The 139,821-nt window shown below is 34.3% G+C and overlaps 22 protein-coding genes and 1 long non-coding RNA gene across 27 annotated transcripts in view; 13 read left to right on the top strand and 10 right to left on the bottom strand.

The window, feature by feature from the left end:
* The window catches only part of LOC149387990 (uncharacterized), a 2,613-nt gene extending 596 nt beyond the window's left edge, over positions 1-2,017 (top strand). Inside the window, exons 2-3 of the long non-coding RNA XR_016300964.1 lie at positions 589-782; positions 1,722-2,017. This is a non-coding gene — a long non-coding RNA (uncharacterized LOC149387990). The remainder of the gene's footprint in view (positions 1-588; positions 783-1,721) is intronic.
* Positions 2,018-3,641: 1,624 nt separating this feature from the next.
* LOC149387989 (cytochrome c biogenesis protein CCS1, chloroplastic-like) lies at positions 3,642-7,602 on the top strand. 3 transcript variants are annotated; one of them, XM_089623716.1, is made up of 10 exons: positions 3,645-4,162; positions 4,681-4,900; positions 5,009-5,120; positions 5,211-5,483; positions 5,816-6,081; positions 6,174-6,330; positions 6,468-6,551; positions 6,645-6,781; positions 6,919-7,020; positions 7,369-7,602. In XM_089623716.1, exons 1-9 carry the CDS (start codon positions 3,745-3,747, stop codon positions 6,935-6,937), a joined length of 1,686 nt encoding a protein of 561 aa, XP_089479842.1. In that variant the 5' UTR covers positions 3,645-3,744; the 3' UTR covers positions 6,938-7,020; positions 7,369-7,602. The 3 variants fall into 3 exon arrangements, with proteins under 3 accessions (XP_089479844.1, XP_089479842.1, XP_089479843.1); XM_089623717.1 differs by having other exon boundaries at positions 6,645-6,787; XM_089623718.1 differs by lacking the exons at positions 6,919-7,020; positions 7,369-7,602 and having other exon boundaries at positions 3,642-4,162; positions 6,174-6,280; positions 6,645-6,785.
* A 2,105-nt stretch (positions 7,603-9,707) lies between these two features.
* Positions 9,708-11,593, top strand: LOC149387988 (limonoid 21-O-acetyltransferse-like). The gene is made up of 2 exons (XM_089622304.1): positions 9,708-11,009; positions 11,474-11,593. Exons 1-2 carry the CDS (start codon positions 9,708-9,710, stop codon positions 11,591-11,593), a joined length of 1,422 nt encoding a protein of 473 aa, XP_089478430.1.
* Positions 11,594-13,713: 2,120 nt separating this feature from the next.
* LOC149387987 (transcription factor ABORTED MICROSPORES-like) lies at positions 13,714-17,268 on the bottom strand. The gene is made up of 8 exons (XM_089622303.1): positions 17,168-17,268; positions 16,881-17,081; positions 16,692-16,770; positions 16,540-16,608; positions 15,928-16,455; positions 14,886-15,161; positions 14,611-14,787; positions 13,714-13,881 (listed from the first exon to the last, which is right to left on the bottom strand). Exons 1-8 carry the CDS (start codon positions 17,266-17,268, stop codon positions 13,714-13,716), a joined length of 1,599 nt encoding a protein of 532 aa, XP_089478429.1.
* Positions 17,269-22,594: 5,326 nt separating this feature from the next.
* On the top strand, positions 22,595-24,875 carry LOC149387986 (blue copper protein 1a-like). Its single transcript, XM_089622302.1, has 3 exons — positions 22,595-22,612; positions 24,061-24,112; positions 24,496-24,875. The coding sequence occupies exons 1-3, from the start codon at positions 22,595-22,597 to the stop codon at positions 24,873-24,875; spliced, it is 450 nt and encodes a 149-aa protein (XP_089478428.1).
* A 1,475-nt stretch (positions 24,876-26,350) lies between these two features.
* On the bottom strand, positions 26,351-29,911 carry LOC149387985 (transcription factor ABORTED MICROSPORES-like). The gene is made up of 8 exons (XM_089622301.1): positions 29,811-29,911; positions 29,524-29,724; positions 29,335-29,413; positions 29,183-29,251; positions 28,571-29,098; positions 27,528-27,803; positions 27,253-27,429; positions 26,351-26,518 (listed from the first exon to the last, which is right to left on the bottom strand). Exons 1-8 carry the CDS (start codon positions 29,909-29,911, stop codon positions 26,351-26,353), a joined length of 1,599 nt encoding a protein of 532 aa, XP_089478427.1.
* Positions 29,912-35,237: 5,326 nt separating this feature from the next.
* LOC149387984 (blue copper protein 1a-like) lies at positions 35,238-37,517 on the top strand. Its single transcript, XM_089622300.1, has 3 exons — positions 35,238-35,255; positions 36,703-36,754; positions 37,138-37,517. Exons 1-3 carry the CDS (start codon positions 35,238-35,240, stop codon positions 37,515-37,517), a joined length of 450 nt encoding a protein of 149 aa, XP_089478426.1.
* Positions 37,518-38,977: 1,460 nt separating this feature from the next.
* Positions 38,978-42,535, bottom strand: LOC149387983 (transcription factor ABORTED MICROSPORES-like). Its single transcript, XM_089622299.1, has 8 exons — positions 42,435-42,535; positions 42,148-42,348; positions 41,959-42,037; positions 41,807-41,875; positions 41,195-41,722; positions 40,152-40,427; positions 39,877-40,053; positions 38,978-39,145 (listed from the first exon to the last, which is right to left on the bottom strand). The coding sequence occupies exons 1-8, from the start codon at positions 42,533-42,535 to the stop codon at positions 38,978-38,980; spliced, it is 1,599 nt and encodes a 532-aa protein (XP_089478425.1).
* Positions 42,536-47,864: 5,329 nt separating this feature from the next.
* On the top strand, positions 47,865-50,146 carry LOC149387982 (blue copper protein 1a-like). Its single transcript, XM_089622298.1, has 3 exons — positions 47,865-47,882; positions 49,332-49,383; positions 49,767-50,146. The coding sequence occupies exons 1-3, from the start codon at positions 47,865-47,867 to the stop codon at positions 50,144-50,146; spliced, it is 450 nt and encodes a 149-aa protein (XP_089478424.1).
* Positions 50,147-51,618: 1,472 nt separating this feature from the next.
* LOC149387981 (transcription factor ABORTED MICROSPORES-like) lies at positions 51,619-55,175 on the bottom strand. Its single transcript, XM_089622297.1, has 8 exons — positions 55,075-55,175; positions 54,788-54,988; positions 54,599-54,677; positions 54,447-54,515; positions 53,835-54,362; positions 52,792-53,067; positions 52,517-52,693; positions 51,619-51,786 (listed from the first exon to the last, which is right to left on the bottom strand). Exons 1-8 carry the CDS (start codon positions 55,173-55,175, stop codon positions 51,619-51,621), a joined length of 1,599 nt encoding a protein of 532 aa, XP_089478423.1.
* A 5,329-nt stretch (positions 55,176-60,504) lies between these two features.
* LOC149387980 (blue copper protein 1a-like) lies at positions 60,505-62,784 on the top strand. Its single transcript, XM_089622296.1, has 3 exons — positions 60,505-60,522; positions 61,970-62,021; positions 62,405-62,784. Exons 1-3 carry the CDS (start codon positions 60,505-60,507, stop codon positions 62,782-62,784), a joined length of 450 nt encoding a protein of 149 aa, XP_089478422.1.
* Positions 62,785-64,238: 1,454 nt separating this feature from the next.
* On the bottom strand, positions 64,239-67,796 carry LOC149387979 (transcription factor ABORTED MICROSPORES-like). The gene is made up of 8 exons (XM_089622295.1): positions 67,696-67,796; positions 67,409-67,609; positions 67,220-67,298; positions 67,068-67,136; positions 66,456-66,983; positions 65,413-65,688; positions 65,138-65,314; positions 64,239-64,406 (listed from the first exon to the last, which is right to left on the bottom strand). Exons 1-8 carry the CDS (start codon positions 67,794-67,796, stop codon positions 64,239-64,241), a joined length of 1,599 nt encoding a protein of 532 aa, XP_089478421.1.
* Positions 67,797-74,152: 6,356 nt separating this feature from the next.
* On the top strand, positions 74,153-78,110 carry LOC149387978 (cytochrome c biogenesis protein CCS1, chloroplastic-like). Of its 3 annotated transcripts, none has more exons than XM_089623740.1 (10): positions 74,156-74,673; positions 75,192-75,411; positions 75,522-75,633; positions 75,724-75,996; positions 76,329-76,594; positions 76,687-76,843; positions 76,976-77,059; positions 77,153-77,289; positions 77,427-77,528; positions 77,877-78,110. In XM_089623740.1, exons 1-9 carry the CDS (start codon positions 74,256-74,258, stop codon positions 77,443-77,445), a joined length of 1,686 nt encoding a protein of 561 aa, XP_089479866.1. In that variant the 5' UTR covers positions 74,156-74,255; the 3' UTR covers positions 77,446-77,528; positions 77,877-78,110. The 3 variants fall into 3 exon arrangements, with proteins under 3 accessions (XP_089479868.1, XP_089479866.1, XP_089479867.1); XM_089623741.1 differs by having other exon boundaries at positions 77,153-77,295; XM_089623742.1 differs by lacking the exons at positions 77,427-77,528; positions 77,877-78,110 and having other exon boundaries at positions 74,153-74,673; positions 76,687-76,793; positions 77,153-77,293.
* A 2,105-nt stretch (positions 78,111-80,215) lies between these two features.
* LOC149387977 (limonoid 21-O-acetyltransferse-like) lies at positions 80,216-82,099 on the top strand. Its single transcript, XM_089622294.1, has 2 exons — positions 80,216-81,517; positions 81,980-82,099. The coding sequence occupies exons 1-2, from the start codon at positions 80,216-80,218 to the stop codon at positions 82,097-82,099; spliced, it is 1,422 nt and encodes a 473-aa protein (XP_089478420.1).
* Positions 82,100-84,207: 2,108 nt separating this feature from the next.
* Positions 84,208-87,763, bottom strand: LOC149387976 (transcription factor ABORTED MICROSPORES-like). Its single transcript, XM_089622293.1, has 8 exons — positions 87,663-87,763; positions 87,376-87,576; positions 87,187-87,265; positions 87,035-87,103; positions 86,423-86,950; positions 85,380-85,655; positions 85,105-85,281; positions 84,208-84,375 (listed from the first exon to the last, which is right to left on the bottom strand). The coding sequence occupies exons 1-8, from the start codon at positions 87,761-87,763 to the stop codon at positions 84,208-84,210; spliced, it is 1,599 nt and encodes a 532-aa protein (XP_089478419.1).
* A 5,319-nt stretch (positions 87,764-93,082) lies between these two features.
* On the top strand, positions 93,083-95,363 carry LOC149387975 (blue copper protein 1a-like). Its single transcript, XM_089622292.1, has 3 exons — positions 93,083-93,100; positions 94,549-94,600; positions 94,984-95,363. Exons 1-3 carry the CDS (start codon positions 93,083-93,085, stop codon positions 95,361-95,363), a joined length of 450 nt encoding a protein of 149 aa, XP_089478418.1.
* A 1,468-nt stretch (positions 95,364-96,831) lies between these two features.
* LOC149387974 (transcription factor ABORTED MICROSPORES-like) lies at positions 96,832-100,387 on the bottom strand. The gene is made up of 8 exons (XM_089622291.1): positions 100,287-100,387; positions 100,000-100,200; positions 99,811-99,889; positions 99,659-99,727; positions 99,047-99,574; positions 98,004-98,279; positions 97,729-97,905; positions 96,832-96,999 (listed from the first exon to the last, which is right to left on the bottom strand). Exons 1-8 carry the CDS (start codon positions 100,385-100,387, stop codon positions 96,832-96,834), a joined length of 1,599 nt encoding a protein of 532 aa, XP_089478417.1.
* A 5,308-nt stretch (positions 100,388-105,695) lies between these two features.
* Positions 105,696-107,972, top strand: LOC149387973 (blue copper protein 1a-like). The gene is made up of 3 exons (XM_089622290.1): positions 105,696-105,713; positions 107,158-107,209; positions 107,593-107,972. Exons 1-3 carry the CDS (start codon positions 105,696-105,698, stop codon positions 107,970-107,972), a joined length of 450 nt encoding a protein of 149 aa, XP_089478416.1.
* Positions 107,973-109,439: 1,467 nt separating this feature from the next.
* On the bottom strand, positions 109,440-112,994 carry LOC149387972 (transcription factor ABORTED MICROSPORES-like). The gene is made up of 8 exons (XM_089622289.1): positions 112,894-112,994; positions 112,607-112,807; positions 112,418-112,496; positions 112,266-112,334; positions 111,654-112,181; positions 110,612-110,887; positions 110,337-110,513; positions 109,440-109,607 (listed from the first exon to the last, which is right to left on the bottom strand). The coding sequence occupies exons 1-8, from the start codon at positions 112,992-112,994 to the stop codon at positions 109,440-109,442; spliced, it is 1,599 nt and encodes a 532-aa protein (XP_089478415.1).
* A 5,332-nt stretch (positions 112,995-118,326) lies between these two features.
* On the top strand, positions 118,327-120,605 carry LOC149387971 (blue copper protein 1a-like). The gene is made up of 3 exons (XM_089622288.1): positions 118,327-118,344; positions 119,791-119,842; positions 120,226-120,605. Exons 1-3 carry the CDS (start codon positions 118,327-118,329, stop codon positions 120,603-120,605), a joined length of 450 nt encoding a protein of 149 aa, XP_089478414.1.
* Positions 120,606-122,065: 1,460 nt separating this feature from the next.
* On the bottom strand, positions 122,066-125,617 carry LOC149387970 (transcription factor ABORTED MICROSPORES-like). The gene is made up of 8 exons (XM_089622287.1): positions 125,517-125,617; positions 125,230-125,430; positions 125,041-125,119; positions 124,889-124,957; positions 124,277-124,804; positions 123,234-123,509; positions 122,959-123,135; positions 122,066-122,233 (listed from the first exon to the last, which is right to left on the bottom strand). The coding sequence occupies exons 1-8, from the start codon at positions 125,615-125,617 to the stop codon at positions 122,066-122,068; spliced, it is 1,599 nt and encodes a 532-aa protein (XP_089478413.1).
* Positions 125,618-130,936: 5,319 nt separating this feature from the next.
* Positions 130,937-133,217, top strand: LOC149387969 (blue copper protein 1a-like). The gene is made up of 3 exons (XM_089622286.1): positions 130,937-130,954; positions 132,403-132,454; positions 132,838-133,217. Exons 1-3 carry the CDS (start codon positions 130,937-130,939, stop codon positions 133,215-133,217), a joined length of 450 nt encoding a protein of 149 aa, XP_089478412.1.
* A 1,455-nt stretch (positions 133,218-134,672) lies between these two features.
* On the bottom strand, positions 134,673-138,223 carry LOC149387968 (transcription factor ABORTED MICROSPORES-like). The gene is made up of 8 exons (XM_089622285.1): positions 138,123-138,223; positions 137,836-138,036; positions 137,647-137,725; positions 137,495-137,563; positions 136,883-137,410; positions 135,841-136,116; positions 135,566-135,742; positions 134,673-134,840 (listed from the first exon to the last, which is right to left on the bottom strand). Exons 1-8 carry the CDS (start codon positions 138,221-138,223, stop codon positions 134,673-134,675), a joined length of 1,599 nt encoding a protein of 532 aa, XP_089478411.1.
* Between the last annotated feature and the right edge of the window lie 1,598 nt (positions 138,224-139,821).

Raw genomic sequence — 139,821 nt, 5'->3', positions numbered from 1 at the left:
AATGACCAAGAACGTAATAATCCGTGGAGTATTGAAAGAGTTATGAATTTTTGAAATCTGGTATTCAAAGCTGTGAACTGCTGAATTCCAGAACAGCGACCCAATATTGCGGGCTGTTTTTGAGATAGCTTTTCTGGTCATATGTAGGCTTATAATATATCGTTAGAAAGGTACGGAAGTTAGTTACGTTCTTAAACTGGAATCGTTGGATTTCGAGTTGTATAGCTCGAGTTATGATGCATTTTCCAGTCGCTGTTCAAACCAGTCCGATCATGTGCAAATTTTGTTTATGTGTTTGAATCGGGGACTTGAGTCGAGTTTGTGAAATTGTTGTGTATGTTTGGTATCGATGAGAATATGATGTGCCTTGTGTTTGAATATGGATACGAGTGTTTGTGCTCGTTTGGTTGTAGGATTGCTCGTTGTGTCTCCGGAGTTGTTTGGTTGTGTGACTTGCTTAGGTCCGGGAATAGGGTATGTTTCGGGCTCGTTGAGTTGTCTCGAGAAATTTAGTTTTGATTTCGGAATTTATGTGAGCTTGGAATCATGAATGTGACTAGTTATCGAATTCCGCGAAAGGGATTACAGAATTAGACGGGCGAGCGGGAACCGACAGAGTCAAAGGCAACGAAGCAGGAATTTGAAGTTTCAAGGAAAGTGTTATCGATGTTAAAACTCGATTTACTCTTCCTTTGACGTTTCGACAAGCGTCAAGTATTCCGGAGAACGTGAAAAGCAAGACATCGCTGGAAGTTGTCGAACTTTCTGTCGAGCTGTTCCAGGTAAGTGTGGAGACATAAGTCAACTACTTACCAAGGGAATAATCCTGTTTACGTGCATTTATGTGTTATAATAATAAAGAGTAGGAAAAAACCTTAAAAGACACAAACACTGAATATTAAGGCTTCGGCCACTCTTTATGGAAAATTTTAGTTGGGTTTTTACCCATAGGTTCAAACGCTAACTTGAACCAGCCACGTTGTTGTTTTGTTGTAGTTAGATCCCTCTGCTAACCATAGAGTTTGGCTAGATCTGAGGTGACAGGAGAGCAAGTTGGACTCTCGGATTCGAGCCGAGGGTAGAAGTACCAGGAGTCACGTCCTGAGTCTTCAATCTAAAACACTTAACGAGCATGAAAGGGAAACCATAATTCTTTCGGGATTAATCCCGATACGCTCTCCTGTTTGTAATTAGTTGTATACTCTATAAGTTAGAGTATCCAAACAATAAATAATGTTGTCGGTGGTACCCACGAGTCACGACTCGTGTTTAGGACTAAGACGGTCCTAGTGGCGCTGAGTACTCCCCGGGAGCTGCCAAGAGCACCCCGTTCTTGCAATGGGAAAGGTCGCCACGGCGAGCCCATTTGCTTTGTCATGACGGCACGTAGCGCCGGCGCCCAGACGAAGATGGTACCACTAGTGGATCCCAGACAGTCTTAAAACTCTAAGCCACTGATGACTACTGCTCGAAGTCTGAGGTTGGCTTCTTGTCATTCCAAGGGTTATAGCAGTGGATGTTGTATAACCTTGTGGAATGGCAAGTGATAGCGTAGAGCGAGGCCCCGCGTTAGGCATGCTCTTGAATCATATGCATTTGCATTCTGCATTTTTATGTGTTTATTTGCACGTCACATGGCATTAGTTGTTTTTCTTTTCCTAAGTTAGACTCCCACTTACTGAGTCAATCGACTCATAGTTTTATGACCCTTGGTAATGTAGATAAGGGAAAAGCTTGTAAGCGGGAAACGAGATCGAAGACCGAGACCGAGCACGTATTGCCTTGACCTATGGGCTATGGGGTTTCTTAACCGGGGGTTAGTCTCTTTTGTTAAAACGTTCCGGAACGTATTGTATAGGAGTCGCTATAAGACTCTAAGTTATAAAAGCGAAAAATTTCCCCGGATTTTCGCAAACTATTTGAATATATAAAAGTATTATGATCTATTGTTTAATATGAAAAATATGAGAGTTGATCGGTCGCGGCTCGTGGGCGAGCTGTCGCTCGCGGGTCGTGACACTATGGTTCTTGGGGATGAGGTTCGGGTTTGAGTCCGAGCTTTAAAAAATTTATTCAATAAAAACTCAGGCATGGGGATGAGCATATGGCCCGTACTCTTTCTCAAGCCAAGTGGAGGCCCAGATTGAAGCATGGCCCATGCTCTTTTATGGGGGGTTGAGATCGAGGAGTAACATAAGGCCCAACTTGGGACTAAGACTATGGTTCTTGGTGATGATGTTCGGGCTTGAGTCCGAGCTTTAAAAATTTGTATAAAAAGCTCAAGCCTATGGATGAGCATGGCCCGTGCTCTTTCTTAAGCCAAGTGGAGGCTTAGACTCAAGCATGGCCCGTGCTCTTTTATAGGCGGTTGAGCCCGATGAGTGACATAAGACCTAACTTGGGACTAAGACTATGGTTCTTGGGGATGATGTTCGGGCTTGAGTCCGATCTTGAAAAAATTTATATAAAAAAAAAGCTCAAGCATGAGGATGAACATGGCTCGTGCTCTTTCTCAAGGCAAGTGGAGGCCCAGACTCAAGCATGGCCCATACTCTTTTATGGGCGGTTGATCCCGAAGAGTGATATAAAACCTAACTTTGGACTACGACTATGGCCTTTGGGGATGAGGTACGGGCTTGAGCCCGAACTTTAAAAAATCTAAAAAAAAAGCTCAAAGCGTAATATTCACTTTCAATCCTTACAATATATTTTGTTTAATCTTAAAAATTATATCATCAATAATAAACTTAAATCAAAGTCTAAAAACATGTTTTATAAATAAAAATTATTCTTACAAAAAAAATAAAAGAAGAAGAAGTGTTTTTATGTATAAGTATATATTTTATTTTAAAAAAGAATATTTTATTTTAAAAAAGAATATTTTATAGTCTATTCTAAAATGGTTGAGATAGGCTTGACTTTTTTTCAGGGTGTGAGGGCTCAAGCCCATGTAATTCCCTTAAACAAGCTTAATTCGGCCTTATTGTTTTTCAAGCCGGGCCATACCAGCTTAAAATCATTGAGAGTAATTTAGTTTTTAAACTCATAAAATCTTTCAAACTATATTCTAAATTTATATATGAAAATTACATATTAAAATTATATTACAAACTATATATGAAGAAGAACAAAAAAAAAGTGGATAAAACGACAATCTTTACTAAATTTATATATTAACACTATATACTATAATTATATATGAAAATTAAATTAGAAAGTTTATAATAAAACAAGTATATATTAATATTGTATTAGAGTTAGAGTAGTTGAAGAGAGTATTTGAAGAAATTATATGAGAAAGTTGTGAGGAAATAATGTGAATAAGGGTGATATTTATAGGAGAAAAAAAAATCAGGGGTTAAAAAATAAAAGAATAGAACAGATGTTGAAATCAGCGGAAACCACTGGAAGGAACATTTCCGTACCATTTCCACTGATTTCCGCTGGTCAACGGAAGGAATAATTCCTTCCACGCTTTATCATTCCAAATGACCAGGTTTACTAAGGTGTAACTAGCTAAATTGAAATCTTGAAACATTGACGTCCGTATAAATTTTTTTTTTTAATAAAGATCAAAACCTTAAAATAAAAAAAAATAAAACAAATAAAAACCCGGAATTTAGGATAAACTAAAAGGACACGTATATGGTCGTTAAGTCGTTACATCATCTTTCTTTACACACCCCATGAAGTCTGAAATAATCATCAGTTCATAGCTTCGGGGGGGAAAAGAATCTACCATCAATGGAGTCACTAATCCACTCAGCGACTCTCAAACCATCGCTCCACAAATTCATGTCCCCCAAAACCGCCTTCTCTCTATGCAGCCCCGCAGGAGCCACGCCGTTCAATATTCATCGCATCAGAAAGACGACGACCACCACCACCACCATCTGCGGGCTTAAGAGCTCTCGAAGAAGCAGCCAAATTACGAGCGCGACGAACAGGAACAAGATCTTGCTGTCCGAGGAATCTCCGCCGCCATTGTCGGAGGAGGGATTGGACGGAGACGGGGAAGCTCCGGGCGAGGGAAAGAAGAGCGCGAACAAAAACGGAGTTTTGAGAGCTGCGAAGAGACTTCCAAGGAAGATTTTATCTCTTCTTTCTAATCTTCCTCTGGCAATTGGAGAGATGTTCTTCGGCGCTGCTCTCATGGCTCTCGGTTTGTCGTTTATCCTCTCACTCAACATTTCAATTTGGGTTTTGGAAGTTCTTAGCTAAGATTAGGTTAAGAAAGAGCACGTACGTATTTCTTGCTTGGTAGTGATTTTTCGAGCTTTTTCTTTTATTTCTTAATCTGTTCAAATTAGATAAAACATTATTGGGAAATTTTATAATGCTCTTCTTTTGGAGCTCGTTTGAACGCTTCAATTTCGGAATTTTAAGGATTTGGTCTGCTGAGAAAATGTACCAATTCTCTTCTTCAATATGGGAAATTCAAGAATTTGAGCTGAGAAATTGTACTGATTCTCTTCTTCAGATGGGGAAATTCAAGAATTTGAGACGAGAGAATGTACTAATTCTCTTCTTCAATTTGGGAATTTGAAGGACTTGAGCTGAGAAAAATTATCAATTTACTTCTTTTATTGCTTATTTAAAAGCTTAACCTTTCGGGTTTTTTTTTTTCATTAAATCTTATCAGAGAATGTGGGCTCAAATCAAAACTTTATCTTGAAACAGGAACTGGTGTTGAACAAGGAGAGGCGCCGAATTTCTACTTCGAAAAGTACTCGGAAGACAATCCGGCTTTCGGATTCTTCACGTGGAGATGGATTCTTCCGTTTGGGTTCGACCACATGTTCTCGTCCCCCATTTTCCTCACCACTCTCGTCCTCCTCGGTGCTTCTCTCATGGCCTGCACTTACACCACCCAAATACCCCTCGTCAAAGTCGCTCGAAGGTCTCTCTCTCTCTCTCTCTCTCTCTCTCTCTCTCTCTCTCTCCTTTGAAATACTCTAGCAATCCATAACGGTAGATATATAATCGACGGTCCTTCATATATAATCAGATGGAACTTTCAGCATTCTTCCGAGGTTATCCGTAAGCAGGAATTTTCCGAAACTTTGCAGAGAGCCTCCATACGAGATTTAGGCGTCATTCTCATGGGATCCGGATACGAGGTTTTATTCAAATAGATTCTCGCCTTTTTTATTTACCAATCCCATTAATCGACCTGGATGATAAAATAGAAAGTCTATAAAACTATACAGGTATTTGTGAAGGGGCCGTGTTTGTACGCGTTCAAAGGACTTTCGGGTCGGCTTGCTCCGATCGGAGTGCACTTAGCGATGTTGCTCATAATGGCGGGCGGTACTCTGAGCGCCTCTGGGAGCTTCAAAGGCTCGGTGAATGTGCCACAGGGACTCAATTTCGTCATGGGAGACGTGTTGGGCCCGACTGGATTTCTCTCCAGTCCTAGCGACGCTTTCAACACCGAAGTCCACGTCAACAGATTCTACATGGATTACTTCCCCACTGGAGAGGTTGGTAATAGATTTATGTTGTATGGGAAAATTGCTTCAATAGGGTTAAGAAAAGAAAACAGAGATTTCTTGAAACCCAAGCAAAGAAATACGGATCACACTTAGTTCAACGAGAGTTTGAAAGAAGAAGATAAACAATGGAATGCGAGACTTATGCTTGCGTACGCTATTTATAACATCAGTACACATGAGATAACTTGACTCATAAGCTAATTACTGCTATCATCCAACAGCTTAATCATAGATTCTCTTTGTCAATAAATATATATATAAACAAATAAATAATTGACTTTGATCTGTGTACCCTTTTTTCTTTTTCATTCATGTACCAGGTTTCGCAGTTTCACACCGACCTTTCTCTGTTTGATCTCAACGGTAAGGAGGTGCTAAGGAAAACGATCAGCGTGAACGACCCTCTAAGGTACGCTGGGATCACCATATACCAGACCGATTGGAGTATTTCGGCGCTACAAATAGTTAAGGATGATCAAGGACCGTTCAACTTGGCCGTAGCACCGCTAAAGATAAACGGAGACAAGAAGCTCTATGGGACCATTTTACCCATCGGTGATCTCAACGCTCCTGATGTTAAGGGAATGTAAGTTTACATGTTTCTCTCGCTGCTAAAAAAAAAGTTAAGAAAAATACCAAGTTTTTTTTAAGTAATCGTACTTGTTTTGTGCCACTCAGATCAATGCTTTTACGCGATCTACAATCCGTGGTGTTGTACGACCAGGACGGAAATTTCGCCGGGATTCGTAGACCAAATTCCAATCTTCCCATCGAGATTAATGGAAGTAAGATTGTTATAGAAGATGCTATAGGGAGTACCGGCCTCGACTTAAAGGTAAAAAAAAAAAAAAAAAAAAAAAAAAAAAAAAAAAAAAAAAAAAAAAAACTCGTTATAATTAATGTGATGTTACATGACTTATTGTGTTCACTTTAAACTTAAACATGGTTTTCTTTCTTTCTTCTGTTTTTTAGACTGACCCGGGTGTCCCGGTTGTATATGCTGGCTTTGGTGCTCTGATGCTTACCACTTGCATCAGCTATTTGTCTCACTCACAGGTGAATTTTCTGTCTCTGTATGAGCTCTTGGGGGGAAATAGTGGTTTCACTGACTTTTTTTTTCTTTCTTTTTGGGTGAACAAAAAAAAAAAGATATGGGCTTTACAAGACGGAACATCGGTGGTTATAGGAGGAAAGACTAATCGAGCGAAAGCCGAATTGCCAAATGAGATGGATCGCTTGCTTGATATGTTGCCTGAGTTGGTTGATACGCCTCCCCAAGTGACTCGGTAGAGGTTCGATTCTGATCAGCGGATATCATAGCTTTTTATTTTATTTTATAATTTATTAAGAGATAATATTGCTAACGACAATGGACAGTTTGAGTTTGGTATATAATCCAGATTTACCATATGCTTCTTCTCAGGATGTATAGAAAGGAATAAAGAATATTTGAAGCGCCAAGGCTAAGGCTTAAGTCATAGGAAATAGATCATGGAGGCGAAAATGATGTAAACAGCAACATCAGGTATCATAAATTATTTATTTTTCCGATTTTCCAGAGCCTTGTTTTATTTTATTTTTCTAAGATACTGATCCTTTTTTGAACTATCGTATGGGTTGGTACACGAAATTTGTTGCTAACTTGAAATTTTTTATATTGTGCAAGTTAGTACTTACATAGTAATAACTTGAAAATAATCTGATGAGCTGAACTTGAACTTATTGAAATTAAGTTGTTTATGTAGTAGTAAGTGATAAATAATCTTATGTGTGGATGTTCAAACGTAAACAAAATTCAGCACAGAAAATAGAATAAAAAAGGTGTGGTCATAACCGTCATATAATTACATGTTGGTCCTAATTTTGATCGCAGTTTGGAGACGAAGAGCAGAAGGTAAGGTGGGGCTGATTTCTTTGGTGGTGCATATAATATATATATAGTCTGGAGTCTAGACTCGAAAGAGAAAAAACTTTCCTAAAATATCTGATGTTTTCAGCGGACATTTAGAGAATTCCAGACAGCAAATGGCTTTAAATGTAATTTTATTAATGTTTACGGTTCTTTTGTAATTTATTAAGCTTTCAGGGTTATTTTCGTATTCATTTAGAGTGGCATACATGTAATTACAAAACTTTGAAAGGGTTTATTCGTTCGGTTGCTGTAGAATGAACATTAAAATTGTCTACATTGTATAGAAGTAATATGAACATAAAAAATCATTCATTCATTTTTAAATCATTTTTTTAAATCATTCATTTTTAAAATCATTATTTTAAATCATTCATTTTTCACATTATCAACTAGTTTTGAGTTAAAATTTTAAATTTTAAACAGCCCAAAGGGATGCGAAGTGCATGTCCCCTGGTGGCTCTATCTCTCTAAACTTAACCTAGAGCTCCAGATCTAGTTTCCTCCGCCGCCCCTCTGGATTCGGACGCGTCTCTGGGCAACCCAACGACTCTATTTTTTCATTTTCTTATTTATTTTATATCGTTCTTTTATTATTGTTTTCAGCGGTGTCGTCGAAAATGTCTTAGGCGTTTTGCTGGACCCCGATCAAAACCTCAACGAAATCCCCGCCATGTTCACGCTCTCCGGCGGTGAAGGTTTTCTCTACGGCATTTCGTCGAACACCTCTCAAGCATTCTGCTGGACCCCGTACCGAAGCCTCCGACGATCTCCTTGTCCCTCGGGAGTTCAGAGCCACTGCGAACTCCGCCATCGCTGCCGGGAAGTCCCACTTGTGCGCGATCAAAGGGCCGTACTAGTCCGAGAATCCCGACCGAAATCTCATCACTCTTCGCTCGCCGCTTCCAAATCCTCTCTTTGCGCCATTTCGGAGCTCACCGGAGAGTTGACTTGCTTCGGCAAAATAGTCAACGGAAACAACAACCCGCCGATCAAAACCCGATTCGTTTCCCTCTCCGTCAGTTCTCGACACTTCTGTAAGATCAGAGAAGACGATCACAGCGTCGAGTGCTGGGGACTCTGCACCGCATGCTCTCTCTGCCAAAACAACTCTTGCTGGAAGTATTTCTCTCGAAGACTCTAGTTGCAGACGAGTTCCAAGAAGAAGATTGAAGAAGAAGATGAACTAAAGTTTTTTTTAACTTCTCTTTAACGATAGGGGCATTTTTTATACTTTACTTTGTCACGTGCTAAAAACGTGACCACACACTCAACGTCCGTCAAGAATATGTGACGGAAGGACTATGTTTGTTACGATGCAAGATTTTAGGGTTGGCTGTGTACGGTTTTCAAATTGATGGGCCATAGTGTTACACGTGCAGGAGTTCAAGGGGCATTGCTGTAAATAATCCTTAAAGTATAGCTTGTAGTGTACCGAATAAGTGCACACCCTTTAGAAAGTGGGCAAGCTTTTGCTTTAGTTTCCTTGCAGGTGGGTCCGGCCTGGACTCGAGGAAACATATCTATTTTTTTGGCATTATAGACTTATACACTAATGTTTAGCATTTCTAAGTAAATACCTTAACTTAAATATTTTATTTTTATAGCTTTTAAATATTCCGTCAAGTGGAAAATGTAGATATATGGATGAGCAAATCTACGTTTTTTTATTTATAGATTGAAATACCAATTTTGTTATACATAATCACATTACCCATTTTCTTGAGAAAATCATGTATCAGTCAATAATTACTATTAACAATCAGCTAAAAGACCAAATTAAACCCAAAATCCAATATTAATTAAATGAACCGACGAAGAGGAGTGTTAAAGATGGCATTGGCAATCGATACCTTATCTCAAATTGATAGCTTGCTTACAGTCATATGAGCACACTCACAGAGTATTAATCAATCCTATCCACATACCTACAATTCTTTCCAAAACCCACCCCGCCCACACATATATTTAGTAATTAATAGACAGTTTCTACACCAAGAAATAAATACCACGTGAAAGTTAGATATCTTAATCAGATAAACGACGACAAATACTTATTTCAAACTTTAAGACGAAAAAAACAAAAAAACAAAAAATTACAAAAAAGGAAAAGAGTTGCTCTACAAAGTTGCTAAATAATTCCTTTTACAAAACTTCAAAGATTCATTTATTATAATATCCGTCTTCAATCAAATCTATATGTGGGCATGGTAGCGTAATATTTATAGAAAAACCAAAGTAATTCAGAAGATATACATACCACCTCGAAGTTACGGAATACAAATATTAGAGTTTCGATAGAAATGAAGATTGAAGTGGAAGTAACCTCGGAAGAGATCATCAAACCGTCGTCGGAAACACCTGACCATCTTCGCCGCTACACACTCTCTTATCTCGACCAAATATCTCCCAAAATGTACAGTCCTCTAATCTATTTCTACGAGTTGAAAAACGACCGAGCCGACGAGCCTGGGATCAGCGAGATATCGAACCGAATAAAGAAGGCTCTCTCTGACGCCCTAGCCTTGTATTACCCGCTCGCCGGCCGCGTCAGAAAAGACCGGTTCGTCGACTGCAATGACGAGGGAATCTTCTTCTCCGAGGCCCGAGTCGTGAGCCCTCACGAGCTCTCCGAGGTAATAAAAAACCCTAACCCTAGCGAGCTCTCGAAGTTCCTTCCGTTCGAAGTCAACAAGATGAACGAGTTCGCCGCCGGAATCCGACTCAACATGTTCTCCGGCGGAGGCGTGGCCGTCGGAATCTGCGTCTCCCATCAGCTCGGCGATGGTCTCTCTCTCATCAGCTTCATCAAGTCCTTGGCCGCCTTATCCCGGGGCGGCTCAACCGCCATCGAGAAGCCAGTTTTCGCGTCGGCGGAGCTCTTCCCTCCTCGGGACGAGCTGGTTCTGGACCCCACCTTATCGATCACGACCCAGGTCAAGTTGCAGATGTTCTCATTCGACGCTCCGGCGATCGAGGCGATTAGGGCAAAGTACGGTAGCTGGGTCTCCCGGGTCGAGGCATTGTCGGTTTTCATACTCTCTCGCCTTCTCTCGGCGAGTGAGGACGGGGCCGAGGAAGAGAGAGAGCGGGTAGTCATGTTGGCCCACCCGGTGAATATCCGACAGAAGCTCGACCCGCCGCTCCCGATGAGCTCCTTCGGAAACATCCACCGCGATGCGTTCACGATCATCCGCGGCAGCGTCGTCGCCGATGGCGGAGAAGTCGCGAAGAGGATAAGAGAGGAGATAAGGAAAGTTGACAAGGAGTTTCTCGAAAAGATGAGGGAATCCGGGGAGGACCCGAATCTGAAGCGTGTGGTGGAAGAAATGAGGAGGGTAGAGATGGAAGGCGGCGAGTTTCTCGAGTATAGCTTCAACAGTCTCTGCAGATTTCCTCTTTACAACGCCGACTTTGGGTGGGGCGAGCCTGCGTGGGTCAGCGCGGCGGCGTTGAATTACGACAACGAAATTAGCTTTTTTGACTCCAAACGCGGCGGTGGAATTGAGGCCTACGTGAGCTTGAAACCCGAGATTATGGCAAGGCTCGAAGCTGACGTGAAGTTTCTTAAATATGCAAATTTTTATCACGAGACCAAGGATTTGGTTTGAAAATTTGAAAAACATGCATGACTTACGCTTGGTTTTTTTTTTTTTTTCCTTCTATCACGTATTTCATGATTAATGCCGTTTTATTATTGAGTTTGTTGTGTGAGTTCTTCTTTATTTCGTTGATGATTTGCCGTTATTTTGATCTCTTTGGCTTTTTCTTCTTATAACTTCTTAGTTCGTTATCAGATTATTTCAAACGTGTAATGATTTGTTAATGTTTTTGTATTATTAAATACGAGTTATTTTATCCAAGACTATGATAACAAATGTTATTGAAAATATTTTTTAATGATATTTTGTGATTAATTAGTTAAGAGATTAGGTACATGAATCCCCTGAACTCTAGCTCTTGTCACAAACCATCTCAAACTTTACTTTTCCACAAAATTAACTATAAACTCTCGTTTTACTACACTGTTGCCCCTTTCGTCCAAAACAATTCTCATTTCTTTCGGCAGGAAGCGTCGCATTCAACACTCGGGCCCGAGCCCGCCAAGTCCAAGAGAACGACGCCATCCGAGAGGAAGCTCTCCCCGCACCCGTACAAGGCGATCAAGACGCACAAATGGAGCGAATGAGACGAGTTTCTTCCATCTCGCCGGCGTTGTCGCGAGACTCGCAGGACAAGGCATTCTCATCGAGATGTCTCGACGAGCAAGTTGCACCGGAGTACATTCCGTTAGGACCAGAGATTGAAGACTCGGAGCAAAATACCGATGACAACCCCGAAGGCGAAGCACCCGAGCCCCTTCATGAGCCCCTTCACACTTGAAAATCCATTTAGACATAGCAAAATCATGTGTTACAAAGTTTTTTATTTTATTTTTTGGGGTGTGTGTATAGTTTTCAAGTATGTTGAAGGGCAACACAACGTGTTCGAGGTAGGCGAAAGCACGTACAGATCGTGCGACTCGAGCGGGGTAGTTTTGTCGATGCACACGACCGGGAACGACAGAATCGAGTTGACTGAGGCGAGGAAATATTGGTTCATATGCGGCATCGTTAGTCATTGCCTCGGAGGAATGAGGTTCGGGATCGAAGTGGGGCGATCTCGTAATTCCACGGAAGATATTGTACCGAACGGTTCGCCATCTGGCGCACCACCACAGGTTACGGTGGCCCGGAACTCCAGTGATTGCTTGTTGAGCAAAGGCTTGGGAAATTGGGTTTTGTTTGTAACCTTTTTCGCTTTTCTGTTTGCTCAAATTTCACTACCGCTGTAAAGAAAATATAATGGTTTAAAGTGAATTTTTTTTAACTGTCGGTCTATTTTTAACTATTGGTAGCTATATCCGTTGGTGGATAGGGAAAAAAAGAGCAGTACATTGGTTTGTGTTAAATGGCTATCAAGAAGATGTAAAATACTTTTATGACCATAAGAATTTTTTGTAACACACTAGATTGGCTGTAGAATGCTATGGTGATATTTTTATTATTATTTTTTTTTTAAATCAGATGGCGAAATTGAATTATATATGACACGGTAATGTGTGTGATCATGACATATATATATATATATATATATATAAATATATGCTATGGTGATATTAAATTTATTATTTTTTTTAAATCAGATGGCGAAATTGAATTATATATGACACGGTAACGCGTGTGATCATGACACACACACATATATATATATATATATATATATATATATATATACACATCAAATTGTAGTTTAATGAAACTGTTAATCGCCTACATAATTTTTTCATATATAATTTTAAAGATAATAAAATGATAAATTGATTATACTTAAATTAACCTTATGCCCCCACCGATGCCGCTCTCTCTAGATCCGTAACCTTAACTGTCTCATTTGTCATCTGAAAGAGAGTGCAAATTACATAAGCTAACAATAGATCACTTCTCATTCTTATTTGGAAAGTGGAAGGATTGATTAATATGAAGGGATTTTACTATGAAAATAAATTTATTGTGTTGTTTGGTAGAGAGGAGGGAAAACAAAATGAAAGGATTGAAGCTTTCCGTGGCACCCACAAAAAAACTATCTCTCTCAATTTAGAAAGATCGAGAAAGACGGAAACAAAAAAATGAAAGTAAATAATACAAAATAATGGCAATTACATATATATAATTTAATACTATAATTATTATTGCAAAAATAATAGCAATTTAGTAATTTAAGTACACAAAATATCAACCATTCCTCTCTATTTTAGTTTATACCAAACAAACAAATGAATGGATTCTAATATTTCATCACATTATACCAATCAACTTTTTAAAAATTTATAATTCACAATTTTCTTTTTCTTTCTCTTCCCTCCTTGTTACTCCATCCATTCAATTTTCTATCATCCCTACCAATCAAAAGCCTAGTTTTATATGACTTTTTCTTTTCTCAATGTTATAGTTTCATTTAATTTTCCGTTTACAGTTTCATTTAAAATAAGGCAATATCATCTTAAATTTAAAAATAAGATATTTATCGAATATTTGAAAGTTAGAGGTATATGTGTAATTTCTTCTCAGAAAGAAGGCTAGTAAGTCATTTCGCACCAGTAAAGCCTAAAATGACGTCTTACCAGCATATACATATCAATAACTAATTAAAGAAAATTAAGACCGAAAACAAACTAATAGAATAATGATTGTCAACAGATATTAGTTAAGGTGTACTGAATAATTAGAGAGAAACATCAATGATGTGAAATTATAAATAAATAAATAATCAGTAGGTTTGTTGGTGATGAAGGTGTTGTTGATAGTCAAGGAGACTTCCATTTCCATTTTCAGGGGGTTTAGACATGTCACACAATCCTCTTGATGGATTCCTTGTGAACTCCAACAAGATATCCCTCAAGTTATCAGCTTGGACTACCATTTTACTATCCTTCTTCTGCCACCCAAGAAACAAGAATAAAAACAAATGAAATTGATTTCATATCCCATTATAATAAGTAAGATATTGATAACTAGTTGTTACATTTTACAAAAAAAAAAAAAAAAAGCAAATAACCACGTTTTATGATTTCACTGATGATAGGTAAAAATAAGACTATTTTAAAGATTTTGAAGGTTATTTGATTACTTTGCTATCAATAGCAAACTAAGTTACATATCAATCTGGTCACTCGCTTTTTTCTAATAAGTATTATTACTTATTTAATGAAACCATAGTACAGAAGAAGGAGAAAGGAATAAAAAAGAAAAGAAATGATTAAATATTTTTTAGTTGTGTTTGATATAGATGAGAGAAAAATGATAGATCTATGAATTATTTAGAAGTATATTTGCACAAAACAATATTTTTTCTTTTAAAATTGGAAGAATTAAAAATGCTGAGTCCGATAATTTCACAATACCTCCAAAACCTTCACCCTTTTTCTTTTTACCCTCTACCAAATAACTACAAATGTCATATTAATAATAAAAGAGAATCATCTCTCTCTCTCTCTCTCTCTCTCTCTCTCTCACACAAAAACTCAAACACAGCTTAAAACAAGATATCTAATTATAAACTACCATGTCTACGTCAAAACTCATAACTTGACAAATTAAAAACCAAAGCAATAATAATAATAATAACTTGTTTCACAAGAAATAAGAGTTAACCAAAGGAACATACCTCGACTTTGAGAACGTTAGACACAAGGTTTCTGAAGGTGGTGACATTGGCATTAGTGACTTCTAGTCCCAAAGAGTTCAGAGCCTCCAATAGCCTCACGAATCTCCCGGGCTTGTGCTCACAAAACACCTTCACATAGAACTCATTCCCATCTATTTGAGCCACTTCAACTTGGGGCTATATATAAATCATATTAAATAAACAAAAAAGTATTTAGTAAACATAATTGAGTATTGCCTTTAGAATTTATATATTTATTTACTACCAAACTCTACCTCCATTTGTGGCGCCTTGTCATTCGCAGTGGTATCAGAGTCGAGGTTTTGTTTCGATGCGGTTATCTCATTGTTACCCGATGCTTCAAAGGAATAAATGTTAGGGGACTCGGAATCGGCCCCAAAATTCAAAATCTCAGACTTGGGATTGTTTCTTTTTCCGTTTGCTCCGTCGATCACGGAAAGTTCCTCGAGCTCATCTTGAAGCTCTTTTTCTTGTCTTTTCAAGTCCTTCACGTACTCTATTGCGTCACGAAGAATCGAAGCCCTATCCAACTATTCGTCAACAAAAAAAAAATATAAACAATGTGTACGGATGATCCAAGTTTAAATAACAATTAAGATTCTTTAAGTTACGAAATATGAGCACATCTATGTGGTATCAAATGGGACGACCGGATCGTTTTAAATGGTTTGGATAAATTGAGACCACCCCAATAAGAAAACAAAATTATGGAGCAATAAATCCATTTTGACCGTTTGTTCTAGCTTTAACCGTTTAAGACACGATAATTTTTATTTTAATAGTTTAACTAAAAAACATCTAAATTAAATAAATTATCATTAGTTGTGATGAAAAAAAAAAACATGCTGAAAATTAATATATTTAACTCAAACTCGATATATTCAGCACCAAATATTAAGTTCAAATGCACTAAAGTTAAACAAAAAATTATTGACAAAATGAAGTCTCGGAACAAGTCCGCAATCCGACCTATACATCAGTTTCAATATAGCAATATGAACTGGACTGTTTATTAAGAACGAATTTAAGATTAAAAAAAAAAGGGGGGACTAGATTAGTAACAATCATTTTGGTCTGATTTATGATTTTCAGATTATTTTTTCAAAGCCCTCAACAACGAATAAATAAAAATCGAGCTATTTTTTTTAACATTTAGTGAAAATAGTCATAAAACAAGTAAATTTCTAAATCCGAGTTTTATAAAATATTTAGGAGTAATTATTTTCTATGTTAATGGCAAGTACATATATAGTGAAAATAGTGATAAAAACAATGAGATGAAGTTGGTTTAATTACCTTGGAAATATTCGGAACTAAAGACCTAAGAGTGTAGAGCCTCTCGTTGAGCTTCTTTCTGCGCTTCCTTTCAGCGACAAGGTTTTTGCTCTGCGGCCCTTTCCCCGACGACGACTTTCTGCTTCCGTGCTGCTTATTCCCTTCGTTGTCTTCCTCGTCGCTGCAATCCGACATCGAGTTCGACCGTTCTTGCCCTCTCTTCGCTCCCTTGTCCTCCGCCTCCAAAAACGACGCCTCGTTTCTCGCCCCGAACTGCACTGGGATGTCGTACGGCGACAGGTTCAGCCCCTCGAACGCCGTCGCCGGCGACACCGGTGGCTTCTCTGCTGTCGCTGTCTCTGTTGTGGGGTCCACTATTTTGTCCGACTCGTCGTTCATGACGAACGCTCTCGACGATTGGATTATTTGATCGTTCATGTCGATGATGAAGCTTGCCGTCGTTGCGTCGTTTTGATGATGATCGAGTAGTGGCGGTGATATGTTGCATTGCGACGTTACGAAATCAATCACGTTTGGGTCTTCTGGTATCTGTGAAATAAAATAAATATGTATTAATTAGTTTGAAACATGTAATTCATATTCACGAATGTGTGTGACTGACTGTGAACATACTTGCTTGTTAACGAAAAGCTCAACCAACCCTCCTGCCATTGGAATCAAAACCCTGGTCCCACTACATTCCTGCAATATTACTATTAAGTTAGTAAATTCCTTTATCTACAATAAATATCGTTATAATTAATTATTTACTAGATAGAAGTAACCTCAAGAAAATGGGAGCCTGTGACACTAGAAGAGTTTAGCCAACTGGGCTGGTTTGATATCAACGTCTGTGCATAAATTCTGTTCATTTGGAGAGGAAAAAAGAAAAAGTCAAGTTATGATACAAAATCATTATCTGCATGCTAATAATGGTACTTAATAAGTGAAATGAATTTATAGTAAATACATACCCAGAGTCCAAAGGCATGGAAGTTGGCAATTGGAAAAGAAGGTCACAAGAGTTGGTTCTTGGGTGTTGAAACATGGTGTCTCTGCATGGAATGAGTGGCGAAACTGGGAAAAGAAGTTCTTCATCTCCACAATTATTGTTATTATTCGCTTCTTGTGAGGTTTCAGCCCCACCACAACAACAATTCATCCACTCAACAAATCTGTAACAATAAGACGCCATCAATAATGTCACAAATATAACATTTTAATCATATATATTTCTCTACTTGATTGATTTATATATAACCTTTGGTCTTCACTTAATTTCCATAGGACACAAAAGTCCCACCCTTTTGATCCCACGAGAGGTCTAAGACTTTCCATCATGTTTTGCATAAGCATGTACATATCACCTGCAATAAATAAATCAATGAGAATATTATCTACCACTAGCTAACCCTAATTATATACGCATTTTTTTTTTTTTTTGGTAATGAAAAACTTTGCTACCTCTTTTGGTTGAAGGAAGCAAGTAATAAAAGCATAGGCAGGTTGGAATAACAAGCAGAATATATAGGCAGCAGAAAATACAAAGGAAGACCTCCATATATATATATGTAAATGAGTATATATATGCGTATGTATATACATATATATATATGTGTATGTATGTATATATAATATATATATATGTGCCTACGGTGTGTGTTTGTGTGTACATACAAGAATGATAAATCTTCGAATCACTCTATGTATTGTAGACCCCACTTTCAAAACCAAAAGTACATAGCGAAAATCAGAAAATAGAGAAACAAACAAATTAAAAAGAAATCATAATATACATTAACCTCTTAAATTGCCATATGATATTGGTAGGTGAACTATAAGCATGGCATGAAAGACTGATTTTATTAACGAATTAAATATAAATAACACCCTCTATCCTTTGTCAATTAAGTATTCAAGGGTATACAAATTATCATTTAAAAAATAATTAAAATCAGAAAGTGATAGCAGGACTATATTGCATGACCTAAAAGTGTGGCGTTATACTTTAACTACCTTTAAGTTTTTCACTCGCTTGGGGATTAATTTTATATATTTCATGTCTCAACTACTCTCGAACTCTTGAACCCGAAACGGAAAAAAAAAAAAAAAAAAAAACCGCGTAAGAAAAGTTCACAGAAGGAAACATATATATTATATTGAAGGCTTGAAATTTATAACTTTAACCCCGACTATATATAGACGAATTGGTATTAAGTTTTTCCAACTACTTTATATATGTCGCATGTCACGTTTTTCCTAAATCTAACTCTTTGATTTTATGCTTATGAACAAGTCTGAAATGGTGCTACGTTATTCATCCTAAATTGAAAAAATTTCCCCCTTTTGAGAATAAATTTCCTTTTATGTAACAAAACTTTATTCTCCTCCTTTTACTTTTTCTGTTAGAGAGTATACTTGAGAGACGAGAAGATAAGAGAGAGAAATAAATATATACATAAGAAAATAAAAAAAAAATATTTTTAGTTGGTAATGATGAGAGGGTGATATCTGCATGACCCAACTTATTGCCTACAAAACCCTAACTACCTTTGCTTTCGCTGAAGTTTTTTAATGTACATTTTGGCTTAATATTTTGTTTCATTTTCCAACTACTCTCTCAAGCTTTGTTTCGCATTTGGGAAACAATATACACATTAAAGTCTCTTCTTTTAGTTAGGTATAGTATAGTCTGTTATTAGTCTAGTTAATTAATTGACGATACACTTTCTTTGGAAAAAAAAAAAAAAAAAAAACTATATCTGTTCCAAAGCACTATTTTTAGTATAATCAAATATTAAACAACAATCTTGCAACATATGTGTACATTCCTTATACATCTATATGTTATACATGGATCCGTATTGTTAGTGATTTTTCTGCACGTGAAAAGGCAAACGCTGATTTAATAATTATCATACGTGCAAATAACCTTGCTAGCTAACCAACATATAACAAAATTAATTTTTTTAGAACAATAAGTCATAAACGATGATATTGTCTAATGGTACTACTACATATATATAATACCGTTATTTATTTTTTCTGTAGTCAAAATTATAAATTGACCTCTTTTTAAACGTGATGATTGTTCTTTTTTTATTTTTATTTTTTATGTGAAAAATCTCCTATTACTTTTTTTTTTTTTTTGAAACAGACCACCCCCAGGAACTCTTAGCTCATTCGTAAGAAGAGCTGGGGGGGGGGGGGGGGGGAATTCATTCAACAAGATCAAACGTCAAAGCGTTCCGCACAGGGGGCGGAACCTCCCCTGACTCACAAAACCCAAAAACTTCAGAATTCACAACCCATTTACAAAGGCTATGCAACTCCATTTAATGTCCTACTACACCACAAGAACTTAACATCAACAAACTCTTTTGCTAATTCTAAAGTTGAATTAAACAAAGGAATAACAGACTAAAAAGGGCTGTCTTTCGATCCCGCCAAGCTGTCCATGACGATTTTGTTATCACCCTCTATCTCCAAACGCCTGATGTTTCGGAATCTAGCCAAGAGCAAGGCCATCTGGACAGCCTTGAGTTCAGCTTCTGCAATAGAGTCCGCTTCGATACGGACTCTTTTAAGTGTGGGCCTTAAACTCTTTTTCCATTAAGAAAAACACTTTTAAGCTTAAAAAAGTTTGATGACATAAAAATTCTTGAAATACCCACTTTCCATAAATACCGATTTTTCAATATTAATTTCTCTAAAAAGAAATCCGGAAATAAACAAAATAAAACCTTAAATATGGCTATAACCTAAGAAAGAGTATTTAGTTATGACAATGAATATAGACTTTGAATCTTTTATAAACCTTTAAAAATTCAAATATTTTATTTCAGAACACAAAATCTTTTATTTAAAAAAACAAGAGTTCTTTAAAAAGAGGATTCACAACAAATCAGAACAAATTTATTTGATATCCTTATAAAGTAGGATTTTCAATCATAAAACAAATCCAATAAATTTTTTTAATTTATAACTGATCAAAGTAAATAAAATATTCCCATATAGAATATTATGAACATAGTCCATATTTCATCGAACCAATGAATCTAACTTTATTTTGATAATTACGAACATGTTCTTGAATAATTTTAGCTTTGAATGATCAAACATATCTCTTATATTTTGATAAAGGTTGTAAATCGAAAATCATGATTCTTGAGTCAAATGGTAAATTGGGAGAATCTAACTCTAGCTCTAATACCAATTGATGGAAAAACACGTTGATATTAAATACAAACAATCGCTCTAATACCAACTGTTGGTGAAGTACAAGTTATGGTATTAGATACAAACAATCGCTCCAATACCGATTGTTGGGTAAATTACTTCCACTAGGAGTTAATTACGGTTCTCATACGATCGTTTCAATACTTCTTATTGGGTACCAATATCTTAACCCTACAATATGTTTAGAAATGCGGAATAGAAGAAAATGCGAACGATCGCTAATCTTTAGTGTAAACAATAATTATCAGGATACTTAAAATCATTCAACAACAACAGATCTAATATAAGGCAACCAGAATAAAAACAATACCATAAGAGGAGTTCAGTTACATATATTTATGCTTATACATTTCTCGATATATATGAGCCCTAAGTATCGTTACTTCTCCAACAAAAGATTTTTTTTTATATGTACTTACTACGAAAATGCGCGTAGTCAATTGGTTATGGAATCAACTCTTAGATGAGTGAACATTGACCTTCTTTCAAGAATGCTGGATTCGTATTTGTGAATCATTTTCCGCTCGGATCATATTTGAATTCCCGAGACATACGTATTTAGGCATCTACAAGTAGGCATTACCGAATGAGTCAAAGAACTCAGTAATACAACCTAGAAGTCCGTGATCACTTCAGAATTTAGACCAGATCTCACTATGATCATTATAGCGACCTTGATTAGTGTGTCGTAACGGTGCTTAAATGATACACATATCAAATGTGTACAATGCTTCCCCCAAGTGATCAACATTTCACTTGTGTTCCACATATGTGATTTTAGATCCAGTTACGTGATTAATATATTCTAAAGTGATTTTATTTATTAAACTATCTATAGTATATTTTATTTGTTCTATTTATAAAATAATCATCTCACACTAATTTGAATAAGATAAAAGTAAATCAGGAAATTGCATATTCTATGGTAAGCTGGAAAGCTATAAATAAGGGGTTGGGTAGTGCAAAAATCGCCCAACTAAGCCTTATTCCACACTACAAATTCAGCAACCCCTCTCCCTTTGGTCTGGATGTTTTTTTTCTCTCTCCCAAAGTTGGAAAATTCGTACATACCACTTCCCAAAGAAAGAAATAATTATTCTGACACCTCGCTGGAATAATAAGTGAGAAAAGAGTTGACCCACACCTTGGTCTCTGTTCTTCCGGAGATTACATATCTTAAAAGACTCTAGTTTCGATCAATAAACGAGCAATTGATGAACCGAAATATCCAAAGAGAAATGAGTCGCCGAGGAGTCCGAAATCTTGGAGATTCAAAGACCCAAAGAGCAAGGAGCCGCAGAAGAATTCCAAAAGCAAGGAGATCCAAAGCTAGGAGCGTGGAAGATCTATAACTGAGCCGAAATGTATGTATAATTAAATGGTCTTATGGTTTATCTTGATTACGCTTGTCTAAATATTTGATATGTTGTTGAATAATTTTGAGTATCCTAGTAATTATTGTTTACGTTGAATATTAGCGATTGTCCGCATCTTCTTCTATTCAACACTAGTAACCATATTCCAAAGGTTAAGAGATTGATTACCCTATAAGAAATACTGAAACGATTGTTCGTGTTCAATACATGGGAATGGTAATTAACGTCAGGGAAGTAATTTACCCATCAAATGGCATCAGAGCGATCGTTCGTGTCCGATACCAAACCTATATTCCCATCAATCGGTATCAGAACAATTTTTCGTGTTTAATACCAATTTGTAACTTCCCAACAATTGGTATCAGAGTTATTGTTCATGTTTGATACCAACTTGTGACTTCTCAACAATCGGTATTGGACCGATTGTTTGTGTTTGATACCAACATGTGACTTCCCAATAATAAGGCCCAACTTGGGACTAAGACTATGGTTCTTGGGCATGAGGTTCGGGTTTGAGTCCGAGCTTTAAAAAATTTATTCAATAAAAACTCAGGCATGGGGATGAGCATGGCCCGTACTCTTTCTCAAGCCAAGTGGAGGCCCAGATTGAAGCATGGCCCATGCTCTTTTATGGGGGGTTGGGATCGAGGAGTAACATAAGGCCCAACTTGGGACTAAGACTATGGTTCTTGGTGATGATGTTCGGGCTTGAGTCCGAGCTTTAAAAATTTGTATAAAAAGCTCAAGCCTATGGATGAGCATGGCCCGTGCTCTTTCTTAAGCCAAGTGGAGGCTTAGACTCAAGCATGGCCCGTGCTCTTTTATAGGCGGTTGAGCCCGATGAGTGACATAAGACCTAACTTGGGACTAAGACTATGGTTCTTGGGGATGATGTTCGGGCTTGAGTCCGATCTTGAAAAAATTTATATAAAAAAAAAGCTCAAGCATGAGGATGAACATGGCTCGTGCTCTTTCTCAAGGCAAGTGGAGGCCAAGACTCAAGCATGGCCCATACTCTTTTATGGGCGGTTGATCCCGAAGAGTGATATAAAACCTAACTTTGGACTACGACTATGGCCTTTGGGGATGAGGTACGGGCTTGAGCCCGAACTTTAAAAAATCTAAAAAAAAAGCTCAAAGCGTAATATTCACTTTCAATCCTTACAATATATTTTGTTTAATCTTAAAAATTATATCATCAATAATAAACTTAAATCAAAGTCTAAAAACATGTTTTATAAATAAAAATTATTCTTACAAAAAAAATAAAAGAAGAAGAATTGTTTTTATGTATAAGTATATATTTTATTTTAAAAAAAGAATATTTTATTTTAAAAATGAATATTTTATAGTCTATTCTAAAATGGTTGAGATAGGCTTGACTTTTTTTCAGGGTGTGAGGGCTCAAGCCCATGTAATTCCCTTAAACAAGCTTAATTCGGCCTTATTGTTTTTCAAGCCGGGCCATACCAGCTTAAAATCATTAATAAGAAGGTCGGGCTAGGCAGTCAACGGATGCCCCGACCCAATTGAGGTTATTATAATGGGAAACGATTTTTGGCATAACTCACGAGTGGGAACGATCCACCCCTGAGTTGACACGTGGCCACTAACTGCCACGTGTCAACTCACGAGCGGATCGTTCCCACTCGTGAGTTGTGCCAAATAGCATAACTCTATTATAATTGTTTTCTGCTTCATGCCATTAAGAGCCACATGTATAATGTTAGGAAGTCCCATCATTTTTTTTTTTGAAATGCTGCAGTGGGGATTGAGCCACATGTATAATGTTAGGAAGTCCCATCATTATCATTTAATTTTGTATCGTTTTTTTCTTTTCATTTTCTTATGTATTGTGACGGGTCAATTTCAAGTGGGTAATTTCTTATATAAAAAGTGCGTTTTGGAAATGACTAATTCTTTTCCACACACGTTATGTATAGTAGAATTTATAACCGAGTCGTAATTTGTAAACAATAAAGATATATAATTTTTACACTTCATCAGAAGAAAAAAAAAATCTTTCAATTAAATGAATAACGAAGAATAAAATAGTGAATGTGCCAAATGTACTATATGAATTTGAAAACAAATTCAAAAGAATTTAAACGAATCTTTACGATAAACTTGCGCAGTTTTATTGAACATTTCAAGAAAGAAACGCTATATTCATATTGCCTTTGAAATTGTCAAAAAAAAAAAAAACAATGGTAACTTACACTTCATTCACAATATATATATATTTTTTTTAAACAAACAAAAACAAAACAGAAAGTAAAACTAAAATTAAAAAAAAAAAAAAAAAAAAAAAAAAAACAAGAACAAAAGTGTGTAACTGGACCAGAATGATCCAACGAATATTAAAATAATATAGGTAGTATCAAATTGTTTTTCACTAGATCTCAATTTCTTTCTTTTTTGGGCGAGACCCAGTTCTTCTTTCTTTCTTTCTTCAATTTTGGTACAAGTACAACACGCAATTTTCTGATCTAAATTATTTGTATATTAATCTTATCATTATTACTAAACAATTTTGCAGGCTTTCATCAAGTTGCAGGAACAAGTCATAGGAAACAATCAACCACAATCAAGTAGTGTACCTTTTATATATAAGCCATCGCTTTTTTCACAATCACTTCAAAATCAAATTAAGGTCTCGCCACAAAACCTCCAAGATATATCAAAAGAAAGTCATGAGAGAAAGAAATCCCCTCAACACCTTAAGTTTCTTATCATTAACCATAGTAATCTACACAACTTTGCTTGTGAAGTGTGTAAGATCTGAAGAGTTTGTTGTTGGCGATGAAGATGAATGGGACAGCCAGGGATATTATCTATCTTGGTCACAAAGCTAGAATTTCACTGTTGGTGATGTTCTAGGTATAATCCTTTTTCACACTTGAAAATCCATTTAGACATAGCAAAATCATGTGTTACAAAGTTTTTTATTTTATTTTTTGGGGTGTGTGTATAGTTTTCAAGTATGTTGAAGGGCAACACAACGTGTTCGAGGTAGGCGAAAGCACGTACAGATCGTGCGACTCGAGCGGGGTAGTTTTGTCGATGCACACGACCGGGAACGACAGAATCGAGTTGACTGAGGCGAGGAAATATTGGTTCATATGCGGCATCGTTAGTCATTGCCTCGGAGGAATGAGGTTCGGGATCGAAGTGGGGCGATCTCGTAATTCCACGGAAGATATTGTACCGAACGGTTCGCCATCTGGCGCACCACCACAGGTTACGGTGGCCCGGAACTCCAGTGATTGCTTGTTGAGCAAAGGCTTGGGAAATTGGGTTTTGTTTGTAACCTTTTTCGCTTTTCTGTTTGCTCAAATTTCACTACCGCTGTAAAGAAAATATAATGGTTTAAAGTGAATTTTTTTTAACTGTCGGTCTATTTTTAACTATTGGTAGCTATATCCGTTGGTGGATAGGGAAAAAAAGAGCAGTACATTGGTTTGTGTTAAATGGCTATCAAGAAGATGTAAAATACTTTTATGACCATAAGAATTTTTTGTAACACACTAGATTGGCTGTAGAATGCTATGGTGATATTTTTATTATTATTTTTTTTTAAATCAGATGGCGAAATTGAATTATATATGACACGGTAATGCGTGTGATCATGACATATATATATATATATAAATATATGCTATGGTGATATTAAATTTATTATTTTTTTAAATCAGATGGCGAAATTGAATTATATATGACACGGTAACGCGTGTGATCATGACACACACACACATATATATATATATATATATATATATATATATATATATATATACACATCAAATTGTAGTTTAATGAAACTGTTAATCGCCTACATAATTTTTTCATATATAATTTTAAAGATAATAAAATGATAAATTGATTATACTTAAATTAACCTTATGCCCCCACCGATGCCGCTCTCTCTAGATCCGTAACCTTAACTGTCTCATTTGTCATCTGAAAGAGAGTGCAAATTACATAAGCTAACAATAGATCACTTCTCATTCTTATTTGGAAAGTGGAAGGATTGATTAATATGAAGGGATTTTACTATGAAAATAAATTTATTGTGTTGTTTGGTAGAGAGGAGGGAAAACAAAATGAAAGGATTGAAGCTTTCCGTGGCACCCACAAAAAAACTATCTCTCTCAATTTAGAAAGATCGAGAAAGACGGAAACAAAAAAATGAAAGTAAATAATACAAAATAATGGCAATTACATATATATAATTTAATACTATAATTATTATTGCAAAAATAATAGCAATTTAGTAATTTAAGTACACAAAATATCAACCATTCCTCTCTATTTTAGTTTATACCAAACAAACAAATGAATGGATTCTAATCTTTCATCACATTATACCAATCAACTTTTTAAAAATTTATAATTCACAATTTTCTTTTTCTTTCTCTTCCCTCCTTGTTACTCCATCCATTCAATTTTCTATCATCCCTACCAATCAAAAGCCTAGTTTTATATGACTTTTTCTTTTCTCAATGTTATAGTTTCATTTAATTTTCCGTTTACAGTTTCATTTAAAATAAGGCAATATCATCTTAAATTTAAAAATAAGATATTTATCGAATATTTGAAAGTTAGAGGTATATGTGTAATTTCTTCTCAGAAAGAAGGCTAGTAAGTCATTTCGCACCAGTAAAGCCTAAAATGACGTCTTACCAGCATATACATATCAATAACTAATTAAAGAAAATTAAGACCGAAAACAAACTAATAGAATAATGATTGTCAACAGATATTAGTTAAGGTGTACTGAATAATTAGAGAGAAACATCAATGATGTGAAATTATAAATAAATAAATAATCAGTAGGTTTGTTGGTGATGAAGGTGTTGTTGATAGTCAAGGAGACTTCCATTTCCATTTTCAGGGGGTTTAGACATGTCACACAATCCTCTTGATGGATTCCTTGTGAACTCCAACAAGATATCCCTCAAGTTATCAGCTTGGACTACCATTTTACTATCCTTCTTCTGCCACCCAAGAAACAAGAATAAAAACAAATGAAATTGATTTCATATCCCATTATAATAAGTAAGATATTGATAACTAGTTGTTACATTTTACAAAAAAAAAAAAAAAAAAGCAAATAACCACGTTTTATGATTTCACTGATGATAGGTAAAAATAAGACTATTTTAAAGATTTTGAAGGTTATTTGATTACTTTGCTATCAATAGCAAACTAAGTTACATATCAATCTGGTCACTCGCTTTTTTCTAATAAGTATTATTACTTATTTAATGAAACCATAGTACAGAAGAAGGAGAAAGGAATAAAAAAGAAAAGAAATGATTAAATATTTTTTAGTTGTGTTTGATATAGATGAGAGAAAAATGATAGATCTATGAATTATTTAGAAGTATATTTGCACAAAACAATATTTTTTCTTTTAAAATTGGAAGAATTAAAAATGCTGAGTCCGATAATTTCACAATACCTCCAAAACCTTCACCCTTTTTCTTTTTACCCTCTACCAAATAACTACAAATGTCATATTAATAATAAAAGAGAATCATCTCTCTCTCTCTCTCTCTCTCTCTCTCTCTCTCTCACACAAAAACTCAAACACAGCTTAAAACAAGATATCTAATTATAAACTACCATGTCTACGTCAAAACTCATAACTTGACAAATTAAAAACCAAAGCAATAATAATAATAATAACTTGTTTCACAAGAAATAAGAGTTAACCAAAGGAACATACCTCGACTTTGAGAACGTTAGACACAAGGTTTCTGAAGGTGGTGACATTGGCATTAGTGACTTCTAGTCCCAAAGAGTTCAGAGCCTCCAATAGCCTCACGAATCTCCCGGGCTTGTGCTCACAAAACACCTTCACATAGAACTCATTCCCATCTATTTGAGCCACTTCAACTTGGGGCTATATATAAATCATATTAAATAAACAAAAAAGTATTTAGTAAACATAATTGAGTATTGCCTTTAGAATTTATATATTTATTTACTACCAAACTCTACCTCCATTTGTGGCGCCTTGTCATTCGCAGTGGTATCAGAGTCGAGGTTTTGTTTCGATGCGGTTATCTCATTGTTACCCGATGCTTCAAAGGAATAAATGTTAGGGGACTCGGAATCGGCCCCAAAATTCAAAATCTCAGACTTGGGATTGTTTCTTTTTCCGTTTGCTCCGTCGATCACGGAAAGTTCCTCGAGCTCATCTTGAAGCTCTTTTTCTTGTCTTTTCAAGTCCTTCACGTACTCTATTGCGTCACGAAGAATCGAAGCCCTATCCAACTATTCGTCAACAAAAAAAAAAATATAAACAATGTGTACGGATGATCCAAGTTTAAATAACAATTAAGATTCTTTAAGTTACGAAATATGAGCACATCTATGTGGTATCAAATGGGACGACCGGATCGTTTTAAATGGTTTGGATAAATTGAGACCACCCCAATAAGAAAACAAAATTATGGAGCAATAAATCCATTTTGACCGTTTGTTCTAGCTTTAACCGTTTAAGACACGATAATTTTTATTTTAATAGTTTAACTAAAAAACATCTAAATTAAATAAATTATCATTAGTTGTGATGAAAAAAAAAAACATGCTGAAAATTAATATATTTAACTCAAACTCGATATATTCAGCACCAAATATTAAGTTCAAATGCACTAAAGTTAAACAAAAAATTATTGACAAAATGAAGTCTCGGAACAAGTCCGCAATCCGACCTATACATCAGTTTCAATATAGCAATATGAACTGGACTGTTTATTAAGAACGAATTTAAGATTAAAAAAAAAAGGGGGGACTAGATTAGTAACAATCATTTTGGTCTGATTTATGATTTTCAGATTATTTTTTCAAAGCCCTCAACAACGAATAAATAAAAATCGAGCTATTTTTTTTAACATTTAGTGAAAATAGTCATAAAACAAGTAAATTTCTAAATCCGAGTTTTATAAAATATTTAGGAGTAATTATTTTCTATGTTAATGGCAAGTACATATATAGTGAAAATAGTGATAAAAACAATGAGATGAAGTTGGTTTAATTACCTTGGAAATATTCGGAACTAAAGACCTAAGAGTGTAGAGCCTCTCGTTGAGCTTCTTTCTGCGCTTCCTTTCAGCGACAAGGTTTTTGCTCTGCGGCCCTTTCCCCGACGACGACTTTCTGCTTCCGTGCTGCTTATTCCCTTCGTTGTCTTCCTCGTCGCTGCAATCCGACATCGAGTTCGACCGTTCTTGCCCTCTCTTCGCTCCCTTGTCCTCCGCCTCCAAAAACGACGCCTCGTTTCTCGCCCCGAACTGCACTGGGATGTCGTACGGCGACAGGTTCAGCCCCTCGAACGCCGTCGCCGGCGACACCGGTGGCTTCTCTGCTGTCGCTGTCTCTGTTGTGGGGTCCACTATTTTGTCCGACTCGTCGTTCATGACGAACGCTCTCGACGATTGGATTATTTGATCGTTCATGTCGATGATGAAGCTTGCCGTCGTTGCGTCGTTTTGATGATGATCGAGTAGTGGCGGTGATATGTTGCATTGCGACGTTACGAAATCAATCACGTTTGGGTCTTCTGGTATCTGTGAAATAAAATAAATATGTATTAATTAGTTTGAAACATGTAATTCATATTCACGAATGTGTGTGACTGACTGTGAACATACTTGCTTGTTAACGAAAAGCTCAACCAACCCTCCTGCCATTGGAATCAAAACCCTGGTCCCACTACATTCCTGCAATATTACTATTAAGTTAGTAAATTCCTTTATCTACAATAAATATCGTTATAATTAATTATTTACTAGATAGAAGTAACCTCAAGAAAATGGGAGCCTGTGACACTAGAAGAGTTTAGCCAACTGGGCTGGTTTGATATCAACGTCTGTGCATAAATTCTGTTCATTTGGAGAGGAAAAAAGAAAAAGTCAAGTTATGATACAAAATCATTATCTGCATGCTAATAATGGTACTTAATAAGTGAAATGAATTTATAGTAAATACATACCCAGAGTCCAAAGGCATGGAAGTTGGCAATTGGAAAAGAAGGTCACAAGAGTTGGTTCTTGGGTGTTGAAACATGGTGTCTCTGCATGGAATGAGTGGCGAAACTGGGAAAAGAAGTTCTTCATCTCCACAATTATTGTTATTATTCGCTTCTTGTGAGGTTTCAGCCCCACCACAACAACAATTCATCCACTCAACAAATCTGTAACAATAAGACGCCATCAATAATGTCACAAATATAACATTTTAATCATATATATTTCTCTACTTGATTGATTTATATATAACCTTTGGTCTTCACTTAATTTCCATAGGACACAAAAGTCCCACCCTTTTGATCCCACGAGAGGTCTAAGACTTTCCATCATGTTTTGCATAAGCATGTACATATCACCTGCAATAAATAAATCAATGAGAATATTATCTACCACTAGCTAACCCTAATTATATACGCATTTTTTTTTTTTTTTGGTAATGAAAAACTTTGCTACCTCTTTTGGTTGAAGGAAGCAAGTAATAAAAGCATAGGCAGGTTGGAATAACAAGCAGAATATATAGGCAGCAGAAAATACAAAGGAAGACCTCCATATATATATATGTAAATGAGTATATATATGCGTATGTATATACATATATATATATATATGTGTATGTATGTATATATAATATATATATATGTGCCTACGGTGTGTGTTTGTGTGTACATACAAGAATGATAAATCTTCGAATCACTCTATGTATTGTAGACCCCACTTTCAAAACCAAAAGTACATAGCGAAAATCAGAAAATAGAGAAACAAACAAATTAAAAAGAAATCATAATATACATTAACCTCTTAAATTGCCATATGATATTGGTAGGTGAACTATAAGCATGGCATGAAAGACTGATTTTATTAACGAATTAAATATAAATAACACCCTCTATCCTTTGTCAATTAAGTATTCAAGGGTATACAAATTATCATTTAAAAAATAATTAAAATCAGAAAGTGATAGCAGGACCATATTGCATGACCTAAAAGTGTGGCGTTATACTTTAACAACCTTTAAGTTTTTCACTCGCTTGGGGATTAATTTTATATATTTCATGTCTCAACTACTCTCGAACTCTTGAACCCGAAACGGAAAAAAAAAAAAAAAAAAAAAAAAAACCGCGTAAGAAAAGTTCACAGAAGGAAACATATATATTATATTGAAGGCTTGAAATTTATAACTTTAACCCCGACTATATATAGACGAATTGGTATTAAGTTTTTCCAACTACTTTATATATGTCGCATGTCACGTTTTTCCTAAATCTAACTCTTTGATTTTATGCTTATGAACAAGTCTGAAATGGTGCTACGTTATTCATCCTAAATTGAAAAAATTTCCCCCTTTTGAGAATAAATTTCCTTTTATGTAACAAAACTTTATTCTCCTCCTTTTACTTTTTCTGTTAGAGAGTATACTTGAGAGACGAGAAGATAAGAGAGAGAAATAAATATATACATAAGAAAATAAAAAAAAAATATTTTTAGTTGGTAATGATGAGAGGGTGATATCTGCATGACCCAACTTATTGCCTACAAAACCCTAACTACCTTTGCTTTCGCTGAAGTTTTTTAATGTACATTTTGGCTTAATATTTTGTTTCATTTTCCAACTACTCTCTCAAGCTTTGTTTCGCATTTGGGAAACAATATACACATTAAAGTCTCTTCTTTTAGTTAGGTATAGTATAGTCTGTTATTAGTCTAGTTAATTAATTGACGATACACTTTCTTTGGGAAAAAAAAAAAAAAAAAAAAAACTATATCTGTTCCAAAGCACTATTTTTAGTATAATCAAATATTAAACAACAATCTTGCAACATATGTGTACATTCCTTATACATCTATATGTTATACATGGATCCGTATTGTTAGTGATTTTTCTGCACGTGAAAAGGCAAACGCTGATTTAATAATTATCATACGTGCAAATAACCTTGCTAGCTAACCAACATATAACAAAATTAATTTTTTTAGAACAATAAGTCATAAACGATGATATTGTCTAATGGTACTACTACATATATATAATACCGTTATTTATTTTTTCTGTAGTCAAAATTATAAATTGACCTCTTTTTAAACGTGATGATTGTTCTTTTTTTATTTTTATTTTTTATGTGAAAAATCCCCTATTACTTTTTTTTTTTGAAACAGACCACCCGCAGGAACTCTTAGCTCATTCGTAAGAAGAGCTGGGGGGGGAATTCATTCAACAAGATCAAACGTCAAAGCGTTCCGCACAGGGGGCGGAACCTCCCCTGACTCACAAAACCCAAAAACTTCAGAATTCACAACCCATTTACAAAGGCTATGCAACTCCATTTAATGTCCTACTACACCACAAGAACTTAACATCAACAAACTCTTTTGCTAATTCTAAAGTTGAATTAAACAAAGGAATAACAGACTAAAAAGGGCTGTCTTTCGATCCCGCCAAGCTGTCCATGACGATTTTGTTATCACCCTCTATCTCCAAACGCCTGATGTTTCGGAATCTAGCCAAGAGCAAGGCCATCTGGACAGCCTTGAGTTCAGCTTCTGCAACAGAGTCCGCTTCGATACGGACTCTTTTAAGTGTGGGCCTTAAACTCTTTTTCCATTAAGAAAAACACTTTTAAGCTTAAAAAAGTTTGATGACATAAAAATTCTTGAAATACCCACTTTCCATAAATACCGATTTTTCAATATTAATTTCTCTAAAAAGAAATCCGGAAATAAACAAAATAAAACCTTAAATATGGCTATAACCTAAGAAAGAGTATTTAGTTATGACAATGAATATAGACTTTGAATCTTTTATAAACCTTTAAAAATTCAAATATTTTATTTCAGAACACAAAATCTTTTATTTAAAAAAACAAGAGTTCTTTAAAAAGAGGATTCACAACAAATCAGAACAAATTTATTTGATATCCTTATAAAGTAGGATTTTCAATCATAAAACAAATCCAATAAATTTTTTTAATTTATAACTGATCAAAGTAAATAAAATATTCCCATATAGAATATTATGAACATAGTCCATATTTCATCGAACCAATGAATCTAACTTTATTTTGATAATTACGAACATGTTCTTGAATAATTTTAGCTTTGAATGATCAAACATATCTCTTATATTTTGATAAAGGTTGTAAATCGAAAATCATGATTCTTGAGTCAAATGGTAAATTGGGAGAATCTAACTCTAGCTCTAATACCAATTGATGGAAAAACACGTTGATATTAAATACAAACAATCGCTCTAATACCAACTGTTGGTGAAGTACAAGTTATGGTATTAGATACAAACAATCGCTCCAATACCGATTGTTGGGTAAATTACTTCCACTAGGAGTTAATTACGGTTCTCATACGATCGTTTCAATACTTCTTATTGGGTACCAATATCTTAACCCTACAATATGTTTAGAAATGCGGAATAGAAGAAAATGCGAACGATCGCTAATCTTTAGTGTAAACAATAATTATCAGGATACTTAAAATCATTCAACAACAACAGATCTAATATAAGGCAACCAGAATAAAAACAATACCATAAGAGGAGTTCAGTTACATATATTTATGCTTATACATTTCTCGATATATATGAGCCCTAAGTATCGTTACTTCTCCAACAAAAGATTTTTTTTTATATGTACTTACTACGAAAATGCGCGTAGTCAATTGGTTATGGAATCAACTCTTAGATGAGTGAACATTGACCTTCTTTCAAGAATGCTGGATTCGTATTTGTGAATCATTTTCCGCTCGGATCATATTTGAATTCCCGAGACATACGTATTTAGGCATCTACAAGTAGGCATTACCGAATGAGTCAAAGAACTCAGTAATACAACCTAGAAGTCCGTGATCACTTCAGAATTTAGACCAGATCTCACTATGATCATTATAGCGACCTTGATTAGTGTGTCGTAACGGTGCTTAAATGATACACATATCAAATGTGTACAATGCTTCCCCCAAGTGATCAACATTTCACTTGTGTTCCACATATGTGATTTTAGATCCAGTTACGTGATTAATATATTCTAAAGTGATTTTATTTATTAAACTATCTATAGTATATTTTATTTGTTCTATTTATAAAATAATCATATCACACTAATTTGAATAAGATAAAAGTAAATCAGGAAATTGCATATTCTATGGTAAGCTGGAAAGCTATAAATAAGGGGTTGGGTAGTGCAAAAATCGCCCAACTAAGCCTTATTCCACACTACAAATTCAGCAACCCCTCTCCCTTTGGTCTGGATGTTTTTTTTCTCTCTCCCAAAGTTGGAAAATTCGTACATACCACTTCCCAAAGAAAGAAATAATTATTCTGACACCTCGCTGGAATAATAAGTGAGAAAAGAGTTGACCCACACCTTGGTCTCTGTTCTTCCGGAGATTACATATCTTAAAAGACTCTAGTTTCGATCAATAAACGAGCAATTGATGAACCGAAATATCCAAAGAGAAATGAGTCGCCGAGGAGTCCGAAATCTTGGAGATTCAAAGACCCAAAGAGCAAGGAGCCGCAGAAGAATTCCAAAAGCAAGGAGATCCAAAGCTAGGAGCGTGGAAGATCTATAACTGAGCCGAAATGTATGTATAATTAAATGGTCTTATGGTTTATCTTGATTACGCTTGTCTAAATATTTGATATGTTGTTGAATAATTTTGAGTATCCTAGTAATTATTGTTTACGTTGAATATTAGCGATTGTCCGCATCTTCTTCTATTCAACACTAGTAACCATATTCCAAAGGTTAAGAGATTGATTACCCTATAAGAAATACTGAAACGATTGTTCGTGTTCAATACATGGGAATGGTAATTAACGTCAGGGAAGTAATTTACCCATCAAATGGCATCAGAGCGATCGTTCGTGTCCGATACCAAACCTATATTCCCATCAATCGGTATCAGAACAATTTTTCGTGTTTAATACCAATTTGTAACTTCCCAACAATTGGTATCAAAGTTATTGTTCATGTTTGATACCAACTTGTGACTTCTCAACAATCGGTATTGGACCGATTGTTTGTGTTTGATACCAACATGTGACTTCCCAATAATAAGGCCCAACTTGGGACTAAGACTATGGTTCTTGGGCATGAGGTTCGGGTTTGAGTCCGAGCTTTAAAAAATTTATTCAATAAAAACTCAGGCATGGGGATGAGCATGGCCCGTACTCTTTCTCAAGCCAAGTGGAGGCCCAGATTGAAGCATGGCCCATGCTCTTTTATGGGGGGTTGGGATCGAGGAGTAACATAAGGCCCAACTTGGGACTAAGACTATGGTTCTTGGTGATGATGTTCGGGCTTGAGTCCGAGCTTTAAAAATTTGTATAAAAAGCTCAAGCCTATGGATGAGCATGGCCCGTGCTCTTTCTTAAGCCAAGTGGAGGCTTAGACTCAAGCATGGCCCGTGCTCTTTTATAGGCGGTTGAGCCCGATGAGTGACATAAGACCTAACTTGGGACTAAGACTATGGTTCTTGGGGATGATGTTCGGGCTTGAGTCCGATCTTGAAAAAATTTATATAAAAAAAAAAAGCTCAAGCATGAGGATGAACATGGCTCGTGCTCTTTCTCAAGGCAAGTGGAGGCCAAGACTCAAGCATGGCCCATACTCTTTTATGGGCGGTTGATCCCGAAGAGTGATATAAAACCTAACTTTGGACTACGACTATGGCCTTTGGGGATGAGGTACGGGCTTGAGCCCGAACTTTAAAAAATCTAAAAAAAAAGCTCAAAGCGTAATATTCACTTTCAATCCTTACAATATATTTTGTTTAATCTTAAAAATTATATCATCAATAATAAACTTAAATCAAAGTCTAAAAACATGTTTTATAAATAAAAATTATTCTTACAAAAAAAATAAAAGAAGAAGAATTGTTTTTATGTATAAGTATATATTTTATTTTAAAAAAGAATATTTTATTTTAAAAATGAATATTTTATAGTCTATTCTAAAATGGTTGAGATAGGCTTGACTTTTTTTCAGGGTGTGAGGGCTCAAGCCCATGTAATTCCCTTAAACAAGCTTAATTCGGCCTTATTGTTTTTCAAGCCGGGCCATACCAGCTTAAAATCATTAATAAGAAGGTCGGGCTAGGCAGTCAACGGATGCCCCGACCCAATTGAGGTTATTATAATGGGAAACGATTTTTGGCATAACTCACGAGTGAGAACGATCCACCCCTGAGTTGACACGTGGCCACTAACTGCCACGTGTCAACTCACGAGCGGATCGTTCCCACTCGTGAGTTGTGCCAAATAGCATAACTCTATTATAATTGCTTTCTGCTTCATGCCATTAAGAGCCACATGTATAATGTTAGGAAGTCCCATCATTTTTTTTTTGAAATGCTGCAGTGGGGATTGAGCCACATGTATAATGTTAGGAAGTCCCATCATTATCATTTAATTTTGTATCGTTTTTTTCTTTTCATTTTCTTATGTATTGTGACGGGTCAATTTCAAGTGGGTAATTTCTTATATAAAAAGTGCGTTTTGGAAATGACTAATTCTTTTCCACACACGTTATGTATAGTAGAATTTATAACCGAGTCGTAATTTGTAAACAATAAAGATATATAATTTTTACACTTCATCAGAAGAAAAAAAAAATCTTTCAATTAAATGAATAACGAAGAATAAAATAGTGAATGTGCCAAATGTACTATATGAATTTGAAAACAAATTCAAAAGAATTTAAACGAATCTTTACGATAAACTTGCGCAGTTTTATTGAACATTTCAAGAAAGAAACGCTATATTCATATTGCCTTTGAAATTGTCAAAAAAAAAAAAAAACAATGGTAACTTACACTTCATTCACAATATATATATTTTTTTTTAAACAAACAAAAACAAAACAGAAAGTAAAACTAAAATTAAAAAAAAAAAAAAAAAAAAAAAAAAAAACAAGAACAAAAGTGTGTAACTGGACCAGAATGATCCAACGAATATTAAAATAATATAGGTAGTATCAAATTGTTTTTCACTAGATCTCAATTTCTTTCTTTTTTGGGCGAGACCCAGTTCTTCTTTCTTTCTTTCTTCAATTTTGGTACAAGTACAACACGCAATTTTCTGATCTAAATTATTTGTATATTAATCTTATCATTATTACTAAACAATTTTGCAGGCTTTCATCAAGTTGCAGGAACAAGTCATAGGACACAATCAACCACAATCAAGTAGTGTACCTTTTATATATAAGCCATCGCTTTTTTCACAATCACTTCAAAATCAAATTAAGGTCTCGCCACAAAACCTCCAAGATATATCAAAAGAAAGTCATGAGAGAAAGAAATCCCCTCAACACCTTAAGTTTCTTATCATTAACCATAGTAATCTACACAACTTTGCTTGTGAAGTGTGTAAGATCTGAAGAGTTTGTTGTTGGCGATGAAGATGAATGGGACAGCCAGGGATATTATCTATCTTGGTCACAAAGCTAGAATTTCACTGTTGGTGATGTTCTAGGTATAATCCTTTTTCACACTTGAAAATCCATTTAGACATAGCAAAATCATGTGTTACAAAGTTTTTTATTTTATTTTTTGGGGTGTGTGTATAGTTTTCAAGTATGTTGAAGGGCAACACAACGTGTTCGAGGTAGGCGAAAGCACGTACAGATCGTGCGACTCGAGCGGGGTAGTTTTGTCGATGCACACGACCGGGAACGACAGAATCGAGTTGACTGAGGCGAGGAAATATTGGTTCATATGCGGCATCGTTAGTCATTGCCTCGGAGGAATGAGGTTCGGGATCGAAGTGGGGCGATCTCGTAATTCCACGGAAGATATTGTACCGAACGGTTCGCCATCTGGCGCACCACCACAGGTTACGGTGGCCCGGAACTCCAGTGATTGCTTGTTGAGCAAAGGCTTGGGAAATTGGGTTTTGTTTGTAACCTTTTTCGCTTTTCTGTTTGCTCAAATTTCACTACCGCTGTAAAGAAAATATAATGGTTTAAAGTGAATTTTTTTTAACTGTCGGTCTATTTTTAACTATTGGTAGCTATATCCGTTGGTGGATAGGGAAAAAAAGAGCAGTACATTGGTTTGTGTTAAATGGCTATCAAGAAGATGTAAAATACTTTTATGACCATAAGAATTTTTTGTAACACACTAGATTGGCTGTAGAATGCTATGGTGATATTTTTATTATTATTTTTTTTTTTAAATCAGATGGCGAAATTGAATTATATATGACACGGTAATGCGTGTGATCATGACATATATATATATATATATATAAATATATGCTATGGTGATATTAAATTTATTATTTTTTTTAAATCAGATGGCGAAATTGAATTATATATGACACGGTAACGCGTGTGATCATGACACACACACATATATATATATATATATATATACACATCAAATTGTAGTTTAATGAAACTGTTAATCGCCTACATAATTTTTTCATATATAATTTTAAAGATAATAAAATGATAAATTGATTATACTTAAATTAACCTTATGCCCCCACCGATGCCGCTCTCTCTAGATCCGTAACCTTAACTGTCTCATTTGTCATCTGAAAGAGAGTGCAAATTACATAAGCTAACAATAGATCACTTCTCATTCTTATTTGGAAAGTGGAAGGATTGATTAATATGAAGGGATTTTACTATGAAAATAAATTTATTGTGTTGTTTGGTAGAGAGGAGGGAAAACAAAATGAAAGGATTGAAGCTTTCCGTGGCACCCACAAAAAAACTATCTCTCTCAATTTAGAAAGATCGAGAAAGACGGAAACAAAAAAATGAAAGTAAATAATACAAAATAATGGCAATTACATATATATAATTTAATACTATAATTATTATTGCAAAAATAATAGCAATTTAGTAATTTAAGTACACAAAATATCAACCATTCCTCTCTATTTTAGTTTATACCAAACAAACAAATGAATGGATTCTAATCTTTCATCACATTATACCAATCAACTTTTTAAAAATTTATAATTCACAATTTTCTTTTTCTTTCTCTTCCCTCCTTGTTACTCCATCCATTCAATTTTCTATCATCCCTACCAATCAAAAGCCTAGTTTTATATGACTTTTTCTTTTCTCAATGTTATAGTTTCATTTAATTTTCCGTTTACAGTTTCATTTAAAATAAGGCAATATCATCTTAAATTTAAAAATAAGATATTTATCGAATATTTGAAAGTTAGAGGTATATGTGTAATTTCTTCTCAGAAAGAAGGCTAGTAAGTCATTTCGCACCAGTAAAGCCTAAAATGACGTCTTACCAGCATATACATATCAATAACTAATTAAAGAAAATTAAGACCGAAAACAAACTAATAGAATAATGATTGTCAACAGATATTAGTTAAGGTGTACTGAATAATTAGAGAGAAACATCAATGATGTGAAATTATAAATAAATAAATAATCAGTAGGTTTGTTGGTGATGAAGGTGTTGTTGATAGTCAAGGAGACTTCCATTTCCATTTTCAGGGGGTTTAGACATGTCACACAATCCTCTTGATGGATTCCTTGTGAACTCCAACAAGATATCCCTCAAGTTATCAGCTTGGACTACCATTTTACTATCCTTCTTCTGCCACCCAAGAAACAAGAATAAAAACAAATGAAATTGATTTCATATCCCATTATAATAAGTAAGATATTGATAACTAGTTGTTACATTTTACAAAAAAAAAAAAAAAAAGCAAATAACCACGTTTTATGATTTCACTGATGATAGGTAAAAATAAGACTATTTTAAAGATTTTGAAGGTTATTTGATTACTTTGCTATCAATAGCAAACTAAGTTACATATCAATCTGGTCACTCGCTTTTTTCTAATAAGTATTATTACTTATTTAATGAAACCATAGTACAGAAGAAGGAGAAAGGAATAAAAAAGAAAAGAAATGATTAAATATTTTTTAGTTGTGTTTGATATAGATGAGAGAAAAATGATAGATCTATGAATTATTTAGAAGTATATTTGCACCAAACAATATTTTTTCTTTTAAAATTGGAAGAATTAAAAATGCTGAGTCCGATAATTTCACAATACCTCCAAAACCTTCACCCTTTTTCTTTTTACCCTCTACCAAATAACTACAAATGTCATATTAATAATAAAAGAGAATCATCTCTCTCTCTCTCTCTCTCTCTCTCTCTCTCTCACACAAAAACTCAAACACAGCTTAAAACAAGATATCTAATTATAAACTACCATGTCTACGTCAAAACTCATAACTTGACAAATTAAAAACCAAAGCAATAATAATAATAATAACTTGTTTCACAAGAAATAAGAGTTAACCAAAGGAACATACCTCGACTTTGAGAACGTTAGACACAAGGTTTCTGAAGGTGGTGACATTGGCATTAGTGACTTCTAGTCCCAAAGAGTTCAGAGCCTCCAATAGCCTCACGAATCTCCCGGGCTTGTGCTCACAAAACACCTTCACATAGAACTCATTCCCATCTATTTGAGCCACTTCAACTTGGGGCTATATATAAATCATATTAAATAAACAAAAAAGTATTTAGTAAACATAATTGAGTATTGCCTTTAGAATTTATATATTTATTTACTACCAAACTCTACCTCCATTTGTGGCGCCTTGTCATTCGCAGTGGTATCAGAGTCGAGGTTTTGTTTCGATGCGGTTATCTCATTGTTACCCGATGCTTCAAAGGAATAAATGTTAGGGGACTCGGAATCGGCCCCAAAATTCAAAATCTCAGACTTGGGATTGTTTCTTTTTCCGTTTGCTCCGTCGATCACGGAAAGTTCCTCGAGCTCATCTTGAAGCTCTTTTTCTTGTCTTTTCAAGTCCTTCACGTACTCTATTGCGTCACGAAGAATCGAAGCCCTATCCAACTATTCGTCAACAAAAAAAAAAATATAAACAATGTGTACGGATGATCCAAGTTTAAATAACAATTAAGATTCTTTAAGTTACGAAATATGAGCACATCTATGTGGTATCAAATGGGACGACCGGATCGTTTTAAATGGTTTGGATAAATTGAGACCACCCCAATAAGAAAACAAAATTATGGAGCAATAAATCCATTTTGACCGTTTGTTCTAGCTTTAACCGTTTAAGACACGATAATTTTTATTTTAATAGTTTAACTAAAAAACATCTAAATTAAATAAATTATCATTAGTTGTGATGAAAAAAAAAAACATGCTGAAAATTAATATATTTAACTCAAACTCGATATATTCAGCACCAAATATTAAGTTCAAATGCACTAAAGTTAAACAAAAAATTATTGACAAAATGAAGTCTCGGAACAAGTCCGCAATCCGACCTATACATCAGTTTCAATATAGCAATATGAACTGGACTGTTTATTAAGAACGAATTTAAGATTAAAAAAAAAAGGGGGGACTAGATTAGTAACAATCATTTTGGTCTGATTTATGATTTTCAGATTATTTTTTCAAAGCCCTCAACAACGAATAAATAAAAATCGAGCTATTTTTTTTAACATTTAGTGAAAATAGTCATAAAACAAGTAAATTTCTAAATCCGAGTTTTATAAAATATTTAGGAGTAATTATTTTCTATGTTAATGGCAAGTACATATATAGTGAAAATAGTGATAAAAACAATGAGATGAAGTTGGTTTAATTACCTTGGAAATATTCGGAACTAAAGACCTAAGAGTGTAGAGCCTCTCGTTGAGCTTCTTTCTGCGCTTCCTTTCAGCGACAAGGTTTTTGCTCTGCGGCCCTTTCCCCGACGACGACTTTCTGCTTCCGTGCTGCTTATTCCCTTCGTTGTCTTCCTCGTCGCTGCAATCCGACATCGAGTTCGACCGTTCTTGCCCTCTCTTCGCTCCCTTGTCCTCCGCCTCCAAAAACGACGCCTCGTTTCTCGCCCCGAACTGCACTGGGATGTCGTACGGCGACAGGTTCAGCCCCTCGAACGCCGTCGCCGGCGACACCGGTGGCTTCTCTGCTGTCGCTGTCTCTGTTGTGGGGTCCACTATTTTGTCCGACTCGTCGTTCATGACGAACGCTCTCGACGATTGGATTATTTGATCGTTCATGTCGATGATGAAGCTTGCCGTCGTTGCGTCGTTTTGATGATGATCGAGTAGTGGCGGTGATATGTTGCATTGCGACGTTACGAAATCAATCACGTTTGGGTCTTCTGGTATCTGTGAAATAAAATAAATATGTATTAATTAGTTTGAAACATGTAATTCATATTCACGAATGTGTGTGACTGACTGTGAACATACTTGCTTGTTAACGAAAAGCTCAACCAACCCTCCTGCCATTGGAATCAAAACCCTGGTCCCACTACATTCCTGCAATATTACTATTAAGTTAGTAAATTCCTTTATCTACAATAAATATCGTTATAATTAATTATTTACTAGATAGAAGTAACCTCAAGAAAATGGGAGCCTGTGACACTAGAAGAGTTTAGCCAACTGGGCTGGTTTGATATCAACGTCTGTGCATAAATTCTGTTCATTTGGAGAGGAAAAAAGAAAAAGTCAAGTTATGATACAAAATCATTATCTGCATGCTAATAATGGTACTTAATAAGTGAAATGAATTTATAGTAAATACATACCCAGAGTCCAAAGGCATGGAAGTTGGCAATTGGAAAAGAAGGTCACAAGAGTTGGTTCTTGGGTGTTGAAACATGGTGTCTCTGCATGGAATGAGTGGCGAAACTGGGAAAAGAAGTTCTTCATCTCCACAATTATTGTTATTATTCGCTTCTTGTGAGGTTTCAGCCCCACCACAACAACAATTCATCCACTCAACAAATCTGTAACAATAAGACGCCATCAATAATGTCACAAATATAACATTTTAATCATATATATTTCTCTACTTGATTGATTTATATATAACCTTTGGTCTTCACTTAATTTCCATAGGACACAAAAGTCCCACCCTTTTGATCCCACGAGAGGTCTAAGACTTTCCATCATGTTTTGCATAAGCATGTACATATCACCTGCAATAAATAAATCAATGAGAATATTATCTACCACTAGCTAACCCTAATTATATACGCATTTTTTTTTTTTTTTGGTAATGAAAAACTTTGCTACCTCTTTTGGTTGAAGGAAGCAAGTAATAAAAGCATAGGCAGGTTGGAATAACAAGCAGAATATATAGGCAGCAGAAAATACAAAGGAAGACCTCCATATATATATATGTAAATGAGTATATATATGCGTATGTATATACATATATATATATGTGTATGTATGTATATATAATATATATATATGTGCCTACGGTGTGTGTTTGTGTGTACATACAAGAATGATAAATCTTCGAATCACTCTATGTATTGTAGACCCCACTTTCAAAACCAAAAGTACATAGCGAAAATCAGAAAATAGAGAAACAAACAAATTAAAAAGAAATCATAATATACATTAACCTCTTAAATTGCCATATGATATTGGTAGGTGAACTATAAGCATGGCATGAAAGACTGATTTTATTAACGAATTAAATATAAATAACACCCTCTATCCTTTGTCAATTAAGTATTCAAGGGTATACAAATTATCATTTAAAAAATAATTAAAATCAGAAAGTGATAGCAGGACCATATTGCATGACCTAAAAGTGTGGCGTTATACTTTAACTACCTTTAAGTTTTTCACTCGCTTGGGGATTAATTTTATATATTTCATGTCTCAACTACTCTCGAACTCTTGAACCCGAAACGGAAAAAAAAAAAAAAAAAAAAACCGCGTAAGAAAAGTTCACAGAAGGAAACATATATATTATATTGAAGGCTTGAAATTTATAACTTTAACCCCGACTATATATAGACGAATTGGTATTAAGTTTTTCCAACTACTTTATATATGTCGCATGTCACGTTTTTCCTAAATCTAACTCTTTGATTTTATGCTTATGAACAAGTCTGAAATGGTGCTACGTTATTCATCCTAAATTGAAAAAATTTCCCCCTTTTGAGAATAAATTTCCTTTTATGTAACAAAACTTTATTCTCCTCCTTTTACTTTTTCTGTTAGAGAGTATACTTGAGAGACGAGAAGATAAGAGAGAGAAATAAATATATACATAAGAAAATAAAAAAAAAAAAATTTTAGTTGGTAATGATGAGAGGGTGATATCTGCATGACCCAACTTATTGCCTACAAAACCCTAACTACCTTTGCTTTCGCTGAAGTTTTTTAATGTACATTTTGGCTTAATATTTTGTTTCATTTTCCAACTACTCTCTCAAGCTTTGTTTCGCATTTGGGAAACAATATACACATTAAAGTCTCTTCTTTTAGTTAGGTATAGTATAGTCTGTTATTAGTCTAGTTAATTAATTGACGATACACTTTCTTTGGAAAAAAAAAAAAAAAAAAAAACTATATCTGTTCCAAAGCACTATTTTTAGTATAATCAAATATTAAACAACAATCTTGCAACATATGTGTACATTCCTTATACATCTATATGTTATACATGGATCCGTATTGTTAGTGATTTTTCTGCACGTGAAAAGGCAAACGCTGATTTAATAATTATCATACGTGCAAAAAACCTTGCTAGCTAACCAACATATAACAAAATTAATTTTTTTAGAACAATAAGTCATAAACGATGATATTGTCTAATGGTACTACTACATATATATAATACCGTTATTTATTTTTTCTGTAGTCAAAATTATAAATTGACCTCTTTTTAAACGTGATGATTGTTCTTTTTTTATTTTTATTTTTTATGTGAAAAATCTCCTATTACTTTTTTTTTTTTTTGAAACAGACCACCCCCAGGAACTCTTAGCTCATTCGTAAGAAGAGCTGGGGGGGGGGGGGGGGGGGGGAATTCATTCAACAAGATCAAACGTCAAAGCGTTCCGCACAGGGGGCGGAACCTCCCCTGACTCACAAAACCCAAAAACTTCAGAATTCACAACCCATTTACAAAGGCTATGCAACTCCATTTAATGTCCTACTACACCACAAGAACTTAACATCAACAAACTCTTTTGCTAATTCTAAAGTTGAATTAAACAAAGGAATAACAGACTAAAAAGGGCTGTCTTTCGATCCCGCCAAGCTGTCCATGACGATTTTGTTATCACCCTCTATCTCCAAACGCCTGATGTTTCGGAATCTAGCCAAGAGCAAGGCCATCTGGACAGCCTTGAGTTCAGCTTCTGCAACAGAGTCCGCTTCGATACGGACTCTTTTAAGTGTGGGCCTTAAACTCTTTTTCCATTAAGAAAAACACTTTTAAGCTTAAAAAAGTTTGATGACATAAAAATTCTTGAAATACCCACTTTCCATAAATACCGATTTTTCAATATTAATTTCTCTAAAAAGAAATCCGGAAATAAACAAAATAAAACCTTAAATATGGCTATAACCTAAGAAAGAGTATTTAGTTATGACAATGAATATAGACTTTGAATCTTTTATAAACCTTTAAAAATTCAAATATTTTATTTCAGAACACAAAATCTTTTATTTAAAAAAACAAGAGTTCTTTAAAAAGAGGATTCACAACAAATCAGAACAAATTTATTTGATATCCTTATAAAGTAGGATTTTCAATCATAAAACAAATCCAATAAATTTTTTTAATTTATAACTGATCAAAGTAAATAAAATATTCCCATATAGAATATTATGAACATAGTCCATATTTCATCGAACCAATGAATCTAACTTTATTTTGATAATTACGAACATGTTCTTGAATAATTTTAGCTTTGAATGATCAAACATATCTCTTATATTTTGATAAAGGTTGTAAATCGAAAATCATGATTCTTGAGTCAAATGGTAAATTGGGAGAATCTAACTCTAGCTCTAATACCAATTGATGGAAAAACACGTTGATATTAAATACAAACAATCGCTCTAATACCAACTGTTGGTGAAGTACAAGTTATGGTATTAGATACAAACAATCGCTCCAATACCGATTGTTGGGTAAATTACTTCCACTAGGAGTTAATTACGGTTCTCATACGATCGTTTCAATACTTCTTATTGGGTACCAATATCTTAACCCTACAATATGTTTAGAAATGCGGAATAGAAGAAAATGCGAACGATCGCTAATCTTTAGTGTAAACAATAATTATCAGGATACTTAAAATCATTCAACAACAACAGATCTAATATAAGGCAACCAGAATAAAAACAATACCATAAGAGGAGTTCAGTTACATATATTTATGCTTATACATTTCTCGATATATATGAGCCCTAAGTATCGTTACTTCTCCAACAAAAGATTTTTTTTTATATGTACTTACTACGAAAATGCGCGTAGTCAATTGGTTATGGAATCAACTCTTAGATGAGTGAACATTGACCTTCTTTCAAGAATGCTGGATTCGTATTTGTGAATCATTTTCCGCTCGGATCATATTTGAATTCCCGAGACATACGTATTTAGGCATCTACAAGTAGGCATTACCGAATGAGTCAAAGAACTCAGTAATACAACCTAGAAGTCCGTGATCACTTCAGAATTTAGACCAGATCTCACTATGATCATTATAGCGACCTTGATTAGTGTGTCGTAACGGTGCTTAAATGATACACATATCAAATGTGTACAATGCTTCCCCCAAGTGATCAACATTTCACTTGTGTTCCACATATGTGATTTTAGATCCAGTTACATGATTAATATATTCTAAAGTGATTTTATTTATTAAACTATCTATAGTATATTTTATTTGTTCTATTTATAAAATAATCATCTCACACTAATTTGAATAAGATAAAAGTAAATCAGGAAATTGCATATTCTATGGTAAGCTGGAAAGCTATAAATAAGGGGTTGGGTAGTGCAAAAATCGCCCAACTAAGCCTTATTCCACACTACAAATTCAGCAACCCCTCTCCCTTTGGTCTGGATGTTTTTTTTCTCTCTCCCAAAGTTGGAAAATTCGTACATACCACTTCCCAAAGAAAGAAATAATTATTCTGACACCTCGCTGGAATAATAAGTGAGAAAAGAGTTGACCCACACCTTGGTCTCTGTTCTTCCGGAGATTACATATCTTAAAAGACTCTAGTTTCGATCAATAAACGAGCAATTGATGAACCGAAATATCCAAAGAGAAATGAGTCGCCGAGGAGTCCGAAATCTTGGAGATTCAAAGACCCAAAGAGCAAGGAGCCGCAGAAGAATTCCAAAAGCAAGGAGATCCAAAGCTAGGAGCGTGGAAGATCTATAACTGAGCCGAAATGTATGTATAATTAAATGGTCTTATGGTTTATCTTGATTACGCTTGTCTAAATATTTGATATGTTGTTGAATAATTTTGAGTATCCTAGTAATTATTGTTTACGTTGAATATTAGCGATTGTCCGCATCTTCTTCTATTCAACACTAGTAACCATATTCCAAAGGTTAAGAGATTGATTACCCTATAAGAAATACTGAAACGATTGTTCGTGTTCAATACATGGGAATGGTAATTAACGTCAGGGAAGTAATTTACCCATCAAATGGCATCAGAGCGATCGTTCGTGTCCGATACCAAACCTATATTCCCATCAATCGGTATCAGAACAATTTTTCGTGTTTAATACCAATTTGTAACTTCCCAACAATTGGTATCAGAGTTATTGTTCATGTTTGATACCAACTTGTGACTTCTCAACAATCGGTATTGGACCGATTGTTTGTGTTTGATACCAACATGTGACTTCCCAATAATAAGGCCCAACTTGGGACTAAGACTATGGTTCTTGGGCATGAGGTTCGGGTTTGAGTCCGAGCTTTAAAAAATTTATTCAATAAAAACTCAGGCATGGGGATGAGCATGGCCCGTACTCTTTCTCAAGCCAAGTGGAGGCCCAGATTGAAGCATGGCCCATGCTCTTTTATGGGGGGTTGGGATCGAGGAGTAACATAAGGCCCAACTTGGGACTAAGACTATGGTTCTTGGTGATGATGTTCGGGCTTGAGTCCGAGCTTTAAAAATTTGTATAAAAAGCTCAAGCCTATGGATGAGCATGGCCCGTGCTCTTTCTTAAGCCAAGTGGAGGCTTAGACTCAAGCATGGCCCGTGCTCTTTTATAGGCGGTTGAGCCCGATGAGTGACATAAGACCTAACTTGGGACTAAGACTATGGTTCTTGGGGATGATGTTCGGGCTTGAGTCCGATCTTGAAAAAATTTATATAAAAAAAAAGCTCAAGCATGAGGATGAACATGGCTCGTGCTCTTTCTCAAGGCAAGTGGAGGCCAAGACTCAAGCATGGCCCATACTCTTTTATGGGCGGTTGATCCCGAAGAGTGATATAAAACCTAACTTTGGACTACGACTATGGCCTTTGGGGATGAGGTACGGGCTTGAGCCCGAACTTTAAAAAATCTAAAAAAAAAGCTCAAAGCGTAATATTCACTTTCAATCCTTACAATATATTTTGTTTAATCTTAAAAATTATATCATCAATAATAAACTTAAATCAAAGTCTAAAAACATGTTTTATAAATAAAAATTATTCTTACAAAAAAAATAAAAGAAGAAGAATTGTTTTTATGTATAAGTATATATTTTATTTTAAAAAAAGAATATTTTATTTTAAAAATGAATATTTTATAGTCTATTCTAAAATGGTTGAGATAGGCTTGACTTTTTTTCAGGGTGTGAGGGCTCAAGCCCATGTAATTCCCTTAAACAAGCTTAATTCGGCCTTATTGTTTTTCAAGCCGGGCCATACCAGCTTAAAATCATTAATAAGAAGGTCGGGCTAGGCAGTCAACGGATGCCCCGACCCAATTGAGGTTATTATAATGGGAAACGATTTTTGGCATAACTCACGAGTGGGAACGATCCACCCCTGAGTTGACACGTGGCCACTAACTGCCACGTGTCAACTCACGAGCGGATCGTTCCCACTCGTGAGTTGTGCCAAATAGCATAACTCTATTATAATTGTTTTCTGCTTCATGCCATTAAGAGCCACATGTATAATGTTAGGAAGTCCCATCATTTTTTTTTTTGAAATGCTGCAGTGGGGATTGAGCCACATGTATAATGTTAGGAAGTCCCATCATTATCATTTAATTTTGTATCGTTTTTTTCTTTTCATTTTCTTATGTATTGTGACGGGTCAATTTCAAGTGGGTAATTTCTTATATAAAAAGTGCGTTTTGGAAATGACTAATTCTTTTCCACACACGTTATGTATAGTAGAATTTATAACCGAGTCGTAATTTGTAAACAATAAAGATATATAATTTTTACACTTCATCAGAAGAAAAAAAAAATCTTTCAATTAAATGAATAACGAAGAATAAAATAGTGAATGTGCCAAATGTACTATATGAATTTGAAAACAAATTCAAAAGAATTTAAACGAATCTTTACGATAAACTTGCGCAGTTTTATTGAACATTTCAAGAAAGAAACGCTATATTCATATTGCCTTTGAAATTGTCAAAAAAAAAAAAAAAACAATGGTAACTTACACTTCATTCACAATATATATATATTTTTTTTAAACAAACAAAAACAAAACAGAAAGTAAAACTAAAATTAAAAAAAAAAAAAAAAAAAAAAAAAAACAAGAACAAAAGTGTGTAACTGGACCAGAATGATCCAACGAATATTAAAATAATATAGGTAGTATCAAATTGTTTTTCACTAGATCTCAATTTCTTTCTTTTTTGGGCGAGACCCAGTTCTTCTTTCTTTCTTTCTTCAATTTTGGTACAAGTACAACACGCAATTTTCTGATCTAAATTATTTGTATATTAATCTTATCATTATTACTAAACAATTTTGCAGGCTTTCATCAAGTTGCAGGAACAAGTCATAGGAAACAATCAACCACAATCAAGTAGTGTACCTTTTATATATAAGCCATCGCTTTTTTCACAATCACTTCAAAATCAAATTAAGGTCTCGCCACAAAACCTCCAAGATATATCAAAAGAAAGTCATGAGAGAAAGAAATCCCCTCAACACCTTAAGTTTCTTATCATTAACCATAGTAATCTACACAACTTTGCTTGTGAAGTGTGTAAGATCTGAAGAGTTTGTTGTTGGCGATGAAGATGAATGGGACAGCCAGGGATATTATCTATCTTGGTCACAAAGCTAGAATTTCACTGTTGGTGATGTTCTAGGTATAATCCTTTTTCACACTTGAAAATCCATTTAGACATAGCAAAATCATGTGTTACAAAGTTTTTTATTTTATTTTTTGGGGTGTGTGTATAGTTTTCAAGTATGTTGAAGGGCAACACAACGTGTTCGAGGTAGGCGAAAGCACGTACAGATCGTGCGACTCGAGCGGGGTAGTTTTGTCGATGCACACGACCGGGAACGACAGAATCGAGTTGACTGAGGCGAGGAAATATTGGTTCATATGCGGCATCGTTAGTCATTGCCTCGGAGGAATGAGGTTCGGGATCGAAGTGGGGCGATCTCGTAATTCCACGGAAGATATTGTACCGAACGGTTCGCCATCTGGCGCACCACCACAGGTTACGGTGGCCCGGAACTCCAGTGATTGCTTGTTGAGCAAAGGCTTGGGAAATTGGGTTTTGTTTGTAACCTTTTTCGCTTTTCTGTTTGCTCAAATTTCACTACCGCTGTAAAGAAAATATAATGGTTTAAAGTGAATTTTTTTTAACTGTCGGTCTATTTTTAACTATTGGTAGCTATATCCGTTGGTGGATAGGGAAAAAAAGAGCAGTACATTGGTTTGTGTTAAATGGCTATCAAGAAGATGTAAAATACTTTTATGACCATAAGAATTTTTTGTAACACACTAGATTGGCTGTAGAATGCTATGGTGATATTTTTATTATTATTTTTTTTTAAATCAGATGGCGAAATTGAATTATATATGACACGGTAATGCGTGTGATCATGACATATATATATATATATAAATATATGCTATGGTGATATTAAATTTATTATTTTTTTTAAATCAGATGGCGAAATTGAATTATATATGACACGGTAACGCGTGTGATCATGACACACACACACATATATATATATATATATATATATATATATATATATATACACATCAAATTGTAGTTTAATGAAACTGTTAATCGCCTACATAATTTTTTCATATATAATTTTAAAGATAATAAAATGATAAATTGATTATACTTAAATTAACCTTATGCCCCCACCGATGCCGCTCTCTCTAGATCCGTAACCTTAACTGTCTCATTTGTCATCTGAAAGAGAGTGCAAATTACATAAGCTAACAATAGATCACTTCTCATTCTTATTTGGAAAGTGGAAGGATTGATTAATATGAAGGGATTTTACTATGAAAATAAATTTATTGTGTTGTTTGGTAGAGAGGAGGGAAAACAAAATGAAAGGATTGAAGCTTTCCGTGGCACCCACAAAAAAACTATCTCTCTCAATTTAGAAAGATCGAGAAAGACGGAAACAAAAAAATGAAAGTAAATAATACAAAATAATGGCAATTACATATATATAATTTAATACTATAATTATTATTGCAAAAATAATAGCAATTTAGTAATTTAAGTACACAAAATATCAACCATTCCTCTCTATTTTAGTTTATACCAAACAAACAAATGAATGGATTCTAATCTTTCATCACATTATACCAATCAACTTTTTAAAAATTTATAATTCACAATTTTCTTTTTCTTTCTCTTCCCTCCTTGTTACTCCATCCATTCAATTTTCTATCATCCCTACCAATCAAAAGCCTAGTTTTATATGACTTTTTTTTTTCTCAATGTTATAGTTTCATTTAATTTTCCGTTTACAGTTTCATTTAAAATAAGGCAATATCATCTTAAATTTAAAAATAAGATATTTATCGAATATTTGAAAGTTAGAGGTATATGTGTAATTTCTTCTCAGAAAGAAGGCTAGTAAGTCATTTCGCACCAGTAAAGCCTAAAATGACGTCTTACCAGCATATACATATCAATAACTAATTAAAGAAAATTAAGACCGAAAACAAACTAATAGAATAATGATTGTCAACAGATATTAGTTAAGGTGTACTGAATAATTAGAGAGAAACATCAATGATGTGAAATTATAAATAAATAAATAATCAGTAGGTTTGTTGGTGATGAAGGTGTTGTTGATAGTCAAGGAGACTTCCATTTCCATTTTCAGGGGGTTTAGACATGTCACACAATCCTCTTGATGGATTCCTTGTGAACTCCAACAAGATATCCCTCAAGTTATCAGCTTGGACTACCATTTTACTATCCTTCTTCTGCCACCCAAGAAACAAGAATAAAAACAAATGAAATTGATTTCATATCCCATTATAATAAGTAAGATATTGATAACTAGTTGTTACATTTTACAAAAAAAAAAAAAAAAGCAAATAACCACGTTTTATGATTTCACTGATGATAGGTAAAAATAAGACTATTTTAAAGATTTTGAAGGTTATTTGATTACTTTGCTATCAATAGCAAACTAAGTTACATATCAATCTGGTCACTCGCTTTTTTCTAATAAGTATTATTACTTATTTAATGAAACCATAGTACAGAAGAAGGAGAAAGGAATAAAAAAGAAAAGAAATGATTAAATATTTTTTAGTTGTGTTTGATATAGATGAGAGAAAAATGATAGATCTATGAATTATTTAGAAGTATATTTGCACAAAACAATATTTTTTCTTTTAAAATTGGAAGAATTAAAAATGTTGAGTCCGATAATTTCACAATACCTCCAAAACCTTCACCCTTTTTCTTTTTACCCTCTACCAAATAACTACAAATGTCATATTAATAATAAAAGAGAATCATCTCTCTCTCTCTCTCTCTCTCTCTCTCTCTCTCACACAAAAACTCAAACACAGCTTAAAACAAGATATCTAATTATAAACTACCATGTCTACGTCAAAACTCATAACTTGACAAATTAAAAACCAAAGCAATAATAATAATAATAACTTGTTTCACAAGAAATAAGAGTTAACCAAAGGAACATACCTCGACTTTGAGAACGTTAGACACAAGGTTTCTGAAGGTGGTGACATTGGCATTAGTGACTTCTAGTCCCAAAGAGTTCAGAGCCTCCAATAGCCTCACGAATCTCCCGGGCTTGTGCTCACAAAACACCTTCACATAGAACTCATTCCCATCTATTTGAGCCACTTCAACTTGGGGCTATATATAAATCATATTAAATAAACAAAAAAGTATTTAGTAAACATAATTGAGTATTGCCTTTAGAATTTATATATTTATTTACTACCAAACTCTACCTCCATTTGTGGCGCCTTGTCATTCGCAGTGGTATCAGAGTCGAGGTTTTGTTTCGATGCGGTTATCTCATTGTTACCCGATGCTTCAAAGGAATAAATGTTAGGGGACTCGGAATCGGCCCCAAAATTCAAAATCTCAGACTTGGGATTGTTTCTTTTTCCGTTTGCTCCGTCGATCACGGAAAGTTCCTCGAGCTCATCTTGAAGCTCTTTTTCTTGTCTTTTCAAGTCCTTCACGTACTCTATTGCGTCACGAAGAATCGAAGCCCTATCCAACTATTCGTCAACAAAAAAAAAAATATAAACAATGTGTACGGATGATCCAAGTTTAAATAACAATTAAGATTCTTTAAGTTACGAAATATGAGCACATCTATGTGGTATCAAATGGGACGACCGGATCGTTTTAAATGGTTTGGATAAATTGAGACCACCCCAATAAGAAAACAAAATTATGGAGCAATAAATCCATTTTGACCGTTTGTTCTAGCTTTAACCGTTTAAGACACGATAATTTTTATTTTAATAGTTTAACTAAAAAACATCTAAATTAAATAAATTATCATTAGTTGTGATGAAAAAAAAAAACATGCTGAAAATTAATATATTTAACTCAAACTCGATATATTCAGCACCAAATATTAAGTTCAAATGCACTAAAGTTAAACAAAAAATTATTGACAAAATGAAGTCTCGGAACAAGTCCGCAATCCGACCTATACATCAGTTTCAATATAGCAATATGAACTGGACTGTTTATTAAGAACGAATTTAAGATTAAAAAAAAAAGGGGGGACTAGATTAGTAACAATCATTTTGGTCTGATTTATGATTTTCAGATTATTTTTTCAAAGCCCTCAACAACGAATAAATAAAAATCGAGCTATTTTTTTTAACATTTAGTGAAAATAGTCATAAAACAAGTAAATTTCTAAATCCGAGTTTTATAAAATATTTAGGAGTAATTATTTTCTATGTTAATGGCAAGTACATATATAGTGAAAATAGTGATAAAAACAATGAGATGAAGTTGGTTTAATTACCTTGGAAATATTCGGAACTAAAGACCTAAGAGTGTAGAGCCTCTCGTTGAGCTTCTTTCTGCGCTTCCTTTCAGCGACAAGGTTTTTGCTCTGCGGCCCTTTCCCCGACGACGACTTTCTGCTTCCGTGCTGCTTATTCCCTTCGTTGTCTTCCTCGTCGCTGCAATCCGACATCGAGTTCGACCGTTCTTGCCCTCTCTTCGCTCCCTTGTCCTCCGCCTCCAAAAACGACGCCTCGTTTCTCGCCCCGAACTGCACTGGGATGTCGTACGGCGACAGGTTCAGCCCCTCGAACGCCGTCGCCGGCGACACCGGTGGCTTCTCTGCTGTCGCTGTCTCTGTTGTGGGGTCCACTATTTTGTCCGACTCGTCGTTCATGACGAACGCTCTCGACGATTGGATTATTTGATCGTTCATGTCGATGATGAAGCTTGCCGTCGTTGCGTCGTTTTGATGATGATCGAGTAGTGGCGGTGATATGTTGCATTGCGACGTTACGAAATCAATCACGTTTGGGTCTTCTGGTATCTGTGAAATAAAATAAATATGTATTAATTAGTTTGAAACATGTAATTCATATTCACGAATGTGTGTGACTGACTGTGAACATACTTGCTTGTTAACGAAAAGCTCAACCAACCCTCCTGCCATTGGAATCAAAACCCTGGTCCCACTACATTCCTGCAATATTACTATTAAGTTAGTAAATTCCTTTATCTACAATAAATATCGTTATAATTAATTATTTACTAGATAGAAGTAACCTCAAGAAAATGGGAGCCTGTGACACTAGAAGAGTTTAGCCAACTGGGCTGGTTTGATATCAACGTCTGTGCATAAATTCTGTTCATTTGGAGAGGAAAAAAGAAAAAGTCAAGTTATGATACAAAATCATTATCTGCATGCTAATAATGGTACTTAATAAGTGAAATGAATTTATAGTAAATACATACCCAGAGTCCAAAGGCATGGAAGTTGGCAATTGGAAAAGAAGGTCACAAGAGTTGGTTCTTGGGTGTTGAAACATGGTGTCTCTGCATGGAATGAGTGGCGAAACTGGGAAAAGAAGTTCTTCATCTCCACAATTATTGTTATTATTCGCTTCTTGTGAGGTTTCAGCCCCACCACAACAACAATTCATCCACTCAACAAATCTGTAACAATAAGACGCCATCAATAATGTCACAAATATAACATTTTAATCATATATATTTCTCTACTTGATTGATTTATATATAACCTTTGGTCTTCACTTAATTTCCATAGGACACAAAAGTCCCACCCTTTTGATCCCACGAGAGGTCTAAGACTTTCCATCATGTTTTGCATAAGCATGTACATATCACCTGCAATAAATAAATCAATGAGAATATTATCTACCACTAGCTAACCCTAATTATATACGCATTTTTTTTTTTTTTTGGTAATGAAAAACTTTGCTACCTCTTTTGGTTGAAGGAAGCAAGTAATAAAAGCATAGGCAGGTTGGAATAACAAGCAGAATATATAGGCAGCAGAAAATACAAAGGAAGACCTCCATATATATATATGTAAATGAGTATATATATGCGTATGTATATACATATATATATATATATGTGTATGTATGTATATATAATATATATATATGTGCCTACGGTGTGTGTTTGTGTGTACATACAAGAATGATAAATCTTCGAATCACTCTATGTATTGTAGACCCCACTTTCAAAACCAAAAGTACATAGCGAAAATCAGAAAATAGAGAAACAAACAAATTAAAAAGAAATCATAATATACATTAACCTCTTAAATTGCCATATGATATTGGTAGGTGAACTATAAGCATGGCATGAAAGACTGATTTTATTAACGAATTAAATATAAATAACACCCTCTATCCTTTGTCAATTAAGTATTCAAGGGTATACAAATTATCATTTAAAAAATAATTAAAATCAGAAAGTGATAGCAGGACCATATTGCATGACCTAAAAGTGTGGCGTTATACTTTAACAACCTTTAAGTTTTTCACTCGCTTGGGGATTAATTTTATATATTTCATGTCTCAACTACTCTCGAACTCTTGAACCCGAAACGGAAAAAAAAAAAAAAAAAAAAAAAAAACCGCGTAAGAAAAGTTCACAGAAGGAAACATATATATTATATTGAAGGCTTGAAATTTATAACTTTAACCCCGACTATATATAGACGAATTGGTATTAAGTTTTTCCAACTACTTTATATATGTCGCATGTCACGTTTTTCCTAAATCTAACTCTTTGATTTTATGCTTATGAACAAGTCTGAAATGGTGCTACGTTATTCATCCTAAATTGAAAAAATTTCCCCCTTTTGAGAATAAATTTCCTTTTATGTAACAAAACTTTATTCTCCTCCTTTTACTTTTTCTGTTAGAGAGTATACTTGAGAGACGAGAAGATAAGAGAGAGAAATAAATATATACATAAGAAAATAAAAAAAAAATATTTTTAGTTGGTAATGATGAGAGGGTGATATCTGCATGACCCAACTTATTGCCTACAAAACCCTAACTACCTTTGCTTTCGCTGAAGTTTTTTAATGTACATTTTGGCTTAATATTTTGTTTCATTTTCCAACTACTCTCTCAAGCTTTGTTTCGCATTTGGGAAACAATATACACATTAAAGTCTCTTCTTTTAGTTAGGTATAGTATAGTCTGTTATTAGTCTAGTTAATTAATTGACGATACACTTTCTTTGGGAAAAAAAAAAAAAAAAAAAAAACTATATCTGTTCCAAAGCACTATTTTTAGTATAATCAAATATTAAACAACAATCTTGCAACATATGTGTACATTCCTTATACATCTATATGTTATACATGGATCCGTATTGTTAGTGATTTTTCTGCACGTGAAAAGGCAAACGCTGATTTAATAATTATCATACGTGCAAATAACCTTGCTAGCTAACCAACATATAACAAAATTAATTTTTTTAGAACAATAAGTCATAAACGATGATATTGTCTAATGGTACTACTACATATATATAATACCGTTATTTATTTTTTCTGTAGTCAAAATTATAAATTGACCTCTTTTTAAACGTGATGATTGTTCTTTTTTTATTTTTATTTTTTATGTGAAAAATCTCCTATTACTTTTTTTTTTTTTTGAAACAGACCACCCCCAGGAACTCTTAGCTCATTCGTAAGAAGAGCTGGGGGGGGAATTCATTCAACAAGATCAAACGTCAAAGCGTTCCGCACAGGGGGCGGAACCTCCCCTGACTCACAAAACCCAAAAACTTCAGAATTCACAACCCATTTACAAAGGCTATGCAACTCCATTTAATGTCCTACTACACCACAAGAACTTAACATCAACAAACTCTTTTGCTAATTCTAAAGTTGAATTAAACAAAGGAATAACAGACTAAAAAGGGCTGTCTTTCGATCCCGCCAAGCTGTCCATGACGATTTTGTTATCACCCTCTATCTCCAAACGCCTGATGTTTCGGAATCTAGCCAAGAGCAAGGCCATCTGGACAGCCTTGAGTTCAGCTTCTGCAACAGAGTCCGCTTCGATACGGACTCTTTTAAGTGTGGGCCTTAAACTCTTTTTCCATTAAGAAAAACACTTTTAAGCTTAAAAAAGTTTGATGACATAAAAATTCTTGAAATACCCACTTTCCATAAATACCGATTTTTCAATATTAATTTCTCTAAAAAGAAATCCGGAAATAAACAAAATAAAACCTTAAATATGGCTATAACCTAAGAAAGAGTATTTAGTTATGACAATGAATATAGACTTTGAATCTTTTATAAACCTTTAAAAATTCAAATATTTTATTTCAGAACACAAAATCTTTTATTTAAAAAAACAAGAGTTCTTTAAAAAGAGGATTCACAACAAATCAGAACAAATTTATTTGATATCCTTATAAAGTAGGATTTTCAATCATAAAACAAATCCAATAAATTTTTTTAATTTATAACTGATCAAAGTAAATAAAATATTCCCATATAGAATATTATGAACATAGTCCATATTTCATCGAACCAATGAATCTAACTTTATTTTGATAATTACGAACATGTTCTTGAATAATTTTAGCTTTGAATGATCAAACATATCTCTTATATTTTGATAAAGGTTGTAAATCGAAAATCATGATTCTTGAGTCAAATGGTAAATTGGGAGAATCTAACTCTAGCTCTAATACCAATTGATGGAAAAACACGTTGATATTAAATACAAACAATCGCTCTAATACCAACTGTTGGTGAAGTACAAGTTATGGTATTAGATACAAACAATCGCTCCAATACCGATTGTTGGGTAAATTACTTCCACTAGGCGTTAATTACGGTTCTCATACGATCGTTTCAATACTTCTTATTGGGTACCAATATCTTAACCCTACAATATGTTTAGAATTGCGGAATAGAAGAAAATGCGAACGATCGCTAATCTTTAGTGTAAACAATAATTATCAGGATACTTAAAATCATTCAACAACAACAGATCTAATATAAGGCAACCAGAATAAAAACAATACCATAAGAGGAGTTCAGTTACATATATTTATGCTTATACATTTCTCGATATATATGAGCCCTAAGTATCGTTACTTCTCCAACAAAAGATTTTTTTTTATATGTACTTACTACGAAAATGCGCGTAGTCAATTGGTTATGGAATCAACTCTTAGATGAGTGAACATTGACCTTCTTTCAAGAATGCTGGATTCGTATTTGTGAATCATTTTCCGCTCGGATCATATTTGAATTCCCGAGACATACGTATTTAGGCATCTACAAGTAGGCATTACCGAATGAGTCAAAGAACTCAGTAATACAACCTAGAAGTCCGTGATCACTTCAGAATTTAGACCAGATCTCACTATGATCATTATAGCGACCTTGATTAGTGTGTCGTAACGGTGCTTAAATGATACACATATCAAATGTGTACAATGCTTCCCCCAAGTGATCAACATTTCACTTGTGTTCCACATATGTGATTTTAGATCCAGTTACGTGATTAATATATTCTAAAGTGATTTTATTTATTAAACTATCTATAGTATATTTTATTTGTTCTATTTATAAAATAATCATATCACACTAATTTGAATAAGATAAAAGTAAATCAGGAAATTGCATATTCTATGGTAAGCTGGAAAGCTATAAATAAGGGGTTGGGTAGTGCAAAAATCGCCCAACTAAGCCTTATTCCACACTACAAATTCAGCAACCCCTCTCCCTTTGGTCTGGATGTTTTTTTTCTCTCTCCCAAAGTTGGAAAATTCGTACATACCACTTCCCAAAGAAAGAAATAATTATTCTGACACCTCGCTGGAATAATAAGTGAGAAAAGAGTTGACCCACACCTTGGTCTCTGTTCTTCCGGAGATTACATATCTTAAAAGACTCTAGTTTCGATCAATAAACGAGCAATTGATGAACCGAAATATCCAAAGAGAAATGAGTCGCCGAGGAGTCCGAAATCTTGGAGATTCAAAGACCCAAAGAGCAAGGAGCCGCAGAAGAATTCCAAAAGCAAGGAGATCCAAAGCTAGGAGCGTGGAAGATCTATAACTGAGCCGAAATGTATGTATAATTAAATGGTCTTATGGTTTATCTTGATTACGCTTGTCTAAATATTTGATATGTTGTTGAATAATTTTGAGTATCCTAGTAATTATTGTTTACGTTGAATATTAGCGATTGTCCGCATCTTCTTCTATTCAACACTAGTAACCATATTCCAAAGGTTAAGAGATTGATTACCCTATAAGAAATACTGAAACGATTGTTCGTGTTCAATACATGGGAATGGTAATTAACGTCAGGGAAGTAATTTACCCATCAAATGGCATCAGAGCGATCGTTCGTGTCCGATACCAAACCTATATTCCCATCAATCGGTATCAGAACAATTTTTCGTGTTTAATACCAATTTGTAACTTCCCAACAATTGGTATCAGAGTTATTGTTCATGTTTGATACCAACTTGTGACTTCTCAACAATCGGTATTGGACCGATTGTTTGTGTTTGATACCAACATGTGACTTCCCAATAATAAGGCCCAACTTGGGACTAAGACTATGGTTCTTGGGCATGAGGTTCGGGTTTGAGTCCGAGCTTTAAAAAATTTATTCAATAAAAACTCAGGCATGGGGATGAGCATGGCCCGTACTCTTTCTCAAGCCAAGTGGAGGCCCAGATTGAAGCATGGCCCATGCTCTTTTATGGGGGGTTGGGATCGAGGAGTAACATAAGGCCCAACTTGGGACTAAGACTATGGTTCTTGGTGATGATGTTCGGGCTTGAGTCCGAGCTTTAAAAATTTGTATAAAAAGCTCAAGCCTATGGATGAGCATGGCCCGTGCTCTTTCTTAAGCCAAGTGGAGGCTTAGACTCAAGCATGGCCCGTGCTCTTTTATAGGCGGTTGAGCCCGATGAGTGACATAAGACCTAACTTGGGACTAAGACTATGGTTCTTGGGGATGATGTTCGGGCTTGAGTCCGATCTTGAAAAAATTTATATAAAAAAAAAAAGCTCAAGCATGAGGATGAACATGGCTCGTGCTCTTTCTCAAGGCAAGTGGAGGCCAAGACTCAAGCATGGCCCATACTCTTTTATGGGCGGTTGATCCCGAAGAGTGATATAAAACCTAACTTTGGACTACGACTATGGCCTTTGGGGATGAGGTACGGGCTTGAGCCCGAACTTTAAAAAATCTAAAAAAAAAGCTCAAAGCGTAATATTCACTTTCAATCCTTACAATATATTTTGTTTAATCTTAAAAATTATATCATCAATAATAAACTTAAATCAAAGTCTAAAAACATGTTTTATAAATAAAAATTATTCTTACAAAAAAAATAAAAGAAGAAGAATTGTTTTTATGTATAAGTATATATTTTATTTTAAAAAAGAATATTTTATTTTAAAAATGAATATTTTATAGTCTATTCTAAAATGGTTGAGATAGGCTTGACTTTTTTTCAGGGTGTGAGGGCTCAAGCCCATGTAATTCCCTTAAACAAGCTTAATTCGGCCTTATTGTTTTTCAAGCCGGGCCATACCAGCTTAAAATCATTAATAAGAAGGTCGGGCTAGGCAGTCAACGGATGCCCCGACCCAATTGAGGTTATTATAATGGGAAACGATTTTTGGCATAACTCACGAGTGAGAACGATCCACCCCTGAGTTGACACGTGGCCACTAACTGCCACGTGTCAACTCACGAGCGGATCGTTCCCACTCGTGAGTTGTGCCAAATAGCATAACTCTATTATAATTGCTTTCTGCTTCATGCCATTAAGAGCCACATGTATAATGTTAGGAAGTCCCATCATTTTTTTTTTGAAATGCTGCAGTGGGGATTGAGCCACATGTATAATGTTAGGAAGTCCCATCATTATCATTTAATTTTGTATCGTTTTTTTCTTTTCATTTTCTTATGTATTGTGACGGGTCAATTTCAAGTGGGTAATTTCTTATATAAAAAGTGCGTTTTGGAAATGACTAATTCTTTTCCACACACGTTATGTATAGTAGAATTTATAACCGAGTCGTAATTTGTAAACAATAAAGATATATAATTTTTACACTTCATCAGAAGAAAAAAAAAATCTTTCAATTAAATGAATAACGAAGAATAAAATAGTGAATGTGCCAAATGTACTATATGAATTTGAAAACAAATTCAAAAGAATTTAAACGAATCTTTACGATAAACTTGCGCAGTTTTATTGAACATTTCAAGAAAGAAACGCTATATTCATATTGCCTTTGAAATTGTCAAAAAAAAAAAAAAACAATGGTAACTTACACTTCATTCACAATATATATATTTTTTTTTAAACAAACAAAAACAAAACAGAAAGTAAAACTAAAATTAAAAAAAAAAAAAAAAAAAAAAAAAAAAACAAGAACAAAAGTGTGTAACTGGACCAGAATGATCCAACGAATATTAAAATAATATAGGTAGTATCAAATTGTTTTTCACTAGATCTCAATTTCTTTCTTTTTTGGGCGAGACCCAGTTCTTCTTTCTTTCTTTCTTCAATTTTGGTACAAGTACAACACGCAATTTTCTGATCTAAATTATTTGTATATTAATCTTATCATTATTACTAAACAATTTTGCAGGCTTTCATCAAGTTGCAGGAACAAGTCATAGGACACAATCAACCACAATCAAGTAGTGTACCTTTTATATATAAGCCATCGCTTTTTTCACAATCACTTCAAAATCAAATTAAGGTCTCGCCACAAAACCTCCAAGATATATCAAAAGAAAGTCATGAGAGAAAGAAATCCCCTCAACACCTTAAGTTTCTTATCATTAACCATAGTAATCTACACAACTTTGCTTGTGAAGTGTGTAAGATCTGAAGAGTTTGTTGTTGGCGATGAAGATGAATGGGACAGCCAGGGATATTATCTATCTTGGTCACAAAGCTAGAATTTCACTGTTGGTGATGTTCTAGGTATAATCCTTTTTCACACTTGAAAATCCATTTAGACATAGCAAAATCATGTGTTACAAAGTTTTTTATTTTATTTTTTGGGGTGTGTGTATAGTTTTCAAGTATGTTGAAGGGCAACACAACGTGTTCGAGGTAGGCGAAAGCACGTACAGATCGTGCGACTCGAGCGGGGTAGTTTTGTCGATGCACACGACCGGGAACGACAGAATCGAGTTGACTGAGGCGAGGAAATATTGGTTCATATGCGGCATCGTTAGTCATTGCCTCGGAGGAATGAGGTTCGGGATCGAAGTGGGGCGATCTCGTAATTCCACGGAAGATATTGTACCGAACGGTTCGCCATCTGGCGCACCACCACAGGTTACGGTGGCCCGGAACTCCAGTGATTGCTTGTTGAGCAAAGGCTTGGGAAATTGGGTTTTGTTTGTAACCTTTTTCGCTTTTCTGTTTGCTCAAATTTCACTACCGCTGTAAAGAAAATATAATGGTTTAAAGTGAATTTTTTTTAACTGTCGGTCTATTTTTAACTATTGGTAGCTATATCCGTTGGTGGATAGGGAAAAAAAGAGCAGTACATTGGTTTGTGTTAAATGGCTATCAAGAAGATGTAAAATACTTTTATGACCATAAGAATTTTTTGTAACACACTAGATTGGCTGTAGAATGCTATGGTGATATTTTTATTATTATTTTTTTTTAAATCAGATGGCGAAATTGAATTATATATGACACGGTAATGCGTGTGATCATGACATATATATATATATATATAAATATATGCTATGGTGATATTAAATTTATTATTTTTTTTAAATCAGATGGCGAAATTGAATTATATATGACACGGTAACGCGTGTGATCATGACACACACACATATATATATATATATATATACACATCAAATTGTAGTTTAATGAAACTGTTAATCGCCTACATAATTTTTTCATATATAATTTTAAAGATAATAAAATGATAAATTGATTATACTTAAATTAACCTTATGCCCCCACCGATGCCGCTCTCTCTAGATCCGTAACCTTAACTGTCTCATTTGTCATCTGAAAGAGAGTGCAAATTACATAAGCTAACAATAGATCACTTCTCATTCTTATTTGGAAAGTGGAAGGATTGATTAATATGAAGGGATTTTACTATGAAAATAAATTTATTGTGTTGTTTGGTAGAGAGGAGGGAAAACAAAATGAAAGGATTGAAGCTTTCCGTGGCACCCACAAAAAAACTATCTCTCTCAATTTAGAAAGATCGAGAAAGACGGAAACAAAAAAATGAAAGTAAATAATACAAAATAATGGCAATTACATATATATAATTTAATACTATAATTATTATTGCAAAAATAATAGCAATTTAGTAATTTAAGTACACAAAATATCAACCATTCCTCTCTATTTTAGTTTATACCAAACAAACAAATGAATGGATTCTAATCTTTCATCACATTATACCAATCAACTTTTTAAAAATTTATAATTCACAATTTTCTTTTTCTTTCTCTTCCCTCCTTGTTACTCCATCCATTCAATTTTCTATCATCCCTACCAATCAAAAGCCTAGTTTTATATGACTTTTTTTTTTCTCAATGTTATAGTTTCATTTAATTTTCCGTTTACAGTTTCATTTAAAATAAGGCAATATCATCTTAAATTTAAAAATAAGATATTTATCGAATATTTGAAAGTTAGAGGTATATGTGTAATTTCTTCTCAGAAAGAAGGCTAGTAAGTCATTTCGCACCAGTAAAGCCTAAAATGACGTCTTACCAGCATATACATATCAATAACTAATTAAAGAAAATTAAGACCGAAAACAAACTAATAGAATAATGATTGTCAACAGATATTAGTTAAGGTGTACTGAATAATTAGAGAGAAACATCAATGATGTGAAATTATAAATAAATAAATAATCAGTAGGTTTGTTGGTGATGAAGGTGTTGTTGATAGTCAAGGAGACTTCCATTTCCATTTTCAGGGGGTTTAGACATGTCACACAATCCTCTTGATGGATTCCTTGTGAACTCCAACAAGATATCCCTCAAGTTATCAGCTTGGACTACCATTTTACTATCCTTCTTCTGCCACCCAAGAAACAAGAATAAAAACAAATGAAATTGATTTCATATCCCATTATAATAAGTAAGATATTGATAACTAGTTGTTACATTTTACAAAAAAAAAAAAAAAAAGCAAATAACCACGTTTTATGATTTCACTGATGATAGGTAAAAATAAGACTATTTTAAAGATTTTGAAGGTTATTTGATTACTTTGCTATCAATAGCAAACTAAGTTACATATCAATCTGGTCACTCGCTTTTTTCTAATAAGTATTATTACTTATTTAATGAAACCATAGTACAGAAGAAGGAGAAAGGAATAAAAAATAAAAGAAATGATTAAATATTTTTTAGTTGTGTTTGATATAGATGAGAGAAAAATGATAGATCTATGAATTATTTAGAAGTATATTTGCACAAAACAATATTTTTTCTTTTAAAATTGGAAGAATTAAAAATGTTGAGTCCGATAATTTCACAATACCTCCAAAACCTTCACCCTTTTTCTTTTTACCCTCTACCAAATAACTACAAATGTCATATTAATAATAAAAGAGAATCATCTCTCTCTCTCTCTCTCTCTCTCTCTCTCTCTCACACAAAAACTCAAACACAGCTTAAAACAAGATATCTAATTATAAACTACCATGTCTACGTCAAAACTCATAACTTGACAAATTAAAAACCAAAGCAATAATAATAATAATAACTTGTTTCACAAGAAATAAGAGTTAACCAAAGGAACATACCTCGACTTTGAGAACGTTAGACACAAGGTTTCTGAAGGTGGTGACATTGGCATTAGTGACTTCTAGTCCCAAAGAGTTCAGAGCCTCCAATAGCCTCACGAATCTCCCGGGCTTGTGCTCACAAAACACCTTCACATAGAACTCATTCCCATCTATTTGAGCCACTTCAACTTGGGGCTATATATAAATCATATTAAATAAACAAAAAAGTATTTAGTAAACATAATTGAGTATTGCCTTTAGAATTTATATATTTATTTACTACCAAACTCTACCTCCATTTGTGGCGCCTTGTCATTCGCAGTGGTATCAGAGTCGAGGTTTTGTTTCGATGCGGTTATCTCATTGTTACCCGATGCTTCAAAGGAATAAATGTTAGGGGACTCGGAATCGGCCCCAAAATTCAAAATCTCAGACTTGGGATTGTTTCTTTTTCCGTTTGCTCCGTCGATCACGGAAAGTTCCTCGAGCTCATCTTGAAGCTCTTTTTCTTGTCTTTTCAAGTCCTTCACGTACTCTATTGCGTCACGAAGAATCGAAGCCCTATCCAACTATTCGTCAACAAAAAAAAAAATATAAACAATGTGTACGGATGATCCAAGTTTAAATAACAATTAAGATTCTTTAAGTTACGAAATATGAGCACATCTATGTGGTATCAAATGGGACGACCGGATCGTTTTAAATGGTTTGGATAAATTGAGACCACCCCAATAAGAAAACAAAATTATGGAGCAATAAATCCATTTTGACCGTTTGTTCTAGCTTTAACCGTTTAAGACACGATAATTTTTATTTTAATAGTTTAACTAAAAAACATCTAAATTAAATAAATTATCATTAGTTGTGATGAAAAAAAAAAACATGCTGAAAATTAATATATTTAACTCAAACTCGATATATTCAGCACCAAATATTAAGTTCAAATGCACTAAAGTTAAACAAAAAATTATTGACAAAATGAAGTCTCGGAACAAGTCCGCAATCCGACCTATACATCAGTTTCAATATAGCAATATGAACTGGACTGTTTATTAAGAACGAATTTAAGATTAAAAAAAAAAGGGGGGACTAGATTAGTAACAATCATTTTGGTCTGATTTATGATTTTCAGATTATTTTTTCAAAGCCCTCAACAACGAATAAATAAAAATCGAGCTATTTTTTTTAACATTTAGTGAAAATAGTCATAAAACAAGTAAATTTCTAAATCCGAGTTTTATAAAATATTTAGGAGTAATTATTTTCTATGTTAATGGCAAGTACATATATAGTGAAAATAGTGATAAAAACAATGAGATGAAGTTGGTTTAATTACCTTGGAAATATTCGGAACTAAAGACCTAAGAGTGTAGAGCCTCTCGTTGAGCTTCTTTCTGCGCTTCCTTTCAGCGACAAGGTTTTTGCTCTGCGGCCCTTTCCCCGACGACGACTTTCTGCTTCCGTGCTGCTTATTCCCTTCGTTGTCTTCCTCGTCGCTGCAATCCGACATCGAGTTCGACCGTTCTTGCCCTCTCTTCGCTCCCTTGTCCTCCGCCTCCAAAAACGACGCCTCGTTTCTCGCCCCGAACTGCACTGGGATGTCGTACGGCGACAGGTTCAGCCCCTCGAACGCCGTCGCCGGCGACACCGGTGGCTTCTCTGCTGTCGCTGTCTCTGTTGTGGGGTCCACTATTTTGTCCGACTCGTCGTTCATGACGAACGCTCTCGACGATTGGATTATTTGATCGTTCATGTCGATGATGAAGCTTGCCGTCGTTGCGTCGTTTTGATGATGATCGAGTAGTGGCGGTGATATGTTGCATTGCGACGTTACGAAATCAATCACGTTTGGGTCTTCTGGTATCTGTGAAATAAAATAAATATGTATTAATTAGTTTGAAACATGTAATTCATATTCACGAATGTGTGTGACTGACTGTGAACATACTTGCTTGTTAACGAAAAGCTCAACCAACCCTCCTGCCATTGGAATCAAAACCCTGGTCCCACTACATTCCTGCAATATTACTATTAAGTTAGTAAATTCCTTTATCTACAATAAATATCGTTATAATTAATTATTTACTAGATAGAAGTAACCTCAAGAAAATGGGAGCCTGTGACACTAGAAGAGTTTAGCCAACTGGGCTGGTTTGATATCAACGTCTGTGCATAAATTCTGTTCATTTGGAGAGGAAAAAAGAAAAAGTCAAGTTATGATACAAAATCATTATCTGCATGCTAATAATGGTACTTAATAAGTGAAATGAATTTATAGTAAATACATACCCAGAGTCCAAAGGCATGGAAGTTGGCAATTGGAAAAGAAGGTCACAAGAGTTGGTTCTTGGGTGTTGAAACATGGTGTCTCTGCATGGAATGAGTGGCGAAACTGGGAAAAGAAGTTCTTCATCTCCACAATTATTGTTATTATTCGCTTCTTGTGAGGTTTCAGCCCCACCACAACAACAATTCATCCACTCAACAAATCTGTAACAATAAGACGCCATCAATAATGTCACAAATATAACATTTTAATCATATATATTTCTCTACTTGATTGATTTATATATAACCTTTGGTCTTCACTTAATTTCCATAGGACACAAAAGTCCCACCCTTTTGATCCCACGAGAGGTCTAAGACTTTCCATCATGTTTTGCATAAGCATGTACATATCACCTGCAATAAATAAATCAATGAGAATATTATCTACCACTAGCTAACCCTAATTATATACGCATTTTTTTTTTTTTTTGGTAATGAAAAACTTTGCTACCTCTTTTGGTTGAAGGAAGCAAGTAATAAAAGCATAGGCAGGTTGGAATAACAAGCAGAATATATAGGCAGCAGAAAATACAAAGGAAGACCTCCATATATATATATGTAAATGAGTATATATATGCGTATGTATATACATATATATATATATGTGTATGTATGTATATATAATATATATATATGTGCCTACGGTGTGTGTTTGTGTGTACATACAAGAATGATAAATCTTCGAATCACTCTATGTATTGTAGACCCCACTTTCAAAACCAAAAGTACATAGCGAAAATCAGAAAATAGAGAAACAAACAAATTAAAAAGAAATCATAGTATACATTAACCTCTTAAATTGCCATATGATATTGGTAGGTGAACTATAAGCATGGCATGAAAGACTGATTTTATTAACGAATTAAATATAAATAACACCCTCTATCCTTTGTCAATTAAGTATTCAAGGGTATACAAATTATCATTTAAAAAATAATTAAAATCAGAAAGTGATAGCAGGACCATATTGCATGACCTAAAAGTGTGGCGTTATACTTTAACAACCTTTAAGTTTTTCACTCGCTTGGGGATTAATTTTATATATTTCATGTCTCAACTACTCTCGAACTCTTGAACCCGAAACGGAAAAAAAAAAAAAAAAAAAAAAAAAAACCGCGTAAGAAAAGTTCACAGAAGGAAACATATATATTATATTGAAGGCTTGAAATTTATAACTTTAACCCCGACTATATATAGACGAATTGGTATTAAGTTTTTCCAACTACTTTATATATGTCGCATGTCACGTTTTTCCTAAATCTAACTCTTTGATTTTATGCTTATGAACAAGTCTGAAATGGTGCTACGTTATTCATCCTAAATTGAAAAAATTTCCCCCTTTTGAGAATAAATTTCCTTTTATGTAACAAAACTTTATTCTCCTCCTTTTACTTTTTCTGTTAGAGAGTATACTTGAGAGACGAGAAGATAAGAGAGAGAAATAAATATATACATAAGAAAATAAAAAAAAAATATTTTTAGTTGGTAATGATGAGAGGGTGATATCTGCATGACCCAACTTATTGCCTACAAAACCCTAACTACCTTTGCTTTCGCTGAAGTTTTTTAATGTACATTTTGGCTTAATATTTTGTTTCATTTTCCAACTACTCTCTCAAGCTTTGTTTCGCATTTGGGAAACAATATACACATTAAAGTCTCTTCTTTTAGTTAGGTATAGTATAGTCTGTTATTAGTCTAGTTAATTAATTGACGATACACTTTCTTTGGGAAAAAAAAAAAAAAAAAAAAACTATATCTGTTCCAAAGCACTATTTTTAGTATAATCAAATATTAAACAACAATCTTGCAACATATGTGTACATTCCTTATACATCTATATGTTATACATGGATCCGTATTGTTAGTGATTTTTCTGCACGTGAAAAGGCAAACGCTGATTTAATAATTATCATACGTGCAAATAACCTTGCTAGCTAACCAACATATAACAAAATTAATTTTTTTAGAACAATAAGTCATAAACGATGATATTGTCTAATGGTACTACTACATATATATAATACCGTTATTTATTTTTTCTGTAGTCAAAATTATAAATTGACCTCTTTTTAAACGTGATGATTGTTCTTTTTTTATTTTTATTTTTTATGTGAAAAATCTCCTATTACTTTTTTTTTTTTTTGAAACAGACCACCCCCAGGAACTCTTAGCTCATTCGTAAGAAGAGCTGGGGGGGGAATTCATTCAACAAGATCAAACGTCAAAGCGTTCCGCACAGGGGGCGGAACCTCCCCTGACTCACAAAACCCAAAAACTTCAGAATTCACAACCCATTTACAAAGGCTATGCAACTCCATTTAATGTCCTACTACACCACAAGAACTTAACATCAACAAACTCTTTTGCTAATTCTAAAGTTGAATTAAACAAAGGAATAACAGACTAAAAAGGGCTGTCTTTCGATCCCGCCAAGCTGTCCATGACGATTTTGTTATCACCCTCTATCTCCAAACGCCTGATGTTTCGGAATCTAGCCAAGAGCAAGGCCATCTGGACAGCCTTGAGTTCAGCTTCTGCAACAGAGTCCGCTTCGATACGGACTCTTTTAAGTGTGGGCCTTAAACTCTTTTTCCATTAAGAAAAACACTTTTAAGCTTAAAAAAGTTTGATGACATAAAAATTCTTGAAATACCCACTTTCCATAAATACCGATTTTTCAATATTAATTTCTCTAAAAAGAAATCCGGAAATAAACAAAATAAAACCTTAAATATGGCTATAACCTAAGAAAGAGTATTTAGTTATGACAATGAATATAGACTTTGAATCTTTTATAAACCTTTAAAAATTCAAATATTTTATTTCAGAACACAAAATCTTTTATTTAAAAAAACAAGAGTTCTTTAAAAAGAGGATTCACAACAAATCAGAACAAATTTATTTGATATCCTTATAAAGTAGGATTTTCAATCATAAAACAAATCCAATAAATTTTTTTAATTTATAACTGATCAAAGTAAATAAAATATTCCCATATAGAATATTATGAACATAGTCCATATTTCATCGAACCAATGAATCTAACTTTATTTTGATAATTACGAACATGTTCTTGAATAATTTTAGCTTTGAATGATCAAACATATCTCTTATATTTTGATAAAGGTTGTAAATCGAAAATCATGATTCTTGAGTCAAATGGTAAATTGGGAGAATCTAACTCTAGCTCTAATACCAATTGATGGAAAAACACGTTGATATTAAATACAAACAATCGCTCTAATACCAACTGTTGGTGAAGTACAAGTTATGGTATTAGATACAAACAATCGCTCCAATACCGATTGTTGGGTAAATTACTTCCACTAGGCGTTAATTACGGTTCTCATACGATCGTTTCAATACTTCTTATTGGGTACCAATATCTTAACCCTACAATATGTTTAGAATTGCGGAATAGAAGAAAATGCGAACGATCGCTAATCTTTAGTGTAAACAATAATTATCAGGATACTTAAAATCATTCAACAACAACAGATCTAATATAAGGCAACCAGAATAAAAACAATACCATAAGAGGAGTTCAGTTACATATATTTATGCTTATACATTTCTCGATATATATGAGCCCTAAGTATCGTTACTTCTCCAACAAAAGATTTTTTTTTATATGTACTTACTACGAAAATGCGCGTAGTCAATTGGTTATGGAATCAACTCTTAGATGAGTGAACATTGACCTTCTTTCAAGAATGCTGGATTCGTATTTGTGAATCATTTTCCGCTCGGATCATATTTGAATTCCCGAGACATACGTATTTAGGCATCTACAAGTAGGCATTACCGAATGAGTCAAAGAACTCAGTAATACAACCTAGAAGTCCGTGATCACTTCAGAATTTAGACCAGATCTCACTATGATCATTATAGCGACCTTGATTAGTGTGTCGTAACGGTGCTTAAATGATACACATATCAAATGTGTACAATGCTTCCCCCAAGTGATCAACATTTCACTTGTGTTCCACATATGTGATTTTAGATCCAGTTACGTGATTAATATATTCTAAAGTGATTTTATTTATTAAACTATCTATAGTATATTTTATTTGTTCTATTTATAAAATAATCATCTCACACTAATTTGAATAAGATAAAAGTAAATCAGGAAATTGCATATTCTATGGTAAGCTGGAAAGCTATAAATAAGGGGTTGGGTAGTGCAAAAATCGCCCAACTAAGCCTTATTCCACACTACAAATTCAGCAACCCCTCTCCCTTTGGTCTGGATGTTTTTTTTCTCTCTCCCAAAGTTGGAAAATTCGTACATACCACTTCCCAAAGAAAGAAATAATTATTCTGACACCTCGCTGGAATAATAAGTGAGAAAAGAGTTGACCCACACCTTGGTCTCTGTTCTTCCGGAGATTACATATCTTAAAAGACTCTAGTTTCGATCAATAAACGAGCAATTGATGAACCGAAATATCCAAAGAGAAATGAGTCGCCGAGGAGTCCGAAATCTTGGAGATTCAAAGACCCAAAGAGCAAGGAGCCGCAGAAGAATTCCAAAAGCAAGGAGATCCAAAGCTAGGAGCGTGGAAGATCTATAACTGAGCCGAAATGTATGTATAATTAAATGGTCTTATGGTTTATCTTGATTACGCTTGTCTAAATATTTGATATGTTGTTGAATAATTTTGAGTATCCTAGTAATTATTGTTTACGTTGAATATTAGCGATTGTCCGCATCTTCTTCTATTCAACACTAGTAACCATATTCCAAAGGTTAAGAGATTGATTACCCTATAAGAAATACTGAAACGATTGTTCGTGTTCAATACATGGGAATGGTAATTAACGTCAGGGAAGTAATTTACCCATCAAATGGCATCAGAGCGATCGTTCGTGTCCGATACCAAACCTATATTCCCATCAATCGGTATCAGAACAATTTTTCGTGTTTAATACCAATTTGTAACTTCCCAACAATTGGTATCAGAGTTATTGTTCATGTTTGATACCAACTTGTGACTTCTCAACAATCGGTATTGGACCGATTGTTTGTGTTTGATACCAACATGTGACTTCCCAATAATAAGGCCCAACTTGGGACTAAGACTATGGTTCTTGGGGATGAGGTTCGGGTTTGAGTCCGAGCTTTAAAAAATTTATTCAATAAAAACTCAGGCATGGGGATGAGCATGGCCCGTACTCTTTCTCAAGCCAAGTGGAGGCCCAGATTGAAGCATGGCCCATGCTCTTTTATGGGGGGTTGGGATCGAGGAGTAACATAAGGCCCAACTTGGGACTAAGACTATGGTTCTTGGTGATGATGTTCGGGCTTGAGTCCGAGCTTTAAAAATTTGTATAAAAAGCTCAAGCCTATGGATGAGCATGGCCCGTGCTCTTTCTTAAGCCAAGTGGAGGCTTAGACTCAAGCATGGCCCGTGCTCTTTTATAGGCGGTTGAGCCCGATGAGTGACATAAGACCTAACTTGGGACTAAGACTATGGTTCTTGGGGATGATGTTCGGGCTTGAGTCCGATCTTGAAAAAATTTATATAAAAAAAAAGCTCAAGCATGAGGATGAACATGGCTCGTGCTCTTTCTCAAGGCAAGTGGAGGCCCAGACTCAAGCATGGCCCATACTCTTTTATGGGCGGTTGATCCCGAAGAGTGATATAAAACCTAACTTTGGACTACGACTATGGCCTTTGGGGATGAGGTACGGGCTTGAGCCCGAACTTTAAAAAATCTAAAAAAAAAGCTCAAAGCGTAATATTCACTTTCAATCCTTACAATATATTTTGTTTAATCTTAAAAATTATATCATCAATAATAAACTTAAATCAAAGTCTAAAAACATGTTTTATAAATAAAAATTATTCTTACAAAAAAAATAAAAGAAGAAGAAGTGTTTTTATGTATAAGTATATATTTTATTTTAAAAAAGAATATTTTATTTTAAAAAAGAATATTTTATAGTCTATTCTAAAATGGTTGAGATAGGCTTGACTTTTTTTCAGGGTGTGAGGGCTCAAGCCCATGTAATTCCCTTAAACAAGCTTAATTCGGCCTTATTGTTTTTCAAGCCGGGCCATACCAGCTTAAAATCATTGAGAGTAATTTAGTTTTTAAACTCATAAAATCTTTCAAACTATATTCTAAATTTATATATGAAAATTACATATTAAAATTATATTACAAACTATATATGAAGAAGAACAAAAAAAAAGTGGATAAAACGACAATCTTTACTAAATTTATATATTAACACTATATACTATAATTATATATGAAAATTAAATTAGAAAGTTTATAATAAAACAAGTATATATTAATATTGTATTAGAGTTAGAGTAGTTGAAGAGAGTATTTGAAGAAATTATATGAGAAAGTTGTGAGGAAATAATGTGAATAAGGGTGATATTTATAGGAGAAAAAAAAATCAGGGGTTAAAAAATAAAAGAATAGAACAGATGTTGAAATCAGCGGAAACCACTGGAAGGAACATTTCCGTACCATTTCCACTGATTTCCGCTGGTCAACGGAAGGAATAATTCCTTCCACGCTTTATCATTCCAAATGACCAGGTTTACTAAGGTGTAACTAGCTAAATTGAAATCTTGAAACATTGACGTCCGTATAAATTTTTTTTTTTAATAAAGATCAAAACCTTAAAATAAAAAAAAATAAAACAAATAAAAACCCGGAATTTAGGATAAACTAAAAGGACACGTATATGGTCGTTAAGTCGTTACATCATCTTTCTTTACACACCCCATGAAGTCTGAAATAATCATCAGTTCATAGCTTCGGGGGGGAAAAGAATCTACCATCAATGGAGTCACTAATCCACTCAGCGACTCTCAAACCATCGCTCCACAAATTCATGTCCCCCAAAACCGCCTTCTCTCTATGCAGCCCCGCAGGAGCCACGCCGTTCAATATTCATCGCATCAGAAAGACGACGACCACCACCACCACCATCTGCGGGCTTAAGAGCTCTCGAAGAAGCAGCCAAATTACGAGCGCGACGAACAGGAACAAGATCTTGCTGTCCGAGGAATCTCCGCCGCCATTGTCGGAGGAGGGATTGGACGGAGACGGGGAAGCTCCGGGCGAGGGAAAGAAGAGCGCGAACAAAAACGGAGTTTTGAGAGCTGCGAAGAGACTTCCAAGGAAGATTTTATCTCTTCTTTCTAATCTTCCTCTGGCAATTGGAGAGATGTTCTTCGGCGCTGCTCTCATGGCTCTCGGTTTGTCGTTTATCCTCTCACTCAACATTTCAATTTGGGTTTTGGAAGTTCTTAGCTAAGATTAGGTTAAGAAAGAGCACGTACGTATTTCTTGCTTGGTAGTGATTTTTCGAGCTTTTTCTTTTATTTCTTAATCTGTTCAAATTAGATAAAACATTATTGGGAAATTTTATAATGCTCTTCTTTTGGAGCTCGTTTGAACGCTTCAATTTCGGAATTTTAAGGATTTGGTCTGCTGAGAAAATGTACCAATTCTCTTCTTCAATATGGGAAATTCAAGAATTTGAGCTGAGAAATTGTACTGATTCTCTTCTTCAGATGGGGAAATTCAAGAATTTGAGACGAGAGAATGTACTAATTCTCTTCTTCAATTTGGGAATTTGAAGGACTTGAGCTGAGAAAAATTATCAATTTACTTCTTTTATTGCTTATTTAAAAGCTTAACCTTTCGGGTTTTTTTTTTTCATTAAATCTTATCAGAGAATGTGGGCTCAAATCAAAACTTTATCTTGAAACAGGAACTGGTGTTGAACAAGGAGAGGCGCCGAATTTCTACTTCGAAAAGTACTCGGAAGACAATCCGGCTTTCGGATTCTTCACGTGGAGATGGATTCTTCCGTTTGGGTTCGACCACATGTTCTCGTCCCCCATTTTCCTCACCACTCTCGTCCTCCTCGGTGCTTCTCTCATGGCCTGCACTTACACCACCCAAATACCCCTCGTCAAAGTCGCTCGAAGGTCTCTCTCTCTCTCTCTCTCTCTCTCTCTCTCTCTCTCTCTCTCCTTTGAAATACTCTAGCAATCCATAACGGTAGATATATAATCGACGGTCCTTCATATATAATCAGATGGAACTTTCAGCATTCTTCCGAGGTTATCCGTAAGCAGGAATTTTCCGAAACTTTGCAGAGAGCCTCCATACGAGATTTAGGCGTCATTCTCATGGGATCCGGATACGAGGTTTTATTCAAATAGATTCTCGCCTTTTTTATTTACCAATCCCATTAATCGACCTGGATGATAAAATAGAAAGTCTATAAAACTATACAGGTATTTGTGAAGGGGCCGTGTTTGTACGCGTTCAAAGGACTTTCGGGTCGGCTTGCTCCGATCGGAGTGCACTTAGCGATGTTGCTCATAATGGCGGGCGGTACTCTGAGCGCCTCTGGGAGCTTCAAAGGCTCGGTGAATGTGCCACAGGGACTCAATTTCGTCATGGGAGACGTGTTGGGCCCGACTGGATTTCTCTCCAGTCCTAGCGACGCTTTCAACACCGAAGTCCACGTCAACAGATTCTACATGGATTACTTCCCCACTGGAGAGGTTGGTAATAGATTTATGTTGTATGGGAAAATTGCTTCAATAGGGTTAAGAAAAGAAAACAGAGATTTCTTGAAACCCAAGCAAAGAAATACGGATCACACTTAGTTCAACGAGAGTTTGAAAGAAGAAGATAAACAATGGAATGCGAGACTTATGCTTGCGTACGCTATTTATAACATCAGTACACATGAGATAACTTGACTCATAAGCTAATTACTGCTATCATCCAACAGCTTAATCATAGATTCTCTTTGTCAATAAATATATATATAAACAAATAAATAATTGACTTTGATCTGTGTACCCTTTTTTCTTTTTCATTCATGTACCAGGTTTCGCAGTTTCACACCGACCTTTCTCTGTTTGATCTCAACGGTAAGGAGGTGCTAAGGAAAACGATCAGCGTGAACGACCCTCTAAGGTACGCTGGGATCACCATATACCAGACCGATTGGAGTATTTCGGCGCTACAAATAGTTAAGGATGATCAAGGACCGTTCAACTTGGCCGTAGCACCGCTAAAGATAAACGGAGACAAGAAGCTCTATGGGACCATTTTACCCATCGGTGATCTCAACGCTCCTGATGTTAAGGGAATGTAAGTTTACATGTTTCTCTCGCTGCTAAAAAAAAAGTTAAGAAAAATACCAAGTTTTTTTTAAGTAATCGTACTTGTTTTGTGCCACTCAGATCAATGCTTTTACGCGATCTACAATCCGTGGTGTTGTACGACCAGGACGGAAATTTCGCCGGGATTCGTAGACCAAATTCCAATCTTCCCATCGAGATTAATGGAAGTAAGATTGTTATAGAAGATGCTATAGGGAGTACCGGCCTCGACTTAAAGGTAAAAAAAAAAAAAAAAAAAAAAAAAAAAAAAAAAAAAAAAAAAACTCGTTATAATTAATGTGATGTTACATGACTTATTGTGTTCACTTTAAACTTAAACATGGTTTTCTTTCTTTCTTCTGTTTTTTAGACTGACCCGGGTGTCCCGGTTGTATATGCTGGCTTTGGTGCTCTGATGCTTACCACTTGCATCAGCTATTTGTCTCACTCACAGGTGAATTTTCTGTCTCTGTATGAGCTCTTGGGGGGAAATAGTGGTTTCACTGACTTTTTTTTTCTTTCTTTTTGGGTGAACAAAAAAAAAAAGATATGGGCTTTACAAGACGGAACATCGGTGGTTATAGGAGGAAAGACTAATCGAGCGAAAGCCGAATTGCCAAATGAGATGGATCGCTTGCTTGATATGTTGCCTGAGTTGGTTGATACGCCTCCCCAAGTGACTCGGTAGAGGTTCGATTCTGATCAGCGGATATCATAGCTTTTTATTTTATTTTATAATTTATTAAGAGATAATATTGCTAACGACAATGGACAGTTTGAGTTTGGTATATAATCCAGATTTACCATATGCTTCTTCTCAGGATGTATAGAAAGGAATAAAGAATATTTGAAGCGCCAAGGCTAAGGCTTAAGTCATAGGAAATAGATCATGGAGGCGAAAATGATGTAAACAGCAACATCAGGTATCATAAATTATTTATTTTTCCGATTTTCCAGAGCCTTGTTTTATTTTATTTTTCTAAGATACTGATCCTTTTTTGAACTATCGTATGGGTTGGTACACGAAATTTGTTGCTAACTTGAAATTTTTTATATTGTGCAAGTTAGTACTTACATAGTAATAACTTGAAAATAATCTGATGAGCTGAACTTGAACTTATTGAAATTAAGTTGTTTATGTAGTAGTAAGTGATAAATAATCTTATGTGTGGATGTTCAAACGTAAACAAAATTCAGCACAGAAAATAGAATAAAAAAGGTGTGGTCATAACCGTCATATAATTACATGTTGGTCCTAATTTTGATCGCAGTTTGGAGACGAAGAGCAGAAGGTAAGGTGGGGCTGATTTCTTTGGTGGTGCATATAATATATATATAGTCTGGAGTCTAGACTCGAAAGAGAAAAAACTTTCCTAAAATATCTGATGTTTTCAGCGGACATTTAGAGAATTCCAGACAGCAAATGGCTTTAAATGTAATTTTATTAATGTTTACGGTTCTTTTGTAATTTATTAAGCTTTCAGGGTTATTTTCGTATTCATTTAGAGTGGCATACATGTAATTACAAAACTTTGAAAGGGTTTATTCGTTCGGTTGCTGTAGAATGAACATTAAAATTGTCTACATTGTATAGAAGTAATATGAACATAAAAAATCATTCATTCATTTTTAAATCATTTTTTTAAATCATTCATTTTTAAAATCATTATTTTAAATCATTCATTTTTCACATTATCAACTAGTTTTGAGTTAAAATTTTAAATTTTAAACAGCCCAAAGGGATGCGAAGTGCATGTCCCCTGGTGGCTCTATCTCTCTAAACTTAACCTAGAGCTCCAGATCTAGTTTCCTCCGCCGCCCCTCTGGATTCGGACGCGTCTCTGGGCAACCCAACGACTCTATTTTTTCATTTTCTTATTTATTTTATATCGTTCTTTTATTATTGTTTTCAGCGGTGTCGTCGAAAATGTCTTAGGCGTTTTGCTGGACCCCGATCAAAACCTCAACGAAATCCCCGCCATGTTCACGCTCTCCGGCGGTGAAGGTTTTCTCTACGGCATTTCGTCGAACACCTCTCAAGCATTCTGCTGGACCCCGTACCGAAGCCTCCGACGATCTCCTTGTCCCTCGGGAGTTCAGAGCCACTGCGAACTCCGCCATCGCTGCCGGGAAGTCCCACTTGTGCGCGATCAAAGGGCCGTACTAGTCCGAGAATCCCGACCGAAATCTCATCACTCTTCGCTCGCCGCTTCCAAATCCTCTCTTTGCGCCATTTCGGAGCTCACCGGAGAGTTGACTTGCTTCGGCAAAATAGTCAACGGAAACAACAACCCGCCGATCAAAACCCGATTCGTTTCCCTCTCCGTCAGTTCTCGACACTTCTGTAAGATCAGAGAAGACGATCACAGCGTCGAGTGCTGGGGACTCTGCACCGCATGCTCTCTCTGCCAAAACAACTCTTGCTGGAAGTATTTCTCTCGAAGACTCTAGTTGCAGACGAGTTCCAAGAAGAAGATTGAAGAAGAAGATGAACTAAAGTTTTTTTTAACTTCTCTTTAACGATAGGGGCATTTTTTATACTTTACTTTGTCACGTGCTAAAAACGTGACCACACACTCAACGTCCGTCAAGAATATGTGACGGAAGGACTATGTTTGTTACGATGCAAGATTTTAGGGTTGGCTGTGTACGGTTTTCAAATTGATGGGCCATAGTGTTACACGTGCAGGAGTTCAAGGGGCATTGCTGTAAATAATCCTTAAAGTATAGCTTGTAGTGTACCGAATAAGTGCACACCCTTTAGAAAGTGGGCAAGCTTTTGCTTTAGTTTCCTTGCAGGTGGGTCCGGCCTGGACTCGAGGAAACATATCTATTTTTTTGGCATTATAGACTTATACACTAATGTTTAGCATTTCTAAGTAAATACCTTAACTTAAATATTTTATTTTTATAGCTTTTAAATATTCCGTCAAGTGGAAAATGTAGATATATGGATGAGCAAATCTACGTTTTTTTATTTATAGATTGAAATACCAATTTTGTTATACATAATCACATTACCCATTTTCTTGAGAAAATCATGTATCAGTCAATAATTACTATTAACAATCAGCTAAAAGACCAAATTAAACCCAAAATCCAATATTAATTAAATGAACCGACGAAGAGGAGTGTTAAAGATGGCATTGGCAATCGATACCTTATCTCAAATTGATAGCTTGCTTACAGTCATATGAGCACACTCACAGAGTATTAATCAATCCTATCCACATACCTACAATTCTTTCCAAAACCCACCCCGCCCACACATATATTTAGTAATTAATAGACAGTTTCTACACCAAGAAATAAATACCACGTGAAAGTTAGATATCTTAATCAGATAAACGACGACAAATACTTATTTCAAACTTTAAGACGAAAAAAACAAAAAAACAAAAAATTACAAAAAAGGAAAAGAGTTGCTCTACAAAGTTGCTAAATAATTCCTTTTACAAAACTTCAAAGATTCATTTATTATAATATCCGTCTTCAATCAAATCTATATGTGGGCATGGTAGCGTAATATTTATAGAAAAACCAAAGTAATTCAGAAGATATACATACCACCTCGAAGTTACGGAATACAAATATTAGAGTTTCGATAGAAATGAAGATTGAAGTGGAAGTAACCTCGGAAGAGATCATCAAACCGTCGTCGGAAACACCTGACCATCTTCGCCGCTACACACTCTCTTATCTCGACCAAATATCTCCCAAAATGTACAGTCCTCTAATCTATTTCTACGAGTTGAAAAACGACCGAGCCGACGAGCCTGGGATCAGCGAGATATCGAACCGAATAAAGAAGGCTCTCTCTGACGCCCTAGCCTTGTATTACCCGCTCGCCGGCCGCGTCAGAAAAGACCGGTTCGTCGACTGCAATGACGAGGGAATCTTCTTCTCCGAGGCCCGAGTCGTGAGCCCTCACGAGCTCTCCGAGGTAATAAAAAACCCTAACCCTAGCGAGCTCTCGAAGTTCCTTCCGTTCGAAGTCAACAAGATGAACGAGTTCGCCGCCGGAATCCGACTCAACATGTTCTCCGGCGGAGGCGTGGCCGTCGGAATCTGCGTCTCCCATCAGCTCGGCGATGGTCTCTCTCTCATCAGCTTCATCAAGTCCTTGGCCGCCTTATCCCGGGGCGGCTCAACCGCCATCGAGAAGCCAGTTTTCGCGTCGGCGGAGCTCTTCCCTCCTCGGGACGAGCTGGTTCTGGACCCCACCTTATCGATCACGACCCAGGTCAAGTTGCAGATGTTCTCATTCGACGCTCCGGCGATCGAGGCGATTAGGGCAAAGTACGGTAGCTGGGTCTCCCGGGTCGAGGCATTGTCGGTTTTCATACTCTCTCGCCTTCTCTCGGCGAGTGAGGACGGGGCCGAGGAAGAGAGAGAGCGGGTAGTCATGTTGGCCCACCCGGTGAATATCCGACAGAAGCTCGACCCGCCGCTCCCGATGAGCTCCTTCGGAAACATCCACCGCGATGTGTTCACGATCATCCGCGGCAGCGTCGTCGCCGATGGCGGAGAAGTCGCGAAGAGGATAAGAGAGGAGATAAGGAAAGTTGACAAGGAGTTTCTCGAAAAGATGAGGGAATCCGGGGAGGACCCGAATCTGAAGCGTGTGGTGGAAGAAATGAGGAGGGTAGAGATGGAAGGCGGCGAGTTTCTCGAGTATAGCTTCAACAGTCTCTGCAGATTTCCTCTTTACAACGCCGACTTTGGGTGGGGCGAGCCTGCGTGGGTCAGCGCGGCGGCGTTGAATTACGACAACGAAATTAGCTTTTTTGACTCCAAACGCGGCGGTGGAATTGAGGCCTACGTGAGCTTGAAACCCGAGATTATGGCAAGGCTCGAAGCTGACGTGAAGTTTCTTAAATATGCAAATTTTTATCACGAGACCAAGGATTTGGTTTGAAAATTTGAAAAACATGCATGACTTACGCTTGGTTTTTTTTTTTTTCCTTCTATCACGTATTTCATGATTAATGCCGTTTTATTATTGAGTTTGTTGTGTGAGTTCTTCTTTATTTCGTTGATGATTTGCCGTTATTTTGATCTCTTTGGCTTTTTCTTCTTATAACTTCTTAGTTCGTTATCAGATTATTTCAAACGTGTAATGATTTGTTAATGTTTTTGTATTATTAAATACGAGTTATTTTATCCAAGACTATGATAACAAATGTTATTGAAAATATTTTTTAATGATATTTTGTGATTAATTAGTTAAGAGATTAGGTACATGAATCCCCTGAACTCTAGCTCTTGTCACAAACCATCTCAAACTTTACTTTTCCACAAAATTAACTATAAACTCTCGTTTTACTACACTGTTGCCCCTTTCGTCCAAAACAATTCTCATTTCTTTCGGCAGGAAGCGTCGCATTCAACACTCGGGCCCGAGCCCGCCAAGTCCAAGAGAACGACGCCATCCGAGAGGAAGCTCTCCCCGCACCCGTACAAGGCGATCAAGACGCACAAATGGAGCGAATGAGACGAGTTTCTTCCATCTCGCCGGCGTTGTCGCGAGACTCGCAGGACAAGGCATTCTCATCGAGATGTCTCGACGAGCAAGTTGCACCGGAGTACATTCCGTTAGGACCAGAGATTGAAGACTCGGAGCAAAATACCGATGACAACCCCGAAGGCGAAGCACCCGAGCCCCTTCATGAGCCCCTTCACACTTGAAAATCCATTTAGACATAGCAAAATCATGTGTTACAAAGTTTTTTATTTTATTTTTTGGGGTGTGTGTATAGTTTTCAAGTATGTTGAAGGGCAACACAACGTGTTCGAGGTAGGCGAAAGCACGTACAGATCGTGCGACTCGAGCGGGGTAGTTTTGTCGATGCACACGACCGGGAACGACAGAATCGAGTTGACTGAGGCGAGGAAATATTGGTTCATATGCGGCATCGTTAGTCATTGCCTCGGAGGAATGAGGTTCGGGATCGAAGTGGGGCGATCTCGTAATTCCACGGAAGATATTGTACCGAACGGTTCGCCATCTGGCGCACCACCACAGGTTACGGTGGCCCGGAACTCCAGTGATTGCTTGTTGAGCAAAGGCTTGGGAAATTGGGTTTTGTTTGTAACCTTTTTCGCTTTTCTGTTTGCTCAAATTTCACTACCGCTGTAAAGAAAATATAATGGTTTAAAGTGAATTTTTTTTAACTGTCGGTCTATTTTTAACTATTGGTAGCTATATCCGTTGGTGGATAGGGAAAAAAAGAGCAGTACATTGGTTTGTGTTAAATGGCTATCAAGAAGATGTAAAATACTTTTATGACCATAAGAATTTTTTGTAACACACTAGATTGGCTGTAGAATGCTATGGTGATATTTTTATTATTATTTTTTTTTTAAATCAGATGGCGAAATTGAATTATATATGACACGGTAATGCGTGTGATCATGACATATATATATATATATATAAATATATGCTATGGTGATATTAAATTTATTATTTTTTTTAAATCAGATGGCGAAATTGAATTATATATGACACGGTAACGCGTGTGATCATGACACACACACATATATATATATATATATATATATATATACACATCAAATTGTAGTTTAATGAAACTGTTAATCGCCTACATAATTTTTTCATATATAATTTTAAAGATAATAAAATGATAAATTGATTATACTTAAATTAACCTTATGCCCCCACCGATGCCGCTCTCTCTAGATCCGTAACCTTAACTGTCTCATTTGTCATCTGAAAGAGAGTGCAAATTACATAAGCTAACAATAGATCACTTCTCATTCTTATTTGGAAAGTGGAAGGATTGATTAATATGAAGGGATTTTACTATGAAAATAAATTTATTGTGTTGTTTGGTAGAGAGGAGGGAAAACAAAATGAAAGGATTGAAGCTTTCCGTGGCACCCACAAAAAAACTATCTCTCTCAATTTAGAAAGATCGAGAAAGACGGAAACAAAAAAATGAAAGTAAATAATACAAAATAATGGCAATTACATATATATAATTTAATACTATAATTATTATTGCAAAAATAATAGCAATTTAGTAATTTAAGTACACAAAATATCAACCATTCCTCTCTATTTTAGTTTATACCAAACAAACAAATGAATGGATTCTAATCTTTCATCACATTATACCAATCAACTTTTTAAAAATTTATAATTCACAATTTTCTTTTTCTTTCTCTTCCCTCCTTGTTACTCCATCCATTCAATTTTCTATCATCCCTACCAATCAAAAGCCTAGTTTTATATGACTTTTTCTTTTCTCAATGTTATAGTTTCATTTAATTTTCCGTTTACAGTTTCATTTAAAATAAGGCAATATCATCTTAAATTTAAAAATAAGATATTTATCGAATATTTGAAAGTTAGAGGTATATGTGTAATTTCTTCTCAGAAAGAAGGCTAGTAAGTCATTTCGCACCAGTAAAGCCTAAAATGACGTCTTACCAGCATATACATATCAATAACTAATTAAAGAAAATTAAGACCGAAAACAAACTAATAGAATAATGATTGTCAACAGATATTAGTTAAGGTGTACTGAATAATTAGAGAGAAACATCAATGATGTGAAATTATAAATAAATAAATAATCAGTAGGTTTGTTGGTGATGAAGGTGTTGTTGATAGTCAAGGAGACTTCCATTTCCATTTTCAGGGGGTTTAGACATGTCACACAATCCTCTTGATGGATTCCTTGTGAACTCCAACAAGATATCCCTCAAGTTATCAGCTTGGACTACCATTTTACTATCCTTCTTCTGCCACCCAAGAAACAAGAATAAAAACAAATGAAATTGATTTCATATCCCATTATAATAAGTAAGATATTGATAACTAGTTGTTACATTTTACAAAAAAAAAAAAAAAAAGCAAATAACCACGTTTTATGATTTCACTGATGATAGGTAAAAATAAGACTATTTTAAAGATTTTGAAGGTTATTTGATTACTTTGCTATCAATAGCAAACTAAGTTACATATCAATCTGGTCACTCGCTTTTTTCTAATAAGTATTATTACTTATTTAATGAAACCATAGTACAGAAGAAGGAGAAAGGAATAAAAAAGAAAAGAAATGATTAAATATTTTTTAGTTGTGTTTGATATAGATGAGAGAAAAATGATAGATCTATGAATTATTTAGAAGTATATTTCCACAAAACAATATTTTTTCTTTTAAAATTGGAAGAATTAAAAATGCTGAGTCCGATAATTTCACAATACCTCCAAAACCTTCACCCTTTTTCTTTTTACCCTCTACCAAATAACTACAAATGTCATATTAATAATAAAAGAGAATCATCTCTCTCTCTCTCTCTCTCTCTCTCTCTCTCACACAAAAACTCAAACACAGCTTAAAACAAGATATCTAATTATAAACTACCATGTCTACGTCAAAACTCATAACTTGACAAATTAAAAACCAAAGCAATAATAATAATAATAACTTGTTTCACAAGAAATAAGAGTTAACCAAAGGAACATACCTCGACTTTGAGAACGTTAGACACAAGGTTTCTGAAGGTGGTGACATTGGCATTAGTGACTTCTAGTCCCAAAGAGTTCAGAGCCTCCAATAGCCTCACGAATCTCCCGGGCTTGTGCTCACAAAACACCTTCACATAGAACTCATTCCCATCTATTTGAGCCACTTCAACTTGGGGCTATATATAAATCATATTAAATAAACAAAAAAGTATTTAGTAAACATAATTGAGTATTGCCTTTAGAATTTATATATTTATTTACTACCAAACTCTACCTCCATTTGTGGCGCCTTGTCATTCGCAGTGGTATCAGAGTCGAGGTTTTGTTTCGATGCGGTTATCTCATTGTTACCCGATGCTTCAAAGGAATAAATGTTAGGGGACTCGGAATCGGCCCCAAAATTCAAAATCTCAGACTTGGGATTGTTTCTTTTTCCGTTTGCTCCGTCGATCACGGAAAGTTCCTCGAGCTCATCTTGAAGCTCTTTTTCTTGTCTTTTCAAGTCCTTCACGTACTCTATTGCGTCACGAAGAATCGAAGCCCTATCCAACTATTCGTCAACAAAAAAAAAAATATAAACAATGTGTACGGATGATCCAAGTTTAAATAACAATTAAGATTCTTTAAGTTACGAAATATGAGCACATCTATGTGGTATCAAATGGGACGACCGGATCGTTTTAAATGGTTTGGATAAATTGAGACCACCCCAATAAGAAAACAAAATTATGGAGCAATAAATCCATTTTGACCGTTTGTTCTAGCTTTAACCGTTTAAGACACGATAATTTTTATTTTAATAGTTTAACTAAAAAACATCTAAATTAAATAAATTATCATTAGTTGTGATGAAAAAAAAAAACATGCTGAAAATTAATATATTTAACTCAAACTCGATATATTCAGCACCAAATATTAAGTTCAAATGCACTAAAGTTAAACAAAAAATTATTGACAAAATGAAGTCTCGGAACAAGTCCGCAATCCGACCTATACATCAGTTTCAATATAGCAATATGAACTGGACTGTTTATTAAGAACGAATTTAAGATTAAAAAAAAAAGGGGGGACTAGATTAGTAACAATCATTTTGGTCTGATTTATGATTTTCAGATTATTTTTTCAAAGCCCTCAACAACGAATAAATAAAAATCGAGCTATTTTTTTTAACATTTAGTGAAAATAGTCATAAAACAAGTAAATTTCTAAATCCGAGTTTTATAAAATATTTAGGAGTAATTATTTTCTATGTTAATGGCAAGTACATATATAGTGAAAATAGTGATAAAAACAATGAGATGAAGTTGGTTTAATTACCTTGGAAATATTCGGAACTAAAGACCTAAGAGTGTAGAGCCTCTCGTTGAGCTTCTTTCTGCGCTTCCTTTCAGCGACAAGGTTTTTGCTCTGCGGCCCTTTCCCCGACGACGACTTTCTGCTTCCGTGCTGCTTATTCCCTTCGTTGTCTTCCTCGTCGCTGCAATCCGACATCGAGTTCGACCGTTCTTGCCCTCTCTTCGCTCCCTTGTCCTCCGCCTCCAAAAACGACGCCTCGTTTCTCGCCCCGAACTGCACTGGGATGTCGTACGGCGACAGGTTCAGCCCCTCGAACGCCGTCGCCGGCGACACCGGTGGCTTCTCTGCTGTCGCTGTCTCTGTTGTGGGGTCCACTATTTTGTCCGACTCGTCGTTCATGACGAACGCTCTCGACGATTGGATTATTTGATCGTTCATGTCGATGATGAAGCTTGCCGTCGTTGCGTCGTTTTGATGATGATCGAGTAGTGGCGGTGATATGTTGCATTGCGACGTTACGAAATCAATCACGTTTGGGTCTTCTGGTATCTGTGAAATAAAATAAATATGTATTAATTAGTTTGAAACATGTAATTCATATTCACGAATGTGTGTGACTGACTGTGAACATACTTGCTTGTTAACGAAAAGCTCAACCAACCCTCCTGCCATTGGAATCAAAACCCTGGTCCCACTACATTCCTGCAATATTACTATTAAGTTAGTAAATTCCTTTATCTACAATAAACATCGTTATAATTAATTATTTACTAGATAGAAGTAACCTCAAGAAAATGGGAGCCTGTGACACTAGAAGAGTTTAGCCAACTGGGCTGGTTTGATATCAACGTCTGTGCATAAATTCTGTTCATTTGGAGAGGAAAAAAGAAAAAGTCAAGTTATGATACAAAATCATTATCTGCATGCTAATAATGGTACTTAATAAGTGAAATGAATTTATAGTAAATACATACCCAGAGTCCAAAGGCATGGAAGTTGGCAATTGGAAAAGAAGGTCACAAGAGTTGGTTCTTGGGTGTTGAAACATGGTGTCTCTGCATGGAATGAGTGGCGAAACTGGGAAAAGAAGTTCTTCATCTCCACAATTATTGTTATTATTCGCTTCTTGTGAGGTTTCAGCCCCACCACAACAACAATTCATCCACTCAACAAATCTGTAACAATAAGACGCCATCAATAATGTCACAAATATAACATTTTAATCATATATATTTCTCTACTTGATTGATTTATATATAACCTTTGGTCTTCACTTAATTTCCATAGGACACAAAAGTCCCACCCTTTTGATCCCACGAGAGGTCTAAGACTTTCCATCATGTTTTGCATAAGCATGTACATATCACCTGCAATAAATAAATCAATGAGAATATTATCTACCACTAGCTAACCCTAATTATATACGCATTTTTTTTTTTTTTTGGTAATGAAAAACTTTGCTACCTCTTTTGGTTGAAGGAAGCAAGTAATAAAAGCATAGGCAGGTTGGAATAACAAGCAGAATATATAGGCAGCAGAAAATACAAAGGAAGACCTCCATATATATATATGTAAATGAGTATATATATGCGTATGTATATACATATATATATATGTGTATGTATGTATATATAATATATATATATGTGCCTACGGTGTGTGTTTGTGTGTACATACAAGAATGATAAATCTTCGAATCACTCTATGTATTGTAGACCCCACTTTCAAAACCAAAAGTACATAGCGAAAATCAGAAAATAGAGAAACAAACAAATTAAAAAGAAATCATAATATACATTAACCTCTTAAATTGCCATATGATATTGGTAGGTGAACTATAAGCATGGCATGAAAGACTGATTTTATTAACGAATTAAATATAAATAACACCCTCTATCCTTTGTCAATTAAGTATTCAAGGGTATACAAATTATCATTTAAAAAATAATTAAAATCAGAAAGTGATAGCAGGACCATATTGCATGACCTAAAAGTGTGGCGTTATACTTTAACTACCTTTAAGTTTTTCACTCGCTTGGGGATTAATTTTATATATTTCATGTCTCAACTACTCTCGAACTCTTGAACCCGAAACGGAAAAAAAAAAAAAAAAAAAAAACCGCGTAAGAAAAGTTCACAGAAGGAAACATATATATTATATTGAAGGCTTGAAATTTATAACTTTAACCCCGACTATATATAGACGAATTGGTATTAAGTTTTTCCAACTACTTTATATATGTCGCATGTCACGTTTTTCCTAAATCTAACTCTTTGATTTTATGCTTATGAACAAGTCTGAAATGGTGCTACGTTATTCATCCTAAATTGAAAAAATTTCCCCCTTTTGAGAATAAATTTCCTTTTATGTAACAAAACTTTATTCTCCTCCTTTTACTTTTTCTGTTAGAGAGTATACTTGAGAGACGAGAAGATAAGAGAGAGAAATAAATATATACATAAGAAAATAAAAAAAAAATATTTTTAGTTGGTAATGATGAGAGGGTGATATCTGCATGACCCAACTTATTGCCTACAAAACCCTAACTACCTTTGCTTTCGCTGAAGTTTTTTAATGTACATTTTGGCTTAATATTTTGTTTCATTTTCCAACTACTCTCTCAAGCTTTGTTTCGCATTTGGGAAACAATATACACATTAAAGTCTCTTCTTTTAGTTAGGTATAGTATAGTCTGTTATTAGTCTAGTTAATTAATTGACGATACACTTTCTTTGGAAAAAAAAAAAAAAAAAAACTATATCTGTTCCAAAGCACTATTTTTAGTATAATCAAATATTAAACAACAATCTTGCAACATATGTGTACATTCCTTATACATCTATATGTTATACATGGATCCGTATTGTTAGTGATTTTTCTGCACGTGAAAAGGCAAACGCTGATTTAATAATTATCATACGTGCAAATAACCTTGCTAGCTAACCAACATATAACAAAATTAATTTTTTTAGAACAATAAGTCATAAACGATGATATTGTCTAATGGTACTACTACATATATATAATACCGTTATTTATTTTTTCTGTAGTCAAAATTATAAATTGACCTCTTTTTAAACGTGATGATTGTTCTTTTTTTATTTTTATTTTTTATGTGAAAAATCTCCTATTACTTTTTTTTTTTTTTGAAACAGACCACCCCCAGGAACTCTTAGCTCATTCGTAAGAAGAGCTGGGGGGGGGGGGGAATTCATTCAACAAGATCAAACGTCAAAGCGTTCCGCACAGGGGGCGGAACCTCCCCTGACTCACAAAACCCAAAAACTTCAGAATTCACAACCCATTTACAAAGGCTATGCAACTCCATTTAATGTCCTACTACACCACAAGAACTTAACATCAACAAACTCTTTTGCTAATTCTAAAGTTGAATTAAACAAAGGAATAACAGACTAAAAAGGGCTGTCTTTCGATCCCGCCAAGCTGTCCATGACGATTTTGTTATCACCCTCTATCTCCAAACGCCTGATGTTTCGGAATCTAGCCAAGAGCAAGGCCATCTGGACAGCCTTGAGTTCAGCTTCTGCAACAGAGTCCGCTTCGATACGGACTCTTTTAAGTGTGGGCCTTAAACTCTTTTTCCATTAAGAAAAACACTTTTAAGCTTAAAAAAGTTTGATGACATAAAAATTCTTGAAATACCCACTTTCCATAAATACCGATTTTTCAATATTAATTTCTCTAAAAAGAAATCCGGAAATAAACAAAATAAAACCTTAAATATGGCTATAACCTAAGAAAGAGTATTTAGTTATGACAATGAATATAGACTTTGAATCTTTTATAAACCTTTAAAAATTCAAATATTTTATTTCAGAACACAAAATCTTTTATTTAAAAAAACAAGAGTTCTTTAAAAAGAGGATTCACAACAAATCAGAACAAATTTATTTGATATCCTTATAAAGTAGGATTTTCAATCATAAAACAAATCCAATAAATTTTTTTAATTTATAACTGATCAAAGTAAATAAAATATTCCCATATAGAATATTATGAACATAGTCCATATTTCATCGAACCAATGAATCTAACTTTATTTTGATAATTACGAACATGTTCTTGAATAATTTTAGCTTTGAATGATCAAACATATCTCTTATATTTTGATAAAGGTTGTAAATCGAAAATCATGATTCTTGAGTCAAATGGTAAATTGGGAGAATCTAACTCTAGCTCTAATACCAATTGATGGAAAAACACGTTGATATTAAATACAAACAATCGCTCTAATACCAACTGTTGGTGAAGTACAAGTTATGGTATTAGATACAAACAATCGCTCCAATACCGATTGTTGGGTAAATTACTTCCACTAGGAGTTAATTACGGTTCTCATACGATCGTTTCAATACTTCTTATTGGGTACCAATATCTTAACCCTACAATATGTTTAGAAATGCGGAATAGAAGAAAATGCGAACGATCGCTAATCTTTAGTGTAAACAATAATTATCAGGATACTTAAAATCATTCAACAACAACAGATCTAATATAAGGCAACCAGAATAAAAACAATACCATAAGAGGAGTTCAGTTACATATATTTATGCTTATACATTTCTCGATATATATGAGCCCTAAGTATCGTTACTTCTCCAACAAAAGATTTTTTTTATATGTACTTACTACGAAAATGCGCGTAGTCAATTGGTTATGGAATCAACTCTTAGATGAGTGAACATTGACCTTCTTTCAAGAATGCTGGATTCGTATTTGTGAATCATTTTCCGCTCGGATCATATTTGAATTCCCGAGACATACGTATTTAGGCATCTACAAGTAGGCATTACCGAATGAGTCAAAGAACTCAGTAATACAACCTAGAAGTCCGTGATCACTTCAGAATTTAGACCAGATCTCACTATGATCATTATAGCGACCTTGATTAGTGTGTCGTAACGGTGCTTAAATGATACACATATCAAATGTGTACAATGCTTCCCCCAAGTGATCAACATTTCACTTGTGTTCCACATATGTGATTTTAGATCCAGTTACGTGATTAATATATTCTAAAGTGATTTTATTTATTAAACTATCTATAGTATATTTTATTTGTTCTATTTATAAAATAATCATCTCACACTAATTTGAATAAGATAAAAGTAAATCAGGAAATTGCATATTCTATGGTAAGCTGGAAAGCTATAAATAAGGGGTTGGGTAGTGCAAAAATCGCCCAACTAAGCCTTATTCCACACTACAAATTCAGCAACCCCTCTCCCTTTGGTCTGGATGTTTTTTTTCTCTCTCCCAAAGTTGGAAAATTCGTACATACCACTTCCCAAAGAAAGAAATAATTATTCTGACACCTCGCTGGAATAATAAGTGAGAAAAGAGTTGACCCACACCTTGGTCTCTGTTCTTCCGGAGATTACATATCTTAAAAGACTCTAGTTTCGATCAATAAACGAGCAATTGATGAACCGAAATATCCAAAGAGAAATGAGTCGCCGAGGAGTCCGAAATCTTGGAGATTCAAAGACCCAAAGAGCAAGGAGCCGCAGAAGAATTCCAAAAGCAAGGAGATCCAAAGCTAGGAGCGTGGAAGATCTATAACTGAGCCGAAATGTATGTATAATTAAATGGTCTTATGGTTTATCTTGATTACGCTTGTCTAAATATTTGATATGTTGTTGAATAATTTTGAGTATCCTAGTAATTATTGTTTACGTTGAATATTAGCGATTGTCCGCATCTTCTTCTATTCAACACTAGTAACCATATTCCAAAGGTTAAGAGATTGATTACCCTATAAGAAATACTGAAACGATTGTTCGTGTTCAATACATGGGAATGGTAATTAACGTCAGGGAAGTAATTTACCCATCAAATGGCATCAGAGCGATCGTTCGTGTCCGATACCAAACCTATATTCCCATCAATCGGTATCAGAACAATTTTTCGTGTTTAATACCAATTTGTAACTTCCCAACAATTGGTATCAGAGTTATTGTTCATGTTTGATACCAACTTGTGACTTCTCAACAATCGGTATTGGACCGATTGTTTGTGTTTGATACCAACATGTGACTTCCCAATAATAAGGCCCAACTTGGGACTAAGACTATGGTTCTTGGGCATGAGGTTCGGGTTTGAGTCCGAGCTTTAAAAAATTTATTCAATAAAAACTCAGGCATGGGGATGAGCATGGCCCGTACTCTTTCTCAAGCCAAGTGGAGGCCCAGATTGAAGCATGGCCCATGCTCTTTTATGGGGGGTTGGGATCGAGGAGTAACATAAGGCCCAACTTGGGACTAAGACTATGGTTCTTGGTGATGATGTTCGGGCTTGAGTCCGAGCTTTAAAAATTTGTATAAAAAGCTCAAGCCTATGGATGAGCATGGCCCGTGCTCTTTCTTAAGCCAAGTGGAGGCTTAGACTCAAGCATGGCCCGTGCTCTTTTATAGGCGGTTGAGCCCGATGAGTGACATAAGACCTAACTTGGGACTAAGACTATGGTTCTTGGGGATGATGTTCGGGCTTGAGTCCGATCTTGAAAAAATTTATATAAAAAAAAAGCTCAAGCATGAGGATGAACATGGCTCGTGCTCTTTCTCAAGGCAAGTGGAGGCCAAGACTCAAGCATGGCCCATACTCTTTTATGGGCGGTTGATCCCGAAGAGTGATATAAAACCTAACTTTGGACTACGACTATGGCCTTTGGGGATGAGGTACGGGCTTGAGCCCGAACTTTAAAAAATCTAAAAAAAAAGCTCAAAGCGTAATATTCACTTTCAATCCTTACAATATATTTTGTTTAATCTTAAAAATTATATCATCAATAATAAACTTAAATCAAAGTCTAAAAACATGTTTTATAAATAAAAATTATTCTTACAAAAAAAATAAAAGAAGAAGAATTGTTTTTATGTATAAGTATATATTTTATTTTAAAAAAAGAATATTTTATTTTAAAAATGAATATTTTATAGTCTATTCTAAAATGGTTGAGATAGGCTTGACTTTTTTTCAGGGTGTGAGGGCTCAAGCCCATGTAATTCCCTTAAACAAGCTTAATTCGGCCTTATTGTTTTTCAAGCCGGGCCATACCAGCTTAAAATCATTAATAAGAAGGTCGGGCTAGGCAGTCAACGGATGCCCCGACCCAATTGAGGTTATTATAATGGGAAACGATTTTTGGCATAACTCACGAGTGGGAACGATCCACCCCTGAGTTGACACGTGGCCACTAACTGCCACGTGTCAACTCACGAGCGGATCGTTCCCACTCGTGAGTTGTGCCAAATAGCATAACTCTATTATAATTGTTTTCTGCTTCATGCCATTAAGAGCCACATGTATAATGTTAGGAAGTCCCATCATTTTTTTTTTTGAAATGCTGCAGTGGGGATTGAGCCACATGTATAATGTTAGGAAGTCCCATCATTATCATTTAATTTTGTATCGTTTTTTTCTTTTCATTTTCTTATGTATTGTGACGGGTCAATTTCAAGTGGGTAATTTCTTATATAAAAAGTGCGTTTTGGAAATGACTAATTCTTTTCCACACACGTTATGTATAGTAGAATTTATAACCGAGTCGTAATTTGTAAACAATAAAGATATATAATTTTTACACTTCATCAGAAGAAAAAAAAAATCTTTCAATTAAATGAATAACGAAGAATAAAATAGTGAATGTGCCAAATGTACTATATGAATTTGAAAACAAATTCAAAAGAATTTAAACGAATCTTTACGATAAACTTGCGCAGTTTTATTGAACATTTCAAGAAAGAAACGCTATATTCATATTGCCTTTGAAATTGTCAAAAAAAAAAAAAAAACAATGGTAACTTACACTTCATTCACAATATATATATATTTTTTTTAAACAAACAAAAACAAAACAGAAAGTAAAACTAAAATTAAAAAAAAAAAAAAAAAAAAAAAAAACAAGAACAAAAGTGTGTAACTGGACCAGAATGATCCAACGAATATTAAAATAATATAGGTAGTATCAAATTGTTTTTCACTAGATCTCAATTTCTTTCTTTTTTGGGCGAGACCCAGTTCTTCTTTCTTTCTTTCTTCAATTTTGGTACAAGTACAACACGCAATTTTCTGATCTAAATTATTTGTATATTAATCTTATCATTATTACTAAACAATTTTGCAGGCTTTCATCAAGTTGCAGGAACAAGTCATAGGAAACAATCAACCACAATCAAGTAGTGTACCTTTTATATATAAGCCATCGCTTTTTTCACAATCACTTCAAAATCAAATTAAGGTCTCGCCACAAAACCTCCAAGATATATCAAAAGAAAGTCATGAGAGAAAGAAATCCCCTCAACACCTTAAGTTTCTTATCATTAACCATAGTAATCTACACAACTTTGCTTGTGAAGTGTGTAAGATCTGAAGAGTTTGTTGTTGGCGATGAAGATGAATGGGACAGCCAGGGATATTATCTATCTTGGTCACAAAGCTAGAATTTCACTGTTGGTGATGTTCTAGGTATAATCCTTTTTCACACTTGAAAATCCATTTAGACATAGCAAAATCATGTGTTACAAAGTTTTTTATTTTATTTTTTGGGGTGTGTGTATAGTTTTCAAGTATGTTGAAGGGCAACACAACGTGTTCGAGGTAGGCGAAAGCACGTACAGATCGTGCGACTCGAGCGGGGTAGTTTTGTCGATGCACACGACCGGGAACGACAGAATCGAGTTGACTGAGGCGAGGAAATATTGGTTCATATGCGGCATCGTTAGTCATTGCCTCGGAGGAATGAGGTTCGGGATCGAAGTGGGGCGATCTCGTAATTCCACGGAAGATATTGTACCGAACGGTTCGCCATCTGGCGCACCACCACAGGTTACGGTGGCCCGGAACTCCAGTGATTGCTTGTTGAGCAAAGGCTTGGGAAATTGGGTTTTGTTTGTAACCTTTTTCGCTTTTCTGTTTGCTCAAATTTCACTACCGCTGTAAAGAAAATATAATGGTTTAAAGTGAATTTTTTTTAACTGTCGGTCTATTTTTAACTATTGGTAGCTATATCCGTTGGTGGATAGGGAAAAAAAGAGCAGTACATTGGTTTGTGTTAAATGGCTATCAAGAAGATGTAAAATACTTTTATGACCATAAGAATTTTTTGTAACACACTAGATTGGCTGTAGAATGCTATGGTGATATTTTTATTATTATTTTTTTTTAAATCAGATGGCGAAATTGAATTATATATGACACGGTAATGCGTGTGATCATGACATATATATATATATATATAAATATATGCTATGGTGATATTAAATTTATTATTTTTTTTAAATCAGATGGCGAAATTGAATTATATATGACACGGTAACGCGTGTGATCATGACACACACACATATATATATATATATATATATATATATATATATACACATCAAATTGTAGTTTAATGAAACTGTTAATCGCCTACATAATTTTTTCATATATAATTTTAAAGATAATAAAATGATAAATTGATTATACTTAAATTAACCTTATGCCCCCACCGATGCCGCTCTCTCTAGATCCGTAACCTTAACTGTCTCATTTGTCATCTGAAAGAGAGTGCAAATTACATAAGCTAACAATAGATCACTTCTCATTCTTATTTGGAAAGTGGAAGGATTGATTAATATGAAGGGATTTTACTATGAAAATAAATTTATTGTGTTGTTTGGTAGAGAGGAGGGAAAACAAAATGAAAGGATTGAAGCTTTCCGTGGCACCCACAAAAAAACTATCTCTCTCAATTTAGAAAGATCGAGAAAGACGGAAACAAAAAAATGAAAGTAAATAATACAAAATAATGGCAATTACATATATATAATTTAATACTATAATTATTATTGCAAAAATAATAGCAATTTAGTAATTTAAGTACACAAAATATCAACCATTCCTCTCTATTTTAGTTTATACCAAACAAACAAATGAATGGATTCTAATCTTTCATCACATTATACCAATCAACTTTTTAAAAATTTATAATTCACAATTTTCTTTTTCTTTCTCTTCCCTCCTTGTTACTCCATCCATTCAATTTTCTATCATCCCTACCAATCAAAAGCCTAGTTTTATATGACTTTTTTTTTTCTCAATGTTATAGTTTCATTTAATTTTCCGTTTACAGTTTCATTTAAAATAAGGCAATATCATCTTAAATTTAAAAATAAGATATTTATCGAATATTTGAAAGTTAGAGGTATATGTGTAATTTCTTCTCAGAAAGAAGGCTAGTAAGTCATTTCGCACCAGTAAAGCCTAAAATGACGTCTTACCAGCATATACATATCAATAACTAATTAAAGAAAATTAAGACCGAAAACAAACTAATAGAATAATGATTGTCAACAGATATTAGTTAAGGTGTACTGAATAATTAGAGAGAAACATCAATGATGTGAAATTATAAATAAATAAATAATCAGTAGGTTTGTTGGTGATGAAGGTGTTGTTGATAGTCAAGGAGACTTCCATTTCCATTTTCAGGGGGTTTAGACATGTCACACAATCCTCTTGATGGATTCCTTGTGAACTCCAACAAGATATCCCTCAAGTTATCAGCTTGGACTACCATTTTACTATCCTTCTTCTGCCACCCAAGAAACAAGAATAAAAACAAATGAAATTGATTTCATATCCCATTATAATAAGTAAGATATTGATAACTAGTTGTTACATTTTACAAAAAAAAAAAAAAAAAGCAAATAACCACGTTTTATGATTTCACTGATGATAGGTAAAAATAAGACTATTTTAAAGATTTTGAAGGTTATTTGATTACTTTGCTATCAATAGCAAACTAAGTTACATATCAATCTGGTCACTCGCTTTTTTCTAATAAGTATTATTACTTATTTAATGAAACCATAGTACAGAAGAAGGAGAAAGGAATAAAAAAGAAAAGAAATGATTAAATATTTTTTAGTTGTGTTTGATATAGATGAGAGAAAAATGATAGATCTATGAATTATTTAGAAGTATATTTGCACAAAACAATATTTTTTCTTTTAAAATTGGAAGAATTAAAAATGTTGAGTCCGATAATTTCACAATACCTCCAAAACCTTCACCCTTTTTCTTTTTACCCTCTACCAAATAACTACAAATGTCATATTAATAATAAAAGAGAATCATCTCTCTCTCTCTCTCTCTCTCTCTCTCTCTCACACAAAAACTCAAACACAGCTTAAAACAAGATATCTAATTATAAACTACCATGTCTACGTCAAAACTCATAACTTGACAAATTAAAAACCAAAGCAATAATAATAATAATAACTTGTTTCACAAGAAATAAGAGTTAACCAAAGGAACATACCTCGACTTTGAGAACGTTAGACACAAGGTTTCTGAAGGTGGTGACATTGGCATTAGTGACTTCTAGTCCCAAAGAGTTCAGAGCCTCCAATAGCCTCACGAATCTCCCGGGCTTGTGCTCACAAAACACCTTCACATAGAACTCATTCCCATCTATTTGAGCCACTTCAACTTGGGGCTATATATAAATCATATTAAATAAACAAAAAAGTATTTAGTAAACATAATTGAGTATTGCCTTTAGAATTTATATATTTATTTACTACCAAACTCTACCTCCATTTGTGGCGCCTTGTCATTCGCAGTGGTATCAGAGTCGAGGTTTTGTTTCGATGCGGTTATCTCATTGTTACCCGATGCTTCAAAGGAATAAATGTTAGGGGACTCGGAATCGGCCCCAAAATTCAAAATCTCAGACTTGGGATTGTTTCTTTTTCCGTTTGCTCCGTCGATCACGGAAAGTTCCTCGAGCTCATCTTGAAGCTCTTTTTCTTGTCTTTTCAAGTCCTTCACGTACTCTATTGCGTCACGAAGAATCGAAGCCCTATCCAACTATTCGTCAACAAAAAAAAAAATATAAACAATGTGTACGGATGATCCAAGTTTAAATAACAATTAAGATTCTTTAAGTTACGAAATATGAGCACATCTATGTGGTATCAAATGGGACGACCGGATCGTTTTAAATGGTTTGGATAAATTGAGACCACCCCAATAAGAAAACAAAATTATGGAGCAATAAATCCATTTTGACCGTTTGTTCTAGCTTTAACCGTTTAAGACACGATAATTTTTATTTTAATAGTTTAACTAAAAAACATCTAAATTAAATAAATTATCATTAGTTGTGATGAAAAAAAAAAACATGCTGAAAATTAATATATTTAACTCAAACTCGATATATTCAGCACCAAATATTAAGTTCAAATGCACTAAAGTTAAACAAAAAATTATTGACAAAATGAAGTCTCGGAACAAGTCCGCAATCCGACCTATACATCAGTTTCAATATAGCAATATGAACTGGACTGTTTATTAAGAACGAATTTAAGATTAAAAAAAAAAGGGGGGACTAGATTAGTAACAATCATTTTGGTCTGATTTATGATTTTCAGATTATTTTTTCAAAGCCCTCAACAACGAATAAATAAAAATCGAGCTATTTTTTTTAACATTTAGTGAAAATAGTCATAAAACAAGTAAATTTCTAAATCCGAGTTTTATAAAATATTTAGGAGTAATTATTTTCTATGTTAATGGCAAGTACATATATAGTGAAAATAGTGATAAAAACAATGAGATGAAGTTGGTTTAATTACCTTGGAAATATTCGGAACTAAAGACCTAAGAGTGTAGAGCCTCTCGTTGAGCTTCTTTCTGCGCTTCCTTTCAGCGACAAGGTTTTTGCTCTGCGGCCCTTTCCCCGACGACGACTTTCTGCTTCCGTGCTGCTTATTCCCTTCGTTGTCTTCCTCGTCGCTGCAATCCGACATCGAGTTCGACCGTTCTTGCCCTCTCTTCGCTCCCTTGTCCTCCGCCTCCAAAAACGACGCCTCGTTTCTCGCCCCGAACTGCACTGGGATGTCGTACGGCGACAGGTTCAGCCCCTCGAACGCCGTCGCCGGCGACACCGGTGGCTTCTCTGCTGTCGCTGTCTCTGTTGTGGGGTCCACTATTTTGTCCGACTCGTCGTTCATGACGAACGCTCTCGACGATTGGATTATTTGATCGTTCATGTCGATGATGAAGCTTGCCGTCGTTGCGTCGTTTTGATGATGATCGAGTAGTGGCGGTGATATGTTGCATTGCGACGTTACGAAATCAATCACGTTTGGGTCTTCTGGTATCTGTGAAATAAAATAAATATGTATTAATTAGTTTGAAACATGTAATTCATATTCACGAATGTGTGTGACTGACTGTGAACATACTTGCTTGTTAACGAAAAGCTCAACCAACCCTCCTGCCATTGGAATCAAAACCCTGGTCCCACTACATTCCTGCAATATTACTATTAAGTTAGTAAATTCCTTTATCTACAATAAATATCGTTATAATTAATTATTTACTAGATAGAAGTAACCTCAAGAAAATGGGAGCCTGTGACACTAGAAGAGTTTAGCCAACTGGGCTGGTTTGATATCAACGTCTGTGCATAAATTCTGTTCATTTGGAGAGGAAAAAAGAAAAAGTCAAGTTATGATACAAAATCATTATCTGCATGCTAATAATGGTACTTAATAAGTGAAATGAATTTATAGTAAATACATACCCAGAGTCCAAAGGCATGGAAGTTGGCAATTGGAAAAGAAGGTCACAAGAGTTGGTTCTTGGGTGTTGAAACATGGTGTCTCTGCATGGAATGAGTGGCGAAACTGGGAAAAGAAGTTCTTCATCTCCACAATTATTGTTATTATTCGCTTCTTGTGAGGTTTCAGCCCCACCACAACAACAATTCATCCACTCAACAAATCTGTAACAATAAGACGCCATCAATAATGTCACAAATATAACATTTTAATCATATATATTTCTCTACTTGATTGATTTATATATAACCTTTGGTCTTCACTTAATTTCCATAGGACACAAAAGTCCCACCCTTTTGATCCCACGAGAGGTCTAAGACTTTCCATCATGTTTTGCATAAGCATGTACATATCACCTGCAATAAATAAATCAATGAGAATATTATCTACCACTAGCTAACCCTAATTATATACGCATTTTTTTTTTTTTTGGTAATGAAAAACTTTGCTACCTCTTTTGGTTGAAGGAAGCAAGTAATAAAAGCATAGGCAGGTTGGAATAACAAGCAGAATATATAGGCAGCAGAAAATACAAAGGAAGACCTCCATATATATATATGTAAATGAGTATATATATGCGTATGTATATACATATATATATATATGTGTATGTATGTATATATAATATATATATATGTGCCTACGGTGTGTGTTTGTGTGTACATACAAGAATGATAAATCTTCGAATCACTCTATGTATTGTAGACCCCACTTTCAAAACCAAAAGTACATAGCGAAAATCAGAAAATAGAGAAACAAACAAATTAAAAAGAAATCATAATATACATTAACCTCTTAAATTGCCATATGATATTGGTAGGTGAACTATAAGCATGGCATGAAAGACTGATTTTATTAACGAATTAAATATAAATAACACCCTCTATCCTTTGTCAATTAAGTATTCAAGGGTATACAAATTATCATTTAAAAAATAATTAAAATCAGAAAGTGATAGCAGGACCATATTGCATGACCTAAAAGTGTGGCGTTATACTTTAACAACCTTTAAGTTTTTCACTCGCTTGGGGATTAATTTTATATATTTCATGTCTCAACTACTCTCGAACTCTTGAACCCGAAACGGAAAAAAAAAAAAAAAAAAAAAACCGCGTAAGAAAAGTTCACAGAAGGAAACATATATATTATATTGAAGGCTTGAAATTTATAACTTTAACCCCGACTATATATAGACGAATTGGTATTAAGTTTTTCCAACTACTTTATATATGTCGCATGTCACGTTTTTCCTAAATCTAACTCTTTGATTTTATGCTTATGAACAAGTCTGAAATGGTGCTACGTTATTCATCCTAAATTGAAAAAATTTCCCCCTTTTGAGAATAAATTTCCTTTTATGTAACAAAACTTTATTCTCCTCCTTTTACTTTTTCTGTTAGAGAGTATACTTGAGAGACGAGAAGATAAGAGAGAGAAATAAATATATACATAAGAAAATAAAAAAAAAATATTTTTAGTTGGTAATGATGAGAGGGTGATATCTGCATGACCCAACTTATTGCCTACAAAACCCTAACTACCTTTGCTTTCGCTGAAGTTTTTTAATGTACATTTTGGCTTAATATTTTGTTTCATTTTCCAACTACTCTCTCAAGCTTTGTTTCGCATTTGGGAAACAATATACACATTAAAGTCTCTTCTTTTAGTTAGGTATAGTATAGTCTGTTATTAGTCTAGTTAATTAATTGACGATACACTTTCTTTGGAAAAAAAAAAAACTATATCTGTTCCAAAGCACTATTTTTAGTATAATCAAATATTAAACAACAATCTTGCAACATATGTGTACATTCCTTATACATCTATATGTTATACATGGATCCGTATTGTTAGTGATTTTTCTGCACGTGAAAAGGCAAACGCTGATTTAATAATTATCATACGTGCAAATAACCTTGCTAGCTAACCAACATATAACAAAATTAATTTTTTTAGAACAATAAGTCATAAACGATGATATTGTCTAATGGTACTACTACATATATATAATACCGTTATTTATTTTTTCTGTAGTCAAAATTATAAATTGACCTCTTTTTAAACGTGATGATTGTTCTTTTTTTATTTTTATTTTTTATGTGAAAAATCCCCTATTACTTTTTTTTTTTTGAAACAGACCACCCCCAGGAACTCTTAGCTCATTCGTAAGAAGAGCTGGGGGGGGAATTCATTCAACAAGATCAAACGTCAAAGCGTTCCGCACAGGGGGCGGAACCTCCCCTGACTCACAAAACCCAAAAACTTCAGAATTCACAACCCATTTACAAAGGCTATGCAACTCCATTTAATGTCCTACTACACCACAAGAACTTAACATCAACAAACTCTTTTGCTAATTCTAAAGTTGAATTAAACAAAGGAATAACAGACTAAAAAGGGCTGTCTTTCGATCCCGCCAAGCTGTCCATGACGATTTTGTTATCACCCTCTATCTCCAAACGCCTGATGTTTCGGAATCTAGCCAAGAGCAAGGCCATCTGGACAGCCTTGAGTTCAGCTTCTGCAACAGAGTCCGCTTCGATACGGACTCTTTTAAGTGTGGGCCTTAAACTCTTTTTCCATTAAGAAAAACACTTTTAAGCTTAAAAAAGTTTGATGACATAAAAATTCTTGAAATACCCACTTTCCATAAATACCGATTTTTCAATATTAATTTCTCTAAAAAGAAATCCGGAAATAAACAAAATAAAACCTTAAATATGGCTATAACCTAAGAAAGAGTATTTAGTTATGACAATGAATATAGACTTTGAATCTTTTATAAACCTTTAAAAATTCAAATATTTTATTTCAGAACACAAAATCTTTTATTTAAAAAAACAAGAGTTCTTTAAAAAGAGGATTCACAACAAATCAGAACAAATTTATTTGATATCCTTATAAAGTAGGATTTTCAATCATAAAACAAATCCAATAAATTTTTTTAATTTATAACTGATCAAAGTAAATAAAATATTCCCATATAGAATATTATGAACATAGTCCATATTTCATCGAACCAATGAATCTAACTTTATTTTGATAATTACGAACATGTTCTTGAATAATTTTAGCTTTGAATGATCAAACATATCTCTTATATTTTGATAAAGGTTGTAAATCGAAAATCATGATTCTTGAGTCAAATGGTAAATTGGGAGAATCTAACTCTAGCTCTAATACCAATTGATGGAAAAACACGTTGATATTAAATACAAACAATCGCTCTAATACCAACTGTTGGTGAAGTACAAGTTATGGTATTAGATACAAACAATCGCTCCAATACCGATTGTTGGGTAAATTACTTCCACTAGGAGTTAATTACGGTTCTCATACGATCGTTTCAATACTTCTTATTGGGTACCAATATCTTAACCCTACAATATGTTTAGAAATGCGGAATAGAAGAAAATGCGAACGATCGCTAATCTTTAGTGTAAACAATAATTATCAGGATACTTAAAATCATTCAACAACAACAGATCTAATATAAGGCAACCAGAATAAAAACAATACCATAAGAGGAGTTCAGTTACATATATTTATGCTTATACATTTCTCGATATATATGAGCCCTAAGTATCGTTACTTCTCCAACAAAAGATTTTTTTTTATATGTACTTACTACGAAAATGCGCGTAGTCAATTGGTTATGGAATCAACTCTTAGATGAGTGAACATTGACCTTCTTTCAAGAATGCTGGATTCGTATTTGTGAATCATTTTCCGCTCGGATCATATTTGAATTCCCGAGACATACGTATTTAGGCATCTACAAGTAGGCATTACCGAATGAGTCAAAGAACTCAGTAATACAACCTAGAAGTCCGTGATCACTTCAGAATTTAGACCAGATCTCACTATGATCATTATAGCGACCTTGATTAGTGTGTCGTAACGGTGCTTAAATGATACACATATCAAATGTGTACAATGCTTCCCCCAAGTGATCAACATTTCACTTGTGTTCCACATATGTGATTTTAGATCCAGTTACGTGATTAATATATTCTAAAGTGATTTTATTTATTAAACTATCTATAGTATATTTTATTTGTTCTATTTATAAAATAATCATATCACACTAATTTGAATAAGATAAAAGTAAATCAGGAAATTGCATATTCTATGGTAAGCTGGAAAGCTATAAATAAGGGGTTGGGTAGTGCAAAAATCGCCCAACTAAGCCTTATTCCACACTACAAATTCAGCAACCCCTCTCCCTTTGGTCTGGATGTTTTTTTTCTCTCTCCCAAAGTTGGAAAATTCGTACATACCACTTCCCAAAGAAAGAAATAATTATTCTGACACCTCGCTGGAATAATAAGTGAGAAAAGAGTTGACCCACACCTTGGTCTCTGTTCTTCCGGAGATTACATATCTTAAAAGACTCTAGTTTCGATCAATAAACGAGCAATTGATGAACCGAAATATCCAAAGAGAAATGAGTCGCCGAGGAGTCCGAAATCTTGGAGATTCAAAGACCCAAAGAGCAAGGAGCCGCAGAAGAATTCCAAAAGCAAGGAGATCCAAAGCTAGGAGCGTGGAAGATCTATAACTGAGCCGAAATGTATGTATAATTAAATGGTCTTATGGTTTATCTTGATTACGCTTGTCTAAATATTTGATATGTTGTTGAATAATTTTGAGTATCCTAGTAATTATTGTTTACGTTGAATATTAGCGATTGTCCGCATCTTCTTCTATTCAACACTAGTAACCATATTCCAAAGGTTAAGAGATTGATTACCCTATAAGAAATACTGAAACGATTGTTCGTGTTCAATACATGGGAATGGTAATTAACGTCAGGGAAGTAATTTACCCATCAAATGGCATCAGAGCGATCGTTCGTGTCCGATACCAAACCTATATTCCCATCAATCGGTATCAGAACAATTTTTCGTGTTTAATACCAATTTGTAACTTCCCAACAATTGGTATCAGAGTTATTGTTCATGTTTGATACCAACTTGTGACTTCTCAACAATCGGTATTGGAACGATTGTTTGTGTTTGATACCAACATGTGACTTCCCAATAATAAGGCCCAACTTGGGACTAAGACTATGGTTCTTGGGCATGAGGTTCGGGTTTGAGTCCGAGCTTTAAAAAATTTATTCAATAAAAACTCAGGCATGGGGATGAGCATGGCCCGTACTCTTTCTCAAGCCAAGTGGAGGCCCAGATTGAAGCATGGCCCATGCTCTTTTATGGGGGGTTGGGATCGAGGAGTAACATAAGGCCCAACTTGGGACTAAGACTATGGTTCTTGGTGATGATGTTCGGGCTTGAGTCCGAGCTTTAAAAATTTGTATAAAAAGCTCAAGCCTATGGATGAGCATGGCCCGTGCTCTTTCTTAAGCCAAGTGGAGGCTTAGACTCAAGCATGGCCCGTGCTCTTTTATAGGCGGTTGAGCCCGATGAGTGACATAAGACCTAACTTGGGACTAAGACTATGGTTCTTGGGGATGATGTTCGGGCTTGAGTCCGATCTTGAAAAAATTTATATAAAAAAAAAAGCTCAAGCATGAGGATGAACATGGCTCGTGCTCTTTCTCAAGGCAAGTGGAGGCCAAGACTCAAGCATGGCCCATACTCTTTTATGGGCGGTTGATCCCGAAGAGTGATATAAAACCTAACTTTGGACTACGACTATGGCCTTTGGGGATGAGGTACGGGCTTGAGCCCGAACTTTAAAAAATCTAAAAAAAAAGCTCAAAGCGTAATATTCACTTTCAATCCTTACAATATATTTTGTTTAATCTTAAAAATTATATCATCAATAATAAACTTAAATCAAAGTCTAAAAACATGTTTTATAAATAAAAATTATTCTTACAAAAAAAATAAAAGAAGAAGAATTGTTTTTATGTATAAGTATATATTTTATTTTAAAAAAGAATATTTTATTTTAAAAATGAATATTTTATAGTCTATTCTAAAATGGTTGAGATAGGCTTGACTTTTTTTCAGGGTGTGAGGGCTCAAGCCCATGTAATTCCCTTAAACAAGCTTAATTCGGCCTTATTGTTTTTCAAGCCGGGCCATACCAGCTTAAAATCATTAATAAGAAGGTCGGGCTAGGCAGTCAACGGATGCCCCGACCCAATTGAGGTTATTATAATGGGAAACGATTTTTGGCATAACTCACGAGTGAGAACGATCCACCCCTGAGTTGACACGTGGCCACTAACTGCCACGTGTCAACTCACGAGCGGATCGTTCCCACTCGTGAGTTGTGCCAAATAGCATAACTCTATTATAATTGCTTTCTGCTTCATGCCATTAAGAGCCACATGTATAATGTTAGGAAGTCCCATCATTTTTTTTTTGAAATGCTGCAGTGGGGATTGAGCCACATGTATAATGTTAGGAAGTCCCATCATTATCATTTAATTTTGTATCGTTTTTTTCTTTTCATTTTCTTATGTATTGTGACGGGTCAATTTCAAGTGGGTAATTTCTTATATAAAAAGTGCGTTTTGGAAATGACTAATTCTTTTCCACACACGTTATGTATAGTAGAATTTATAACCGAGTCGTAATTTGTAAACAATAAAGATATATAATTTTTACACTTCATCAGAAGAAAAAAAAAATCTTTCAATTAAATGAATAACGAAGAATAAAATAGTGAATGTGCCAAATGTACTATATGAATTTGAAAACAAATTCAAAAGAATTTAAACGAATCTTTACGATAAACTTGCGCAGTTTTATTGAACATTTCAAGAAAGAAACGCTATATTCATATTGCCTTTGAAATTGTCAAAAAAAAAAAAAAACAATGGTAACTTACACTTCATTCACAATATATATATTTTTTTTTAAACAAACAAAAACAAAACAGAAAGTAAAACTAAAATTAAAAAAAAAAAAAAAAAAAAAAAAAACAAGAACAAAAGTGTGTAACTGGACCAGAATGATCCAACGAATATTAAAATAATATAGGTAGTATCAAATTGTTTTTCACTAGATCTCAATTTCTTTCTTTTTTGGGCGAGACCCAGTTCTTCTTTCTTTCTTTCTTCAATTTTGGTACAAGTACAACACGCAATTTTCTGATCTAAATTATTTGTATATTAATCTTATCATTATTACTAAACAATTTTGCAGGCTTTCATCAAGTTGCAGGAACAAGTCATAGGACACAATCAACCACAATCAAGTAGTGTACCTTTTATATATAAGCCATCGCTTTTTTCACAATCACTTCAAAATCAAATTAAGGTCTCGCCACAAAACCTCCAAGATATATCAAAAGAAAGTCATGAGAGAAAGAAATCCCCTCAACACCTTAAGTTTCTTATCATTAACCATAGTAATCTACACAACTTTGCTTGTGAAGTGTGTAAGATCTGAAGAGTTTGTTGTTGGCGATGAAGATGAATGGGACAGCCAGGGATATTATCTATCTTGGTCACAAAGCTAGAATTTCACTGTTGGTGATGTTCTAGGTATAATCCTTTTTCACACTTGAAAATCCATTTAGACATAGCAAAATCATGTGTTACAAAGTTTTTTATTTTATTTTTTGGGGTGTGTGTATAGTTTTCAAGTATGTTGAAGGGCAACACAACGTGTTCGAGGTAGGCGAAAGCACGTACAGATCGTGCGACTCGAGCGGGGTAGTTTTGTCGATGCACACGACCGGGAACGACAGAATCGAGTTGACTGAGGCGAGGAAATATTGGTTCATATGCGGCATCGTTAGTCATTGCCTCGGAGGAATGAGGTTCGGGATCGAAGTGGGGCGATCTCGTAATTCCACGGAAGATATTGTACCGAACGGTTCGCCATCTGGCGCACCACCACAGGTTACGGTGGCCCGGAACTCCAGTGATTGCTTGTTGAGCAAAGGCTTGGGAAATTGGGTTTTGTTTGTAACCTTTTTCGCTTTTCTGTTTGCTCAAATTTCACTACCGCTGTAAAGAAAATATAATGGTTTAAAGTGAATTTTTTTTAACTGTCGGTCTATTTTTAACTATTGGTAGCTATATCCGTTGGTGGATAGGGAAAAAAAGAGCAGTACATTGGTTTGTGTTAAATGGCTATCAAGAAGATGTAAAATACTTTTATGACCATAAGAATTTTTTGTAACACACTAGATTGGCTGTAGAATGCTATGGTGATATTTTTATTATTATTTTTTTTTTAAATCAGATGGCGAAATTGAATTATATATGACACGGTAATGCGTGTGATCATGACATATATATATATATATATAAATATATGCTATGGTGATATTAAATTTATTATTTTTTTTAAATCAGATGGCGAAATTGAATTATATATGACACGGTAACGCGTGTGATCATGACACACACACATATATATATATATATATATATATATATATATACACATCAAATTGTAGTTTAATGAAACTGTTAATCGCCTACATAATTTTTTCATATATAATTTTAAAGATAATAAAATGATAAATTGATTATACTTAAATTAACCTTATGCCCCCACCGATGCCGCTCTCTCTAGATCCGTAACCTTAACTGTCTCATTTGTCATCTGAAAGAGAGTGCAAATTACATAAGCTAACAATAGATCACTTCTCATTCTTATTTGGAAAGTGGAAGGATTGATTAATATGAAGGGATTTTACTATGAAAATAAATTTATTGTGTTGTTTGGTAGAGAGGAGGGAAAACAAAATGAAAGGATTGAAGCTTTCCGTGGCACCCACAAAAAAACTATCTCTCTCAATTTAGAAAGATCGAGAAAGACGGAAACAAAAAAATGAAAGTAAATAATACAAAATAATGGCAATTACATATATATAATTTAATACTATAATTATTATTGCAAAAATAATAGCAATTTAGTAATTTAAGTACACAAAATATCAACCATTCCTCTCTATTTTAGTTTATACCAAACAAACAAATGAATGGATTCTAATCTTTCATCACATTATACCAATCAACTTTTTAAAAATTTATAATTCACAATTTTCTTTTTCTTTCTCTTCCCTCCTTGTTACTCCATCCATTCAATTTTCTATCATCCCTACCAATCAAAAGCCTAGTTTTATATGACTTTTTCTTTTCTCAATGTTATAGTTTCATTTAATTTTCCGTTTACAGTTTCATTTAAAATAAGGCAATATCATCTTAAATTTAAAAATAAGATATTTATCGAATATTTGAAAGTTAGAGGTATATGTGTAATTTCTTCTCAGAAAGAAGGCTAGTAAGTCATTTCGCACCAGTAAAGCCTAAAATGACGTCTTACCAGCATATACATATCAATAACTAATTAAAGAAAATTAAGACCGAAAACAAACTAATAGAATAATGATTGTCAACAGATATTAGTTAAGGTGTACTGAATAATTAGAGAGAAACATCAATGATGTGAAATTATAAATAAATAAATAATCAGTAGGTTTGTTGGTGATGAAGGTGTTGTTGATAGTCAAGGAGACTTCCATTTCCATTTTCAGGGGGTTTAGACATGTCACACAATCCTCTTGATGGATTCCTTGTGAACTCCAACAAGATATCCCTCAAGTTATCAGCTTGGACTACCATTTTACTATCCTTCTTCTGCCACCCAAGAAACAAGAATAAAAACAAATGAAATTGATTTCATATCCCATTATAATAAGTAAGATATTGATAACTAGTTGTTACATTTTACAAAAAAAAAAAAAAAAAGCAAATAACCACGTTTTATGATTTCACTGATGATAGGTAAAAATAAGACTATTTTAAAGATTTTGAAGGTTATTTGATTACTTTGCTATCAATAGCAAACTAAGTTACATATCAATCTGGTCACTCGCTTTTTTCTAATAAGTATTATTACTTATTTAATGAAACCATAGTACAGAAGAAGGAGAAAGGAATAAAAAAGAAAAGAAATGATTAAATATTTTTTAGTTGTGTTTGATATAGATGAGAGAAAAATGATAGATCTATGAATTATTTAGAAGTATATTTGCACAAAACAATATTTTTTCTTTTAAAATTGGAAGAATTAAAAATGCTGAGTCCGATAATTTCACAATACCTCCAAAACCTTCACCCTTTTTCTTTTTACCCTCTACCAAATAACTACAAATGTCATATTAATAATAAAAGAGAATCATCTCTCTCTCTCTCTCTCTCTCTCTCTCTCTCACACAAAAACTCAAACACAGCTTAAAACAAGATATCTAATTATAAACTACCATGTCTACGTCAAAACTCATAACTTGACAAATTAAAAACCAAAGCAATAATAATAATAATAACTTGTTTCACAAGAAATAAGAGTTAACCAAAGGAACATACCTCGACTTTGAGAACGTTAGACACAAGGTTTCTGAAGGTGGTGACATTGGCATTAGTGACTTCTAGTCCCAAAGAGTTCAGAGCCTCCAATAGCCTCACGAATCTCCCGGGCTTGTGCTCACAAAACACCTTCACATAGAACTCATTCCCATCTATTTGAGCCACTTCAACTTGGGGCTATATATAAATCATATTAAATAAACAAAAAAGTATTTAGTAAACATAATTGAGTATTGCCTTTAGAATTTATATATTTATTTACTACCAAACTCTACCTCCATTTGTGGCGCCTTGTCATTCGCAGTGGTATCAGAGTCGAGGTTTTGTTTCGATGCGGTTATCTCATTGTTACCCGATGCTTCAAAGGAATAAATGTTAGGGGACTCGGAATCGGCCCCAAAATTCAAAATCTCAGACTTGGGATTGTTTCTTTTTCCGTTTGCTCCGTCGATCACGGAAAGTTCCTCGAGCTCATCTTGAAGCTCTTTTTCTTGTCTTTTCAAGTCCTTCACGTACTCTATTGCGTCACGAAGAATCGAAGCCCTATCCAACTATTCGTCAACAAAAAAAAAATATAAACAATGTGTACGGATGATCCAAGTTTAAATAACAATTAAGATTCTTTAAGTTACGAAATATGAGCACATCTATGTGGTATCAAATGGGACGACCGGATCGTTTTAAATGGTTTGGATAAATTGAGACCACCCCAATAAGAAAACAAAATTATGGAGCAATAAATCCATTTTGACCGTTTGTTCTAGCTTTAACCGTTTAAGACACGATAATTTTTATTTTAATAGTTTAACTAAAAAACATCTAAATTAAATAAATTATCATTAGTTGTGATGAAAAAAAAAAACATGCTGAAAATTAATATATTTAACTCAAACTCGATATATTCAGCACCAAATATTAAGTTCAAATGCACTAAAGTTAAACAAAAAATTATTGACAAAATGAAGTCTCGGAACAAGTCCGCAATCCGACCTATACATCAGTTTCAATATAGCAATATGAACTGGACTGTTTATTAAGAACGAATTTAAGATTAAAAAAAAAAGGGGGGACTAGATTAGTAACAATCATTTTGGTCTGATTTATGATTTTCAGATTATTTTTTCAAAGCCCTCAACAACGAATAAATAAAAATCGAGCTATTTTTTTTAACATTTAGTGAAAATAGTCATAAAACAAGTAAATTTCTAAATCCGAGTTTTATAAAATATTTAGGAGTAATTATTTTCTATGTTAATGGCAAGTACATATATAGTGAAAATAGTGATAAAAACAATGAGATGAAGTTGGTTTAATTACCTTGGAAATATTCGGAACTAAAGACCTAAGAGTGTAGAGCCTCTCGTTGAGCTTCTTTCTGCGCTTCCTTTCAGCGACAAGGTTTTTGCTCTGCGGCCCTTTCCCCGACGACGACTTTCTGCTTCCGTGCTGCTTATTCCCTTCGTTGTCTTCCTCGTCGCTGCAATCCGACATCGAGTTCGACCGTTCTTGCCCTCTCTTCGCTCCCTTGTCCTCCGCCTCCAAAAACGACGCCTCGTTTCTCGCCCCGAACTGCACTGGGATGTCGTACGGCGACAGGTTCAGCCCCTCGAACGCCGTCGCCGGCGACACCGGTGGCTTCTCTGCTGTCGCTGTCTCTGTTGTGGGGTCCACTATTTTGTCCGACTCGTCGTTCATGACGAACGCTCTCGACGATTGGATTATTTGATCGTTCATGTCGATGATGAAGCTTGCCGTCGTTGCGTCGTTTTGATGATGATCGAGTAGTGGCGGTGATATGTTGCATTGCGACGTTACGAAATCAATCACGTTTGGGTCTTCTGGTATCTGTGAAATAAAATAAATATGTATTAATTAGTTTGAAACATGTAATTCATATTCACGAATGTGTGTGACTGACTGTGAACATACTTGCTTGTTAACGAAAAGCTCAACCAACCCTCCTGCCATTGGAATCAAAACCCTGGTCCCACTACATTCCTGCAATATTACTATTAAGTTAGTAAATTCCTTTATCTACAATAAATATCGTTATAATTAATTATTTACTAGATAGAAGTAACCTCAAGAAAATGGGAGCCTGTGACACTAGAAGAGTTTAGCCAACTGGGCTGGTTTGATATCAACGTCTGTGCATAAATTCTGTTCATTTGGAGAGGAAAAAAGAAAAAGTCAAGTTATGATACAAAATCATTATCTGCATGCTAATAATGGTACTTAATAAGTGAAATGAATTTATAGTAAATACATACCCAGAGTCCAAAGGCATGGAAGTTGGCAATTGGAAAAGAAGGTCACAAGAGTTGGTTCTTGGGTGTTGAAACATGGTGTCTCTGCATGGAATGAGTGGCGAAACTGGGAAAAGAAGTTCTTCATCTCCACAATTATTGTTATTATTCGCTTCTTGTGAGGTTTCAGCCCCACCACAACAACAATTCATCCACTCAACAAATCTGTAACAATAAGACGCCATCAATAATGTCACAAATATAACATTTTAATCATATATATTTCTCTACTTGATTGATTTATATATAACCTTTGGTCTTCACTTAATTTCCATAGGACACAAAAGTCCCACCCTTTTGATCCCACGAGAGGTCTAAGACTTTCCATCATGTTTTGCATAAGCATGTACATATCACCTGCAATAAATAAATCAATGATAATATTATCTACCACTAGCTAACCCTAATTATATACGCATTTTTTTTTTTTTTGGTAATGAAAAACTTTGCTACCTCTTTTGGTTGAAGGAAGCAAGTAATAAAAGCATAGGCAGGTTGGAATAACAAGCAGAATATATAGGCAGCAGAAAATACAAAGGAAGACCTCCATATATATATATGTAAATGAGTATATATATGCGTATGTATATACATATATATATATGTGTATGTATGTATATATAATATATATATATGTGCCTACGGTGTGTGTTTGTGTGTACATACAAGAATGATAAATCTTCGAATCACTCTATGTATTGTAGACCCCACTTTCAAAACCAAAAGTACATAGCGAAAATCAGAAAATAGAGAAACAAACAAATTAAAAAGAAATCATAATATACATTAACCTCTTAAATTGCCATATGATATTGGTAGGTGAACTATAAGCATGGCATGAAAGACTGATTTTATTAACGAATTAAATATAAATAACACCCTCTATCCTTTGTCAATTAAGTATTCAAGGGTATACAAATTATCATTTAAAAAATAATTAAAATCAGAAAGTGATAGCAGGACCATATTGCATGACCTAAAAGTGTGGCGTTATACTTTAACTACCTTTAAGTTTTTCACTCGCTTGGGGATTAATTTTATATATTTCATGTCTCAACTACTCTCGAACTCTTGAACCCGAAACGGAAAAAAAAAAAAAAAAAAAAACCGCGTAAGAAAAGTTCACAGAAGGAAACATATATATTATATTGAAGGCTTGAAATTTATAACTTTAACCCCGACTATATATAGACGAATTGGTATTAAGTTTTTCCAACTACTTTATATATGTCGCATGTCACGTTTTTCCTAAATCTAACTCTTTGATTTTATGCTTATGAACAAGTCTGAAATGGTGCTACGTTATTCATCCTAAATTGAAAAAATTTCCCCCTTTTGAGAATAAATTTCCTTTTATGTAACAAAACTTTATTCTCCTCCTTTTACTTTTTCTGTTAGAGAGTATACTTGAGAGACGAGAAGATAAGAGAGAGAAATAAATATATACATAAGAAAATTAAAAAAAAAAATTTTTAGTTGGTAATGATGAGAGGGTGATATCTGCATGACCCAACTTATTGCCTACAAAACCCTAACTACCTTTGCTTTCGCTGAAGTTTTTTAATGTACATTTTGGCTTAATATTTTGTTTCATTTTCCAACTACTCTCTCAAGCTTTGTTTCGCATTTGGGAAACAATATACACATTAAAGTCTCTTCTTTTAGTTAGGTATAGTATAGTCTGTTATTAGTCTAGTTAATTAATTGACGATACACTTTCTTTGGAAAAAAAAAAAAAAAAAAAACTATATCTGTTCCAAAGCACTATTTTTAGTATAATCAAATATTAAACAACAATCTTGCAACATATGTGTACATTCCTTATACATCTATATGTTATACATGGATCCGTATTGTTAGTGATTTTTCTGCACGTGAAAAGGCAAACGCTGATTTAATAATTATCATACGTGCAAATAACCTTGCTAGCTAACCAACATATAACAAAATTAATTTTTTTAGAACAATAAGTCATAAACGATGATATTGTCTAATGGTACTACTACATATATATAATACCGTTATTTATTTTTTCTGTAGTCAAAATTATAAATTGACCTCTTTTTAAACGTGATGATTGTTCTTTTTTTATTTTTATTTTTTATGTGAAAAATCTCCTATTACTTTTTTTTTTTTTTGAAACAGACCACCCCCAGGAACTCTTAGCTCATTCGTAAGAAGAGCTGGGGGGGGGGGGGGGGGGGGGGGGGGAATTCATTCAACAAGATCAAACGTCAAAGCGTTCCGCACAGGGGGCGGAACCTCCCCTGACTCACAAAACCCAAAAACTTCAGAATTCACAACCCATTTACAAAGGCTATGCAACTCCATTTAATGTCCTACTACACCACAAGAACTTAACATCAACAAACTCTTTTGCTAATTCTAAAGTTGAATTAAACAAAGGAATAACAGACTAAAAAGGGCTGTCTTTCGATCCCGCCAAGCTGTCCATGACGATTTTGTTATCACCCTCTATCTCCAAACGCCTGATGTTTCGGAATCTAGCCAAGAGCAAGGCCATCTGGACAGCCTTGAGTTCAGCTTCTGCAACAGAGTCCGCTTCGATACGGACTCTTTTAAGTGTGGGCCTTAAACTCTTTTTCCATTAAGAAAAACACTTTTAAGCTTAAAAAAGTTTGATGACATAAAAATTCTTGAAATACCCACTTTCCATAAATACCGATTTTTCAATATTAATTTCTCTAAAAAGAAATCCGGAAATAAACAAAATAAAACCTTAAATATGGCTATAACCTAAGAAAGAGTATTTAGTTATGACAATGAATATAGACTTTGAATCTTTTATAAACCTTTAAAAATTCAAATATTTTATTTCAGAACACAAAATCTTTTATTTAAAAAAACAAGAGTTCTTTAAAAAGAGGATTCACAACAAATCAGAACAAATTTATTTGATATCCTTATAAAGTAGGATTTTCAATCATAAAACAAATCCAATAAATTTTTTTAATTTATAACTGATCAAAGTAAATAAAATATTCCCATATAGAATATTATGAACATAGTCCATATTTCATCGAACCAATGAATCTAACTTTATTTTGATAATTACGAACATGTTCTTGAATAATTTTAGCTTTGAATGATCAAACATATCTCTTATATTTTGATAAAGGTTGTAAATCGAAAATCATGATTCTTGAGTCAAATGGTAAATTGGGAGAATCTAACTCTAGCTCTAATACCAATTGATGGAAAAACACGTTGATATTAAATACAAACAATCGCTCTAATACCAACTGTTGGTGAAGTACAAGTTATGGTATTAGATACAAACAATCGCTCCAATACCGATTGTTGGGTAAATTACTTCCACTAGGAGTTAATTACGGTTCTCATACGATCGTTTCAATACTTCTTATTGGGTACCAATATCTTAACCCTACAATATGTTTAGAAATGCGGAATAGAAGAAAATGCGAACGATCGCTAATCTTTAGTGTAAACAATAATTATCAGGATACTTAAAATCATTCAACAACAACAGATCTAATATAAGGCAACCAGAATAAAAACAATACCATAAGAGGAGTTCAGTTACATATATTTATGCTTATACATTTCTCGATATATATGAGCCCTAAGTATCGTTACTTCTCCAACAAAAGATTTTTTTTTATATGTACTTACTACGAAAATGCGCGTAGTCAATTGGTTATGGAATCAACTCTTAGATGAGTGAACATTGACCTTCTTTCAAGAATGCTGGATTCGTATTTGTGAATCATTTTCCGCTCGGATCATATTTGAATTCCCGAGACATACGTATTTAGGCATCTACAAGTAGGCATTACCGAATGAGTCAAAGAACTCAGTAATACAACCTAGAAGTCCGTGATCACTTCAGAATTTAGACCAGATCTCACTATGATCATTATAGCGACCTTGATTAGTGTGTCGTAACGGTGCTTAAATGATACACATATCAAATGTGTACAATGCTTCCCCCAAGTGATCAACATTTCACTTGTGTTCCACATATGTGATTTTAGATCCAGTTACGTGATTAATATATTCTAAAGTGATTTTATTTATTAAACTATCTATAGTATATTTTATTTGTTCTATTTATAAAATAATCATCTCACACTAATTTGAATAAGATAAAAGTAAATCAGGAAATTGCATATTCTATGGTAAGCTGGAAAGCTATAAATAAGGGGTTGGGTAGTGCAAAAATCGCCCAACTAAGCCTTATTCCACACTACAAATTCAGCAACCCCTCTCCCTTTGGTCTGGATGTTTTTTTTCTCTCTCCCAAAGTTGGAAAATTCGTACATACCACTTCCCAAAGAAAGAAATAATTATTCTGACACCTCGCTGGAATAATAAGTGAGAAAAGAGTTGACCCACACCTTGGTCTCTGTTCTTCCGGAGATTACATATCTTAAAAGACTCTAGTTTCGATCAATAAACGAGCAATTGATGAACCGAAATATCCAAAGAGAAATGAGTCGCCGAGGAGTCCGAAATCTTGGAGATTCAAAGACCCAAAGAGCAAGGAGCCGCAGAAGAATTCCAAAAGCAAGGAGATCCAAAGCTAGGAGCGTGGAAGATCTATAACTGAGCCGAAATGTATGTATAATTAAATGGTCTTATGGTTTATCTTGATTACGCTTGTCTAAATATTTGATATGTTGTTGAATAATTTTGAGTATCCTAGTAATTATTGTTTACGTTGAATATTAGCGATTGTCCGCATCTTCTTCTATTCAACACTAGTAACCATATTCCAAAGGTTAAGAGATTGATTACCCTATAAGAAATACTGAAACGATTGTTCGTGTTCAATACATGGGAATGGTAATTAACGTCAGGGAAGTAATTTACCCATCAAATGGCATCAGAGCGATCGTTCGTGTCCGATACCAAACCTATATTCCCATCAATCGGTATCAGAACAATTTTTCGTGTTTAATACCAATTTGTAACTTCCCAACAATTGGTATCAGAGTTATTGTTCATGTTTGATACCAACTTGTGACTTCTCAACAATCGGTATTGGAACGATTGTTTGTGTTTGATACCAACATGTGACTTCCCAATAATAAGGCCCAACTTGGGACTAAGACTATGGTTCTTGGGCATGAGGTTCGGGTTTGAGTCCGAGCTTTAAAAAATTTATTCAATAAAAACTCAGGCATGGGGATGAGCATGGCCCGTACTCTTTCTCAAGCCAAGTGGAGGCCCAGATTGAAGCATGGCCCATGCTCTTTTATGGGGGGTTGGGATCGAGGAGTAACATAAGGCCCAACTTGGGACTAAGACTATGGTTCTTGGTGATGATGTTCGGGCTTGAGTCCGAGCTTTAAAAATTTGTATAAAAAGCTCAAGCCTATGGATGAGCATGGCCCGTGCTCTTTCTTAAGCCAAGTGGAGGCTTAGACTCAAGCATGGCCCGTGCTCTTTTATAGGCGGTTGAGCCCGATGAGTGACATAAGACCTAACTTGGGACTAAGACTATGGTTCTTGGGGATGATGTTCGGGCTTGAGTCCGATCTTGAAAAAATTTATATAAAAAAAAAGCTCAAGCATGAGGATGAACATGGCTCGTGCTCTTTCTCAAGGCAAGTGGAGGCCAAGACTCAAGCATGGCCCATACTCTTTTATGGGCGGTTGATCCCGAAGAGTGATATAAAACCTAACTTTGGACTACGACTATGGCCTTTGGGGATGAGGTACGGGCTTGAGCCCGAACTTTAAAAAATCTAAAAAAAAAGCTCAAAGCGTAATATTCACTTTCAATCCTTACAATATATTTTGTTTAATCTTAAAAATTATATCATCAATAATAAACTTAAATCAAAGTCTAAAAACATGTTTTATAAATAAAAATTATTCTTACAAAAAAAATAAAAGAAGAAGAATTGTTTTTATGTATAAGTATATATTTTATTTTAAAAAAAGAATATTTTATTTTAAAAATGAATATTTTATAGTCTATTCTAAAATGGTTGAGATAGGCTTGACTTTTTTTCAGGGTGTGAGGGCTCAAGCCCATGTAATTCCCTTAAACAAGCTTAATTCGGCCTTATTGTTTTTCAAGCCGGGCCATACCAGCTTAAAATCATTAATAAGAAGGTCGGGCTAGGCAGTCAACAGATGCCCCGACCCAATTGAGGTTATTATAATGGGAAACGATTTTTGGCATAACTCACGAGTGGGAACGATCCACCCCTGAGTTGACACGTGGCCACTAACTGCCACGTGTCAACTCACGAGCGGATCGTTCCCACTCGTGAGTTGTGCCAAATAGCATAACTCTATTATAATTGTTTTCTGCTTCATGCCATTAAGAGCCACATGTATAATGTTAGGAAGTCCCATCATTTTTTTTTTTGAAATGCTGCAGTGGGGATTGAGCCACATGTATAATGTTAGGAAGTCCCATCATTATCATTTAATTTTGTATCGTTTTTTTCTTTTCATTTTCTTATGTATTGTGACGGGTCAATTTCAAGTGGGTAATTTCTTATATAAAAAGTGCGTTTTGGAAATGACTAATTCTTTTCCACACACGTTATGTATAGTAGAATTTATAACCGAGTCGTAATTTGTAAACAATAAAGATATATAATTTTTACACTTCATCAGAAGAAAAAAAAATCTTTCAATTAAATGAATAACGAAGAATAAAATAGTGAATGTGCCAAATGTACTATATGAATTTGAAAACAAATTCAAAAGAATTTAAACGAATCTTTACGATAAACTTGCGCAGTTTTATTGAACATTTCAAGAAAGAAACGCTATATTCATATTGCCTTTGAAATTGTCAAAAAAAAAAAAAAAACAATGGTAACTTACACTTCATTCACAATATATATATATTTTTTTTAAACAAACAAAAACAAAACAGAAAGTAAAACTAAAATTAAAAAAAAAAAAAAAAAAAAAAAAACAAGAACAAAAGTGTGTAACTGGACCAGAATGATCCAACGAATATTAAAATAATATAGGTAGTATCAAATTGTTTTTCACTAGATCTCAATTTCTTTCTTTTTTGGGCGAGACCCAGTTCTTCTTTCTTTCTTTCTTCAATTTTGGTACAAGTACAACACGCAATTTTCTGATCTAAATTATTTGTATATTAATCTTATCATTATTACTAAACAATTTTGCAGGCTTTCATCAAGTTGCAGGAACAAGTCATAGGAAACAATCAACCACAATCAAGTAGTGTACCTTTTATATATAAGCCATCGCTTTTTTCACAATCACTTCAAAATCAAATTAAGGTCTCGCCACAAAACCTCCAAGATATATCAAAAGAAAGTCATGAGAGAAAGAAATCCCCTCAACACCTTAAGTTTCTTATCATTAACTATAGTAATCTACACAACTTTGCTTGTGAAGTGTGTAAGATCTGAAGAGTTTGTTGTTGGCGATGAAGATGAATGGGACAGCCAGGGATATTATCTATCTTGGTCACAAAGCTAGAATTTCACTGTTGGTGATGTTCTAGGTATAATCCTTTTTCACACTTGAAAATCCATTTAGACATAGCAAAATCATGTGTTACAAAGTTTTTTATTTTATTTTTTGGGGTGTGTGTATAGTTTTCAAGTATGTTGAAGGGCAACACAACGTGTTCGAGGTAGGCGAAAGCACGTACAGATCGTGCGACTCGAGCGGGGTAGTTTTGTCGATGCACACGACCGGGAACGACAGAATCGAGTTGACTGAGGCGAGGAAATATTGGTTCATATGCGGCATCGTTAGTCATTGCCTCGGAGGAATGAGGTTCGGGATCGAAGTGGGGCGATCTCGTAATTCCACGGAAGATATTGTACCGAACGGTTCGCCATCTGGCGCACCACCACAGGTTACGGTGGCCCGGAACTCCAGTGATTGCTTGTTGAGCAAAGGCTTGGGAAATTGGGTTTTGTTTGTAACCTTTTTCGCTTTTCTGTTTGCTCAAATTTCACTACCGCTGTAAAGAAAATATAATGGTTTAAAGTGAATTTTTTTTAACTGTCGGTCTATTTTTAACTATTGGTAGCTATATCCGTTGGTGGATAGGGAAAAAAAGAGCAGTACATTGGTTTGTGTTAAATGGCTATCAAGAAGATGTAAAATACTTTTATGACCATAAGAATTTTTTGTAACACACTAGATTGGCTGTAGAATGCTATGGTGATATTTTTATTATTATTTTTTTTTAAATCAGATGGCGAAATTGAATTATATATGACACGGTAATGCGTGTGATCATGACATATATATATATATATAAATATATGCTATGGTGATATTAAATTTATTATTTTTTTTAAATCAGATGGCGAAATTGAATTATATATGACACGGTAACGCGTGTGATCATGACACACACACATATATATATATATATATATATATATATACACATCAAATTGTAGTTTAATGAAACTGTTAATCGCCTACATAATTTTTTCATATATAATTTTAAAGATAATAAAATGATAAATTGATTATACTTAAATTAACCTTATGCCCCCACCGATGCCGCTCTCTCTAGATCCGTAACCTTAACTGTCTCATTTGTCATCTGAAAGAGAGTGCAAATTACATAAGCTAACAATAGATCACTTCTCATTCTTATTTGGAAAGTGGAAGGATTGATTAATATGAAGGGATTTTACTATGAAAATAAATTTATTGTGTTGTTTGGTAGAGAGGAGGGAAAACAAAATGAAAGGATTGAAGCTTTCCGTGGCACCCACAAAAAAACTATCTCTCTCAATTTAGAAAGATCGAGAAAGACGGAAACAAAAAAATGAAAGTAAATAATACAAAATAATGGCAATTACATATATATAATTTAATACTATAATTATTATTGCAAAAATAATAGCAATTTAGTAATTTAAGTACACAAAATATCAACCATTCCTCTCTATTTTAGTTTATACCAAACAAACAAATGAATGGATTCTAATCTTTCATCACATTATACCAATCAACTTTTTAAAAATTTATAATTCACAATTTTCTTTTTCTTTCTCTTCCCTCCTTGTTACTCCATCCATTCAATTTTCTATCATCCCTACCAATCAAAAGCCTAGTTTTATATGACTTTTTTTTTTCTCAATGTTATAGTTTCATTTAATTTTCCGTTTACAGTTTCATTTAAAATAAGGCAATATCATCTTAAATTTAAAAATAAGATATTTATCGAATATTTGAAAGTTAGAGGTATATGTGTAATTTCTTCTCAGAAAGAAGGCTAGTAAGTCATTTCGCACCAGTAAAGCCTAAAATGACGTCTTACCAGCATATACATATCAATAACTAATTAAAGAAAATTAAGACCGAAAACAAACTAATAGAATAATGATTGTCAACAGATATTAGTTAAGGTGTACTGAATAATTAGAGAGAAACATCAATGATGTGAAATTATAAATAAATAAATAATCAGTAGGTTTGTTGGTGATGAAGGTGTTGTTGATAGTCAAGGAGACTTCCATTTCCATTTTCAGGGGGTTTAGACATGTCACACAATCCTCTTGATGGATTCCTTGTGAACTCCAACAAGATATCCCTCAAGTTATCAGCTTGGACTACCATTTTACTATCCTTCTTCTGCCACCCAAGAAACAAGAATAAAAACAAATGAAATTGATTTCATATCCCATTATAATAAGTAAGATATTGATAACTAGTTGTTACATTTTACAAAAAAAAAAAAAAAAAGCAAATAACCACGTTTTATGATTTCACTGATGATAGGTAAAAATAAGACTATTTTAAAGATTTTGAAGGTTATTTGATTACTTTGCTATCAATAGCAAACTAAGTTACATATCAATCTGGTCACTCGCTTTTTTCTAATAAGTATTATTACTTATTTAATGAAACCATAGTACAGAAGAAGGAGAAAGGAATAAAAAAGAAAAGAAATGATTAAATATTTTTTAGTTGTGTTTGATATAGATGAGAGAAAAATGATAGATCTATGAATTATTTAGAAGTATATTTGCACAAAACAATATTTTTTCTTTTAAAATTGGAAGAATTAAAAATGTTGAGTCCGATAATTTCACAATACCTCCAAAACCTTCACCCTTTTTCTTTTTACCCTCTACCAAATAACTACAAATGTCATATTAATAATAAAAGAGAATCATCTCTCTCTCTCTCTCTCTCTCTCTCTCACACAAAAACTCAAACACAGCTTAAAACAAGATATCTAATTATAAACTACCATGTCTACGTCAAAACTCATAACTTGACAAATTAAAAACCAAAGCAATAATAATAATAATAACTTGTTTCACAAGAAATAAGAGTTAACCAAAGGAACATACCTCGACTTTGAGAACGTTAGACACAAGGTTTCTGAAGGTGGTGACATTGGCATTAGTGACTTCTAGTCCCAAAGAGTTCAGAGCCTCCAATAGCCTCACGAATCTCCCGGGCTTGTGCTCACAAAACACCTTCACATAGAACTCATTCCCATCTATTTGAGCCACTTCAACTTGGGGCTATATATAAATCATATTAAATAAACAAAAAAGTATTTAGTAAACATAATTGAGTATTGCCTTTAGAATTTATATATTTATTTACTACCAAACTCTACCTCCATTTGTGGCGCCTTGTCATTCGCAGTGGTATCAGAGTCGAGGTTTTGTTTTGATGCGGTTATCTCATTGTTACCCGATGCTTCAAAGGAATAAATGTTAGGGGACTCGGAATCGGCCCCAAAATTCAAAATCTCAGACTTGGGATTGTTTCTTTTTCCGTTTGCTCCGTCGATCACGGAAAGTTCCTCGAGCTCATCTTGAAGCTCTTTTTCTTGTCTTTTCAAGTCCTTCACGTACTCTATTGCGTCACGAAGAATCGAAGCCCTATCCAACTATTCGTCAACAAAAAAAAAAATATAAACAATGTGTACGGATGATCCAAGTTTAAATAACAATTAAGATTCTTTAAGTTACGAAATATGAGCACATCTATGTGGTATCAAATGGGACGACCGGATCGTTTTAAATGGTTTGGATAAATTGAGACCACCCCAATAAGAAAACAAAATTATGGAGCAATAAATCCATTTTGACCGTTTGTTCTAGCTTTAACCGTTTAAGACACGATAATTTTTATTTTAATAGTTTAACTAAAAAACATCTAAATTAAATAAATTATCATTAGTTGTGATGAAAAAAAAAAACATGCTGAAAATTAATATATTTAACTCAAACTCGATATATTCAGCACCAAATATTAAGTTCAAATGCACTAAAGTTAAACAAAAAATTATTGACAAAATGAAGTCTCGGAACAAGTCCGCAATCCGACCTATACATCAGTTTCAATATAGCAATATGAACTGGACTGTTTATTAAGAACGAATTTAAGATTAAAAAAAAAAGGGGGGACTAGATTAGTAACAATCATTTTGGTCTGATTTATGATTTTCAGATTATTTTTTCAAAGCCCTCAACAACGAATAAATAAAAATCGAGCTATTTTTTTTAACATTTAGTGAAAATAGTCATAAAACAAGTAAATTTCTAAATCCGAGTTTTATAAAATATTTAGGAGTAATTATTTTCTATGTTAATGGCAAGTACATATATAGTGAAAATAGTGATAAAAACAATGAGATGAAGTTGGTTTAATTACCTTGGAAATATTCGGAACTAAAGACCTAAGAGTGTAGAGCCTCTCGTTGAGCTTCTTTCTGCGCTTCCTTTCAGCGACAAGGTTTTTGCTCTGCGGCCCTTTCCCCGACGACGACTTTCTGCTTCCGTGCTGCTTATTCCCTTCGTTGTCTTCCTCGTCGCTGCAATCCGACATCGAGTTCGACCGTTCTTGCCCTCTCTTCGCTCCCTTGTCCTCCGCCTCCAAAAACGACGCCTCGTTTCTCGCCCCGAACTGCACTGGGATGTCGTACGGCGACAGGTTCAGCCCCTCGAACGCCGTCGCCGGCGACACCGGTGGCTTCTCTGCTGTCGCTGTCTCTGTTGTGGGGTCCACTATTTTGTCCGACTCGTCGTTCATGACGAACGCTCTCGACGATTGGATTATTTGATCGTTCATGTCGATGATGAAGCTTGCCGTCGTTGCGTCGTTTTGATGATGATCGAGTAGTGGCGGTGATATGTTGCATTGCGACGTTACGAAATCAATCACGTTTGGGTCTTCTGGTATCTGTGAAATAAAATAAATATGTATTAATTAGTTTGAAACATGTAATTCATATTCACGAATGTGTGTGACTGACTGTGAACATACTTGCTTGTTAACGAAAAGCTCAACCAACCCTCCTGCCATTGGAATCAAAACCCTGGTCCCACTACATTCCTGCAATATTACTATTAAGTTAGTAAATTCCTTTATCTACAATAAATATCGTTATAATTAATTATTTACTAGATAGAAGTAACCTCAAGAAAATGGGAGCCTGTGACACTAGAAGAGTTTAGCCAACTGGGCTGGTTTGATATCAACGTCTGTGCATAAATTCTGTTCATTTGGAGAGGAAAAAAGAAAAAGTCAAGTTATGATACAAAATCATTATCTGCATGCTAATAATGGTACTTAATAAGTGAAATGAATTTATAGTAAATACATACCCAGAGTCCAAAGGCATGGAAGTTGGCAATTGGAAAAGAAGGTCACAAGAGTTGGTTCTTGGGTGTTGAAACATGGTGTCTCTGCATGGAATGAGTGGCGAAACTGGGAAAAGAAGTTCTTCATCTCCACAATTATTGTTATTATTCGCTTCTTGTGAGGTTTCAGCCCCACCACAACAACAATTCATCCACTCAACAAATCTGTAACAATAAGACGCCATCAATAATGTCACAAATATAACATTTTAATCATATATATTTCTCTACTTGATTGATTTATATATAACCTTTGGTCTTCACTTAATTTCCATAGGACACAAAAGTCCCACCCTTTTGATCCCACGAGAGGTCTAAGACTTTCCATCATGTTTTGCATAAGCATGTACATATCACCTGCAATAAATAAATCAATGAGAATATTATCTACCACTAGCTAACCCTAATTATATACGCATTTTTTTTTTTTTTGGTAATGAAAAACTTTGCTACCTCTTTTGGTTGAAGGAAGCAAGTAATAAAAGCATAGGCAGGTTGGAATAACAAGCAGAATATATAGGCAGCAGAAAATACAAAGGAAGACCTCCATATATATATATGTAAATGAGTATATATATGCGTATGTATATACATATATATATATATGTGTATGTATGTATATATAATATATATATATGTGCCTACGGTGTGTGTTTGTGTGTACATACAAGAATGATAAATCTTCGAATCACTCTATGTATTGTAGACCCCACTTTCAAAACCAAAAGTACATAGCGAAAATCAGAAAATAGAGAAACAAACAAATTAAAAAGAAATCATAATATACATTAACCTCTTAAATTGCCATATGATATTGGTAGGTGAACTATAAGCATGGCATGAAAGACTGATTTTATTAACGAATTAAATATAAATAACACCCTCTATCCTTTGTCAATTAAGTATTCAAGGGTATACAAATTATCATTTAAAAAATAATTAAAATCAGAAAGTGATAGCAGGACCATATTGCATGACCTAAAAGTGTGGCGTTATACTTTAACAACCTTTAAGTTTTTCACTCGCTTGGGGATTAATTTTATATATTTCATGTCTCAACTACTCTCGAACTCTTGAACCCGAAACGGAAAAAAAAAAAAAAAAAAAAAACCGCGTAAGAAAAGTTCACAGAAGGAAACATATATATTATATTGAAGGCTTGAAATTTATAACTTTAACCCCGACTATATATAGACGAATTGGTATTAAGTTTTTCCAACTACTTTATATATGTCGCATGTCACGTTTTTCCTAAATCTAACTCTTTGATTTTATGCTTATGAACAAGTCTGAAATGGTGCTACGTTATTCATCCTAAATTGAAAAAATTTCCCCCTTTTGAGAATAAATTTCCTTTTATGTAACAAAACTTTATTCTCCTCCTTTTACTTTTTCTGTTAGAGAGTATACTTGAGAGACGAGAAGATAAGAGAGAGAAATAAATATATACATAAGAAAATAAAAAAAAAATATTTTTAGTTGGTAATGATGAGAGGGTGATATCTGCATGACCCAACTTATTGCCTACAAAACCCTAACTACCTTTGCTTTCGCTGAAGTTTTTTAATGTACATTTTGGCTTAATATTTTGTTTCATTTTCCAACTACTCTCTCAAGCTTTGTTTCGCATTTGGGAAACAATATACACATTAAAGTCTCTTCTTTTAGTTAGGTATAGTATAGTCTGTTATTAGTCTAGTTAATTAATTGACGATACACTTTCTTTGGAAAAAAAAAAAAAAAAAAAAAACTATATCTGTTCCAAAGCACTATTTTTAGTATAATCAAATATTAAACAACAATCTTGCAACATATGTGTACATTCCTTATACATCTATATGTTATACATGGATCCGTATTGTTAGTGATTTTTCTGCACGTGAAAAGGCAAACGCTGATTTAATAATTATCATACGTGCAAATAACCTTGCTAGCTAACCAACATATAACAAAATTAATTTTTTTAGAACAATAAGTCATAAACGATGATATTGTCTAATGGTACTACTACATATATATAATACCGTTATTTATTTTTTCTGTAGTCAAAATTATAAATTGACCTCTTTTTAAACGTGATGATTGTTCTTTTTTTATTTTTATTTTTTATGTGAAAAATCCCCTATTACTTTTTTTTTTTTGAAACAGACCACCCCCAGGAACTCTTAGCTCATTCGTAAGAAGAGCTGGGGGGGGAATTCATTCAACAAGATCAAACGTCAAAGCGTTCCGCACAGGGGGCGGAACCTCCCCTGACTCACAAAACCCAAAAACTTCAGAATTCACAACCCATTTACAAAGGCTATGCAACTCCATTTAATGTCCTACTACACCACAAGAACTTAACATCAACAAACTCTTTTGCTAATTCTAAAGTTGAATTAAACAAAGGAATAACAGACTAAAAAGGGCTGTCTTTCGATCCCGCCAAGCTGTCCATGACGATTTTGTTATCACCCTCTATCTCCAAACGCCTGATGTTTCGGAATCTAGCCAAGAGCAAGGCCATCTGGACAGCCTTGAGTTCAGCTTCTGCAACAGAGTCCGCTTCGATACGGACTCTTTTAAGTGTGGGCCTTAAACTCTTTTTCCATTAAGAAAAACACTTTTAAGCTTAAAAAAGTTTGATGACATAAAAATTCTTGAAATACCCACTTTCCATAAATACCGATTTTTCAATATTAATTTCTCTAAAAAGAAATCCGGAAATAAACAAAATAAAACCTTAAATATGGCTATAACCTAAGAAAGAGTATTTAGTTATGACAATGAATATAGACTTTGAATCTTTTATAAACCTTTAAAAATTCAAATATTTTATTTCAGAACACAAAATCTTTTATTTAAAAAAACAAGAGTTCTTTAAAAAGAGGATTCACAACAAATCAGAACAAATTTATTTGATATCCTTATAAAGTAGGATTTTCAATCATAAAACAAATCCAATAAATTTTTTTAATTTATAACTGATCAAAGTAAATAAAATATTCCCATATAGAATATTATGAACATAGTCCATATTTCATCGAACCAATGAATCTAACTTTATTTTGATAATTACGAACATGTTCTTGAATAATTTTAGCTTTGAATGATCAAACATATCTCTTATATTTTGATAAAGGTTGTAAATCGAAAATCATGATTCTTGAGTCAAATGGTAAATTGGGAGAATCTAACTCTAGCTCTAATACCAATTGATGGAAAAACACGTTGATATTAAATACAAACAATCGCTCTAATACCAACTGTTGGTGAAGTACAAGTTATGGTATTAGATACAAACAATCGCTCCAATACCGATTGTTGGGTAAATTACTTCCACTAGGAGTTAATTACGGTTCTCATACGATCGTTTCAATACTTCTTATTGGGTACCAATATCTTAACCCTACAATATGTTTAGAAATGCGGAATAGAAGAAAATGCGAACGATCGCTAATCTTTAGTGTAAACAATAATTATCAGGATACTTAAAATCATTCAACAACAACAGATCTAATATAAGGCAACCAGAATAAAAACAATACCATAAGAGGAGTTCAGTTACATATATTTATGCTTATACATTTCTCGATATATATGAGCCCTAAGTATCGTTACTTCTCCAACAAAAGATTTTTTTTTATATGTACTTACTACGAAAATGCGCGTAGTCAATTGGTTATGGAATCAACTCTTAGATGAGTGAACATTGACCTTCTTTCAAGAATGCTGGATTCGTATTTGTGAATCATTTTCCGCTCGGATCATATTTGAATTCCCGAGACATACGTATTTAGGCATCTACAAGTAGGCATTACCGAATGAGTCAAAGAACTCAGTAATACAACCTAGAAGTCCGTGATCACTTCAGAATTTAGACCAGATCTCACTATGATCATTATAGCGACCTTGATTAGTGTGTCGTAACGGTGCTTAAATGATACACATATCAAATGTGTACAATGCTTCCCCCAAGTGATCAACATTTCACTTGTGTTCCACATATGTGATTTTAGATCCAGTTACGTGATTAATATATTCTAAAGTGATTTTATTTATTAAACTATCTATAGTATATTTTATTTGTTCTATTTATAAAATAATCATATCACACTAATTTGAATAAGATAAAAGTAAATCAGGAAATTGCATATTCTATGGTAAGCTGGAAAGCTATAAATAAGGGGTTGGGTAGTGCAAAAATCGCCCAACTAAGCCTTATTCCACACTACAAATTCAGCAACCCCTCTCCCTTTGGTCTGGATGTTTTTTTTCTCTCTCCCAAAGTTGGAAAATTCGTACATACCACTTCCCAAAGAAAGAAATAATTATTCTGACACCTCGCTGGAATAATAAGTGAGAAAAGAGTTGACCCACACCTTGGTCTCTGTTCTTCCGGAGATTACATATCTTAAAAGACTCTAGTTTCGATCAATAAACGAGCAATTGATGAACCGAAATATCCAAAGAGAAATGAGTCGCCGAGGAGTCCGAAATCTTGGAGATTCAAAGACCCAAAGAGCAAGGAGCCGCAGAAGAATTCCAAAAGCAAGGAGATCCAAAGCTAGGAGCGTGGAAGATCTATAACTGAGCCGAAATGTATGTATAATTAAATGGTCTTATGGTTTATCTTGATTACGCTTGTCTAAATATTTGATATGTTGTTGAATAATTTTGAGTATCCTAGTAATTATTGTTTACGTTGAATATTAGCGATTGTCCGCATCTTCTTCTATTCAACACTAGTAACCATATTCCAAAGGTTAAGAGATTGATTACCCTATAAGAAATACTGAAACGATTGTTCGTGTTCAATACATGGGAATGGTAATTAACGTCAGGGAAGTAATTTACCCATCAAATGGCATCAGAGCGATCGTTCGTGTCCGATACCAAACCTATATTCCCATCAATCGGTATCAGAACAATTTTTCGTGTTTAATACCAATTTGTAACTTCCCAACAATTGGTATCAGAGTTATTGTTCATGTTTGATACCAACTTGTGACTTCTCAACAATCGGTATTGGACCGATTGTTTGTGTTTGATACCAACATGTGACTTCCCAATAATAAGGCCCAACTTGGGACTAAGACTATGGTTCTTGGGCATGAGGTTCGGGTTTGAGTCCGAGCTTTAAAAAATTTATTCAATAAAAACTCAGGCATGGGGATGAGCATGGCCCGTACTCTTTCTCAAGCCAAGTGGAGGCCCAGATTGAAGCATGGCCCATGCTCTTTTATGGGGGGTTGGGATCGAGGAGTAACATAAGGCCCAACTTGGGACTAAGACTATGGTTCTTGGTGATGATGTTCGGGCTTGAGTCCGAGCTTTAAAAATTTGTATAAAAAGCTCAAGCCTATGGATGAGCATGGCCCGTGCTCTTTCTTAAGCCAAGTGGAGGCTTAGACTCAAGCATGGCCCGTGCTCTTTTATAGGCGGTTGAGCCCGATGAGTGACATAAGACCTAACTTGGGACTAAGACTATGGTTCTTGGGGATGATGTTCGGGCTTGAGTCCGATCTTGAAAAAATTTATATAAAAAAAAAAAGCTCAAGCATGAGGATGAACATGGCTCGTGCTCTTTCTCAAGGCAAGTGGAGGCCAAGACTCAAGCATGGCCCATACTCTTTTATGGGCGGTTGATCCCGAAGAGTGATATAAAACCTAACTTTGGACTACGACTATGGCCTTTGGGGATGAGGTACGGGCTTGAGCCCGAACTTTAAAAAATCTAAAAAAAAAGCTCAAAGCGTAATATTCACTTTCAATCCTTACAATATATTTTGTTTAATCTTAAAAATTATATCATCAATAATAAACTTAAATCAAAGTCTAAAAACATGTTTTATAAATAAAAATTATTCTTACAAAAAAAATAAAAGAAGAAGAATTGTTTTTATGTATAAGTATATATTTTATTTTAAAAAAGAATATTTTATTTTAAAAATGAATATTTTATAGTCTATTCTAAAATGGTTGAGATAGGCTTGACTTTTTTTCAGGGTGTGAGGGCTCAAGCCCATGTAATTCCCTTAAACAAGCTTAATTCGGCCTTATTGTTTTTCAAGCCGGGCCATACCAGCTTAAAATCATTAATAAGAAGGTCGGGCTAGGCAGTCAACGGATGCCCCGACCCAATTGAGGTTATTATAATGGGAAACGATTTTTGGCATAACTCACGAGTGAGAACGATCCACCCCTGAGTTGACACGTGGCCACTAACTGCCACGTGTCAACTCACGAGCGGATCGTTCCCACTCGTGAGTTGTGCCAAATAGCATAACTCTATTATAATTGCTTTCTGCTTCATGCCATTAAGAGCCACATGTATAATGTTAGGAAGTCCCATCATTTTTTTTTTGAAATGCTGCAGTGGGGATTGAGCCACATGTATAATGTTAGGAAGTCCCATCATTATCATTTAATTTTGTATCGTTTTTTTCTTTTCATTTTCTTATGTATTGTGACGGGTCAATTTCAAGTGGGTAATTTCTTATATAAAAAGTGCGTTTTGGAAATGACTAATTCTTTTCCACACACGTTATGTATAGTAGAATTTATAACCGAGTCGTAATTTGTAAACAATAAAGATATATAATTTTTACACTTCATCAGAAGAAAAAAAAAATCTTTCAATTAAATGAATAACGAAGAATAAAATAGTGAATGTGCCAAATGTACTATATGAATTTGAAAACAAATTCAAAAGAATTTAAACGAATCTTTACGATAAACTTGCGCAGTTTTATTGAACATTTCAAGAAAGAAACGCTATATTCATATTGCCTTTGAAATTGTCAAAAAAAAAAAAAAACAATGGTAACTTACACTTCATTCACAATATATATATTTTTTTTTAAACAAACAAAAACAAAACAGAAAGTAAAACTAAAATTAAAAAAAAAAAAAAAAAAAAAAAAAAAAAACAAGAACAAAAGTGTGTAACTGGACCAGAATGATCCAACGAATATTAAAATAATATAGGTAGTATCAAATTGTTTTTCACTAGATCTCAATTTCTTTCTTTTTTGGGCGAGACCCAGTTCTTCTTTCTTTCTTTCTTCAATTTTGGTACAAGTACAACACGCAATTTTCTGATCTAAATTATTTGTATATTAATCTTATCATTATTACTAAACAATTTTGCAGGCTTTCATCAAGTTGCAGGAACAAGTCATAGGACACAATCAACCACAATCAAGTAGTGTACCTTTTATATATAAGCCATCGCTTTTTTCACAATCACTTCAAAATCAAATTAAGGTCTCGCCACAAAACCTCCAAGATATATCAAAAGAAAGTCATGAGAGAAAGAAATCCCCTCAACACCTTAAGTTTCTTATCATTAACCATAGTAATCTACACAACTTTGCTTGTGAAGTGTGTAAGATCTGAAGAGTTTGTTGTTGGCGATGAAGATGAATGGGACAGCCAGGGATATTATCTATCTTGGTCACAAAGCTAGAATTTCACTGTTGGTGATGTTCTAGGTATAATCCTTTTTCACACTTGAAAATCCATTTAGACATAGCAAAATCATGTGTTACAAAGTTTTTTATTTTATTTTTTGGGGTGTGTGTATAGTTTTCAAGTATGTTGAAGGGCAACACAACGTGTTCGAGGTAGGCGAAAGCACGTACAGATCGTGCGACTCGAGCGGGGTAGTTTTGTCGATGCACACGACCGGGAACGACAGAATCGAGTTGACTGAGGCGAGGAAATATTGGTTCATATGCGGCATCGTTAGTCATTGCCTCGGAGGAATGAGGTTCGGGATCGAAGTGGGGCGATCTCGTAATTCCACGGAAGATATTGTACCGAACGGTTCGCCATCTGGCGCACCACCACAGGTTACGGTGGCCCGGAACTCCAGTGATTGCTTGTTGAGCAAAGGCTTGGGAAATTGGGTTTTGTTTGTAACCTTTTTCGCTTTTCTGTTTGCTCAAATTTCACTACCGCTGTAAAGAAAATATAATGGTTTAAAGTGAATTTTTTTTAACTGTCGGTCTATTTTTAACTATTGGTAGCTATATCCGTTGGTGGATAGGGAAAAAAAGAGCAGTACATTGGTTTGTGTTAAATGGCTATCAAGAAGATGTAAAATACTTTTATGACCATAAGAATTTTTTGTAACACACTAGATTGGCTGTAGAATGCTATGGTGATATTTTTATTATTATTTTTTTTTTAAATCAGATGGCGAAATTGAATTATATATGACACGGTAATGCGTGTGATCATGACATATATATATATATATAAATATATGCTATGGTGATATTAAATTTATTATTTTTTTTAAATCAGATGGCGAAATTGAATTATATATGACACGGTAACGCGTGTGATCATGACACACACACATATATATATATATATATATATACACATCAAATTGTAGTTTAATGAAACTGTTAATCGCCTACATAATTTTTTCATATATAATTTTAAAGATAATAAAATGATAAATTGATTATACTTAAATTAACCTTATGCCCCCACCGATGCCGCTCTCTCTAGATCCGTAACCTTAACTGTCTCATTTGTCATCTGAAAGAGAGTGCAAATTACATAAGCTAACAATAGATCACTTCTCATTCTTATTTGGAAAGTGGAAGGATTGATTAATATGAAGGGATTTTACTATGAAAATAAATTTATTGTGTTGTTTGGTAGAGAGGAGGGAAAACAAAATGAAAGGATTGAAGCTTTCCGTGGCACCCACAAAAAAACTATCTCTCTCAATTTAGAAAGATCGAGAAAGACGGAAACAAAAAAATGAAAGTAAATAATACAAAATAATGGCAATTACATATATATAATTTAATACTATAATTATTATTGCAAAAATAATAGCAATTTAGTAATTTAAGTACACAAAATATCAACCATTCCTCTCTATTTTAGTTTATACCAAACAAACAAATGAATGGATTCTAATCTTTCATCACATTATACCAATCAACTTTTTAAAAATTTATAATTCACAATTTTCTTTTTCTTTCTCTTCCCTCCTTGTTACTCCATCCATTCAATTTTCTATCATCCCTACCAATCAAAAGCCTAGTTTTATATGACTTTTTTTTTTCTCAATGTTATAGTTTCATTTAATTTTCCGTTTACAGTTTCATTTAAAATAAGGCAATATCATCTTAAATTTAAAAATAAGATATTTATCGAATATTTGAAAGTTAGAGGTATATGTGTAATTTCTTCTCAGAAAGAAGGCTAGTAAGTCATTTCGCACCAGTAAAGCCTAAAATGACGTCTTACCAGCATATACATATCAATAACTAATTAAAGAAAATTAAGACCGAAAACAAACTAATAGAATAATGATTGTCAACAGATATTAGTTAAGGTGTACTGAATAATTAGAGAGAAACATCAATGATGTGAAATTATAAATAAATAAATAATCAGTAGGTTTGTTGGTGATGAAGGTGTTGTTGATAGTCAAGGAGACTTCCATTTCCATTTTCAGGGGGTTTAGACATGTCACACAATCCTCTTGATGGATTCCTTGTGAACTCCAACAAGATATCCCTCAAGTTATCAGCTTGGACTACCATTTTACTATCCTTCTTCTGCCACCCAAGAAACAAGAATAAAAACAAATGAAATTGATTTCATATCCCATTATAATAAGTAAGATATTGATAACTAGTTGTTACATTTTACAAAAAAAAAAAAAAAAAGCAAATAACCACGTTTTATGATTTCACTGATGATAGGTAAAAATAAGACTATTTTAAAGATTTTGAAGGTTATTTGATTACTTTGCTATCAATAGCAAACTAAGTTACATATCAATCTGGTCACTCGCTTTTTTCTAATAAGTATTATTACTTATTTAATGAAACCATAGTACAGAAGAAGGAGAAAGGAATAAAAAAGAAAAGAAATGATTAAATATTTTTTAGTTGTGTTTGATATAGATGAGAGAAAAATGATAGATCTATGAATTATTTAGAAGTATATTTGCACAAAACAATATTTTTTCTTTTAAAATTGGAAGAATTAAAAATGCTGAGTCCGATAATTTCACAATACCTCCAAAACCTTCACCCTTTTTCTTTTTACCCTCTACCAAATAACTACAAATGTCATATTAATAATAAAAGAGAATCATCTCTCTCTCTCTCTCTCTCTCTCTCTCACACAAAAACTCAAACACAGCTTAAAACAAGATATCTAATTATAAACTACCATGTCTACGTCAAAACTCATAACTTGACAAATTAAAAACCAAAGCAATAATAATAATAATAACTTGTTTCACAAGAAATAAGAGTTAACCAAAGGAACATACCTCGACTTTGAGAACGTTAGACACAAGGTTTCTGAAGGTGGTGACATTGGCATTAGTGACTTCTAGTCCCAAAGAGTTCAGAGCCTCCAATAGCCTCACGAATCTCCCGGGCTTGTGCTCACAAAACACCTTCACATAGAACTCATTCCCATCTATTTGAGCCACTTCAACTTGGGGCTATATATAAATCATATTAAATAAACAAAAAAGTATTTAGTAAACATAATTGAGTATTGCCTTTAGAATTTATATATTTATTTACTACCAAACTCTACCTCCATTTGTGGCGCCTTGTCATTCGCAGTGGTATCAGAGTCGAGGTTTTGTTTCGATGCGGTTATCTCATTGTTACCCGATGCTTCAAAGGAATAAATGTTAGGGGACTCGGAATCGGCCCCAAAATTCAAAATCTCAGACTTGGGATTGTTTCTTTTTCCGTTTGCTCCGTCGATCACGGAAAGTTCCTCGAGCTCATCTTGAAGCTCTTTTTCTTGTCTTTTCAAGTCCTTCACGTACTCTATTGCGTCACGAAGAATCGAAGCCCTATCCAACTATTCGTCAACAAAAAAAAAAATATAAACAATGTGTACGGATGATCCAAGTTTAAATAACAATTAAGATTCTTTAAGTTACGAAATATGAGCACATCTATGTGGTATCAAATGGGACGACCGGATCGTTTTAAATGGTTTGGATAAATTGAGACCACCCCAATAAGAAAACAAAATTATGGAGCAATAAATCCATTTTGACCGTTTGTTCTAGCTTTAACCGTTTAAGACACGATAATTTTTATTTTAATAGTTTAACTAAAAAACATCTAAATTAAATAAATTATCATTAGTTGTGATGAAAAAAAAAACATGCTGAAAATTAATATATTTAACTCAAACTCGATATATTCAGCACCAAATATTAAGTTCAAATGCACTAAAGTTAAACAAAAAATTATTGACAAAATGAAGTCTCGGAACAAGTCCGCAATCCGACCTATACATCAGTTTCAATATAGCAATATGAACTGGACTGTTTATTAAGAACGAATTTAAGATTAAAAAAAAAAGGGGGGACTAGATTAGTAACAATCATTTTGGTCTGATTTATGATTTTCAGATTATTTTTTCAAAGCCCTCAACAACGAATAAATAAAAATCGAGCTATTTTTTTTAACATTTAGTGAAAATAGTCATAAAACAAGTAAATTTCTAAATCCGAGTTTTATAAAATATTTAGGAGTAATTATTTTCTATGTTAATGGCAAGTACATATATAGTGAAAATAGTGATAAAAACAATGAGATGAAGTTGGTTTAATTACCTTGGAAATATTCGGAACTAAAGACCTAAGAGTGTAGAGCCTCTCGTTGAGCTTCTTTCTGCGCTTCCTTTCAGCGACAAGGTTTTTGCTCTGCGGCCCTTTCCCCGACGACGACTTTCTGCTTCCGTGCTGCTTATTCCCTTCGTTGTCTTCCTCGTCGCTGCAATCCGACATCGAGTTCGACCGTTCTTGCCCTCTCTTCGCTCCCTTGTCCTCCGCCTCCAAAAACGACGCCTCGTTTCTCGCCCCGAACTGCACTGGGATGTCGTACGGCGACAGGTTCAGCCCCTCGAACGCCGTCGCCGGCGACACCGGTGGCTTCTCTGCTGTCGCTGTCTCTGTTGTGGGGTCCACTATTTTGTCCGACTCGTCGTTCATGACGAACGCTCTCGACGATTGGATTATTTGATCGTTCATGTCGATGATGAAGCTTGCCGTCGTTGCGTCGTTTTGATGATGATCGAGTAGTGGCGGTGATATGTTGCATTGCGACGTTACGAAATCAATCACGTTTGGGTCTTCTGGTATCTGTGAAATAAAATAAATATGTATTAATTAGTTTGAAACATGTAATTCATATTCACGAATGTGTGTGACTGACTGTGAACATACTTGCTTGTTAACGAAAAGCTCAACCAACCCTCCTGCCATTGGAATCAAAACCCTGGTCCCACTACATTCCTGCAATATTACTATTAAGTTAGTAAATTCCTTTATCTACAATAAATATCGTTATAATTAATTATTTACTAGATAGAAGTAACCTCAAGAAAATGGGAGCCTGTGACACTAGAAGAGTTTAGCCAACTGGGCTGGTTTGATATCAACGTCTGTGCATAAATTCTGTTCATTTGGAGAGGAAAAAAGAAAAAGTCAAGTTATGATACAAAATCATTATCTGCATGCTAATAATGGTACTTAATAAGTGAAATGAATTTATAGTAAATACATACCCAGAGTCCAAAGGCATGGAAGTTGGCAATTGGAAAAGAAGGTCACAAGAGTTGGTTCTTGGGTGTTGAAACATGGTGTCTCTGCATGGAATGAGTGGCGAAACTGGGAAAAGAAGTTCTTCATCTCCACAATTATTGTTATTATTCGCTTCTTGTGAGGTTTCAGCCCCACCACAACAACAATTCATCCACTCAACAAATCTGTAACAATAAGACGCCATCAATAATGTCACAAATATAACATTTTAATCATATATATTTCTCTACTTGATTGATTTATATATAACCTTTGGTCTTCACTTAATTTCCATAGGACACAAAAGTCCCACCCTTTTGATCCCACGAGAGGTCTAAGACTTTCCATCATGTTTTGCATAAGCATGTACATATCACCTGCAATAAATAAATCAATGAGAATATTATCTACCACTAGCTAACCCTAATTATATACGCATTTTTTTTTTTTTTTGGTAATGAAAAACTTTGCTACCTCTTTTGGTTGAAGGAAGCAAGTAATAAAAGCATAGGCAGGTTGGAATAACAAGCAGAATATATAGGCAGCAGAAAATACAAAGGAAGACCTCCATATATATATATGTAAATGAGTATATATATGCGTATGTATATACATATATATATATATATGTGTATGTATGTATATATAATATATATATATGTGCCTACGGTGTGTGTTTGTGTGTACATACAAGAATGATAAATCTTCGAATCACTCTATGTATTGTAGACCCCACTTTCAAAACCAAAAGTACATAGCGAAAATCAGAAAATAGAGAAACAAACAAATTAAAAAGAAATCATAATATACATTAACCTCTTAAATTGCCATATGATATTGGTAGGTGAACTATAAGCATGGCATGAAAGACTGATTTTATTAACGAATTAAATATAAATAACACCCTCTATCCTTTGTCAATTAAGTATTCAAGGGTATACAAATTATCATTTAAAAAATAATTAAAATCAGAAAGTGATAGCAGGACCATATTGCATGACCTAAAAGTGTGGCGTTATACTTTAACAACCTTTAAGTTTTTCACTCGCTTGGGGATTAATTTTATATATTTCATGTCTCAACTACTCTCGAACTCTTGAACCCGAAACGGAAAAAAAAAAAAAAAAAAAAAAAAAACCGCGTAAGAAAAGTTCACAGAAGGAAACATATATATTATATTCAAGGCTTGAAATTTATAACTTTAACCCCGACTATATATAGACGAATTGGTATTAAGTTTTTCCAACTACTTTATATATGTCGCATGTCACGTTTTTCCTAAATCTAACTCTTTGATTTTATGCTTATGAACAAGTCTGAAATGGTGCTACGTTATTCATCCTAAATTGAAAAAATTTCCCCCTTTTGAGAATAAATTTCCTTTTATGTAACAAAACTTTATTCTCCTCCTTTTACTTTTTCTGTTAGAGAGTATACTTGAGAGACGAGAAGATAAGAGAGAGAAATAAATATATACATAAGAAAATAAAAAAAAAATATTTTTAGTTGGTAATGATGAGAGGGTGATATCTGCATGACCCAACTTATTGCCTACAAAACCCTAACTACCTTTGCTTTCGCTGAAGTTTTTTAATGTACATTTTGGCTTAATATTTTGTTTCATTTTCCAACTACTCTCTCAAGCTTTGTTTCGCATTTGGGAAACAATATACACATTAAAGTCTCTTCTTTTAGTTAGGTATAGTATAGTCTGTTATTAGTCTAGTTAATTAATTGACGATACACTTTCTTTGGGAAAAAAAAAAAAAAAAAAAACTATATCTGTTCCAAAGCACTATTTTTAGTATAATCAAATATTAAACAACAATCTTGCAACATATGTGTACATTCCTTATACATCTATATGTTATACATGGATCCGTATTGTTAGTGATTTTTCTGCACGTGAAAAGGCAAACGCTGATTTAATAATTATCATACGTGCAAATAACCTTGCTAGCTAACCAACA

Source organism: Urtica dioica, chromosome 8, assembly GCF_054948205.1.
Source record: "Urtica dioica subsp. dioica isolate 48M chromosome 8, U.dioica_male_clone48M_v1_H2, whole genome shotgun sequence".
Classification (NCBI taxonomy): domain Eukaryota; kingdom Viridiplantae; phylum Streptophyta; class Magnoliopsida; order Rosales; family Urticaceae; genus Urtica; species Urtica dioica.
Note: the sequence above shows the minus strand (reverse complement) of the source record. Positions and strands in the feature narration are given on the sequence as shown.

Bases quoted from the DNA above. Each gene is read 5' to 3' on its own strand.
- LOC149387973 (XM_089622290.1), top strand. The intron at 107,210-107,592 runs GTAGTGTACCTT...GTGTGTGTATAG, and splicing joins ACACAATCAACCACAATCAA to TTTTCAAGTATGTTGAAGGG.
- LOC149387976 (XM_089622293.1), bottom strand. From the start codon at position 87,763: ATGTACATGCTTATGCAAAACATGATGGAAAGTCTTAGACCTCTCGTG. The intron at 87,577-87,662 runs GTTATATATAAA...TTATTGTTACAG, and splicing joins AAATTAAGTGAAGACCAAAG to ATTTGTTGAGTGGATGAATT. The intron at 85,282-85,379 runs GTAGAGTTTGGT...ATTTATATATAG, and splicing joins ACAAGGCGCCACAAATGGAG to CCCCAAGTTGAAGTGGCTCA.
- LOC149387974 (XM_089622291.1), bottom strand. From the start codon at position 100,387: ATGTACATGCTTATGCAAAACATGATGGAAAGTCTTAGACCTCTCGTG. The intron at 99,728-99,810 runs GTTACTTCTATC...GTAATATTGCAG, and splicing joins CAGGCTCCCATTTTCTTGAG to GAATGTAGTGGGACCAGGGT. The intron at 99,575-99,658 runs GTATGTTCACAG...TTTATTTCACAG, and splicing joins AGCTTTTCGTTAACAAGCAA to ATACCAGAAGACCCAAACGT.
- LOC149387975 (XM_089622292.1), top strand. The intron at 94,601-94,983 runs GTAGTGTACCTT...GTGTGTGTATAG, and splicing joins AAACAATCAACCACAATCAA to TTTTCAAGTATGTTGAAGGG.
- LOC149387987 (XM_089622303.1), bottom strand. From the start codon at position 17,268: ATGTACATGCTTATGCAAAACATGATGGAAAGTCTTAGACCTCTCGTG. The intron at 16,609-16,691 runs GTTACTTCTATC...GTAATATTGCAG, and splicing joins CAGGCTCCCATTTTCTTGAG to GAATGTAGTGGGACCAGGGT. The intron at 14,788-14,885 runs GTAGAGTTTGGT...ATTTATATATAG, and splicing joins ACAAGGCGCCACAAATGGAG to CCCCAAGTTGAAGTGGCTCA.
- LOC149387989 (XM_089623716.1), top strand. From the start codon at position 3,745: ATGGAGTCACTAATCCACTCAGCGACTCTCAAACCATCGCTCCACAAA. The intron at 5,121-5,210 runs GTTTTATTCAAA...AAAACTATACAG, and splicing joins TCATGGGATCCGGATACGAG to GTATTTGTGAAGGGGCCGTG. The intron at 6,082-6,173 runs GTAAGTTTACAT...TGTGCCACTCAG, and splicing joins GCTCCTGATGTTAAGGGAAT to ATCAATGCTTTTACGCGATC.
- LOC149387988 (XM_089622304.1), top strand. From the start codon at position 9,708: ATGAAGATTGAAGTGGAAGTAACCTCGGAAGAGATCATCAAACCGTCG. The intron at 11,010-11,473 runs GTTTGAAAATTT...TTCTTTCGGCAG, and splicing joins ATCACGAGACCAAGGATTTG to GAAGCGTCGCATTCAACACT.
- LOC149387984 (XM_089622300.1), top strand. The intron at 36,755-37,137 runs GTAGTGTACCTT...GTGTGTGTATAG, and splicing joins ACACAATCAACCACAATCAA to TTTTCAAGTATGTTGAAGGG.
- LOC149387978 (XM_089623740.1), top strand. From the start codon at position 74,256: ATGGAGTCACTAATCCACTCAGCGACTCTCAAACCATCGCTCCACAAA. The intron at 75,634-75,723 runs GTTTTATTCAAA...AAAACTATACAG, and splicing joins TCATGGGATCCGGATACGAG to GTATTTGTGAAGGGGCCGTG. The intron at 75,997-76,328 runs GTTGGTAATAGA...TTCATGTACCAG, and splicing joins ATTACTTCCCCACTGGAGAG to GTTTCGCAGTTTCACACCGA.
- LOC149387969 (XM_089622286.1), top strand. The intron at 132,455-132,837 runs GTAGTGTACCTT...GTGTGTGTATAG, and splicing joins ACACAATCAACCACAATCAA to TTTTCAAGTATGTTGAAGGG.
- LOC149387968 (XM_089622285.1), bottom strand. From the start codon at position 138,223: ATGTACATGCTTATGCAAAACATGATGGAAAGTCTTAGACCTCTCGTG. The intron at 138,037-138,122 runs GTTATATATAAA...TTATTGTTACAG, and splicing joins AAATTAAGTGAAGACCAAAG to ATTTGTTGAGTGGATGAATT. The intron at 136,117-136,882 runs GTAATTAAACCA...GTTGACGAATAG, and splicing joins TAGTTCCGAATATTTCCAAG to TTGGATAGGGCTTCGATTCT.
- LOC149387986 (XM_089622302.1), top strand. The intron at 24,113-24,495 runs GTAGTGTACCTT...GTGTGTGTATAG, and splicing joins AAACAATCAACCACAATCAA to TTTTCAAGTATGTTGAAGGG.
- LOC149387981 (XM_089622297.1), bottom strand. From the start codon at position 55,175: ATGTACATGCTTATGCAAAACATGATGGAAAGTCTTAGACCTCTCGTG. The intron at 54,989-55,074 runs GTTATATATAAA...TTATTGTTACAG, and splicing joins AAATTAAGTGAAGACCAAAG to ATTTGTTGAGTGGATGAATT. The intron at 54,678-54,787 runs GTATGTATTTAC...CCAAATGAACAG, and splicing joins TCCATGCCTTTGGACTCTGG to AATTTATGCACAGACGTTGA.
- LOC149387972 (XM_089622289.1), bottom strand. From the start codon at position 112,994: ATGTACATGCTTATGCAAAACATGATGGAAAGTCTTAGACCTCTCGTG. The intron at 112,808-112,893 runs GTTATATATAAA...TTATTGTTACAG, and splicing joins AAATTAAGTGAAGACCAAAG to ATTTGTTGAGTGGATGAATT. The intron at 110,888-111,653 runs GTAATTAAACCA...GTTGACGAATAG, and splicing joins TAGTTCCGAATATTTCCAAG to TTGGATAGGGCTTCGATTCT.
- LOC149387971 (XM_089622288.1), top strand. The intron at 119,843-120,225 runs GTAGTGTACCTT...GTGTGTGTATAG, and splicing joins AAACAATCAACCACAATCAA to TTTTCAAGTATGTTGAAGGG.
- LOC149387980 (XM_089622296.1), top strand. The intron at 62,022-62,404 runs GTAGTGTACCTT...GTGTGTGTATAG, and splicing joins ACACAATCAACCACAATCAA to TTTTCAAGTATGTTGAAGGG.
- LOC149387977 (XM_089622294.1), top strand. From the start codon at position 80,216: ATGAAGATTGAAGTGGAAGTAACCTCGGAAGAGATCATCAAACCGTCG. The intron at 81,518-81,979 runs GTTTGAAAATTT...TTCTTTCGGCAG, and splicing joins ATCACGAGACCAAGGATTTG to GAAGCGTCGCATTCAACACT.
- LOC149387985 (XM_089622301.1), bottom strand. From the start codon at position 29,911: ATGTACATGCTTATGCAAAACATGATGGAAAGTCTTAGACCTCTCGTG. The intron at 29,725-29,810 runs GTTATATATAAA...TTATTGTTACAG, and splicing joins AAATTAAGTGAAGACCAAAG to ATTTGTTGAGTGGATGAATT. The intron at 29,414-29,523 runs GTATGTATTTAC...CCAAATGAACAG, and splicing joins TCCATGCCTTTGGACTCTGG to AATTTATGCACAGACGTTGA.
- LOC149387982 (XM_089622298.1), top strand. The intron at 49,384-49,766 runs GTAGTGTACCTT...GTGTGTGTATAG, and splicing joins AAACAATCAACCACAATCAA to TTTTCAAGTATGTTGAAGGG.
- LOC149387970 (XM_089622287.1), bottom strand. From the start codon at position 125,617: ATGTACATGCTTATGCAAAACATGATGGAAAGTCTTAGACCTCTCGTG. The intron at 125,431-125,516 runs GTTATATATAAA...TTATTGTTACAG, and splicing joins AAATTAAGTGAAGACCAAAG to ATTTGTTGAGTGGATGAATT. The intron at 124,805-124,888 runs GTATGTTCACAG...TTTATTTCACAG, and splicing joins AGCTTTTCGTTAACAAGCAA to ATACCAGAAGACCCAAACGT.
- LOC149387979 (XM_089622295.1), bottom strand. From the start codon at position 67,796: ATGTACATGCTTATGCAAAACATGATGGAAAGTCTTAGACCTCTCGTG. The intron at 67,610-67,695 runs GTTATATATAAA...TTATTGTTACAG, and splicing joins AAATTAAGTGAAGACCAAAG to ATTTGTTGAGTGGATGAATT. The intron at 65,689-66,455 runs GTAATTAAACCA...GTTGACGAATAG, and splicing joins TAGTTCCGAATATTTCCAAG to TTGGATAGGGCTTCGATTCT.
- LOC149387983 (XM_089622299.1), bottom strand. From the start codon at position 42,535: ATGTACATGCTTATGCAAAACATGATGGAAAGTCTTAGACCTCTCGTG. The intron at 41,723-41,806 runs GTATGTTCACAG...TTTATTTCACAG, and splicing joins AGCTTTTCGTTAACAAGCAA to ATACCAGAAGACCCAAACGT. The intron at 40,054-40,151 runs GTAGAGTTTGGT...ATTTATATATAG, and splicing joins ACAAGGCGCCACAAATGGAG to CCCCAAGTTGAAGTGGCTCA.